Below are 144179 nucleotides of genomic sequence, written 5' to 3'. Positions count from 1 at the left end.
GCGGCGGTATGGCAGCCTGAAAGGTCTGGAGTCAGACAGGTGAATCCTGTGAACTATGTCCTTAGCTGATCCACAGTCAAGCTTGGTCTTTGAGAAGACATCTTCATACTTCTGAAGCAGCTGCAGGAGCTGACCTTTCCAGTAGTGGGACACCTCACAGGAATCAATGTCCAAGCTTCCGAGTCCAAGCTTGTTTAGGGCCTCTTGGTAATCTGTTGGGGCAGGGCTTTGGGCATGGTCTGCAGGTTTGCTGTGCATGGTCTGATTTTGCACCTTAACTGCATTTAAGTTGGGGGCCTCATCCAAATCTTCTACAGCGATGCAGGTTGACACCTTTGCCAACTTCGTATTGTGCCAGAGGGTGACTGCTTTGCTGGATGTGTTTAGCACCCTGACTGGGATCCATCTCTCACCATTCATGGTTGCTACAGACCTACAAACGATCACATCATTTTTTTGGTGGCTTGCAACTTGCTCCACACAAGATGTTCCTGCTTGGGTAGTAAAGTCACAGATTGGGTCAACTTATCTGTCCCAATAACATCAGGGATGGTTTCACTTCTCCACCTGTTAATGCCAGACAACATGTTAAGGAATTGCATTATCTCAGACACATCATATTCAAGACCTGCCAAAACTGTGGACTCTGTTTAAAGTATTTAAGAAGGTGTTTAATGACATTCGTCCCCAAGATCATCTGGTCTCGCTGTCCAGGGACGACTAGGGTTGGGAGCTGAAAGGTACAGCCGTACACTTCCATCTTTAAGTCGTAAATGCATTTGGGCTTGACTTTGACTCCACCACAGCCAACAAGCACAACATCAGGGCAGATGTCATGGGATGTGGGCATTGAGCCAGCATTGCTTAACAGTCGTTCAGCCTCTTCACTCATAGTACATGACATTGAGCCTGTGTCAAGCAAAGCTTCAAGGGAAACCACATCCTCCACCTGTGCATTTGTGTAGAATAAGCTGTCAGCTTTCCCGAGCCTGGCAATGTTTTGGAACTGTACAGTTGTGTTAGGTGGTGAGGTCTGAACACAGTCAAAATAAATAGATTGTGCATCATCATTGAGTTTGATGGCTTCATCATTAACACTCACACTGTCCCCTCCAAGGTGTGAGTACATTAGTTTCCCTGATACTGAGTATTGCTCAACTGGGCTGTGGGAGGCTTTGAACAGTCTATTCTTTGGTGCCCAACTTCTAAGCAGCCCAAGCACCTTTTCTCTCTCATACAGTGAGTACGTGTCGAATGTGAACTGTGTCCACAGACTCGGCAGGGGGCATCACGGGTAAATGGGGCAGTAAATGAGGTTGCGGCCTAGCTCCAGAAGGGGTGGGGTGACTTGTCCGTTCCAGCACTCTTTCCAACATGCTAAGAACTCTCTCCAGTGCACTCGACTCTGAAACAGCTTCATTTGACTTTGTGGGATTAGATAACTTGGCTGTGTCAACACTAGTGTACTCTGCGTTACATTCAAGGGTCTCGCTTGCTGTTACAGCAGTAGCTACGTGGAGGGCATGTGCTTTGGGCAAGGTTGTGACTGACCTCTTAGCTTGGTACTACCTCTGGTGTTCATCAATTGCCTCTTGCACTTCAGTAAGAGACCATTTACTTATGGGCTTACACTTGAACACACAAGCGAAGTTGGGATCTGGACAATTTCTGATAAACATCATGGCAATTTCTGAGTCCATGTTATCCATCTTACCACCTTGGCATTTTAGGTGTCTGTCGGCCACTTCAGCAGCTGTGTTTAGCCTGACCCAGTAGTCTACTGGTGTTTCTTTTACTGTTGGCCGAGTGGCATAAAAATCCGCCAATGGTAGACAAGAACCTGGAGTCTCACTGAAGTAGCGTCTCAAAATTATGTATATTCTCTCTGGTGACACTGGGGTGCTGCTAGCGGAGCTACTTTTCAACCCCACTTTAACAATACTCTTTGCTCTGCCAAGAAGACTTAAAACCTCCTCTGCTTGTTCACTCTGGGGGAGATTTCTTCTGTACATGTATGTTTCCACAATTTCAATCCACTCCTGAACGGAGTACTTGTCTGTTCCGTCACCACGATACATGGGAGGATCTTTGACATCAGGTTTAACAATCAGACTCACTTTTGAGAGGTTGCATTAAGCATCTCAGTTCTAGATGGCTTGGTGTGAGGGGACTGTGAGCTGAAAGATGGCTGATTGGGCAAAAGGCGGCCAGCAATAGACTCGCCTACTTGATTTCCTAATTCACCAATAAGTTCACGTAACTGATTTGTGGTACTCTCACTGGAATCAGTGGGTGTAGAATACAGTGGTTTGTGTTTCTCATGAACATCATCTAGTCCAAACAGGTTTTTAGTTTTAGCCCCTGGAGTGTCACTGACAGAGGTTTTCCCAAGACTAAATGAACCTCTTCCCCTCCCAACAGCAGGTGAAAACACAAACTTTTCTGGCTGTCATCTGCCATAACTTAAAGAGCAAAACAAATATAAAATGTATAATGCAATATGGTGAACAGAAACAAAATTCACAAATCACAAACCAAATATGTCTTGTCTCAATACTATTCACAAAAGGTTATATAGCTCAAACTTTATGTCTACTCAAAATGACTTGCTAAAATGGCGACCACGACTGAAGTCCACAGACCCACTTGTCAACCAACTTGAACTCCACTTGTGTAACAGGTTTAGTTTGGTCGCCGATGCACAATAAGGAGCGGGAGACTCAACTCTGGTCACTGCGTCTTTAATCTGCCTTTAAAACAGCGCAAAAGAAAATAGCATCAGTGGACATCACAACTGCAGCTCCCAGGTCAGACTGGTCACTCAGACTGGTTGTTTTCATTCATCCAAAAAGTTCAATAAATGTACAATTTTCAGAATAAAATATACTCAGACACAATGCCAAACAATAATAAAACAAAAAGAAAACACATATTTGGTAAATACAGCATTTAAAATAAAACAGTATTAAACAGAATAAGACAAAATGGCAGAGACCAACCTTTAAAACAGCGCAAGAGAAAATAGCATCAGTGGACATCACAACTGCAGCTCCCTGATCAAAGGAAAAAAGAGCGCGATCAAAACCGGCACCAAAAAACACATAAAAAGATAGTTAAAAGTAAATGTAAATTATTCTAGAGCAGTTTCTTGTCAACTGCATCCATTTTTAAACATATTTAAGAAACTAATACCCGTTTATTTTAAAAGCTAACTAAAAATATTGGGAGACTGCAGAAAACGCGACTCACCAGCTAAGACTGCTCACTCCAACTGGTAAGGGAGGGGCAGCGGCCGCATGGTGAAGGCAGGGTGTGTCTCGCTAATTGCCTTCCCTGCGCAACAGGTAACCGCGTGGAACAAATTTTCGTATAAAATAATTGGAAGATTAACAAAATATTTATTTACATACTGTGTTAACTCAAAATAAAATAATTTCAAAATTAAATAATCACTGAAGTTTTGAGAATGTTCATTTAAAAAAAAAAATCAATTTGCTACACTTGTTTCGTGGAATATTGTCATCCTCGATGATGACGATATCATCTGCCTTGAGATTGTGTTTGTGTTTGTGCCATTTTTGCCTTGTTGCTATAGACATTAGGTACTCCTTCTTCCATCGACTCCAAAACTGCTCAATCAGGAACTGGACTTTCCTCCACCTCTTCGATGCATACAAATCCTCTTTAACAAATAATCCAGGGGGTCCAAGAGCAACCTTTGATTTCATAATCATAAAATGATTTGGAGTTAATGGTTCCAGTGCATTTGGATCGTTGATCCCATCCACTGTTAAAGGACGGCTATTTACGACATCCATGGCTTCATAGAATAGTGTTCTGAGTGAAGCATCATCAAGTTGACCTGGGCATTGTGCCAGAAGAGCATTCAGCACATTTCTGATGGTGCGAATTTGACGTTCCCAAACACCGCCTGCATGGCTGGCAGTAGGTGCATTAAAGATGAACTCGCACTGTTTCTCTGACAAGAAAATTTCAAGCAACTTGCTGTCGCATTGCTTTAGTGACTCTTTGAACTCATTTCTGGCCCCAACAAAATTCGAACCCTGATCGCAATGCAACTGTCTAACAGCACCTCTGAGACTGAAACATCTCAAAGCATTAATGAATGCATCAGTTGACAGGTTTTCAAGCATTTCAAGATGAACTGCTCTTGAATACAGACATGTGAAAATCAGACCATATCTTTTGTATTCTTTGCGAGCTTTCCTGACCAGAAATGGCACAAAACAGTCCATGCCACTATAAGTGAAGGGAGCTGAAGCTTCAACCCTCTCTTTGGGAAGGTCTGCCATTCTCTGCAACTCTGTAGGTCGTCTGAATTTTCTGCATAGCACCCAGTCGTGTATGATTTTAGCAACAAGCTTGCTGGCACTGATAACTCAAAATCCATTTGCTCGAAGCTCCATTTGAGTTTGACTGTGGCCCTGATGGAAAATTTTGGTGTGATAATGTGAGACAATGAGATCGGTAACATGACTGTTTCTTGGAAGAATAACTGGATGTTTGATTTCATTACTGAGAGATGACTGTTTTAATCTTCCGCCAACACAGAGGCACCCTTCAAACATGACAGGATCAAGGGGAAACAGTGGGCTTGACCTTGGAAGATCCTTTTTCTCAGTAAGCAGTTTCACCTCCTGCTGAAAAGCTTCCTTTTGAACCAACTTGATTACTTTGGTTGCAGCTCTCTGACGTTCCTCGACACTAACATGCTCATTATATGATTTTTGTTTAGAGCTCAACCTCTTGATTCTTGCAACCACTTTAAGGAGTTTCATCCATGAAGAACATCGACCTAAATGTGCAAGAATGTCACTGGAGGTTTTTGTTTCTGTCACCAATGTCTGAACTGATTTAACTTCTGGATCGCCAATGAGTAGCTCTGTTGTTGAGATGGTTGTGGGGTAGAATTCTCTCCGCCAGAGAAATTTTGGTCCTGTGAGCCAGTTCGTTGTAGTGATCTGTGAAGCATCAAAACCTCTGGATGCGTGGTCAGCCGGGTTCTCTGATGATTCAATGTAATGCCACTGACTGGGATCTGATTTGTCTCTAATGAGTTGAACGGGGTTTGCAACAAATATATGAAACCTGCGGGCCTCGTTGTTGATGTACCCCAGTACAACTTGTGAATCTGTCCAAAAGTATTCTCCATCAATTTTCATGTCCAGTTCACTTTTCAACATTGCACTTAATTTTGTTGAAACTGCAGCAGCTGTAAGCTCCAGTCTTGGAATACTCACAACCTTTGTGGGAGCTACTCTTGCCTTAGCCATTACAAGACTGCAGTGGACTTCGTATTTCATTCACATGCCTGAGGTATGAGCATGCACCATACCCCATGGTACTGGCATCCGAAAAGTGATGCAACTCTACTTTGATCATGTGATGGAAGTCATGTGGGTGGTAACATCTTGGAATTTTAATCTCTTTCAAATTGTGAAGACCATCTGTCCACTCCTCCCACCTTGGCTTTACATCCTCAGGAAGAGGATCATCCCAACCAATGCCTCTATTACATAGTTCTTGGAGGATGCGCTTTCCACTTTGGATAAATGGGGCGATGAACCCGAGTGGGTCATAAACAGAGGCAATGACAGATAGCACACCACGACGACTTGCAGGTTGGGCCTTTAAACCTACAACAGGGAAAATAAGTATTGAACACGTCAAAATTTCTCTCAAAAAACACATTTCTAATCGAGCTATTGACACGAAATTTTCACCAGATGTCGGCATCAACCCAAGTAATGCACACATAGAAAGAAATCCAAACATTTATGTCCATAAATGAAGTTATGTGTAATAAAGTGAAATGGCACAGGGAATAAGTATTGAACACATGAAGAAAAGGAGGGGTAAAAAGGTCTGGCAAGCCAAGAAAGCAGCTGGAGTTTGTCAGTTTTCAGAAGGTTAACCTGCCCCCTATTAGTGCAAAGTAATATCAGCTGGTATAGTCCTGATTGATGCCTTTTAAAAAGGTTTCTCATCAGCAAGGTGTTAGACAAGAAGCATTGCATGATGGGTAAAAGCAAAGAGCTGTCCAAAGACCTACGCAACCTAAAGGCCTGTTCACACCGGGACGAATTTCGCCGGCGATTTTCGCCGACGTTTAACGCCTCGATGAAAAAACGCCACACGCCAAAGCGTCAAAAAAAAAACCGCCTCGGATTCGTTTTTTTTTTTTCGACGCGTCGCGTCGAAATCTATTCGACCATTGAGAATGGTGCTTTTGCACAAGTGTCTGGAGCTTCTGAAGTTACAGTAAAACAAAACTTGGGGGCGCTCAAACACAAAACTGCCTTGCTGAGCACACATACCAGCGAAGAAGTTAGACGCCAAGTAGCGTCTACACTGCCGCAAAGAAATAATGACGGACATTCTTAAATATCCCCTTACCAAGTACCAGTTGGAGCTACTGATGCTTGAAATATTCATGTTTTCTTTGTATGATTCTGACAAGCGCGTAAATACTTGCTCTCTTCTTCTGAGCGAAAAGCGACTTTAAGAATCGTAAAGTTGCGCAGCGCCACCTTGTGTACAGGAGTATTTCTGTTTACATTAAGCGCCATCTAATGTCAGGGAATGAAATTGCATGTTCGCTCGGCTCATCGTCAGCGAAAATCGCCTGGGTGTGAACACAAAAGACGTGGCGAAAAACGCTGGCGAATAACGCCTGGCGAATATTCGTCCCGGTGTGTACGGGCCTTTATTGTTGCAAAACACACTGAAGGCATTGGTTACAGGCGCATTTCTAAACTTTTGAAAGTTCCAGTAAGTACCATTGGGGCCATCATCCGGAAGTGGAAAGAACACGGCATTACCATAAACCTGCCACGGCAAGGTGCTCCTCGCAAGATTTCAGACAGAGGAGTCAGAACAATCATCAGAAGGGTTCTCCAACCGCCCAGGACCACTCATGGAGAGCTTCAGAAAGACCTGGAATCAGAAGGTACCGTTGTTTCAAAGAAAACAATAAGTAATGCACTCAACCGCCATGGCCTCCATGCACGCACACCACGCAAGACTCCATTTTTGAAGAAGAAGCATGTTGAAGCTCGTTTGGAGTTTGCGACACAACATTTGGATAAACCCATGACATTCTGGGAGAAGATACTCTGGTCAGATGAGACCAAAATTGAACTCTTCGGATGTCATAAGACACAACATGTTTGGAGGAAAAATGGCACCGCACATCACCCCCAAAACACCATACCAACAGTCAAGTTTGAAGGTGGGAGCATCATGGTGTGGGGCTGTTTTTCAGCATGTGGTACTGGTAGACTTCATATCATTGAAGGAATAATGACTGGAGAAAAGTATCGAGACATTCTTGATCAGAATCTGCTGTCATCTGCCAGGCTGCTGAAGATGAAAAGAGGGTGGATCTTTCAGCAAGACAACGATCCCAAGCACACGGCCAAGGTAACACTCAACTGGTTGAAGAAAAAGAAAATAAAGCTGCTAGAATGGCCCAGTCAATCACCAGACTTGAATCCAATTGAAAATCTTTGGAAAGAACTGAAGATTCAGGTTCACAGAAGAGACCCCCGGAACCTTGAAGATTTGAAGGCAGTTTGTGTGGATGAATGGGCCAAAATCACACCTGAGCAATGTATTCGACTGGTTTCTCCATACAGGAGGCGTTTTGAGGCTGTAACCACCAACAAAGGTTTTTGCACTAAGTATTTAATAAATTTCAGTAAGCGTGTTCAATATTTATTCCCTGTGCCATTTCACTTTATTACACATAACTTCATTTATGGACATAAATGTTTGGATTTTTTTCTATGTGTGCATTACTTGGGTTGATGCCGACATCGGATGAAAATTTCATGTCAAAAGCTTGATTATTAATATGTTTTTTGAGAGAAATGTTGACATGTTCAATACTTATTTTCCCCGCTGTACATCAAAGCTGAAAGTGTCATTTTTTCTGCACCACTGAATGCCTAGCACACACTCAGATGGAGTTGGGTCTAATTTTTGAGTCTCAGCGGTTGTAGCTCTTTCTGAAGGGTCAACACAATCAAGGACTTCCTCCTCGTTGGAGTTAAATTTTTGGAGACGTAAACCTCCTCTCCTACACAGCTCTTGTGCCTCAACAATCAGCCTTTTTGGCATCTTCCACTGTCGGAACTGTCAGGAAGAATCTTGAGGACCAACCAAAAACGACAGACCCAGGAATGCAGCTTAATATTTATTGGCTGAGGAGACTGGGGAGCTGGAGCTTGCAGTACTCGGAACAGACACCAGAGGGCGTTGCAAGAGATGGGAGCCGCCAGCAGGCTGAGAGGAAGGAGTCGAAAAACAGTCACTTAGGGAGAAGCGGGGGCGGGGTTGAATGAGTAAGTCCCCTAGAGGCCAGTGCCGGGGATGACAGATTCTTGGGGTGGATCCGACTTGGAGTAGCAGTCTTGTGGAGAAACACACGGAGTGAGAGCGTCGGCTGACGAGCAGGCTGAATGCTTGGTTTCCTGAAGCGTGACAGGTAAGTAGATGTTTGGCTTGAGGACCTGGAGCGTTAACAAAGACAGCGCATGAGGTTAATAACTTGATCTTCAGCTCAAAGATCATCAACAAGGCTGGTAGTCAGACAAAATGGCTAGACGTTCCGGCAATGACTGAGACAGGCTTAAATACTGAGGCGTACAGGTGAGGAGAATCAGACCTGATGAGCAGCTGCTATGAGGGAGGGGCAGCGGCAGTCATGACAGGAACACTGGCTAACCCATCATCAACATAAAAATTATTTTCAACAAAGTTTGATGCTGATGGCAGGTTTACTCTCTGTTGCTGTGCCAGGTGTTTCAGACCAAAGTTGGCGCATCCTGGAGATGAAGCAGCACCAAAAAGGTGAACTGCCATTCTGTATTCCTTGGGCTCCCTATCCAAATCTTCTCCCTCCCACCAAAGGAATTTAAGGTAGTTTCGGGACTGAGGGGCAACAAGGACTGGTGAAACATTCTTTCTATATCACAGATGACAGCAACATTATACTTTCTGAACCGACAAAGTACTCCCATCATAGGGTTGATTAGGTCTGGTCCGGTCAAAAGAGTGTCATTGAGTGAAATGCCATGGAATTTGGCTGAACAGTTAAATACAACTCTCAGCTTATCTGGCTTTCTGGGGTGGTAGACGCCATGATGAGGAAGGAACCATTCTGTTTCACCTGAAGGTGTTAGAGGTGCAGGTTCTGCATAACCCTTGCTTATGATCTCTTCCATGAAAGTTTTATATTGGTTATGATATTGTTTATCAGCCTTTGACTTCTTCTGAAGACACTGAAGACGTACTGTTGCTAGTCTCATGTTGTTTGGTAGAGAGGGTGGACTGTTACCTTTGAAAGGAAGAAGCATCTCAAAATTTCCACTCTCTTTCTGAACTATGTTCTCACCAAGGAACTGTATGAAGTGGATATCCTCTTGGGGAACATTTTTGTCATCATGAGTTCTTTCAATGAAGTCTGCTGCCAATGTTTTCAGAATGTCAGTGGCTGATGGAGGTGAAATTTCTTTCACTGTAATGCGATGAACAAAGTTTTGGCTTCCTTGCCTATCAAGGTGAGGATTGGATGAAGCTACAATGCTCCATCCCAGCTCAGATCGCCGAGCAAATGGTTCATTTGTTCCACCGGTAATCACTTCAAGAGGAACAAGTGGTGCTGGGCAGTCATACCCAATTAAGAGTCCCACGTCACATTCCTGTAACGGGGGAAACTTATCTGCCAGATGTTTAAGGTGAGGCCACAGCAATGCTGTTTTCTTGGTCTGGATGTAAGACTTGTCCACAGGGATAAAGTCATGAGTATAAGCCTGCTGTAGGTTAATGTAGTTGTCAGAGTTGAGTCCTCTAACTTTGCAGTCCACGAACATTTTTACTAGCTATTATTGTGTCAATAGCTGTCATGGTGCTAAGTTTCAGTTTTACTGACTGTCCATTTACATTCAACTAGATGTCAACTAGATCATCCAATATGAATGTTGAGTCACTCTGTGTGTCGAGTATTGCATATGTAAGTACTTCTTGCTGTGGATCTTGTACAGTAGAAACAAAGACTGGGACAATGTTTGAGGTTGCAGAAGCAGATTGTGTTGACGTGTGGGACACCACCTTGTGTGTTTCCAAGTTTGCATTTTGTTCTGTAGGCGTGGAGTCATTTTCGGTTGTTTCTACAGGAACATGTCTCCTGTCTTCATGCAAACAGGTGGGGTGGCGACGACTGCATGTAGAGCAGGTGTGTCTTCTTTTACAGTCTTTACTGGAATGTCCTCTTTTCAGGCACCTGTAACACAGGTGATTGTTACGGATAAATGCCCTTTTTTCATCCATGGTCATTGTAGAAAAGGTTGGACATTTTGCAATGCCATGTGACTCATCTTTACAGACACAACAGGGTAGTTTTGGTTTGCTGTTGAACATTTCCTTTTCTTGTGTTGTGGAGTTCCCTTTTTGCACCTTTATATTAAATGCTCTTGCTCTCTTTATTAGCCTTTCATCTGGGGGCTTTGAATTTATCAAGAGTGGTGAGACAACAGGGTCGCAAGCTATACGAGCCTCTTTGTTGAGAAACTCAGTAAAGCAGGAGAAGTCAGGATAATTTCCAGAAATGTCAAGTTCTTCCACAATGATACGGCTCCATTTAAGCACAATCCACTCTGGCAACCTTTTGAGTCACTTTTGGTTTTCTTCACAATCATTTAAGATGTCTAATCCTTTTACATATGGTATTGCCTCAGCACATCCTTGGAGAAAATCTGCAAATTCTCTCAGTGCAAGAGGGTCATTTGCATTTACTTTGGGCCATCTTGTGAGTTTATCTCTAAAGACTTTCTGAATGATAAATAGATTTCCAAACCGTTCTTGTAAAACTCTCCATGCCCCTTTGTAGGCATTTTCAGAGTCTCTGTAGAAGAAGCCTTGAACAGCTTTGAGTGCTTCTCCTGCAAGATAATTTTTTAGATAAAACATTTTTTCACTTCCTGGGAGAGGTTTTTTAGCAATGAGTGTCATGAAAGACATTTTCCAGTCTAAATGCTTTATGGGGTCCCCGCTGAAAACACTTTCGTTCTGGGACGGGCAAGTGTTACATGTTCAAAGAGCTGGCAATTGCTTGTGCAAGATTGTCAGGCTCTTGAGTTGTGAATTTCTTGGCAGGTTTTGAACAAGGTTGGAACGATGCAACATCTGGATTTAGTCTGAATCCAGATTTATTACTTGGCAATGAAGAACTGATATCAATTTCCTCTAATCTCTCATTACAGTCAAAGTTTTCATACGCTCTTACACGAGCTGCTGCCACATCGACTCCTTTTTTCTGCTTGTAACTGCAGAAGTTTTGTTTTCTCTCTCTCTAGCTGAAGGTTCAATTCAACCTCCCCTTGTTTCATTTCAGAAAGCATATTTGCACACTTGATTTTCCATTCATTTTCTAATTTATGAACATGTGCTTGCTGTTCTTGAATTTCTTTAATGGCTTTGGATTGAGCCTGTTTGGCTGCCAGCTCTGCCTCTGCATCTACACATTTACTGCTTATACTGGTTGAGTTAGAATGGTCACTAGATTTCTGGGATAGCTCTGACACAACAGTTTCTGTGTTTGTGGAACCAAAAACAGATCTATAATCTTTCTTGTTTAATGCGATTCTCACTCGTTGCTTTTCCAGCTGTATGTTTTTTGATGTTCATATTTTGCATTTCTTGGCCTTTTTGTGTCAAAGTTCTTTCCCGAGAGCTGGATCTTTGTGGCGTTTCTTCAGATCTGTCTGTTTCTTCTCCTGAATGTGACATTTTGTTTGCTTATCACTGTTTCGATTTGAGGACGGCCTACTATTGTCTTATGTCTGAATTCAACCTCTTTGTTCTGATTAACCCTTTACAGAATTGTTTACATAAGACCTTTCCACATTATGGACAACATAGGAGCAATTATATGAAACAGTGATAATGAAAATGCCAAAACATTAAGGTTACTGGAGTATCAATTATAAAATCACTCTATTATCCAGCGTTTTCGATAAACAGACATTTCACGCTCATTTATGGATCTATGAACAAGTATTAGACAGATTCATTTGGATGGGAAAATAACTTTAGACCTTTGAATACTAAGTATTCAAAGGTCTTCGTTAAGTATTTTCTTAACGAAGACAGTGTAGATTCACTTGTACATTTAGCTCTCTTTATGAGTTGCCAGTTTGTTCGTTAGATGAAATCCCTGCAGATGAAGCTCCACCTTCGATTTGTGGCCAGCTGCACTTGAAAATTATGAAGACCAAAGACGACAGGATGGGCTGATGTCTTGGTGATGGGCTGGTCAGCTTTGGCTTCTCCCAGTGGTGGCAGGTGTACTAGTGAGTTTTCACTGTAGCGGTCCCTCTTTGGTCATAAACGACGAGTCGCTTCGAGCTTCAACAGGTGCGTACTTTATTGGTCCTTGTCACTACCATCCAAAGCACCACGTGTATTCATGCACCGTGAAAACTAAAGAAAAATACAATGAAGAAATAAAAGTTTCACTTATAACAAATTACACAAAATTAGCTTCACAAAATTAGCATAACAAGCACCAACACGTTGTGCACCACCAATTAAGGACCTTCTTCACATATTTCCATAAATTAAAATAAACAATTTCACATTTACTTAAAGAAATACAAAAGTCCGAAACACAACATCAATATTTGTACCTCATTCCGCTTCCAAAGGGGGTGCTAACTAAAAATGCAGACTCCATGCCAACGTACCGTCCATGTGCGTGTGTAGCGAAGAAAAAAAAAAAGGAAAATTACGTGCTTCACTGAACAAGGAAGTGCGCATGTCACACAAAAGAAGCGACCACAGGGGGCGCTGTGGTGCCACAAAGGGAAGCAGATTAACTATAATGCACATATAGAAAAGAACATTTTTCTGTCATTTACACTATGTAACCATGAATAACACTTGTTTAGAACTACAAATGACAAAAGGTGCTTTTGAGAGGGTTTCGTGCTTAAAAATCATTTTGCCAGTCAACAGTTCCAATAGTTTGAAAAAGCATTCTTGCTCAAATTCTGATGATTTTTACTTTTAAATTGCAATGTGACAATAAATATAAATATAAACTACAAATGAGAACTTTGCTTTTAGAGTGGTTTTGTACGGTGGCCCTGAAGTGCAAAGCATTCAACAAATCACTCGATACAAAGACATTTTTAAGATCACTGTCACGGTGGAGGGGTGGCTTGAGAGCCGGTTGGACCCAGTAGCAGAGGCACGAGGATCAGGGACTAGGGGTTTTTAATAAACAAAAACCAAACACAAAGCGCTGCAGAGCAGGATTTCTGAACAAACAAAACTTACTTGACGTGGCGAGGAACATGAAACATGGAACGTGGCAAGAGACAGCATGACATGAAACACCATGACAAGACTAATGAACCAGCACAGGAGGAAGGCAAAGACATGACTTAAATACAGACAGGGCAGACAAGACACAGGTGAACACGATCAGGGCAGATGGGGACCAAAGGAAGTAAAACTCAAGAAAACAGACAAGACAGGAGAACTTTCAAAATAAAACAGGAAACAGAAACAAACAAGACAGAACAAGGACAAAAAACAAGACAACAAACCCAAACCATGACAGTACCCCCCCCTCAAGGAACCGCTCTGAGGTTCCAAAAGTCAACTGAGGGGGGGGGCCCGGAGGACAAACCTCGATGGGTATAAATGTCAAGAGTCCGGAGAACGGTGGGGTTCCGTGCCGTCCGGCGAGGCAGGTCCGGAATACGGCCGGGGTTCCGTGCCGTCCGGCGAGGCAGGTCCGGAATACGGCCGGGGTTCCGTGCCGTCCGGCGTGGAGGCGTCGTCGGGCGTGGAGGCGTAGTCGGGCGTGGAGGCGTAGTCGGGCGTGGAGGCGTAGTCGGGCCAGCAGTCGAGCTCCGGCGGGTCGGGCCAGCAGTCGAGCTCCGGCGGGTCGGGCCAGCAGTCGAGCTCCGGCGGGTCGGGCCAGCAGTCGAGCTCCGGCGGGTCGGGCCAGCAGTCGAGCTCCGGCGGGTCGGGCACGGAGCCTAGCTCTGGCGGGTCAGGCACGGAGCCTAGCTCCGGCGGGTCAGGCACGGAGCCTAGCTCCGGCGGGTCAGGCACGGAGCCTAGCTCTGGCGGGTCAGTCGGGGGGCAGGCGGGACCCCCCCTGGGAGCCGGGACGGGTCGGGGGGCAGGCGGCACCCCCCTGGGAGCCGGGACGGGTCGGGGGGCAGGCGGCACCCCCCTGGGAGCCGGGACGGGTCGGGGGGCAGGCGGCACCCCCCTGGGAGCCGGGACGGGTCGGGGGGCAGGCGGCACCCCCCTGGGAGCCGGGACGGGTCGGGGTGTGGTGTGGTGCGTCCGGGACCACCACTGAACGTGGCTGTGGGGGACGGCGGGGACGACGGCGACGTCGACCCCCCCTCATGGCGAGACGGCTCCCAGTGTAGTCCGGGCGGCTCCCACTCCAGGGAGATGAGGAACACTGGGCCTGATCAAAAATCCAAAAAGTTCTAGTCCTTTCTGCTTCCTGGCAGTAGGCCTCAAGAAGAAGCATGTCCCACTCCGCTGGGTCCAGAAAAATTGGCTGGTTCATTCTGTCACGGTGGAGGGGTGGCTTGAGAGCCAGTTGGACCCAGTAGCAGAGGCGGAGGCACGAGGATCAGGGACTAGGGGTTTTTAATAAACAAAAACCAATCACAAAGCGCTGCAGAGCAGGATTTCTGAACAAACAAAACTTACTTGATGGCGAGGAACGTGGCAAGAGACAGCATGACATGAAACACCACGACAAGACTAATGAACCAGCACAGGAGGAAGGCAAAGACATGACTTAAATACAGACAGGGCAGACAAGACACAGGTGAACACGATCAGGGCAGATGGGGACCAAAGGAAGTAAAACTCAAGAAAACAGACAAGACAGGAGAACTTTCAAAATAAAACAGGAAACAGAAACAAACAAGACAGAACAAGGACGAAAAACAAGACAACAAACCCAAACCATGACAATCACAATTAAAAAAAAAAAAAAATGTTAAAAAGCAGCATTACATTTTAGAAAACAAAACAAAATTTTAGAAACCAAAACTTAAAAAACAAAAAAGAAAAAAAAAACATTTCACAAAACAAAATTAATTTCCAGAAAACAAAATGAAATATTAAACAATGAAAACATTTCAGAAAACAAAAATAATTTCCAGAAATCAAAATGAAATGTTAAAAAATGAAAACATTTCAGAAAAAAAAATGAAATATTAAAAAATGAAAAACATTTCAGAACACAGAATCAATTTCCAGAAAACAAAACGAAATCTTCAACAATGAAAAACATTTCCAAACCGGAAGAGGCAGGTACTATGGGACAACGCTGATTGGATGATGATGTTTGTCAATCATTTCAACTGAAAAGTATTTTAAATGAAGCAATGCCAGATTTTATCATCCAAACAACAATGTAACATTATAATCCACGTATTTCCCATTTATATATCAAATAAAAAATGCAGAAAACTGTTAATGAACTTTTAAATTCTTTTTTTCACATTTCGCCTGACACACGAATCACCCGGAAGTAGTTTGTGAGCACTTTTACTATGAACGCTGTGCGCTAATGTCTACGGCTGCGAAGCTCATGCTGTCAATCATCGTCATTTTCCAGGTAAGAATCAATTCTGTGATCTTTTCTTTTGTCAGTCACATGTCTTTGAGGATGTTAATTTGAGGATGTTAAATAAAAGTGCTGCTTTGAAAAGATAATGTTTTTATCTTGCGCATGCGCAGAAAGGAACCCGATGGAGACGAACTATCTTCACATGATAGCCGTTCCCGTTTTCGGTGACAACATGAGAGACAAAGCTCCGAGCCAGCCTGATTCTGTGATTTATACAGTAATTACAGTAATTATATGTCATCAGTGTTGCTAAAAATCTACTTTAAGATTGAAATCAGTAAACAAGTTATTATGGGAAATAATATTAAAGTGCAGTGTATATTTTTGAACCATGCATATACATACACTGACACTTAAAAATGAACTTCAAAAGTTTATAAAATACTTAATTGAATTAACATGTGATATTTCTGCAGGTGAAGTTTCTCAAAGCGAAGTTCCAGAAAGGTTTGTGCTGCAGAAGAACAGATGGCAGCTCTACATGGGAATAAATAAAGACTAAAGTAATTCATATCATTGTGCAGTGTACAGGCAAGTCACCATGATTTATCTGCAATGTAATCAATAAATGGGCTGCATGGTGGCGCAGTGGTTAGCGCTCTTGCCTCACAGCAAGAAGGCCCCCAGTTCAAGTCCCAGCTGGGAGACATGAAAAACACAACATCAATGGGGGACCTTTCTGTGTGGAGTTTGCATGTTTTCCCCGTACATGCGTGGGTTTTCTCCGGGATTTCCGGCTTCCTCCCACCGTCCAAAAACATGCTTCATAGGTTGATTGGCAACTCTAAATTGTCCATAGGTGTGAGTGTGAGAGCGAATGGATGTGTGATTGAGGATATTCTACCCTGCGACAGACTGGCGACCAGTCCCCCCTGCCTACGCCCAAGTGGCCGGGATAGGCTCTGGCAACCCCGTGACCCCGAAAGGGAATAAACAGTAAAGAAGATGAATGAATGAATGTAATCAATAAATATTATTTAACCTTAATATCTATTTTTTTTTAAATTGCAGGTCCTTTAAAAAAAAGTATTTAACCTGCTGCATAAGCCAGATTAATTGAAAATGATGCAGTGGGGAGTGAAAGACGAAGCACAATTCCTGGTTTTAGCGTCCGGCTGATGATCTGGAAAACCCCATTTATGAGGAATCGCATAAAACACTTGTACAACTCCAAACAACTTAATGTTCCTTTTAAGCAAAACTCCAGTTTAAAATCTTCATATTAGACTTGCTTCATTTAGGAGTTTTTCCATGTTTACCATTTTAGGTTTTAAAACTTTATTAACAAAATTGATGTTTGATTTTCAAAGCTGTTGTTTAGAGATGTTTCTTTGTCAATGAAAAAACTGAATGCTGATGTGAGGATTGTAATAATGGATATGAAAATAAACAAATTTTTTTCATAGCAATGCAGTATATTTATTGAAAACTTAACATGAATATGTTATTTAATAACAGAAACAAAGAAACAGTTGTGGATTTTCCTTTATGGGCTTCTTCATGCAGTCAATCAAATGTTACGTTTAAATTCAGCATTTACTCAGCGTACCTGTCAGTCACATTTATTAGAGGAAAAAATGCATCTAGGAAAAGTCTGTTTGTGCTTAACAACTAAATCAAAAAGAGTCATGTCAGGGAAGGTTTGTCCACATTGCTGATCAGCATCACATCTGTTGTGTTCTGTTGAAACAGAACCACTCCAGAGGAAGATGCACAGGTAAGGGACCCCAGTTCCTGCTCGTACATGCTTGCAGCTTCCTCTGCAATGGACTCCAGCTCCACTGACATCCCTGACAGAAATAAATTAATAAATAAAAATCCCTGACAGGAAAAACATCAGCTGCCGTTCATCTTTCAATCAAGGAAAAAGTTGAGTTCATCAAAATGAGGAGAAAATGAGTTATACCAGAAATTCATTAGGGAGGGGACAAAACACCAAACTCAGATTAAAATACATTATTTCAGTCTTATAAAAATACATTCTAAAACAATTTGGTATTCCTCCTCTGCCTGAAAGACTAAAATGTTTTTGTTTTTTTAAAAGATTTGTTTTAGACTACAGACTTTGCCACCTTTAGTTATACACCTGGACGTGTCTGATGATGTGCACATCCAGTCATTTACTGTCATATTTCTATGCACTGACACACTCTAAAGTCACAGATCTTAATAGTGTGAGTAAGAAGCATTCATAAATGTTATTCTGAGACACAAACTGCTGAGGTTTACCTGACAGCTTTGCTGATTTATGCGGCTGGTACACCTGTCTGAGAATCCTGCCCACGTGACCCCCTCTCCAGCTGATGAGGTAACCTGTCATTAAAGTATGACTGAAGGATCTTGGATCTGTCTGTAAACACTCACCTAGAAATCACGTTTAACGCTGCATTAATTAGATCAAACAAATGTGCCTCCATACCTGTGGATGACGGGACTGCATTTCCTGATGTGCACCGTCTTTAACACCCGCTTCTTCAGACAGAATCCTCTCACAGACATTTCGAAACATTTGTAAACCTGGTTGGTGTTGATATTTCTGCGTGCGTTCTGTCATCATATCCGCTAAATATTCAAAGATTAATGTTTAAGTTAACGTTTTATCTTTTTGTCTTTCCCTTTCATTGTGTACCTGCAGAACGGACGTCATCCACACAAACTACTTCCGGGTGACCGTTCTGCTTCAGACGAAATATTAAAAAAAGAATTTAAACCTTCATTATCCGTTTGCTGCATTTTTGATTTAATGACTAAATGGGAAATACGTGGATTATTATGGTACATTGTTGTTTGGACGATAAGATCCGGCATCGCTTCATTTAAAATACTTTTCAGTTCAAATGATTGACAAACATCGTCATCCAATCAGTGTTGTCCCATAGTACCTGCCTCTTGCGGTTTGGAAATGTTTTTCATTTTTGAAGATTTCTTTTTTTCTGAAATGTTTTCATGTTTTAATATTTCATTTTGTTTTCTGGAAATTAATTTTGTTTTCTGAAATGTTTTCATTTTTTAATATTTCATTTTGTTTTCTGGAAATTAATTTTGTTTTCTGAAATGTTTTTTCTCTTTTCTTTTTCTTTTTTAAGTTTTGGTTTCTGAAATTTTGTTTTGTTTTCTAAAATGTAATACTGCTTTTTAAATTGTTGCTGTGATCTTAAAAAAGTTTTTGTATCTAGTGATTTGTTGAATGGTTTGCACTTCAGGGCCACCGTAGTTTTGTGCTCAAAAATCATTTTGTCAGTCAAAAGTGTGAAAAAGCATTCTTGCTCAAATTCTGACTGTTTTGACTTTTCAAATTGCAATGTGACTGAAAGTAACACTTTTTGAACTAAAAGTGATATCTTTAACTTTTGAGTGGGTTTTGTGCTCAAAAATAATTTTGTCGGTCAAAAGTGCCAAAAGTGTGAAAAGGGTACTTGTGCTTAAATTCTAACTGACTTTTCAACTTGCAGTGTTACAGTAAATAATCTTTTGAAATATAGATGAGAACATTTTCTTTCAAGTCCTTTTTGTCCTCAAAAATCATTTTGTCAGTCTAAAGAGTCAAAATTGTCCTCTTGCCAATTTGGTGAGTCCAAAGGTAAGGTTTCTTGGAGCCCCGAATGTCAGCCTGCTTTTGACAGTGTGAAGTCTTTATTATGTCATGCACCTGTTCTTGCTGCACCAGACCCCTCTTGGCCTATTGTGCTGGAGGTTGATGCCAGCCAAAAGGGTGTTGGCGCAGTCCTTCTGCAGGAGGATGCAGATGGCGTGGAACATCCGGTCTGTTACTTTTCGAAAAAGTTTAACAAACAGCAGCAGAACTATTCCACCATAGAGCAGGAAACGTTGGCGTTGTTGCACTCACTTCAACACTATGATGTGTATGTTGGATCTAGTTCTCTGCCAGTTGTTGTTCACACTGATCATAACTCACTTGTTTTTATTTCTCGGGTTTATAATCACAATCAGCAATCACCAAAAAAGTTACAGAGAACCTGTCAGCAGATGCACTGTCTTGGTCCGGGTGATTCCGGTTTTCCATCATTTGGTAATGTAACATACACACACTTGCATTTGTTTGGTGGTTCCTTTACAGAAGCCTCCACAACACCATCTGACTTCACCTCCTGCAGGAGATGATTGCAGCCTCCTTCCCTCCTCCAATCACCAGGCTGGGCAGGAAGCATAAAAACCTTAAGCAACCCCTGTTCCAATGGCAACTGAATTCCTGGGAGGAATTTGTTTTGTCCGCTTGCCCCTGCTTTCGATCTTGGCATTAGAAGCCTATGAAAACTGCCTGGTTATCGCTCTGCGTGTGATCTTTGTTTTTCGGTTATGTTTTGTGTCTTGGTGATGTCCCTCTAGTTTAAGTCCCACTTTGGTTTTGTTATTTATTGCAATAGGGCCTGAGCCTTTAGTTTTTTAACCTTCTTTCACCTTTGCAGCTGTCAATCAAATAAACGGCTGCACTGACAGTCTTTAACCCTTACCGGCTTAACTTGATTTCTTTACCTATTTAGAAAACCCTTTATGTTACCTATTTTCTCCCTCCCTTGGGGTGGGACTACGGATGGGTATCGTTTTAACGGTACCCATCTACTCTTATCGATACTGCTTATCGATCCGGTATTTTAACAATACTCTTATCGATACTTTATGAGGACGAGAAATAAATAAATAAATAAATAACAAATTAAGAAATTAGGAAAATGCCAAATATTTCTGGAGTAATCCCAGTGATGACTTCTGTAATTTAGTTTTTAATGTTTTATGAGACCTAAACATGATTTTCACAATAACAGGTTTTTAAATAATCATATCCTTCTGATATGTTTCACAAAGACACACACTGGACCAAAGACACACACAGGACCAAAGACACACACAGGACCAGAGACACACACATGAACAAAGACACACACACAGGACCAAAGACACACACAGGACCAAAAACACACACAGGACATCACACACAGGACCAAAGACACACACAAGACCAAAGACACACACAGGACATCACACACAGGACCAGAGACACACACAGGACCAGAGACACACACACACAGGACCACACAGACACACACACAGGGCCAGAGACACACGCAGGACCAGAGACACACACACAGGACCAGAGACACACACAGGACCAAAGAAACACACAGGACCAGAGGGACACACACAGGACATCACACACAGGACCAGAGACACACACACAGGACCACAGATACACACACACAGGACCAGAGGGACACACACAGGACATCACACACAGGACCAGAGACATACACAGGACCAAAGACACACACACAGGGCCAAAGACACACACAGGACATCACACAAAGGACCAAAGACACACACACAGGACCAAAGACACACACAGGACATCACACACAGGACCAGAGACACACACAGGACCATAGACTCTCACAGAACATCACACACCAAGCAGAAATGAACTTATTGCTAAAAATGATGTCAGGAGTTGAGCTCTAAGAAAATGACAACAGAGCAAAGACAACGCAATAATTGATTTATTATTTGTAATTATTATTATTTCCTGGCTTTTTTGTTCATATTTGCATAATTTTTACAGAATATATTTATTATTCTGGTTAACATTCCTGTCTGTTTTTACTCATATGTATGTTATAAAAGTTAAAGTTAAGTTAAAGTTTTAAAGGTTTAAAAGTTTAGCTTTAGTGTGTTCAAGAAATGTTTATCTTGTTCGGCCCGCAACCTAAAGTGTGTTTTGGATTTAGGCCCCCTCTGCAACTGAGTTAGACCCCCCTGTAATACGAGCCTAGAAAATGCATGCATTTTTTGTGTAAAATGAGCAAATTAAAATAGGGCACACTATAGGACGTCCTCAAATTGTGTTTGTGTGTGTGGGGGGTTAGTAAACAGGTCCTGTGGCGCCCTTCATACCACTTAGTGCCCGTGAAATAGCCCTCAGTCTCAAAAAGGTTGGTGACCCCTGATCTAGTGGAACTGCTATGTGTGACCCAGCACCATTGACCGTAGAGCCGCTCCCATTCGACTACAGCACCACGAAGGGAACACACTATCTAGTGGAACTGCAATGTGTGACCCAGCAGCATTGACCATGAGGCTGCTACCATTCGACTACAGCGCCACGAAGGGAACACACTATCTAGTGCAAGGGGTGTCAAACTCATTTTCACCGAGGGCCACATCAGCATATCACACATCAGCAAAGGGCCAGAACTTATACATGTAACTAAATGTAATGAAAAATAAATGTAACTACTCTTTAGTTTTAAATTACTCATTTATTTATTTATTTATTCTAACTTTTTTAAAGTGACAGCTACAGTTGCATAGAAAACACATGTTTGCTTGTTACTATAGCATAAATCTTTTTACATTTAGGTTGTAAATTTAGGTTATATGGACAGTGTTTAAGTGTTTAATGTATAGTAGCCCAATCCGATATTTCTAGTCCAATTCCCCCTAGATATAAATGAATACACACCAATTTTTATTTTTTTATTTTAAGAAATTAAAAACTTTTAAGATCTCGAGGGCCGCATAAAATGACATGGAGGGCCACATTTGGCCTTGATGAGCCACATGTGATCTAGTGGAACTGCTATGTGTGACCCAGCACCATTGACCGTAGGGCCGTTGCCATCTGAGTACTGCGCCTCGAAGGTAATATACCATCTAAACCAGGGGTGGTGAACACACGGCTCTCGAGCCGCATGCGGCTCTTGGCCAATGAGCGTGCGGCTCTTTGAGTCTCATCATATTTTCTATATACTGTGCCTCATTTCATAGTTTTTTCCCTCTTAAACCACACTCAAATCCATCAGAGGGTAACAAAAATAAATAATAATAAAAGTAATTTGGTAGTGTGTGTTTGAAGCTGCTCCCAACACATAGGTGACCGCCAATCATTTGCGAGGTAACGGCCAATGCCGGGGAAAATAAGTCAACATTGGATCTGCGAAGAACGGGAAGATACTTACTTTTTTACTGAACGGAATGGCAAGTCACTCTGTTTATTATTATGAGCTTTTGGAAGCATTAAAATTGTTCATGGCAGAAACAAAACGTATCCCGGGGAAAATTAAAAACTCTTCCTGAACTGACAAATTGTCTCCTTTATTAACAAGTTGAAGCTTTTCTAAGTGCACATTCAAAACGGCCATCATGCCACTTTCCTTCTTTGCGGAGCTCACAGCAGAAGGCTGCAATCAGAAGGAACAAAGCACAGAATGTGACACTGCTTGCGCAACTGGATAGAAAATTTACTTTACGGTTTGAGGAACTGCATCAGAAACGACCGCAGATCACTTTTCCCTTTTTTTTTCTGTTTCTGATATGTATAACAGATGAACCAATACGTACACACACACCCACACATTTCTCATTGTCCATTTCAGAACAAATGGAAAGAAATGTCTAGAGTCGAGCCATGTGTCACAATAGAGCATTGGTCTTCTGGTGGGGTCTACTCTGTACTGAGGAGGAGGAGGAGGAACAGATAAATGGTAAATGGCATATACTTGTATAGCACTTTTCTACCTTGCTCAAGGCTTAAAGCGATTTACTATGGGGTGCCGAAGGTAAACATTAAGCTCATGAAAATGATGTCTAAGTTTCACCACATTTAGACATCTCTTTCCATATGTGCTGCATTTATATCACATTTTGTCTATATTTATCACCAAAAAAAAGAATGATCATAGACTTGAGGATATGTACTTTTAGAGGCTACATTTAAATCTTAATATGAATGATGAATATGAATGTAAATATAAATGTAAAATGCAAATTGAGAATGTAAAGCTATATGTAAATAATAAATGTAAATGTTTTTTTTTTTAACTTGTCCTGTCCAACAGCTGGGCAAGACAGATGAGACCTGAAGGCCTCTTGCTTTGGACATATTTACTTTAACAACAGGGATTATTAATCTTCAGACAAACCAGAGGTATGTCTGAATAAACCCCTTTTGTAATTTAGACCAAACTTTGTTCATTTTAATCATATTTGAAAATCTTTTGTGTCGGACCGGACGGAAAAGGAAAGAAGGCAAGAAGAGAGAGGGATGTTGGGGGGGGGGGGGGGGGGGGGGGGGGGTAGGAGGGAGATCATAGGAGGGGGAGGGGGGATAAAACCATGAAGCAGCATAAAGCAACGAGCTACTGGGTGTTTAGTATTACGGTAAGGTTCAGATGTAATACAAATCTCAAAGGGCGGGGCCAGTCCACACACACACACTCAAATGTTATAAACACACCTGCTAGCTGCAAAAATGTCCATGTTAACATTTACACAATACAGATAGTGCTCACACATGCATACTTATGCCTTCAAACCAACTAGTGTGAAATATTTAATTCAATCAATCACACAAACTATTAGTGCAAAGGTGAGCTAACAGCTGTGCTCAAGTGAGTGTTTATGTCCTTCTAAAATGGATGGTGGAATGTGAAAAGAAGGAGGGATAGTGCCCAGCCATCCCCACACCAAGACCTCCGCCGCAGCAGCCGCGGCAGCCAGAACCCCCCGACGCCACACGGCAGCAGGCAGAGAACAATCGCCCCCCGGGCGATCACATCCGCCACCCAGGCCAGGGCCAGCAGGACCGCCGCGGGGCCCCCAGAGCCGGAGGCATGGGGGGAAAGAGAGTGCTGCTCCAGCCCAACCAGGAGAGCAGCCCCCCCCGGCGCGCCAGGAGGGCCCAACACCGGGCCCCACCTGAGAAGGGTGCCCACATCCCCAGACGAGCACCTCATCACCACCCAGGAGTTCTGGGCATTCCCCCGCCCCAACCCCACACTGAAACAAATTTGGAGTGACATTTACTTAAAAAAAGATAGGAAAGGTTTTCCACTCAGAAAATGCTTGTAAATTTTACTCAGGCAATTTTTAAGTAAAATGTACTTACTAGAACCACTTAGTGTTTATGAAAAATACACAAGTAAATTTCACTCAGATTGTTGCATTTAATTACAAAACCTAAGTAAATGTTGCTGATGTTTGTTTGTGGATCTTACTCATTTTTACTTTGTTATATTCTATTTAATTATTAAGTAATATTTATAAATGATATTTTAGTTAATAATAATTGAATTGCATATTTTTACTATTCTATTAAATATAATTCTATATTTTCCCAAAACACATACATGCAGCTCAAGGAATATTAAGGAATATTAAGGGATTATTTAAGGAGTATTTGAAAGACATGTAAATTTATTTATTTAACATTAGAAGTTGCACAGATAAAACATCTACATAACATGTCACACAGACACGGCCATAGAATGTCTTGTTAGCAAATTTCCAAACAGTCCAAATATACATAAGTCTAGAAGATGCAAGAAGGAAGTACAAAGATCAGTATCAACCGCAAAAGTAAAGCAGTGTAAAATTTAAAAATAATTTTTAATAATAAATTCAAATGCACATTTCAATTTCATCAGGTAGCTTAAATTGACAGCATACGTGTAGATGACAGCCATGAATGGAAGGCAAGCGTTTGTCACACTTCTGCGGTCCTCCAGAACTTCTGGGCCCTCAATGATGATGACTCAAACACAAGGTCTTGGTTGTCCTGGTGGGTTACATTGGGATGGACCACGACAATCTTGAAGCGATATCTTCAGTCCTCTTTCACTGCTTCTCGGCTGACATCCTGAGAAAAATAAAGAAGCTGTAATTAGAAATAATTAAGAACAGATTCCAATAAAAACAAACAGCTAAGAGAGGAAAAAATGTTAAGATAAAAAGAAGTATACTCAATTTAGTGTAATTTAAACAATATTCATATGACAATTTTTTATTTCAAGTTACACAACATTGTTCACAGGGGCTGACCCTGAGACAAAGACATGTTTGGGGGCCATGCACGCCAAGAGTGTTGTGACTTTATATGATGTTGCTCCGAGTTACCTTAGCGTGGGTGCTATCAGCGCGGGTCTCTTAATTAGGACAGACGACAGGGACACAGCTTTCGGTGCAAGAGCATTTACATGTACTTTACTCTGAAACTCCTCATGGCATATACAGGCCGACAGCACCATCTATTGGTGGCGGTGGTTATTACTGCTGTCTATCACAATATACCACAAAGAAAGGTCAACACCCACAATCCTGGCACGGGCACACAGTGGTGCAGAGCCCTCTAGTCACCAGGCAGGAGCTGTTAATGGGACAGCAACTGTGATGGTAGACCACAACTATTCCCAGTGTGAAAGGTCCAAAGGTAGAAAAACACTGGAGCCAAAAAATAAATAAAAATAAATAAAAACTGAGGGATCAAATAAGTAAAAAAAGGTATAACTGAAATACAATAATGCTCCTAAAATAACATAACATAATTCATCAACAGCTAAAGATAATTTAAAAAAGGGTAAGAGAATAAAATGCATATAAGAAATCAGTTAAAAGTCTAATATAAAAAATATGCACCTATTTTCTGTTTTAAAAATCACAAGTGTAAAGAATATTTTACCTTCAATAAAATATCACAAGTAAAAAGCCATATTACAAGGCTAGACAACCATTGATATATGGTCATGATGATCATAAGATACCTCATGGTCATTGATCATCTTCACTTCTCCACATCCATCTCATGTTGTGGCGCCTGAAACATACAAATTAAAACTTAAATGAAACCAAACGACCACCCAACAAAATTTTGTGACAAATTAAATTATCTATGTGTTTTTCAAGTCCTTATTAACTCAAGGATGTAGATTGATATTTCTTTATTTTATAAGTACATATATTACAAATGATGTGAACAGTTTTTGTAATATTACCCTGTATGGCCAGGTGTCCTGTAGTTGTCCAACGTAGTTGCTTATGGGCATTCAAAGTCTGATGCTCCTCTGGTTCTGACTTCCTGTTAAAGTCTAAAAGGAAAACAGAAATATGACAAGCAGCAAACACTTTTTTAACATACATATTATTACTATGGTGCCATGGTCAAAAAACCTGAAGTTACTTGAGCGAAGCTGACCTGCCCGCACAGTCCGCAGGCGTTTGGGGTTTCACCGCCACCACCACCACTTTAACTCACAACGGAAGTAAAGCAGCAATGGAAGTGCATTTATTCTGAAATTTCCACTGGGCTGAGCGGCTAACTACCTAACTGTAACCCGGATCAGTGCCCCACTTGCATTACCAGATTTGAAACACCTGAGCGCTCTTATTTTGGTGGGGCCAGTTCCCTATATTAACATGCGGGTCACATAGCCACTTCCTGTCATCCATGCTCTGGCTGTTGCTGGTCTGCTGTGGCTGGCTGCATCTCCTATAGCTGTCGGCTATCTAAACTTGAAACAAAACTCTGTAACATCTTACTGGACTAGTTCTTCGAACAACCACACCTTGAACTAACTACTCTTCGGTGAGTTTATGCGATCGGGTCACACACATAGCAGTACATCAGTATTTCAAAGGCTTTCTACCTCACAGAAATGCCATGCTAGTGTGGCTACAACATACAGATTTTTGATCAGTCTTTTTTTTTTCTCTTGAAATTGGAAATATTTCAGTTAATAATTTTCAGTTTTAGGACTTTTCAACTTGTTTCCGTTTTGGTCGGCCATTTTGGTTTTGAATTCATTCATTAATATCATTATTGTTTTTTCTCCTGATTTATACTGAATTGATGAATGCTAAAGCTAAATGATTAAAAATGCACTTTATTTTTGAAACCATTGGAACCCATTGAAGCCCATTAATTTATAGGCCTGGAATTTGAAAGGTTCCTACGAATTTTGTTAGGACCTTATTTGATTATTTTTCTTACAATGACATACAGTTGACTACTGTACTTGTTGTAAATAGTATGTGTTGTAAATAATAATGTCTTGTAAATAGTATGTGTTGTAAATAATGTGTCTAATCTATCATTTGCTTGACCTTGTTTAGGTCAGGTTTTTTTTCCACCCCTACTTCTATCCTTGATTGGAACAACATTTTGATCTGCACCATACAGAAATGGTGCATGGCGAGCTACCCATGAACTCTCAATGAAAAACTTGATTTACGAACCTAGGAAAAAGGAACTTCGCAAAAGACGCCATACCCAAAGGAAAAAGGAACTTTGAAAACCAAAGACTGGAAAAATATCCTTCTGGATCCCTGGACACTCCTTTCTCCACTGTCTCAAATTATTTTATTTGTTTTCTTTGTTTTAATACAGTCAATTGATTGCTTCATCCCTGTGTTGCGTCTTCTATCCACACTCTGGGCTCCATGAGTCGAACAAATCTTCTGTAGGTCAGAGCAAGCTAAGAAAGCGCTACATAACGGAAAGTAACGTCACAGTGAGCTGTGGAGGGAGCATGATTTTTCTACAAGAGAAGATGGCAGCAGTGTTGCCAGATTGGGCGGTTTTGGTTCTAAATTTGCGGGCAAAAATGGCTTTGGCCGGGTTTGCATAATTTGGGCGGTTTTAGGGTCGGTTCGGCGGGTTTATTTTCCCCTCATGAATATATAATAGCGGACTACGTGAGGCCGTGTGGCTGTTGAACTTCTATGTACTGAAGCTCAGTAAACGCACCAGGCAGACTCTTAAGGGGCTCTGTCATCTAACCTGTTGTTGGGGGTGTGCCTCTCAGAAATTGTGTTCTTTAAAGCCTGACACTGCGGCTGCGTGTAGGAGGAGATAGACCAGCTAAAGTTATGGTCCGATCGCTACATGGAGCGGTGTCTGTGTTTATCAATCCTTTTATTAGTCTGAACTATCTTTTATTTTGAAAAATCATTGGATCGGGTGCTAAATCAGTCGAGTAGGGGGGAAAAACTCAACAAAAGCTGTGTATTCTTTCTCCTGATCTAATAAAAGGAGGACCGTATTGAATATTTCTTCAGTGGACCGGCCTTCTATTCATTTTCTTTACCCGCTCTATCCCCGCAATATGCGGCTCTTTCTTCCGTGTGCTAGGCCGGAGCGCCCCGACTATCGTGTCAACCTATGATGACAGTATTTTGCGCTCTCTGTGTAGGATACACTGGAGAAGCGCGGGGGGAAACAACTCTCAGCTGCCTGCAGAGGATGTGAACAGGTAAACAGGCAGAGAGGAAAAGCAGGTAAAGAGGCAGAGGAGGGGCTTTGGCTTCAAACTCTGTCAGAGAGATGCAAACACGGTGTCAGATTTAGATGCAGCTTTCACTGCAGGAGTTGAAGCAGAGACTTTCTCTGGGATGATCTCAAAGATGGAAACATCATTACCAAGTACAACTCTCCAAGATACTAAACCCCATCTCTCCACATTCTTGGTGTCTAGTGTTGCGGAGTGTGTGTGTCTGTGTGTGTTGGGGACAGCACGTTCGTGTGTGAGAGGAGGGAGTGGAAGAAAGGAGATGAGAGGAGCGCGCGTGCAGGACAGAGAGGGGTGTGAGAGCGGAGGGAGGAGTGTGCGTTCATATTGTGTGTTTAGAGGAAGAAGAACCGTAATGAGTTTCTGGCAACACTTCTGCTAGCTTCTCTTGTAGAAAAATCATGCTCCCTCCACAGCTCACTGTGACGTTACTCTCTGTTAGGTAGTTAGCCGCTCAGCCCAGTGGAAATTTCAGAATAAAAGCACTTCCATTGCTGCTTTACTTCCGTTGTGAGTTAATGCGTTGTATTGTGACCCTTCTGGGCCATGAGTTAATGTGTTGTGTTGTGAGATATTGTGTTGTGTTGTGAGATATTGTGTTGTGTTGTGAGATATTGTGTTGTGTTGTGAGTTAATGTGTTGTGTTGTGAGTTATTGTGTTGTGAGTTATTGTGTTGTGTTGTGAGTTATTGTGTTGTGTTGTGAGTTATTGTGTTGTGTTGTGAGTTATTGTGTTGTGTTGTGAGTTAACGTGTTGTGTGTTAAGTTAATGTGTTGTGTGTTAAGTTGATGTGTTGTGTGTAAAGTAAATGTGTTGTGTTGTGACCCTTCTGGGCCACCGTAAGAGGCTCAATAAATATAGCAAAAAGAGAAGGGGGAGAGTGGGCAACCCTGTCTTGTTTCTCTTCCGAGAAAAATCCTGTTGGAAGTCTGTTTATTAGTTCTAATTGATGCATTGGGGTTGTGATATAATATTTTAATCCTATTGAGGAATGATTCTCCAAACCCAAACTTATGGAGGGCAGCAATCAGGAATTTCCAGGTTACTCTGTCAAAAGCTTTTTCAGCATCCATCGATAGTATGGTCATTTCCTGGTTTTTAATGGTGGAAAAGTTTATTATATTGACATGTCTGCGGAGATTGTCATCCGAGTGTCTGCCTTTAACAAATCCAGTTTGTTCGAAGTGAATTATGTGAGGAGTGATTTTTTTCTATTCTCTGTGCTAGTGTTTTGCAGATAATTTTTACATCTGCATTGATTAAAGAAATGGGGCGATAGCTTGAAGGGCTTGTAGGATATTTATCTGGTTTTAGAAGAAGGATTATGTTGGCTGAGTTCATGTTAGGTGGCATTGATTGGCTACCATTGATAAATATGACCGTTTTATAAAACGTTGGTGCCAGCTGTTCCCAGAATTCTTTATAAAACTCAGCAGCAAAGCCGTCAGGCCCTGGTGCTTTGCCATTAGGCATAAGTAACAGAGCTTCATGAAGTTCAGACAACGAGAGCGGAGAGTCTAAATTTGTGATTTGATCTTCATTTAACCTGGGTAGGTTTACATTATTAAGAAATGAGTCAATACTTCGCTCTGACGGATTGATCTGTGATGTGTACAAGTTTTTGTAAAAGTTTTCAAATGTGTTATTAATTTTGAGTTAGTTGAGTGAGTGACATTTCCTGTTTGGTCCATAATAGAAGTGATTGTTGATTTTTCTCTATTAATTTTAAGCTGATTAGCTAGAAATTTGCCAGATCTATTCGAGTTTCTAAATCTTTCAAGTCGTAGCCTTTGTATTTGAAATTGTGTTTGTTTATTGATAATGTCATTAACTGCAGCTTTAACTTTTTCTGATCTCCCAGTATGTGTTCCTGTGCAGAAGCAGCAAAAGCAGTCTCCAGGGTTTTGATTTTATTCTTAATTCTAATAAATTTGCTTTCTCTTTGCGTTTTTTATGAGTTGAGTAAGAAAGGATTTTCCCTCTCATGACTGCTTTTGCTGTTTCCCAAAGAAGACATGGTGAGATATCAGAAGTATTCTAGAATTTTAAGAAGGTTGCCCACTCTTTTTTTAAAAATTCAATAAATTCCTGGTCTTTTAACAGAGACGTATTAAACCTCCAGGTTGTACCTGAGGGTGCGGATATTTCCCTAGAAATATTTACAGAAACTGGTGCGTGATCACTGATAATGATTGGATGAATGTTGGAACTTGTAATTTCTTTTAAAAGAGATTTACTGATTAATTAATAGTCTAAATGGGAGTGTGAATGGTGAACTGGAGAAAAAAAGGTGAACCCTTTAGTGTTTGGGTGACATGAGCGCCAAGCGTCGCAGAGACCCAGATCATTCATGTACTGCTTTAGTATACTTGCAGACCGCCATGTGCGTTGGTTTGCTGCTGTGCTGAGTCTGTCAAGTTCAGGGTCCAGAATCAGATGGACATCTTGTATAATGATTGTGGAGTCAGAGTGAATTCGAGCCATAGACACTGGCTATGCAAAAGTCCTTATTCTGAATGGATATATTAGTAATTACAAATCTGCCTTCTGAGTCAGTAACTGTATCCTTATGAGTAAATGTAGCGTTTTTATTAATCAAAACTGCAACTCCTCTTTGTTTGGAGTTGTAACTAGAAGAATACATGACTGGAAATTGTGAGCAGCACAGGAGATGATCAGCTGATTTAGATAAGTGGGTCTCCTGCAGCAGAGCTATATCTGCTTTAAGATCATCCAGGTGATTTAACACTTTCAATCTTTTTGGGCCAGAGCCAAGTCCACGCACATTCCAGCTAACAATATTAGGACTGTTCATAACTGCTCTGACCAAGAGAGTGTAAGGCTAAATAGTGCGTGTGCCAATCCGTGTGCGCGTGCCCGCTGATTGATGAAGGAATGCTGTGCGTTTGTGTGCTTTTCCTGGCTGTGTGAGCTGCATGCGTGCATGCCCGTGTGCGCACTTGTATGCGCGCGCGTGCCCATTCCGTGCATAAATAAATACCAACTTACCGGGGGACGTGTTGCCTTTGGATGATTTACATACGAGGAGGGGGGGGGGGGGGGGGGAGAAGGGGACACTAAAAAGAAGAAAGAGGTAAAGAAAAACAGAAAGAAACAAACATAACAAGAAAAACTACAGAAACATGAGAGGGGAGAAAAATTAAACTGCTTCAATGAGATGGAGGTGTGGATGGTTGATGAGCCAGTTTCATTCATTACAACACGTTTAGCCGGTGCTTTTAGTGCAGCACGGATGTCAGGTCTTCAGCACAGCCAGGGGGTGATCTCCGGGTCTCGGAAGAGCCGGCCGTCCACGAACAATTTGTCCACAGCAACCACAGCTCTGGACCCGTCTGCGATGTGTTTTTTCCTCAGAGGAAAAAGGATCTTTCGGCGCCGCAGAATCTCAACCGGAAACTGGTCGTTCACGCTAAAGTGCGTTCCCTTTCCCTCCCGCGGCTCTTCACCAGCTCCTTTTGCTTGAAGTGGTCAAATTTGGTTACAATTGGTCTCGGACGCTGGTTGTCGGACCTTCTTCCTCCGAGCCGGTGCACCCTGTGGAATGCGATATTCTGCACATCCACCTTGGGGAGCTTCAGGTGGGCCTCCATGAAGGACTTCACCATGGCCTCCAGGTCTTGTCCTGCCTCCTCTGGAATCCCCGTGATCACCAGGTTGTCCCTCATGCTCCTCGCCTGAAGATCCAGGAGGGTTTCCTTGATCGAACGGTTCTCCTCAGAGATGCGAGCGGTGTCACTGCTCAAGGTCTTGACAGTTTCTCTGAGGGCCTGGTTTTCCGCTGCGAGCTCCCGCACCTGCTGCCGGCTGAACTCTAAAGACTCTCGCAGGCCTTGGAACTATCTATGGAGGATCTACAGCAGATTCAAACGGCAATCAAGCCTGGCAAGCTTTTTAATCTATGGAATCTAAAGTGTCACTGATTCCGCTGCCTGGAAAGGAGGCAGCTCCGGGAGAATCTTCTGGACGGCCGCGTTTGGAGGAAGGAGTGGTGGTGTTGGTCTTACCCATAACAAAGGTATTGTAGCAGCCGTCTATATAATTCTCCAGGTCCTCCAGGCTGTCAAAAAGCTTATTGAACTTTTACAAATGTTAGTTTTACAGCTAATTTGATATGGCAGTAAAATGATATAATACCGAAATGTTTGTTCAGCTACTTACGCACCGCCAAGTTGAGTTGGCACACTGGTCTCGTTGAGTCTCGTGATACTACAGCATCAGGTCTCCCTCCTACAGCATCAGGGCTCCAATAACTGTAAACGTTAAATGGAAAAACATATCTAAGTTAAGTGTTAAATGTTAAATATATATCTGAATGTTAAATGTAAATGTAAATGTAAATCTAAATGTTCCACCTAAATGTTGAATATAAAAGTTGAGTTTAAATGTTTGGGAAATATGCTAATATGGCCACGGCCTTAACCGCATGGAACATATGGAGTTAATTCAGTCTCAATAATCAGAAATGCACACAACCTGTTTTACAAATGCACACGCTCCGATTCACAAATGTCATTTTATGCAAACGTGAAAAATAAATTCGGAAATACACACCCTGTGTTTCACAAACACACAGATTGTGTTTCACACATGCACACTAAATGTTTTACAAATGCACAATAAGTGTTTCTCACAAATGTGCACACTGTTTTTCACAAAAACATTTTAGAAATTCACAATAAATGTATCAGAAATGCACAGTAAGTGCTTCACAAACATGATTTTTAGGTACACATGTGATGTGAACTCACAGATCATTCGAATTGCAGAATGTGCATTCAAAATCCCGTTCTCGTTTGTGAATCTCCCCGTGTGTGTGAGAGATTTTTCTACGGTGAATATTGAGACTCATCTGACGGAGCGGGTCAACTAATGTCACCATTGGCTAGTGAATCTGTCAATCAAACTCATCGGCAAAGCAGGCGGGTTCGCTTTTAGCCAATCGAATGGCCCCTTACACTCCTCACTTTCAAAGTGACGAGGGAGGGAGCTGTTCAACACAGCAGTTGAAAGGACGCGGGCGGCAAACATGGCGGAGAGTTCTTCCAAACGGGATCAGTCTCAGCCCGTAAGTAATGCATTTATTTGATCATTCCCTCGTTGTACGTCCTATAATGTTATTGAATATTAAGTTGAAGCGTTCTCCTTTGCCAAGTGACATGTGTGAATGCTTTATGAACACTGCAGCCAAGTCGTTTGCAGAGTACCCCCACCGCAAATTAGCTTAGCTTTGTTTTGCTTAGCCTGTGCAAGTTGTGTCTGCCTTTGAGTGTGAGTGAAGTTCAAGCCGGTGTCGGTTCAAGCTAGCGTCTATAGCCAATGATCTGTAGGTTCTTAACATGATTCAGATAGAACTAAGGGGAAAAGCATGCCGGATTTACAGCAGCAAAGAAAGTTTAATAAAAAGTATTGATTTGGAGACGGCGATTTGTTTAAACACTGATGCTATGCTAACTAGCTACTTGTTCCGTGTGCTGCCTTTATGTAAACGCGATCCGGGTTAAAGTTAGACACAGCATTTTCACAACCCAGACTTTAAGACGGGGTGGATATGTGCAACAAAGTTAATTCATATGACATTCATGAAAACGGCATTTTTTAAATATAACAGACATGAATCCACTGTTGAATTAAAGAAGCCTCATTAAGTTTCTAACGTTAGAACCCGTATTCATTGTGATGACCAGCCCTGTGAGATTGTGTCAGAGTGACAGCCACTAAAATCCCCGTATCTCTTTACTTCCAATGACGTAATGACAAGAATCCCAAACATTATGTTTTTAGGCTGTTTTTTAGTCGATAAGTAGTCACAGAAAGGGTGGATGGGAGAAATCAGCTGTCAACAGTGATTAGAGTAGAAGTTACTGTAAGTATTACACACAGGCTTCCTGTGATCAGTGTCTTGTCTCTGATTTTTTTTTAAAGGTGTTCTTTACTACAAGCTCAAGTTATCATAGCAAGAGTGTTTTAAAAAAATTCCCCTTTCATATATTTGAAAATTATGTAATTTAAGATCAGACAGCTAAATGATCTAATCCATGTTTGTTGTGTTTTTATTTATTCTCAAGGAATTACTGAAGCGTGACAGCGTGACAATCTTTTGTTCCTCGTGCCATCAGGCAATACAACTCTCTGGCAGGGCATCTTACAAGTAATTTCTTTTAATTTTACCCACTGATTTTCCAATTATTTACCTTTTTTATCAATCTTTTTATTTTGTGATATTTCTATTTGTAATGCATGTGTGTTTATGTGTTTTTTTTTTAAGATGGCCATTTTTAAAAAATTTCCTCAGGGATTATTTAATACCCTTCTATTCTATTCTATTTCATATTTTATCATCCTATTGTATTACTGTTTTACCTGTCAATTGGGAATTTAGCATTTTTGCCCCTGTAAATATCTGTCAGTTGAAAGTATTTGTACTTGTATTCCATGTATCCTGTACCTGAAGATAGCAGACAACAACTGTGCAGACACCCACTTGGCCTTCTTCAGTGACGCTGTGAACGTGTATGGCTTTCCTCTGAGGTATTCATGTTATTCATAAAGAAATATTTTATTCACATATCAGGCAGTATAAGTACTTGGTTATTTGTACAAAAATAAAATAACTTTTTTTAGACTCCTCTCTGAAAACAAAGGCAACTCTAAAACTCTTTCCCCTCATGAATAACATTTTACCCCCCCCTCAGTCTCTCGCCTCAATTTTTCCCCCAGTGATACATGTAACCCACTCCTGCAATTTTTTTAACCTAGAAATTCTACTTATTGGCATCATACATAAGAACATTACATTTTAAACTGATGTGTACCGTATTGGCGATGCATTTGTAATTATGTGTTTGAGACATGATTTTCATGTTATTGTCAGGGTGAGAGGAGATCACGGACGAGAAAATGTGGGCATAGCCGAGTTAATGCTCACAGTACGTACAACTGACACAAACGGCTTCATTGTGGGAAAAGTGTACACATAATCAACGGTGAGTTGAACCTAGTTTTAGAAGCTTTAGTATATACACAGGGCTCCAGACTGCGTCCATTTGGTCGCATTTTGCGACCAAAATTTGAGAGTGTGCAACTGAATTTTACACCCAGTCGCACATGTGCTACCAGTAAATTTGCCTCCTCCACCCTCCGTATTTTTTATACATTAAACATGAAAGGAGCACGTCAATGATCGATGAAATGAGAGATGAAATCATCAATGAGACGCGAGCGCACACGCACGCAGGCAGACACACACACTCGCGCGAATACTCATGAGACTGGAGCACACGCGAGCGCACACTCGCGTTTCATTGAGTGATGCCTGAGGCGGCCAATGCGTGTGAGAAGAATAGGGAAAGTCACTGCAAGTGGCTAAAATATGTGGAGGGGCGGGGCCTAGAGATAATCGAGCGCGCGTAAACATCCGTGGGAAGGAAACGGAGACAAATATCATCACAACCTGATATGTGCGTCTGAGCTATGAGCTAGCGAACTATTGATTCGTTCTTCCGACCTGCAGCTAGTGTACCAGTGACAAAGTGTACAGCAGGGGTCTCAAACTCGCATGAAATCGAAGCTGCAGCGAGACTGAAAGAGACCAGGAATTAGGAGTTGTCCTTAACATTCAATTTCGTTTTAATATGCCTCTCCCCCTAAGTATGAGCTGTGATATTACATCTTTTATGATTATTTTAATGTTTTGTAATGGATGTAGCCTTTTTTTAATCAGTTGGTATTTTAAATTATTTTAATTGATCAGTGAACTACAAAAAACCCATCAGGACGCATGTCCCATAATGCATTGTTTTGTAGTCTGTAGGGCAGCTTTTAGTCAGTTCAATACTAAATTTCCAGCTGCGTTCGCTCTGATTGGTGTCTTGCTCTCACCCCTTTCTCGTGATATTTTTGTTTTGATTGACAGGTGATGTTGGAGCAAAAACAAAAATATATGTCACACACCAGGTGATCTGTGCAGTGTTGCGTCCATCTGGGTGATCTCAAACACGCTTATTGTGCATCTTGGCTGAACCTATTTGGTGTCACCAACATGAATTTCCATCCTCTAATATTTACATACATTTAAGTATTGTTTGAAACTGTGAAATTACGAAAGGTTACTACGGTAATCACTTGTTACTAAAAACTTTTTTTTATTCTAAATGTATGGTATTTTTTTTACTATTTTTACTTAGTTGTACTGTCGTGACAGCGATGGTGATGTCAGTTTACCTTCATGTTGCATCTTCAAAAGTGCAGAATAAAATATGACACTGAATTAGAAACAGCACATTGTAATTTCTGCATCTATTATTAAAGTATTTACTTGTAATACAGTGGAAATTAGTAGATTTGGTTAGAATGTTGATTTACAGTATGCGCCCCTAAATTTTCTGGTTGTGCCCCTAAAATTTTCTGTTAGGGGCCACTATGCTCCTAGTGAAAAAAGTTAGTCTGGAGCCCTGATACATAAAAGTGAATGATGTATTAAAAATAAATCTGACAATATAATATTTCTTTTTGCTTTTTTCCAAATACAGGATTGAGCTCCTCTGGTGTGATGTCTTCATGACTGTTACTGGTTTATATTACAACATCCTGCACTCTCCTGAGGACCAAGGCTTGCTCAATATCAGTCACATCACATATTCTGCTGCCATTACATTTTTCTACCACGCATTCAGGCCAGTTTGGATGTCTTTAGTGACGCGTGGGACACCCATCCAATCAGGACGGAGCAAAGCATGACACCAAATCAGCTGTGGCAGTTGGGCTTGACCCAGAACCCTGTTTCTGATCCCCGGGTAAATGCTTTATTTAATCTCACTGTACTGGACAACTGATTTGTGTGCAGTTTGACTAAAGTGGAAAGTATCAAGAAGAGTATCATGAAATCATAATGACTACAGTGAATTTTCATCGAAAATGAATGAAAAGGATTATTGTTGTGTGATGCAAACAATTTCCCTAAATTGTTTGTTTGTAGGAAGAATAGCACATCTGCAAGTTCAAAATGCATCACAATGCATGGCCTTATGAGCCATCAGATGTACTAATGTCACTACTTTGTTAAGGTTCACTTATTTGCAAATTATAAACAGTTATGGAGATATGAGGTCTGCCTGCAAGCAACAATATAAGTTATTATTAGTCGGTCACTGTTCCTACATAATCTAAAACACAAAAAAAACAGTGCTGTTCATAAACAGTATCATTTTTTTTGTCAGGGTATGCTGGTTCCAGAGATTGAATGGGAGGAGAGTGGATCCATGGCTGAACCTCATCCTGGGATCAATGTCCTGGTATGGGACAGTCCTCTTTTGGGTCCACAAATGTTGGAACTGCAAGACGACATCAATCCATTGTGGAATTCAGACCGTTTGGGAGTTGACCTACATCTTTACTGTCCAGTGTGTTTAGAACTTAATTTAGGTGACATAATTACATACAGAAGAAGAGAGACTGAGCGGGGCAAGACAGAGTTCAAATCAATACTGCTGTATTGTTCAAGGGACTTCATTGTATGTAAGGATGTTATGAAAATTAGTTCCAGTTTAAATAAAATTCAAATCAGTAGAGATCCCACATTTGCTTAAATTTTGATGTTTTAATCTGTCCATGTTTTCACTGAATTTTACTCTGCAATAAAGGGTGAATGTTTCCACTTTGTTGTTCTATGACCATCTTTTGTTGTGTAGTATTTAACCAGCTATAAAACCCAGAGAGATGAGGACCTTTTTTGCAAGGGTGACCTGGCCAAGAGGTTAGAAGCAGAAATACTGTACAATATAAAATCAATGACATTTGAGTTATTAAAAAAGTAAAATTAAGGTCAAGCAAAGTGACTTCGGGCTGAGCAGGGGAGGTGTATTGGGTATCTGTGATTGACAGTGAGATGAACTTGAGGTAATGTAGTCCCACTGCGTGGTACGGAGCAAAGTGATGCCAGTTTCTCCACAAAACCTGTGGAAGTTGAAGATTTTTCTCCTCCACCTTCATATGATCAAAACCGTGTCTGAGTGTTGAAATGACGCTAGCATGAAAGCTAAGAGAAGGATAACGTACAAACAATCCCGAGGGAAACATTCATTTTAAATCTCATGACCAGTACAGAGTTCGATGGATTCAATGTCAACTGCATTCAACCACTGTTGCCTTGCTTCCAGGTCCACTGAAAAGTTGCACAAGCCAGTAATTTTTGACAACCGAAGGCAATAAACCGACAAGCCATGCTAAAGCTAACACGCTAACGACCGACTGGTACAGAATCAAATATGGGCGGGGCTTTGCTACCCGCAGAAAGCTTAGAGAAAGTGTAAGGGGCCATACGATTGGCTAAAAGCGAACCCGCCTGCTTTGCCAATGAGTTTGATTGACAGATTCACTAGCCAATGGTGACATTAGTTGACCTGCTCCGTCAGATGAGTCTCAATATTCACCGTAGAAAAATCTCTCACACACACGGGGAGATTCACAAACGAGAACGGGATTTTGAATGCACAGTCTGCAGTTCGAATGATCTGTGAGTTCACATCACATGTGTACCTAAAAATCATGTTTGTGAAGCACCTACTGTGTATTTCTGTTACATTTATTGTGAATTTCTAAAATGTTTTTTGTGAAACACAGTGTGCACATTTGTGAGAAACACTTATTGTGCATTTGTAAAACATTTAGTGTGCATTTGTGAAACACAATCTGTGTGTTTGTGAAACACAGGGTGTGTATTTCCGAATTTATTTTTTACGTTTGCATAAAATGACATTTGTGAATCGGAGCGTGTGCATTTGTAAAACAGGTTGTGTGCATTTCTGATTATTGAGACTGAATTAACTCCATAGGAACAGTCCTTGTTCAGATGAAAGTTCAACCCTAATCATGGCAAACTCTTTGAAAACTGAGGATATTGAAAGGGCCGTCATTTCAGGAGTGCAAGCTGCATTGCAAGGTGTCCTGGCACCTACACCTGCTGCTGCAAATCTGGTAAGTGGAAAAGTTTAAAAAAATATATATTAAAAAAAAGTTCTATAATACAATAATGTGGAAACGGATTTTTAGCTAGCTAAACAGCTACTCTTTCCAAGCTAGTCTTAATTGTTTTAGCTAACAAATGGTTAACGTTATTAAGGCATTTATTGACATTACTGTGTAATAACATAATGCTATTTTGTAACTTCCTTGACACATAATGTTGAAAAATATCTCTGAGTAGGCCTACTATGTACTCTGTGATATTTTTATGGCACTTTACATCACTGCAACTCTAAATGAAAAAAAAAATTGGTGGTGGTGGTGGGGGGGTCTTTTTATTATTGCTTGTCTTCTTTCTCATTACAGAACTGTCTTATCTGCTAGAATCGCTTAGTTTCAATGTAAACTTTCTCTGTTTCATGCTCCTACTCTACAGGTTAACACACCATCACCATTCACAAGACTACAAAAAGTCTGCTTTAAAAAACAAGAAAAAAAAGTACAAAAATAGGGTAAATATCACTTAAAATAAGAAAAATTATCTGCCAACAGAACAAGAAAATCTGGCTTATCTAGACTTCTCAAAACAAAAACAAAAATCTAACCTCATAAGACTCATATCTTAAAATTAGTATATTTTTACTAATATCAAGCAGATTTCTACTGATATAAATAGAATTTATAAGATTATTTTTCTCAAAATGCTAAAAAATATTCTTTAATTAAGATTTTGCTAGAAAGGTTTTCTTGACATTATGCAAACCAGGGATGCATTTCTTGAAACCAGCCAAATATACTACAAAAAACTATAATACTTTTCTGAATATTAAGGGAACAGTTAACACTATTCTTTTCTCATTATGCATAATAATTTACTTGAAATTCTTGAAATAAGGCAAAATACCTGCATTTATATTGACCATAAAAATGTCACAAACATGTTTAAATGACGATATGAATCCAGCTCCTTTTAACTGCTTTATTGTAGAGAAGCACATGAATGAAAAGAAACATGACTATTGATTGTCTAGGTTGAAAGACAGACATGTGATGACTACAAAGAGTGCTGTAAATTGCATAAAATGAGTATCACACAGGAACGTGTGAAATGCCAAACAGGCTACATTTCAACACAGTAACATTATAATATTGTACAAGTCTACTCAGTAATAAACTTTTTCCACTCTGCCATAGCTTTTTTGTAAGAGGAAGTCATGTCTTGAGCATGGATAGTGTCCATAAGAACTTATGTCTGCGGCACAGATAGGAGTGTTGCACTTGGAATACGTCGGATGAAAGGTGTAGTAACATGCCATGATATACATCACGCTATCAGATATGTCCTCCTTTGGGAAAATCAGCACAGGCATGGTTCCAATGGCTACTATGCAGTTCATTTCACAGACTATCACCACGGGACTAAGGAGAGGTCTTGATTGAAGAAAGGTGTTGGGGTGTTCTGCAGACTGAAACACAAAAAGAAATACGATGCAAAAAATAAAAAAAATATATAAATCAAGTAAGACTAAAACATGTTGTTTGCCCATAAACATCTTACCTCAAGGATGTGAAACATCACCTCACTCGAATGTTCTAACTTCTTGGGTGAAGCGACCGGTGATGGGAACATGTCTGGCAAAGCCTTCACTGTGAAGGCCCTGTGAAAAAAAACAGCATCATTTCATTTAGTGCAAAAAAAAAAATACAAATATAAAAACCAAAGACAAAATAAAATTAAGATTTAAGGATGTTACACTAAACACATTTATTAGCCACCAGTTAATAAAAACACTGGTTTTACCACACATTTTTAAACAATTATTATCTATAAAACAAAATGACTGCTGCACATATACAACAGCACATAACTGACACTGTCTATGAGTACAACTGTGGTTAAGCTTGCAATTACCTTTATGTCCCTTTGGAGGCCTCATCATTTTTTGAAAACTCCATAAAACTGAACATTTTCAAAAAAGATTCTCCAGCGATTCTTGAGTTTAGGAATGACGGGGGGCTTTCCTTGATTGAGGATCCGATGCAGTCCATCCATTATCTGACATAAAGAAAAAATATATATACATTTTATTTCAATCAAACTCCTGTTAATCATAAACTTATTAACAATTGCCAAAATCCTATGACTTTTATAAATAAAAGTCCAACATTTTACGATGAGTACGACTTATTTTACTAATGCAAACACAAACCATCTGAAAATGATTTGCTCACATGATCTAGATCTCTGAAGCAGGGATATGCCTGAAGAATTTTGGTGGTTCTGTCCTGTTCCTTTATAACATCAGAGTCAATGTGAGCCCGTCTCGATTGGTATTCAAGGTCCAGCAGCTGGGCGACATCCTTTTTGTTGTGTGTGGGCCTAGACTTGTAAAGCTCCTGCAGAACTTTGTGATGTCTTGCCTGGTTCTGTCGGCTGTCAGGCGTTTCACGCTCTTCTGATGAAATAAAATTACAAATCAGTCTTTCTGTTTGAAGAAACAAATGTCTACATTTACAAACTTTTAAAATACAACAACTATTATACCACTTTTAAAATCAAACGTGATTAAAACTGGGCTGAAGTTGTTACCATAGCAAATTTAATTTTAATGATCAAAAGTAATTGATAATACAAGTAAAGTAAAATCTTGGTATTTGTTTTGTAGTGAGTCAAACACACATTACCCAGTTAATGATCTATTATTAACAAAGCTATGAAGCTGGCCAGAAAAAAAGGTTTATATTAGCATACTTACCTATGATATATTTTTAAACTAGGTTTTAATAGATGAAATTGTAAAATGACATACATTTCCCTTGTCAACATTAGTTTTAGTTGTACAACAAAACAAAATATCAATATGTGATCTTACCAGCCATCTCCGTAGCCTCTGGACTTCCTCTTGATTCTGGGGGGGATCTTTCCAAGATCAAAGTAGAGCCACTTGACTCTGTGTCATCAGCAAATGTCTCCTGACTGCTGCTGCTACCAAGACGTATGTCCCGGCGCCTCTTTCTTAATGGAGTTGCTCCCTGCTTCTTTTTGGTAGGAGTCACATTCTGGACCCTTTTCAAAAGCTGCTTCTTGACAGATTCCTAACAAAAACACAACATATTGTTTAAAAATAGTTTTATTCTGAATGAAATTAACGAGCTCTGATCTAGAATGAATCAAATGATCCTACCCACTCAGCCCCATAAGCTGCAGATTTGTCCTGCAGCATTGGGAAATACTCAATGAGACGTTTAGCTATCACGGTTATCTCACGGCTGCATGGATATTGTACGTCATCTCCTGCAGCTCTTTTGATTGCGATCATGCTTGTTACTGTATTTCTTATTAAGCGACAGCAAAGTTCTTTAGAGAGTGTACAGTCTCCTTCTTGGCCATTCCTCTGCTTTTCAAAATAAGTTAATCTTGCATGTTCCAGCTCTGTGTAAGTGTACACAACATATCTCACAGATTTGACTCACAAACTGTACAGTTCTGCTGGTGCCATGTTGGTCTCTTGGGTTTGAAGATGGGTTAATGATTGAGGAAGAAGACAGGCTTGAAACAGGGTTTGTTGCAGAAGAAATAGTGCTGGCATCGCAAAGTCCAGAGGAGGTGCCTGGTTGAACCTGGTGTGACTCTTCACCCTTAAATCTCACAGAAATTACAAGTAAATAGCAGTGCTCTAAAAAATTTCAAAGGAAAAGCTTCACTGACATTGTATATGGCATGATTAAATATCACCACAACATTAAAATTAATTAAATATCACCTCATTTTCAATATGTGCAATTCTCCAAATGGCTCTCCTTCTGAAAAAGTGCTCTGGCCCCAGAAAGAGATCACGCAAGTCCTCTTCAGAAAGACTGGGAAGCATGTCCATGATAATATTGGCAGCTAGAAAAAACACATAGAACCATATTGAAAATAATGTCTAAACACCTCTGAAACAGGAACAGACTTAAAGATCAAATCTGCCTGCCATTTACATTAAATGTATAAATCAGATTTATTATCAACAATCCTAACGACTGATATTTAAATAATAGTTTCTGTTCAGTTGAACACATGCAGACACATAAAAGCCCCCCTCACACATCCATGTTTTGACCTCAGTGGCCGTACTTCAGTCTGTCTGTGTGGCTTCAGCTTCCAGGCAGTACAAAAAGAACTCAATTTGTTTTCTGGGTGCACTGCTTCCCATCAAAAAATGTTCCTCAATTTTTTTTCCAGGTTATCTATTTGTTTTATCAAAATTTCCTTATGTCACAAAAAAAGATATTTTGAAGTATAGTTTGATCTAGCTGGATTTCAGGTGATCTGCTCATAGGTGGAGGCGTGTCTGCCTCCTCCCAGGTGTTTGAACTGCACGTCTCCCCCCCCACGGCAGCGGGACGTTTTTCGCAATGAACGGTGGCGTTTCCCCAATATTAGACAGTGCTGGTGCTCGTTGTTCTAGAAAAATCATGTGGCTCGCCATCCTAAAATTAAATAAAGATCGTTTTTCTTGTTATATTGAATTTCTGATAGCTGACAGCTCCACTCCGCCACCCATCACGTGCTTCGTTGCACTTTATTGTGAAAAACGCGTTTCCCCTCGGCGGCACAGCACGATGCGACTCAGTGAGTCTATTGGCGGAGGGATGCAGAGCTGGAAGTCCCTTCTTTCTACCTTAAAAAGTTTTACAACAATTAAAAAGTATATATATAACTTTAGAAGCATGATTGGTAACGTACATTTATTAGCAAGGGATAACCATATCATGGGCTGACCAAGTAAAACACTTCAAACTAGCATGTGATGCCCGTAGCTTACTAGCAAGCTTACTAGCTACCTTACTAGCTTTCTCAATTCCCTAAGACAGAAAAAAAAAATCCACATTACCTTTAAGTATTGCATAGTTGTAGAATCCATATTTAAAAAAAAGTTCTTTCAGCTCCATCCATGGCGCTGGGAATGTGGTGGACTTGTAAAAGACCAAACTTCTGGGATGCAACACACGAGCTAGCAGTCTGCAAAAAATTAACCGCCTTCGCCCCCTTTCTCGCGCTTTTTGATTTGGAACTTACCATGTGATAAAACTGGGGTAACATACATGTCATGAACATTTTCAAACCCGAGAATATTAATAACGTATAGAGTGAAAATTCGAAATCCATACAGTATATTAAAATATAGATTATTGTAACAAATTAATCCCATATTTTTTTCAAATTGTAAAAAATTAAAAGTTAGTTTGTTAAACTACCCTATGATGTTAGATAATGTAGTGACTTTACATTAGAATTTCCTTGATGACCCCCGCCCCTTCCCATCTTCTACAGAAACAGGTGGAGAAGTATAGCCAAACCTAGTTTGTACAGGTAAAATACTATCTTGGAGATGCAATAGGATTGTATAGCAGTGAAGACTCGTTTTGTGTTTCAGACATCATGACTTGTTCTTAAAGTGGCTTGCAGTTTGAGCTTTGAGGATCATAGAAAACATAAATGTTTTTTTCTCTTTGAATTTTATTTTAAATTTCACACAAGTTAAATGTTAAAATGTTAAGTGTCAATTTACACTATTACTGTACTACTATACAAGTTCATATTTAGTATTGTTGACAGTAAAACAATAGACTAAATATGTTTATTTTCATTAAGTTTTGGAAGAGACAGTTTTGCCAATGTCACAATTTCCTACTATTTTGCTTGAAACAAGAAAATAATACTTTGAACATACAGTTTTGTACCATAATATTACTTTGTCGCTATTGAGATTCTAGTTTCAAGTGTGTTTGTACTCATAATAGGTGATGAAATCTTAGTAACAAGATTTAATATCTTATTGAGATAACCAAGTATCATAACTCTTAAAATAAGAAAAATTATCTAGTATGAAAACTACTGATTGAGAAGAATTATCTTATCATTAAAAAATAAGCATGTATATGCTTGATTCAAGATATTTTATCTCACTTAGATTTCAGTTTTTGCAGTGAAGCTCTGCCGCTTCACACAGATGGGTAAGCACATCATCATTTCTTTTCTTCTATTGAGTACAGTGATGACATTTTTTACAACTGTTTTTTTTATTTTTATAGTTTACTGATTTTTTTTACTGATTTACTGATTTTTTACTGATTTTCAAAATGTAACAAAACATCCATATGATTGTTTTTCTATCACCGCCCACCTCAGGTCAACACTCTGCCGCCACCCATAGCATCCACAAGTTCAGCCACATCTGCAGGGGCTGTCACATCCCAGAGATTGGTAAGAACTGAACTTATTTACTTTTAATGAGTAGAATAACAATCAATCTAGTTGTGAAAATGAACCTTTTAATGTGTTTTTTTATTTGTTCGCTAAACAGATTATTTTTAGTTATCGTAAATATAATCCTGTTTATATGAGTTCTGTAAGTTTATATATATATAGCAGAGATGGGCAAACTTTTCGGCTAGAGATGGTGTGGAACTTGTGGGCGAAGGCAGGGGAACCCCTGGACAGGTTGCCAGTCCACAATCACACACCCATTCACTCTCACACTCAAACCTATGGACAATTTAGAGTTGCCAATTAACCTATGAAGCATGTTTTTGGAAGGCGGGTGGAAGCTGGAGATTCTGGAGAGAACCCATGGCATGCACGGGGAGAACATGCAAACTCCACACAGAAAGGTCGCCCATTGATGTTCTGTTTTTCTTGTCCCCCAGCCAGGACTTGAACCGGGGGCCTTCTTGCTGTGAGGCAAGAGTGCAAACCACTTCGCCACCGTACAGCCCAACACAGCTTTATATGTTCAAAACAGAATATTATAGAGTTTTTATTTCAAAGCTTTGGCTTTTGTTCTAATGTTTGTGCAAATGTAAGAACTGAATGACTTATTTACTTTTAATGAGTAGAATTACAATCAATTTTGTTGTGAAAATGTACCTTTTAATGTGTTTTTTTATTTGTTCGCCAAACAGATTATTTTTAGTTATATGTAGATGTAATTCACTTCGTCTGTTTTTTGTCACCGATGGTGTTAGGTTGGAACAACCCTAATTTACGAGGGGCCATTGAAAGATTAATAATCTTGGGGACAACACTCTCAGAAACAGCATCAATCTTGGAAATATCAAGACCAACGTTGTACAAGCTTTTGAGAGGGTATGGCATAAGACGGCAAAAATTCAGTGACATGTCCGATCAGGAACTGGATGAAGTAAAATAAAATAAAATCACCCTCATGTTGGAGTGGTTATGCTCAATGAACATTTGTGTGCCAGGAACTTCATAGTCCAAAGGCATCGTCTCAGAGACTGCAAAGGGTTGATTTTGCTGGAGCACAGTCCAGGAGAACATCAGCAGTGCAAAGAAGAGCATACTCTGTCCCTTTTCCAAACTATATATGGCACATTGACGGCAACCATAAGCTCATAAGATGGAAAATAGTAATTCATACTGCAATTGATGGGTACAGCAGATTTTTTTACTGGATGTAGACAACCCGACTGATTTATTTTGCCTCCATTATATATACATTCCCAGAATCAACTGCACACTTGAGTAATTTCAGGCAGCATTCAACAGTCATTCCATCTCCTCTGAGGGAAACAGAACCCTGTTCAGCTTTTCACTCAAAACACTTGTTGCATGCAATGCCGAATTCTGCAACTTCTGCTTCGGTGACTGAGAGAAGCTCAGAATCACGACAAAGCTCAGATTACCTCTTCACACCACTCACTGATCAAGACTTGCAAGAACTGTCTGCAAGCTTGAACCCACTAGAAAATGATGAAAACCAAAGAAAAACAGCGTATCAAAAAGTGCAAGATTTTATATTAAATAAACTAGCTACTGGGTAGCACTGTTGAATGTTTTTGAGATCTATGCAATTTAACTGACATTGTGATTAACAAAAATACCACCAAATATTTGGTCTTTATTTCCCTGCAGAGTTTTAAAAACTTCCTTATACAGACGTATCATTTTTTAACAACATACAGTGGTGGACAAAATTGTTGGTACCCCTCAGTTAAAGAAGTCCACAATGCTCACTGAAATGACCCTCTTTGGCATAGGGTTGCCCTCAGGCAATAAACCACTATTCTGGCCCACACTCCACCCCTTTAATTTTTTTAAATCAAAACATTACACTGAAAGTCTGCTGATATGTCTGTGACCAATGAAATTTGAGCTGGGTGTGGCTTTGACCTTTCGACTTGGGGTGAAACAGTCCTTTTTGGGACCACAGCCGACTTGGACACACTGCTAGCAGAAGGTAAGATAAATTTCACTTTTTAACATGTTTACATTTAAATTACTTTGTATAAAAAATATCTATGATGTGCATGAATAAGTAGAGAAGCATATTTGATTGAGTAAAGATACTTTTTGTCTTCATTTATACACTAAAATGGCAGTTTTTCATTCGTTGACTCAGGGCAACATTGTGCTGTTAGATCACTTTTGTGTGAACTATAACATGCTAATGGATGGAGATGTGCAGGGATGCATAGTTATCAACATAATCATTTTTTTACTGCACTATCTACTATTATTCACAGGAAATGGATGCACAAACATTTTATGGGTCTAAGAAACATGATCAAGAGGTTAGGCTCATCCCTTCCGACAGTGAGGATAGTGAGCTCGAGGAGATTGACAGTGAGGAAGAGCGGACTCCAGAATCAGGTTTGAGGGAGAGTTAGGAGATCAGGGTTCAGTCAGCAGAGTACTATACTGTATGGAATGAACATATGTGTGCGTGTGTGTGCGCGTGTGTGCATGCGTGCGTGTGTTTGTTCGTTTAGAGAGGTATATATGACCTATTCTAATTTTATGCTTACTGGTTTCTTTTGAAAACATATAGCTGGCATGCCTGATGACAATGAGTCACTGGATGAAGAGGAAAATGAGGATGAGGCATCACAGGAAGATGTTCCACGCTTACCCTGTTGGAGAACACCCCACAATGCCAACATCACTAATTACCCAGAATGGCCAGCCTTCCAAAATCAGACGATATCAAGTCCCCCTACGAATACTTCAAGATGTTTTTTTCTGAAGACATTCTGGAAGTAGTTGTAGATCAGTCAAATTTATATGCCATTCAGTGTAACACCAAGAAGCCCCTTAACCTCACAACTAAAGAGGCCAATCTCTAATGTACTCATTGATAAAACATTTGTGGCTGTTTGTTGAAAGAAAACTTTGAAATTGTTGTTGAAAGAAACTTTTTCAAATTGTTGTTACTGAAAGAAAACTTCTGAAATTGTTGTTAAAAAAAAAAACTTCTTGTAATGTATTTAATGCTTGTTTGTTCCTCATTCCACTTATTAAATAATATAGAAAACCTTGGAATTTTGGTACCTTCAAAGCATCTTGTTGCTCTGAGGCAACAAACCAAAATCTGGTGGGGGGGGGCTGGGGGGGGGGCACATTTTCTGATTGATATATTACAAGGACCCTCCCAAGGTCCCAAAACTGGGGTGAAATATTTTTTCCTCATATAATAAAAATTCATGCCATAGAGGGTTAAAAACTTCCTTATACAGACGTATCATTTTTTGACAACATACAGTGGTGGACAAAATTGTTGGTACCCCTCAGTTAAAGAAGTCCACAATGCTCACTGAAATGACCTTTAAACCTTTAACCTTTAAAAGTAACAATAAATTCAAATGTATTGAAAATTAAATAATCAAAATCCGCCATTACTTTTTAGTTGTTGATTAACAGACTTATTTAAAAAAAAAAAACTAATGAAATAGGGCTGGACAAAAATGATGGTACCCATAACTTAATATTTTGTTGCACAACCTTTTGAGGCAATCACTGCAATAGAACGGTTTTTGTATTTGTCAATGAGCCTTCTGGACCTGTCGACAGGTATTTTGGCCCACTCCTCATTAGCAAACTGCTCCAGTTGTCTCAGGTTTGACAGGTGTCTTCTCCAAATGGCATGTTTCAGCTCCTTCTACCGATGTTCAATAGGATTCAGATCTGGGCTCATAGAAGGCCACTTCAGAATAGTCCAACGCTTTTCTCTTAGCCATTCTTGGGTGTTTTTGGCTGTGTGTTTTGATCGTTGTCCTGTTGGAAGACCCATGACCTACGACTGAGACCAAGCTTTTTTAACAATAGGCAGCACATTTTTTTATCCAGAATGCGTTGATAATGTTGAGATTTCATTTTACCTTGCACAACTTCAAGACATCCTTGTGCCAGATGTAGCAAAGCAGCCCCAAAACAGAACTGAGCCTCCTCCATGTTTCACAGTAGGGACAGTGTTCTTTTCGTTGTATGCTTCATTTTTGAGTCTACGAACATAGAGCTGATGTGCCTTACCAAAAAGCTCCAGTTTTGTCTCATCTGACCAAAGGACATTTTCCCAGAAGCTTTGTGGCTTGTCAAGATGCATTTTTGCAAATTCCAGTCTGGCTTTTTTATGATTTTCTTTTAACAGTGGTATCCGAATGACGAATGGTGCAATCTCACACCTATAAACCTTGATCGAGGAGTTCACCTTTAATGTCTTTGGAGGTTTTTCTGGGCTCTTTGGATACAGTCCGAACTATCCGTCTCCTCAATTTGTCATGAATTTTCCTCGTCCGGCCACGTCCAGGGAGGTTGGTTACCGTCCCGTGGGTCTTAAACTTCTGAATAATATGTGCCACTGTCATCACAGGAACGTCAAGCTGCTTAAAGATGGTTTTATAGCCTTTATCTTTATGATGTTTGTCTTTAATTTTGTTTCTAATGTCCTGGGACAATTCTATCCTTCGCTTTCTGTTGTCCGTGTTCAGTGTGGTACACACCTTTTCACCAAACAGCAACGTGACTATTTGTCTCCATTTAAATAGGCTGATTATGGGTTTGAAAACAGATGTGATGTCAATTAAAGGACATACCTGAGTTAATCATGACCCCCTGGGGAATTAGGTCTCAGTCTTTTATGGAGGTACCATAATTTTTGTTTAGCCCTATTTCATTCGTTTTTTTTCTTAGTAATTCTGTTTATCAACAACTCAAAAGTAATGGCTGATTTTGATTATTAATTTTCAATACATTTTAATTTATTGTTACTTTTGAAGGTTTCAAGTCATTTCAGTGACAATTGTGGACTTTTTTCTTTAACTGAGGGGTAACAACAATTGTGTCCACCACTGTAGTTCATTATAAGAGCAAGTCAGGGCACTAGAGGAAATACTGAAAAGAAAGACTTGGTGTACTCTAAAAGCAATGACACAACATTGAGGTTAATTGTTTGTTTAATGTTTCATCATTTGAGTTTGTAATTGAATCCTTTTCCATTAAGAATGAACATCCAATAGGCTTTACATGTGAGACAACTTGTGTAAACACTTTCTAAAAAACAACCATGTTGCTCTCCTAAACAAAGATCTATTGACATTTCACAAAAATAACCTATTATTTGAAATGGATCAACATGAAATAATGGGTGTACTCTCTCAGGTGTTCACAAAATGGATACTTTTCTACAGACAATACCAATTCCTTCCCATAAAAGATAAATACATTTAAGGTTCCAGAACAAAAACATCCAAATCTATATTTTACCATTCTTCCTCTTTTGTAACCTTTCATATTTAACTGTTGTCTTGACTGGCTTTACATGGAAACAGATCAAAGAAAACCGTACAATATTTCCTGTATTTGTTTAATTAAATACAAGTCCATCATCAAACAGCAGAAACAGATCCTAAACAAAGACAGAAGTAGCAAATTTTCCTGCTTTTATGAATTAATTAAAGTAATTAATAACATTTAAACATGGCAAAACTTCATACAAAGGCAAACATGTTACATTTATTAATACAACAGAGGTAAAAAAAAACATCCCTGAGGTGTTTTTGATTAATACAAATAAAGTATCCATTCTTCTACATTTCTTTTCTCCACTTGGCTTAGCAATTAACAGGAAGTTGATAACTTCAGCTTTTGGTTCCAGAAATGGAGGTATGTTTCAGGGTAGGTCAAGTTGCCATGGCAACTCATGCTCTGAACATAACCTGGTCTGGAGCAGGTTTAGTTGAAGGTTAGTTTTTTTACAGAGAGGTGAAGCAGCATGATGTGTCACTTTGATGGACACTTGGCCATTGGCTTCAAGGGTGGTTTTCCACAGCTTCATTGAGTTTACTATGAAGGCTCTTAGAGTCCTGTTGATGTTGTACAGCTCCAAGCATTCAGTGATTCACGTGTGTGGCATTGAGTCATAGGCTTTCTTGTAATCAATCCAGGCTGTGGACAGGTTGGTGTGTCGTTGGTGTGTCGTGACTTGCAGTCTTGTTCTGTCAACCAGGAGTTGGTGTTTGGCTCCTCTGGAGTCTCTACCAATACCCTTCTGTGTGTTGCTCATGTATTGATCCATCTGCCTATTTATCTTGGTTGTAATGATGCCTGACATGAGCTTCCATGTTGTGAAGAGACAGGTTATTGGCTGTTAGTTGGATGGGACTGCACCCTTTGAGGGATCCTTCTGGATCGGGGTCGTTCGCCCTACCGTTAGCCATTCGGGGTGAGTCCCATCTCTTAGCAGCTGGTTCATTTGTGCTGCCAGACGATCGTGGAGTGCGGTGAGCTTCTTTAGCCAGTAGGCATGTATCATGTCAGGGCCCGGTGCTGTCCTGTACTTCATACCTGAGACTCTTTCTTGGATGTCTGCCACTGTAAAGGTCACTGGATTCTGATCAGGGAGGTTGCTATGTTCTTTTCTCAGAGAGACCAGCCACTGGGCATTGCTGTTATGTGTAGGGTTGGGTACCGAGCCCCGGTATTGAACGAGCCCCAGGGCAACATTCTTCAAGACCGCAGTATTTTTAAGATCTGACCTCGACGATTCTGCTATCAGTACTGGAAAAGTCGCTGTTTTTTGTGTGTGTCCCACAAATATAAACGTTATCTGCCACATTTATTTATTTATTTTAACTTGTTCTGTCCAACAGCTGGGCAAAATGAAGGCCTCTTGTGTTGGACATATTTTACTTTAACAACAGGGGTTATAAATCTTCAGACAGACCAGAGGTATGTCTGAATAAACCCCTTTTGTAATTGAGGCCAAACTTTATTCATTTCTATCATATTTGAAAATCTTTTGTGTTGGACCGGACGGAAAAAGAAAGGAGGGACGAAGAGAGAGGGATGTTAGAGAGGGGGGGATAAGATGGTGATTATAGAAGGGGAGGGCGGGGGGTAAAACCATGAAGCAGCATAAAGCAAGAAGTTGCTGGATGTTTATCATTATGGTAAGGTACAGATGTAATACAAATCTCAAAGGGTGGGGCCTGTCCACACACACGCTCAAATGTTACAAACATACTGCAAAAATGTCCACATGTCAACATGCACACAAAACAGATAGTGTTCACACATGCATACTTATGCCTTCAAACCAACTAGTGTGAAATATTTCATTCAATCACGCAAATTATCAATGCAAAGGTGAGCTAACACCTGTGCTCAAGTGAATGTTTATGTTCTTCTAAAATGGATGGTGGAATGTGAAAAGAAGGAGGGAGAGTTCCCAGCCATCCCCACACCAAGACCACCGCCGCAGCAGCTACGGCCGCCACAACCCTCCAACGCCGCACAGCAGCAGGCAGAGAACAACCGCCCACCGGGCGGCCACATCCACCACCCAGGCCAGGGCCAGCAGGACCGTCGCGAGGGCCCCAGAGCCAGAGAGCAGGGAGGCATGGGGGGAAAGAGAGTGCCGCCCCAGCCCAACCAGGAGAGCGGCCCCCCCGCCTTGCCGGGAGGGCCCAACGCAGTTCCCCAATCAAAGGGGAGCCCACAGCCCCAGACGAGCACCCCATCACCACCCAGGAGTTCTGGGCATCCCCCCGCCCCAACCCCAGGTACGAGCCAGGACCCCTCAAGGGAGACCCGCTCCTCGCGCCAGGCAGCTACCCTTCCCGGCCCACGGTTGGTCCAGAAAGGAGCAAAGCAGGGGCCAGCCGTCCCCACCCAGTAGGGGGCACCCCGGGGAAAAGGGGAACCCAAGAGGGGTGTTGTAAACATGGCCCGACCAGCCTCGGCCACAGTTGGAAATTTAGCGAGGCCAAATGTGATATGATCCCCGTCTTCTGGCCCTGCCAGAAAGCTCAGGGATCCCTCTCCCTGCACGGAGAGAGCACCAGCACCCAAGGGACACAGCCGCCGTTGCCAAGGGTCCAGCGGAAAGAGCCAAACGGTCCAAAATGCTGCGGCTCTCTGTGTTTTTGTAAAATAACTATCGTTTTCTCAGATTGTCGTTGTGTTTTTAACAGCGTCAGAGCGGGCAGGAGGAAGAGAGCAGCATGAGCACGCCGACCAGAGTCTGTTATGGGATGGAAAGTTTTTCTGGAAAGACAGTCAGTGGCGATCACATAGGGGACAGATGAGTGCCCAAAAAAGATAAATAATCCTTTTATCCCCCTAGACTAAAACCACCCGTTTCTGCGTAAAATGAATTAAATTTTTGTTAGGGTGCCCCTACTAAATTCCTTATTCATTCCTTATTCACACTTAGTGATGATAAGCTACTGTTATAGCCACAGTCTGGACAAATTACGATACTGCCAAAGAAGAAGAAACTATGAAGTCTGTTGTAAACAAACAGATTTCCGCAGCAGCAGAACGGAGACACGGTTCACTCTGTGGAGCAGCAGGTTCATTCAAACATCCACAGATTTTTTTATAAAGTGGGTTGCGGCAAAATCTCTCCATAAACAATATAAAGAATAATGTCAGACACAACTTAAGAGGGAAAAGAACTTTATATTACAAAAGGAAACGGAAAATGAAAATATGTAGAGCCCGAGTAAACGCTATGTAGTTTGTCCAAGTGGGGCGACCGTAGTGTGACGTTATCCTTAGTCGAAAGGATCCCGAACGGTAGTTGTAGGCCGAACGGTTATTGTACCTATGCCGGCGTCAAGTTTGAGATTATATTTCCAGCCACCCTGCGCATCACATCATCACCAACAGGACAAGACAAGCGCTTCACTGATTCGTCTAGCAAACGATGCAATCGACTACATTAAAAAAGGTTAACTATGACCGACTGAATGAAGAGGGAAGTTTTTCTGCAGCAGAGTTGACTCTCACAGAAGAGGATGACCTTGCATTGATTCCTTGATGCTCAGGAGACGTCATGTGACTATACTTTCATTTGAAAAGAGAAATAAAAGAAAATAGAGGGAATAAAAGACTGAAAGATATCTTTATTTAATACTCCCTTTTGTTCTTCCCACATTTTTCATTTTGCTATTGGAATGTTTAGGGAATGATCCAAACCTCTCTTTTCTGTTGGTTCTATTGAAACTTCAAGGGTTACCATTGATCATTAATTTTAAAAGCACCATTTTGTTGGAAAACATTTTTTTCCCCTTTTTCTCTGAGTTTACTTTTTGTTTACTTATTTATTTTCATTTTTTTTGTTCTGGAGTCTAAATATATGTTGCACAATTTGCCCAGTCTAGGGGCTTTCTGACAGCGAGGAGAATGTTTAGCTATGACCTAGCACTAGCTTGGAGAGACACGATCTCAGGGGGGTTTGTAGATCAGCATGGGGAGTTGAGGCTCTTTTCATTTTGGGGTTTTAATGAGAACGCTTTTTGCTTTCATATAAACACATTACTGTTTAAATCACAGGCTCACCAAATCGGATGTGCCTCAGTTTTATAAGTTGGAACGTCTTTGGCTATATGCAAAGCGATCGTTTCGGTGATTGTTCTCCACCGTGCCCCTTTCCTAGGGATGGGTACCGAGCCCCGGTATTAAACAAGCCCGGGGCAACATTCTTCAAGACCACAGTATCGGTAAGATCTGACCTCAACGGTTCTGCTATCTGTACTGGAGAAGTCGCATAATTTTTTTGGTGTGTCCCACAAGATATAAACTAGAGCTGTGACGGTGTGGGATTTGTGATCACCACACTGATGAATCAGCAGGAGTTGCGGTCAACCACACACACACCCCCGCCGCCGAACACAAAATTCCCCGGCGCAAATGAATTCAATTCATAATTAAAACGCAGTATTCTTTATTAACAAATAACAGTAACAACTAACTATCTAACTAAGGGTGTAAGAAAAATTTGATTTGGCAAAATATTGCGATAGTTCATTTGGCAATACTTGTATCGATTCAAAATGCTGCCAGGATTATATTTATTTAATTATTTCTGAGCGTCCGTCAGTGTCTGACTCTTGTTGTCCACTTCACCCTCCGTCCGCTAGTTGGCAGAAGAGCACACGGAGCCTTTTAGAGCAGATCCACACCACACAAGACAACAGGAAGACTGCAGCCAGAGGCAGCTTGTTCTGTTGTTATGAGATAGGAACTACTTCATTTTTACTTGGGATGGATACCAAACAGAAACTCTGAGCCATGTTGCTGCCAGCCACATATAAAAACGAGGATTATGGTGCTTTTTAGCGGCTCAGATAAATACGAGTGAAGCATGGCAGCGGCTAATAGGCTAATGCGCTTAGCATCGGCTAAAATGCTATCGGCAAAGTGGGCTTAAGTTCTGCGGAACCTCCCAGCAATAGATTCTAGTTTAGCAACCTGATGGATCAAAGGGATGTGTACAACGCTCTGGAAAAATGCCGACATCGTGGCGAGGAGCATTACCAGTTGTGTGAGAAGTGTGCCTGCAAAGGTGTAGCAGTCAGAGGCAAAGCAGACTGATATTATGTAAACAAAGCACCTTTGTCACATTAAAGCAATTGCATTAAGCAATTAATTGTATTAAGCAATGTTGAAAATAAACGACTTACCAAAATAAAAGCACTATGAATTTGCTTTGGTAGACACAACTTGTATATGAGATACATGTGAAGTTATTAACATTATGATCAAATAAACTGAATTTGACCATTTTATTACATTGAAATTCAGGTACAGTTTTTCAAAGTCATATTTAAAAAAAACAAAGAAAATATGTTTTGGTAAAATACCGGGATACGTATCGTATCGCGGGGCGCCAATACACACACCTAATAATGACCTGTCAGTGTCTGCCCTCCTCCTTTCTCTCCAACCGATGAACCAAATCCACCACCACGTCCATCTTGTCTTGTCAATCCGGAGAAATCTTGAACAGGATGTTCTCATTGACCTTTTTCTTTCATCCTTGAATTATTAGGTTCCATAGCTGTTTGAATCTTTCCATTTCAGCTACTTTTTCTTTTACCTCTTTGTTTTCTTTAACAAGTTGTGGAACTTCTTTTTCCATTTCTTTAATCTTCCCCTTGCATTTTTCAATCACAGCTGCTTTCATTTCCATGAGTTGGTTGATGTTTGCCACCATGACACACTTTTCTTTTAGCTGATTTCCAAAGTCTTGAATTTTGCAGGTTAACTTTTCAAAGGCAGTGATTAGAGTTTCGTTCAAAGATACTGCAGGCTCTTGAACAGTTTTCATTTTGGAAGGGGGAGCTGAGATGCTGAGAGTGAGGATCTCTCTTTTTACTTCCCCAGTGACGCAAGAGCAGGAATGCTGAAATCGCCAAATACGCCAGGCTTTGGAAGTTTAAGCAGATTGAAAACACTTGGGTTAAAGGCTGCAGGATTTACGTCAAACCACTCGGCCCAAAGTTCTGGTTGTTAAGAACATGAAGGATTTTGAGAAGTGTTTGATCACAGACGTCTGAGTCAACAAATGTAGTAATTAATCAAAGAGTCAAATATTGGGATCAGCGCTTTCTCCTAAAGTCTGAAGTGACACTTGATTTTTAGCAGAGTTCTGACCTACAGACAACTTGACCTTAACTTTCAGCGCCGCTGAGAACAGCTGCAGAAGTATACAGAACTTTATCTAATATCTGTGGACATGACAGAACTATAAACTCTGTTTAAACCCAGAAGAACGGCTGTTAATTAGCAGAAGAAGAAATACCAACCTTGGGCATTCGACGGAACATAGTCGCTTTTTGATTTCAAAGCATTACCTTGTTATAAAAAAAAAAGGTCCAAACAGCCTCACTGCAAAGTTGAAACATTCACATACTGATGTGTGTGAATGGTGCCAACCTATAACCACCAGAAGAATTGTGGGGTTCAGTGGCCTGCTTAAGGACACTTCAACACAGCGGGCAAGGCGGGAATTACAGCTACAATCTTCTTAATCAGGTTGTAATTGTGTTAATCATTTTATTATTTCCCTTCTTCTCTTGAGACTATAGGGTTAAAACAGAACTAACTAAATTAGAGGTGCTAAGGCTACGGTCACATATCCCAAAATATCACCGCGCGGTAACCTAAATGCTTGTTTTTTTAGCAAATTGAGGAGGTGGCCTTGCGGTGGCGTTTGTAATTGGGAGGTGGCAGTTGCATTTTTACACACTGCAGGGCAGCCACCGAGGTATTAAGAAAAAGTTACAATTTTACGCTGACCGGACGATTTTTTGACATCGGTCAGCTGCATGGGAACATTTGGAGTTTGCGCTGTGACAGTCCAGTGACAGGCAGGTGGGTCCCCTTGGTCCCTTAAATCATCTGAGGATCAGCCAATTTCAGACTGCCAGCCACCCCTGCCCCCTTGCTGCCATCCCACTGCCACTGTCCTATTATTAGAAATTGTACGGAAACAGCCCAGGATCTCAACTACGGCTGTTGACATGGGTCAGGGGCCCAGCAATGATCAGATGTCAATCTGGTGATCCCGGCCACAGTAGGTCCAAATGGGGAGATGGAATTGATGCTGCACAAAACTCATCATGGCGTTGATGGCACCACAGCGACTCAGAGACCTGTGTATTGATGAATTGCGGTTATTGCTGAGAAGAATATGAAGAAGATAGAACATTGTGTTTACTTGGGAGGCATGTTGTCTAAAAGCGTGTACATTTTTTTTATTTACAAGATTCTAATGTGGACTAAAAATCTGAGCTGTGGATGACCAGTGTGGCAGAGTGGACCACTTTTTATGCACCTCTAGGCTACCGGGCGGCTGGTGGCACTCGAGATGGACTGCCTTCACTTGCCTGTCACCATGTGCATGACCACGCCAACAATCTTTCAAAAAATCGGGCGACGGCAGCTAATCTTGAAGATTCGGCCGATGCCTCCTCATGGCGCGGTTGCAGTTGTATTTGTGACCATAGCATCATTCTTTGACTTTTTCTGTCCCGTCAAACTGAGCCTGTCCTGAAATAAACTTTCGAATATTTGTCAGACAGTCTTTGTATGGAGGATTTTTACTGACAGAAATCAGACATTTGACAAATAAAACCGCAAAAAATGTGGAATTTATTTTTTATTTTGCAATTGATATATTTTCGTCTTTTGGATAACAATATTGTTTTAATGTGTCACATTCAGAGCCTAGGCTTTGTCCTTGATACTTTTCACCATAAACAGGCTTCTTTTAGTGCTTTGTGAAGCAGAAAACTTGCCAGTTAAAGAAAGGCAAAGGCGTGTGTTTATCAAACAGCTCAAGTACAGATTGATCTGCTAATTAAACACGAACATAAATACACATTTATACAAATTCCACTAAATTTAAAAGAGTAAGTATGAGGTTTTTCTCATAATTTTCACAAAACAATTTTAGAAATTTTTAAAACTGTTAAAGTACAATTTGTCACTGAAAACATGTAAGTTGTTTTGGCATCAGTAGATTCCAAGCTGGTCCCAGAAGTCGCATATGTGGTTTCTGGTTTCCACCTGTGCATGTAACAGCACCGTCAGGTTCATGACGAGCCACTCACTGGTGTCAGAGTATTGTGGCCACACAGGCAGACGTTGCTCCCGGCAGAAAGCCGTTTGTTGAACCCTGGAAGATGGGTCCCCTGTGTGGGTGAAGGCTCCCCAGTAGCACAGCATCCGATTGGAGAATAACTTCTCTGCTAAGGACAGAGTGTAGTTGGCCACTAGGGCGGAGTCAAAAAGGAAGGGCAGCTCAGCACCGTGGCAGACATGCTGGTAACAGAAGGTGAGACCTGACCACACACTGTGGTCTGACGCCACATGGTCAAACGTGTAAATCCACAGGTGGCTGCCAGCTACTGTGCCTGCCCGCGCCGACCTCCGTGATGGACACAGGAACACATAATCTGTGACAATCTGGGGGAGAGAAACAAAGAGTTTTAAACAGTGTTACTTTCAGCCAATGGGAATCAGGCACCACTGATGAAATCTATGGTCCAGGGCCAATACATAACAGCTGATAGTCTAACAGATGCTGGGACAGTTGGTCTGCCCAATTTGACTACAAATAAACTGCAGGTCTTTAATTCTGTTAAAACCTCATCCCTCAAGTACAGGATGGGATTGAGGTCTGAAGGCCAGGTCAGCCCCTCAAAGTCTCTGTGCCTCTCTTTACATGCACACCACATCATTGTTTAATATCTAGAGTTATCAGATTTCTTTACGTGATCGAGGCATTTTCTATGGGTGTCGTCACACCTTGATTCGTCCCTTGTTTTTAAAGATATGTCTATGATGAAATTTTGACCGTCAGAAAGTTTGACAGTTACATCATTGGAGTTAAAATTATTCTTTCTATTCTTTATTCAAAAGAAAATGGCTTTAATTAAATCAGATGATAACCACATTTTATGAGGATGGCATTTCTGAGATCAATTCGCAAGTATCTGATTACTGGCAGCCATTTTGTGGGATCATTGTTGCATTCCTGAAACCAGTCCTTAGTTATGTGTAAGGAATTTACATAATTTTCCTAAAATTGATCTAAAAAATCTGAGGGGGACCTGGTTGCAAACAAGATGGCCCCAAGACATCATTAAGGGAAGAGGAAATTCTGCAAGATTTCAGAATTGTAGCATGTTTTATTAGAAATTTTTAATGCAAAGAAACATTAACTGTTATGATCTCCAGTACAAAATAAAACTTTAGTGTGCAACATGAGCTTAAAATCTTTAAGAACTACTGCTAAGTCACATTTTAGACACTTTTTAAGCGTTATTTTTTTAATCAAATATCAAATCAAATCCTGCTCTTGTGTCTCCATCTGTGATTGAAATAAAACATTTAAATAAAACAGAATTTAGTTTAAAACCTTAAAATGCTTTTTAAAAGCTTTTTGAATCAATAACAAAGCTACAGCATCAAACTGCTAGTAACAAAACTTTTCACAGGGGCATTGTTTGTTTGAAGGCAAAGTTGTGTGTTTGGAGAATCAGGTTATCTCAAGTCTACAGGGTCTGTTTCAAGACATAAGTGGCTGAAAACACAAAACAAAGACAAATGCATGCATAGAAAAATCTAAACTCAAAATGCAAACAATGAATTGATCATCATTAAACTCTTAAGACCAGAGCTTATATACGAGCTAACCCTCTACACTTGTACGGCCTCAGATAAGCAGAAATATATAACCCAAAATATGATGTCACGCATGTGGACGCCAGGTCTGAAGAGTTTCCCAGATGATGGGAAACTGTTTGATATTAAAAAGCCAATATGAGTATGCCTGATACCACAGCAAAATTGGTTCAGCCTTAAAAAATAAAGCTGTTATGCTCTTTTAGCTAAGGAGAAGCTAAAGAAAAGATAACGAGATACTTCTTCTGTCTGTTACCTGGAAACCAGAGTGTCTTTTTCAGCCGCAGCGCACCAACTCAAGAAACAGTTTTCTTCAGTTTCTTTGAGTAACTTTCATTCAATCCAGTTTTCCCTTCAGAAAAAGAAACTAACTTTTAAGTTACATAAATTCTTATTCATAATCTCTCTAAAACCTATTTAAAAAAATTAAACACTCTTTTGCGTAACCCTTGTGCTATCCTAGGCACTTTAACGTTGGGAGTTGGGTCATCTATACCCACTAGACCGGGAGTCGGCAACCCGCGGCTCAGGAGCTGCATACGGCTCTTTAGCGCTGCCCTAGTGGCTCCCTGGAGCATTTTCAAAAATCTTTGAAAATGTAAAAAGATGGAGGAGAGAAATATATTTTTTGTTTTAATATGGTTTCTGTAGGAGGAAAAACAAGACACAAACATTATTAACGGTTTCCAATGCTGTAAGAAATGCGTAGAAAAAACTTTGTAACACCAAGCAGGTACGTCACTTGCAGAGGGAAAAACGGGAGCCAAGCTGTCTAGAAGTTGAGCTGTCAATCAATTGGCTGCGCTGGAGAAATGTCCGTGTCCCATACAAGGCATGTCTCCAAGCAGTTTCAGAGAGCAGCAGGCAGAAAGCTTAGCTGAGAGCATAGTCTCCTTTCAGGCATTACAAGTCCCTTTACTTAAAACACACACCACATTGAACATTGCACAGGTGTCATCAACCACTCCCCCACCCACACTTATGGTGCAACATAAAGAAAAAACACAAGAAGAAGAATGAACTAAGGTGAAACAACAAAACTGCCATATGAAAAGAAATGTGGGCAAACAGAAACGCTCATGCTGAGCCCTAATTAGATCAAGAGACCGCGTCCCACAATCCCCTGCTGCTAACAGACCTAAAATGCACGACCGCCACTACAATATTACAATTTTCTTTAACTTTATTGTACAAAACGAAAGTACAATACAAAACACAAATTTACAAATCAAACTTGAGATATGCCAAGGGAGCATTCTTTTGTTCAAATCCTCAAAATAAAAATGACATCAAAAATCCGATTTTTTTATTACATTTCTTTAATTCGATCAAAGCAATGAAACATAATTCATTGATATTGTAGCGACCTGGGGGTTAGCCCCGCCTTCAGCCCCTAAGGCTCATGGGAAGTGGGGAGTTTTGGGGTAAAACCTTGAGTGAGAGTGTTGTGAATTGAAGAGAGGTCCATGCTCTATTGGCTGTTTATGTGTGCTAGAATAAATGGGCATGATACTGAAAAGGATATTCAATGTGCTTCCTGTTTATTTCTGCCCGAGACTATCCGTGGTCGTGCATTGTATGGGGCACGGACAGCTCTCCAATGAAGCCACAACGCTAGCAGTTTGGTTTTATCTTCCCTGCTAAAGTGACGTCCCGGCTGGGTCGTTAAAATATTGAAATGGAGTTAAACTTGCACAACAGAGCAGTCACGTGATGCGTCGTTCTCCACAGAATGCACTGCATGCATGCAGACATATTTGTTTTTTGTTTTTTTTCGTCCAATTTGGCTCTTTCAACATTTTGGGTTGCCGACCCCTGCACAAGACAGTGCTCTGAACCTTTTTTTCTTCAATGATTTGTGATCTTCACTGGTGTCCATGGATTACATGAAATCTTTCCACCTTTCCACATGTAATTCATAAAGAAATCTTTTATTCACATTTCAGGCAGTATAAGTACTTGGTTATTTGTACAAAAATAAAAACTTTTTTAGACTCCTCTCTGAAAACAAAGGCAACTCTAAAACTCTCTCCCCTCATGAATAACATTTTACACCCCCTTAACAGTCTCTCTCGCCTCAATTCTTTTTCCCAATGATACATGTAACCCACTCCTGTCATTTATTTAACCTAAAAATTCTACTTATTGGAAACGTAGATAAGAGAATTAACATAACATTTTTTAAATTATTGTGGACCGTATTGGTAATGCATTTGTAATTATGTGTTTGAGACATGATTTTCATTTTATTGTCAGGGTGAGAGGAGATCACGGAGAAGAAAATGTGGGCATAGCCGAGTTAATTCTCACAGTACGTAGAACTGACACAAACAGCTTCATTGCAGGAAAAGTGTACACACAATCAGCGGTGAGTTGAACCTAGTTTTAGAAGCTTTAATATAAACATAAAAGTAAATGATGTATTTAAAAGAAATCTGACAATATAATATTTCTTTTTGCTTTTTTCCAAATACAGGATTGAGCCCCTCTGGCGTGATGTCTTTATGAGTGTTACTGGTTTATAGTACAACATCCTGCACTCTCCTGAGGACCAAGACTTGCTCAGTATCAGTAAGATCACTTATTCTGCTGCCACTATATTTTCCTACCACGCATCCGCATCCGGGCCAGTTTGGATAACTTTAGTGACGTAGGGACAGCCATCCAATCAGGACGCAGCAAAGCATGACACCAAATCAGCTGTGGCAGTTGGGCTTGACCCAGAACCCTGTTTTTGATCCCCGGGTACAGTAAATGCTTTATTTAATCTCACTGTACTGGAAAACTGATTTGTGTGCAGTTCGACGAAAGTGGAAAGTATCAAGAACTGTATCATGAAATCACAATGACTACAATGAATTTTCATCAAAAATGAATTGCACATTATTTGAAAAGTATTATTGTTGTGTGGTGAAAACAATTTCCCTAAATTGTTTGGGTTTTTAAATCAAGTAGGAAGAATAGCACATCTGCAAGTTCAGAATGTATGGCATTATGAGCTATCAGATGTACTAATCTCACTACATTGTTAAGGATCACTTATGTACAAATTGACAACAGTTATGGAGATATGAGGACTGCCTGCCAGTAACAATATAAGTTATTAGTAGGTCACTGTGCCTACATAATCTAAAACATTAAAAATAACAGCGCTGTTCATAAACAGTATCTTTTTTTTTGTCAAGGTATGCTGGTTCCAGAGATTGAATGGGAGGAGAGTGGATTCATGACTGAACCTCATCCTGAGATCAATGTCCCGGTATTGGACAGTCCTCTTTTTGGTCCACAAATGTTGGAACTGCAAGACAACATCAATCCATTGCAAAATTCAGACCGTTTTGGAATGGACCTATATCTTCACTGTCCAGTATGTTTATAACTTAATTTAGGCTTCATAATTACATACAGAAGGAGAGAGACTGAGGGGAGGAAGACAAAGTTCAAATAAATACTGCTGTTTTGTTCAAGGGACTAAATTGTATGTAAGGATGTTATGAAAATTAGTTCCAGTTTTAAAAAAAAGTCAAATCAGTAGAGATCCCACATCTGCTTAAATGTTGATGTTTTAATCTGTCCATGTTTTCACTGACTTTTATTCGGCAATAAAGGGCGAATGTTTGCACTTTGTTGTTCTATGACCATCTTTTGTTGTGTAGTATTTAGCCAGTTATAAAACCCATAGAGATGAGGATCTTTTTTGCAAGGGTGACCTGGCCAAGAGGTTAGCAGCAGAAATATGGTTACAATATAAAATCAATGACAGTAGAGTTATTACAAAATTAAAATTAAGGTCCAGCAAAGTTACTTCGGGCTGAGCAGGGGAGGTGTACTGGGTATCTGTGATTGACAGTGAGATGAGCTTGAGGTAATGTAGTCCTACTGCGTATCACAGAGCAAAGTGATGCCAGTTTCTCCACAGAACCTTCTGTGGAAGTTGAAGATTTTTCTCCTCCACCTTCATATGATCAAGACCGAAGGGAACTGTGTCTGAGTGTTGAAATGACGCTAGCATCAAAGCTAAGAGAAGGATAACGTACAAACATCCCGAGTGAAACGTTCATTGTAATTCTCATGACCGGGACACAGTTCGCTGGATTCAATGTCAAGTTCATTCAACCAACTTTGCCTGGCTTCCAGGTTCCCTGAAAAGTTGCGCAAGCCTGTAATTTTTGACGACCGAAGGCAATAAACCGACAAGCCATGCTAAAGCTAAAGCTAAACGACCAACTGGTACAGAATCAAAGATGGGCGGGGCTTTTGCCACATGCACGAAAGCGTAGAAAAGTCTAAGGGGCCATTTGATTGGCTAAAAGCAAACCCGCCTACTTTGCTGATGAGTTTGATTGACAGATTCACTAGCCAATGGTGACATTAGTTGACCTGCTCCGTCAAAGGAGTCTCAATATTCACCGCAGAAAAATCTCTCACAAATGTGGGGAGATTCACAAATGAAAGCGGGTTTTTGAATGCACTTTCTGCAATTCGAATGATCTGTAAGTTCACATCACACGTGTACCTAAAAATCATGTTTGTGAAGCACCTACTGTGCATTTCTGATACATTTATTGTGAATTTCTACAATGTTTTTGTGAAACACAGTGTGCACATTTGTGAGAAACACTTATTGTGCATTTGTAAAACATGTAGTGTGCATGTGTGAAACACAATGTGTTTGTGAAACACAGGGTGTGCATTTTCGAATTTATTTTTCATGTTTGCATAAAATGACATTTGTGAATCAGAGCGTGTGTATTTGTGAAACAGGTTGTGTACATTTCTGATTATTGAGACTGAATTATATTAAGATGGTGTTTGAAGATTTCTCCACAAGAGAAGGGTTCCTGACACGACTTTCCTTACAGACAACTACAAGAGGAGTTGAAATTTATAACGCGTAGTGTATAAGTGCTGCTCAAGCAGCTGGATAATCAAAATGTCATCACAGCAATAAAAAAAGAATGATAGACTGGTGGCGTCATCTTGTGAAATTAACACCGTCTTTAAACAGTTTTATCAACAATTGTATACATCGGAAACTACTGTTAGCACAGAACAGTTAGATGCTTTTTACAATAAGGTGATGATACCAAGGATTTCACAAGAGGTAAATGATGCAACTGACTCTGCTTTAACGGAAGCTGAGGTTAGGAGAGGGATTAGTAAGATGAAAACTGGAAGATCACCTGGGATAGATGGCTTTCCAGTTGAATACTACAATACATTACACTGGAATGAGCATCCCAAAACAAGTGTTGCTAAGATATAATAAAATGATTAAAGAATTTCTTTTGGAATAGTGGGAAACACAGAATTAGTATGGACTGGCTCTGCTAACCAAAAAAGATGTTGGATTGGCATTACCTAATGCTGAACACTAATGCATCTCCTTTGAGATGTCAAGACTCACAAAGCACTGGTTTGATAAAGAGCTGGAAGCTGACTGGATCTTAGTGGAACAGGGCATTTCGTTCCCATTTACACTGATGGAGATATTAGCGCAAAAGCTAGGTGAGCAGCAAGGCAGGACCCATAATCCAATCTTGGAATTCTTAAAGATGGTATGGTTAGAGATGCATAAAAAGTGTAGGTTTTCTTCACACCTCCAAAAATATGCAACTTTATGGCACAACCCTAAAAATTAAGATTGCTAAACAATATATTTTCTGGGTACAGTGGTTGCGAGAAGGTATTCCAACATTTGATTTAATCCAAGGGTATATTTTCATGTCATTTGATGACATTAAGATGAAATATAATTTGGAAGGACATGGTAACTTTTGGAGGTATTTACAACTCAGAGATTGCTTAAAAGGAAAGGTTGGGTTATCGCAAGATGGGAATCCAATAGAAAACATTCTACAATTACCCTCATCGCTAAGCAAGGCATCCAAATAGTATAAAACCTGCCCATGGGCTAAAAATAACACAAGCAAAAGCCTCAAAACTATATAGGAAAGAGACCTGTGTTGCACAATCGATGATGATGCATGGCAAACAATCCTTTCTGACAATGGAATTTACGTCAGAGAAGCGAGAGGCAAATTTATTCAATATAAAATACTTAACAGGTATTACCACACTCCATCTAGACTTCATGTGATGGGAATTAGTGAAAAATATCTGTGTTGGAAGTGTCATAAAGGGAGAGGTACCTTTGTTCATGCAATATGGGAGTGCTCACGGATCTCTCCATTTTGGAGAAAAGTGTTAAGTGTTGGAGTGTATACAGGGGTGGATAGCATGTGAACTTCCCAAATCACCAAGATTATGCCTCTTAGGGGACAGAAAAGTCTGTAGTGAAGTCAGCGTATTGAATACTGGACTGGTGACATGCGCTCGTTTTATTTTTAAATTATGGAAAGAACCCCAAATCCCAACGCTAAAAAGGTGGAAAGAAAAAATGATTGAAAATAGTGCTTGTGAAAAGATGTTGGGAAAATTAGATTGCAAAAATGCATTGGTGACTGAAAAATGGGACAGCTTTTGCCTTTATCTATAAATGACGGCTTAATGATGACACGTTAATATAAACCATGTATAGGAAATTGTTATTGGTAACTGTTAGGAATAATTAGAAACAGAATAGTTAGAAACTCCCTTTTACTTTTTCTTACACTAACTTATACTTTTTATTACACTAATGTCTTAAACTTGATTCACTATGTATTATCATGGATCTGCTAGATAGGACTATATTGATAAAATTATTTGGTTCGTACCCTGTCAGTTTCTTACGACGGAGTTTTAGGGCCACCAAAAAAAAAAAAAAGTACGGTGATGCTGTAGTAGGCACGTGATGCTGTAGTATCGCGAGAGCCGACGAGAGGAGTGTGGTGAGTTTACTTGGCGGCGCGTAAGTTGTGAACAAACATTTTTGATTTATTTAATTACACCGCCATATTTAAATAATCCAGAAAGTTTAAAAAATAAAAATCTAAAAAAGTTTGTCAAGCATTTGCCAGCCTGGATGACCTGGAGGACCTGGAGGATCTGGAGAATTACATCGACGAGTGTTTCAATACCTGCCTCATGAAGAAATCCAACACCGCCACTCCGTCCACCAAACGCAACCGTCCCGAAGACTCCCCGGGGGCTGCCTCCTCCCCAGGCAGCAACATGAGTGATATCCTGGATTCAATTGACAAAAGGCTCTCCAGCCTTGATTGCCGTTTAAATCTGCTGGAGATCCTCCATAAGGAATTCCAAGGTCTGCGAGAGTCTCTGGAGTTCAGCCAACAGCAGGTGCAGGAGCTTGCAGCGGAGAACCAGGCCCTCAGAGAGACCGTCAAGACCTTGGGCCACGACACCGCCCGTCTCTCTGAGGAAAACCGATCCATCAAGGAAACCCTCCTGGATCTTCAGGCGAGGAGCATGAGGGACAATCTAGTGTTCGCAGGGATTCCAGAAGAGGCAGGGGAAGTCCCGGAGAACATTGTTAAGTCCTTTATAGAGGTCCACCTGAAACTCCCCAAGGAAGAAGTCCAGAAGATCTCCTTCCACAGGGTTCACCGGCTCGGAGGAAAAAGGCCGGACAATCAGCGTCCCCGTCCTATTGTTGCTAAATTTGAACATTATAAACAAAAGATGCAGGTAAAAAGCAGAGGGCGAGAGCTGAAAGACACACATTACAGCGTGAATGATCAGTTTCCAGGCGAGATCCTCCGCCGGCGGAAAATCCTCTTCCCGCTGAGGAGGAAGCACCTGTCTGCTGGAGCCCGCGCGGTGGTTGCCGTTGATAAACTTTTTGTGAATGGCAAGCTGTTCCGGGACCCAGAGGTAACACCCTGGCTGTGCTGAAGGCTTTCAGAGGCGCACTGACATCTGCGCTGCCCAGAAGAAACCCGCAAACTTATTTAACTAGGAAATAATCGGATCATCAATAATCCACACCTCTCAGGAAAAGTGTTTTTTCTTTCTCTCACATTCATGTTTCTGTTGTTGTTTCGTTGTTTTTGTTTTTTGTTCTTTCTCTTTCCCTCTCTCTTTTCTCTTGTCCCCCCCCCTTCCCATGTCCTCATATGTGAATCAGGTAAAGTCAACGCAACCACGGTGAGTATTTATTTATGCACGGAACGGGCGCGCGCGCATACTAGCGCGCATAAGAGCATGCACACGCGATCCCGCACACACACGTTGATAAACTGCAAAAACCTCACTTAGGCTCACACAGGACGCAAATAACATGCAGCTCATAGCCAAGACACGTTCACCCATAGCGCTTGTCAGTGTAGCAGGTACGCACAGCGGGCACGCGCACACGGACGGGCACACGCACTATTTAGCCTTGCACTCTCCCGGTTAGAACAGCTATGAACAGTCTTAACATCGTTAGCTGGAATGTGCACGGACTTGGTTCTGGGCCAAAGAGATTGAAAGTGTTAAATCACCTGAATGATCTTAAAGCAGATATAGCTCTGCTGCAGGAGACCCATTTATCATTATCAGCTGGTCATCTCCTGTGCTGTTCCCAGTATCCAGCTATGTATTCTGCCAGTTTCAACTCCAAACAAAGAGGGGTTGCAGTTTTGATTAATAAAAATGTTACATTTACTCATAAGGATACAGTTACTGACCCAGAAGGCAGATTTGTAATCATTAATATATCCATTCAGAATAAAGACTTTTGCATAGCCAGCATCTATGGTCCTAATGTTGACGACTCTTCCTTCTTTCACAGATTCTTCACCTCACTCTCAGTTCACTCTGACTCCACAATCATTATAGGAGGAGACGTCAACCTTGTTTTGGACCCTGAACTTGACAGACTCAGCACAGCAGCAAACCAGCGTACATGGCAGTCTGCAAGTATTCTAAAGCAGTACATGAATGATCTGGGTCTCTGCGACGCTTGGCGCTCATGGCATCCAAGCACTAAGGGGTTCACCTTTTTTTCTCCAGTTCACCATTCACAATCTCGTTTAGATTATTTATTAGTCAGTAACTCCCTTTTGAAAGAAATTAAAAGTTCCAACATTCATCCAATTATTATCAGTGCAAATGCACCAGTTTCTGTTACTATTTCAAGGGAAGTACCCAGACCCTCGGGTTCAACCTGGAGGTTTAATACGTCTCTGTTAAAAGACCAGGAATTTATTGAATTCTTTAAAAAAGAGTGGGCAACCTTCTTAGAATTCAACGATACTTCTGAAATATCACCAAGTATTCTTTGGGAAGCAGCAAAAGCAGTCATGAGAGGGAAAATCATCTCTTATTCAACGCATAAAAAACGCAAGGAGAAAGCAGATTTATTAGAATTAGAAAATAAAATCAAAACCCTGGAGACTGCTTATGCTACTTCTGCACAGGAACACATACTGGGGGACCTGAAAAATTTAAAGCTGCAGTTAAATGACATCATCAATAAACAAACACAATTCCAGATACAAAGGCTTCGACTGGAAAGATATGAAAACTCAAATAAATCTGGCAAATTTCTAGCTAATCAGCTTAAAATTAATAAAGAAAAATCAACAATCACTTCGATTATGGACCAAACAGGGAATGTCACCCATGACCCGGTAAAAATTAATAATGCGTTTAAAGACTTTTATCAAAACTTATACACTCCACAGATCAATCCATCAGAACAAAGCATCAACTCATTTCTCAACAATATAAACCTGCCCAAGTTAAACGAAGATCAAATCACAAATTTAGACTCTCCGCTCTCGTTGTCTGAGCTTCATGAAGCTCTGTTACTTATGCCTAATGGTAAAGCACCAGGGCCTGACGGCTTTCCTGCAGAGTTTTATAAGGAATTCTGGGAACAACTGGCACCAACGTTTTATAAAACGGTAAAATTTATCAATGAAAGCCAATCTCTACCACCTAACATGAACTCTGCCAACATTATCCTTCTTCTAAAACCAGACAAAGACCCCACGAGTCCTTCAAGCTATCGCCCCATTTCTTTAATTAATGCAGATGTAAAAATTATCTGCAAAGCACTAGCACAGAGAATAGAAAAAGTCATTCCTCACATAATTGACTTTGATCAAACTGGATTCATCAAAGGCAGACACTCGGATGACAAAGTCCGCAGACTCGTTAACATAATAGACTTTGCCACCATCAAAAACCAGGAAATGACTATACTATCACTGGATGTTGAAAAAGCCTTTGATAGAGTAAATTGGAAGTTCCTCATTGCTGCCCTCCATAAGTTTGGGTTTGGAGAATCATTCATCAATTGGATCAAAATATTATATCACAACCCCAATGCATCAGTTAGAACTAATAAACAGACTTCCAACAGGTTTTTTCTTGGAAGAGGAACTAGACAGGGTTGCCCACTCTCCCCCTCTCTTTTTGCAATATTTATCGAGCCTCTAGCTGCAGCAATAAGACAGAATGAGAGTATTAAAGGAATTAAAACCAAACACAGCCATCATAAAATTAGTCTCTATGCAGATGACATATTACTGTTTTTAAGTAATATACATTCTGTAAATGAAACGGCAACAATCATTAATGAATTCTCTTCTATATCAGACTATTCCATTAATTGGAATAAATCTGTTTTATTACCACTGAACAGTAATGCGGAGCAAGGACTCACAATACCAGTTAAATCAGGCAATATAAAATATCTAGGTATTTATTTTTCCCCCAAAATATCAGAACTGGTGCTGCTAAACTACACCCCATTACTGAAAAACATACAGGACGATCTAACACGCTGGACCAACCTGCCTTTGTCCCTTATGGGCAAGGTAGCCACGGTTAAAATGAAAATCTTACCCAAAGTTAATTATCTCTTCTCAATGATTCCCACACAACCGCCATTAAAATGGTTCAAAACATTAGACTCATCCATATCAAGCTTTCTATGGAACAATAAACCTGCAAGAATTAGTCTAAAAACTTTAAGCTGTGGAGGATTAGAATTACCTAACTTCCACAATTACTTTCTTGCAAATAGATTACAATACATCTTAAAATGGTTAAAAAATAATCCAGAAACCAACTCATGGTTAGACTTGGAACAGGCGTTATGTGGAAAGATCAACCTGTCAGATCTTCCATTTATTAGTCAAATAGTTAAAAAACAGGATTGTTTCAAAAGTATTAATATAAATGCCACTTTAACAGCCTGGTGGGAATTTCTCAAAATATCAAAATCATCAATTCAACCGTGCAAAATGACACCCATCTGGAACAACCCAGACATCCTCATAAACAAAAAAATTATCCACTTCCCAGCTTGGCAAGCAGGGGGCATAAAACAACTAGAGCACATAATTATTGATAGAAGATTCATAACTCCCCAGGAACTTCAAGACAAACATGGAATATATAACTTCTTGGAATATCAGCAACTTAAATCAATTATTACTAAAAAGTTTAAATACAGAGACAACGATTTAAAGCTACCAGATGTAGTTACCACTCTGATCAATTTCTCAATGAATAAAACTCTCTCCAAAATATACAAACTTTTATGTAATTTAGATAACAATATTTCACTTCCGACAACAAAATGGGATGCGGATTTGAGCATCAGCACAGATGAAAGTTTTTGGTCAGAACTTTGTCTAAACACCTTTAAAATGACAAAAAATCCAAATCTGCAGCTAATCCATTTCAAAACTCTTCACAGAATTTACTACACTGGACAGAGGATGTTCAAGATGGGTCTCAGTAACTCAGACATTTGTCAGCACTGTGACAGTAATCTACCCGACAATTACATGCATGCACTATGGTTCTGCACGCCTGTCCAGGCTCTCTGGCAGCAGGTATGTGCCGATCTATCAGTCTGGCTTAAGGTTTCAATCACAGCTTCACCGTCACTTTGTGTGCTTGGTGACATGAGTGCCATCGATGTAGAAGGAGGATTAGGCTCTATCATTTTCATAACTCTTTGCATTGCTAAAAAAACTATTTTAATAAATTGGAAAAGCAAAAAAAATATAAATATAAGTCAACACAGAAATCTGCTGCTTGATCATATCAGCTTGGAAAAAATGTCAGCCCAAAGTTCAAGTAACTTTGAAAGAATTCGGTCTCTCTGGTCTCCCATAGCTAACTCCGTGACTTAGGGGGTGGGGGGGGCATGGTCGTCGCTGCTCCTTGCCCTTCTGCCGTGGGCCGGGGTGGGGGTCGGGGCCTCCGGTGCCTGGCCGGGGGTGGTGGGGGCTCCGTTGGTCGGGGGGGCGGGTCCGGCGCCTGGGTGGGGCGGCCTGGGGCGCTGCGTGGTCCTCTGGGCTTGGGTGTGGGGGTGCGTGGTGGGGGGGTGGGGTGGTGGTCTGGCTTGGCTTGGGGGGGTGGTCCCTTTGCCTGTGCTGGGGGGGGTTGGCGGGGGGCGCTGCTCGGGGGGGGGGCCCAGCGGCGCTGGATGGGCTTCCCGTCTACACCTGGGGCTGGGATCGGCCCTTCCCTGGCTCTGGGGCGGGACGGGACAACCCTCTTGGGGCCCCCGGTCGCTCTGGGTGTCATCCGCTTCGGCTGCGGGGTCTGGGGGTGGGGTGGGGGTCTTGTCGGCCCTGTCCTGTGGGGGGGCATTCTGGGGGAGGGGGGGGGGGGCACTATTGGTACGGGGCAGGGGGGGTTGACGGGTCGGGGTCTCCGCTGAGGCCATCGGCGGTTTCCCCGGCCGGTTGGCTGCCTCGGTCCCGTCGAGGCCTGACCAGAGCTCTTCTAGGGCCGGCGTTTGGGGGTGGGGGCCTGGGCTTGCTCCGGGGGGGGCCGGCGCTTTCTGGCTCCCCTCTCTCTGTGTGGGGGTGGTGGTGCTGGGCCTGGGGTGTCTGCGCCTCCGGGGGTGGGGCCCCGGGGCTGGGTGGGCCTGGCCCCCTTGCTGGGGGGGGGGGGGGGGGGGGGGGGCTGTTTGACCACCGGGGGACAGTCTATCATCTGTCCCCAACTTACCCCCTTCCTCATATAACCTCATAATAGGGTGAGGGGGTGGGGGGCTTAGCCTGCGATGAGCCTTGGGGGGGGGGGGTTTAGTAGGCAGTGACCCCCCTCCTGTGGTTGCCGTATGGAGTGGGCCCCCCCTCTTTCGGTTTTATTTGCACCTTAGACATGTAGGGCCCTTGGTAGGGGGGGTGCTTGGACATCACTGCCAGCAAGCAGCGGATGTCCTCCTAGCACCCTACCCGCCAATTTTAACCGCACCTTAGACATTTAGGGCCCCTTGGTGGGGAGGGTGAGGGGAAGTCACTGTGAGTAATCAGGAGACGTCCCCTTAGTGCCCTACCCTCCAATTTTAACCGCACCCCCCTTAGTACACACACCCCTCCCCCCTCAATATATACATCCCAACATAAACACACACACATGCACACACACACTCTCTCAAACACACATACACGCACACACATTTTGCAAGGAAGGTGGGACCTAGGACCATCTGTCCCCTGCCTCTTCCCTGGTGGGGGGTACGGGCCCCTTTGCAACGGCGGCTGTGTCCCCGGGGGGCTGGCTTCCTGGGCCCGGCGGTGCTCTCTCCGCGCGGTGGGGGGGTTCACATTACATCTGAGCCGGGGGTGTTCGTGTCCCTGGGGGGTGGGTTCTGGTCCTTGCTCCTGAGTGCTGGGCCCCGCCAAATTTCCAACTGTGGCCAAGCCTGGTCGGGCCATATTTACAACACCCCTTGTGGGCCCTCTTTTTTCCCCGGGGTTCCCCCCTTCTGGGCGGGGGCGGCGGGCCCCTGCCTCGCTCCTCCCTGGACCAACCGTGGGCCGGGCGGGTGGCTGCCTGGAGTGCGGAGTGGGTCTCCCTTGGGGGGTCCTGGCCCGTACCTGGGGTTGGGGCGGGGGGATGCCCGGAACTCCTGGGTGGTGGTGGGGTGCTCGTCTGGGGCTGTGGGCGTCCTTCTCCGGTGGGGCCCTGCGTTGGGTTCTCCCGGCGCGGCGGGGGGGCTGCTCTCCTGGTTGGGCTGGGGCGGCGCCCTCTTTCCCTCCGTGCCTCCCTGCTCTCTGGCTCTGGGGGCCTTGCGGCGGCCCTGCTGGCCCTGGCCTGGGTGGCGGGCTTGGTCGCCCGGGCGGCGGTTGTTCCCTGCCGGTTCCCGTGTGGCGTTGGGGGGAATCCGGCTGCCGCTGCTGGTGCGGTGGGGGTCTTGGGGTGGGGATGGCTGGGCACTCTCCCTCCTTCTTTTCACGTTCCACCATCCATTTTAGAAGAACATAAACACTCACCTGAGCACAGGTGTTAGCTCAACAGACTGAATGACTGAAATATTTCACACTAGTTGGTTTTAAGGCATAAGTATGCGTGTGAACACTATCTGTTTTGTGTACATGTCGACAGGTGGACATTTTTGCAACTAACAGGTGTGTTTATAACATTTGAGTGTGTGTGTGGACAGGCTCCGCCCTTTTTTTTTGTTTTGTTTTTTTTACATTTGAACCTTACCATAATGATTAACAACCAGTAAACTTGTTGCTTTATGCTGCTTCATGGTCTTATCCCCCTTCCCCTCCTATTATCACCCCCTACCCCCCCTCTCTCTAACGTCCCTCTCTCTTCTTCCCCTCTTTCCTTTTCCGTCCGGTCCAACACCAAAGATTTTCAGACATGTTTGAAATTAATAAAGTTTGGCCTCAATTACAAAAAGGGTTTATTCAGACATACCTTTGGTTTGTCTGAAGATTAATAACCCCTCTTGTTAAAGTAAAATATGTCCAACCCAAGAGGCCCTCAGCTCTCATCTGTCTGCCTAGCTGTTGGACAGGACAAGTTAAAAAAAAAAAAAAAAAAAAGTACAATTACGAGATAAATTTAGGAGATAAAAACTCATAAATTTATGAGATAAAAACTCGTAAATTTATGAGATAAAAACTTGTTAATTTATGAGAAAAAAACTCGTAAATTTACGAGATTACAGTGAAAGTGAGCATGCAGAGTAGCAGGTGAACGCCGTGCAGCAGCAGAGCAGACCCACTAAACTTAGTTGAACAGGTGAGTTGAATGTTTATTGATAACGTTCCAAATGTCTGGAAGCACATTTGTTTGATTTATGATTCATTAAAGTTTTATTTATTGATGGGTGGTTTGCAGGATCTCTGCAGCCCGATGAAGCCATCGTCGGTCTCCCTGCAGCTGTCCGCTTGAATCCTTTCTTCCTCTGTATTGTTTTATGCTGAGACGGGACATTACATCTGGAGGAGGGGGCGTGTGTAACACTGTTTACTTCCGCATTGGTGTTGGGATGACAGGTTCATGACATAATGAGACAAATGAACTTCAGGATATGTAAATGTAAAGGAGAATAAAAGCTTCAGTGATCCTTTGCATCCAAACGTGTCTCTGAGCTCCTTATTTTACATATGAAACTCCGCTTTACCGACCCCGGAAACACTGCTACACGATAAATAATCTTATTTTGAGTCATCAAAATGTTCAAAGTCTCTTTGTTTGAAAACTTATAATCCGGAAATAAAGCTTCACAAAAGGCTCCACATACTTCTTCAAGCTAGGTTCCGATAAACGGACAACCTCGGTGTTTTCTCCTTAATCTACGACTTTTTTTTCTCGTAAATTTACGAGATTTTAAGTCGTAAAGATAAAATCTCGTAATTATAGTTTTCTTTTTTTCTTTTTTGTGGCCCTAAACTCCGTCGTAGTTTCTTGCACAGTAACCCTCACTGTTTTATGTTCTTAATTTACTTTTGTTTGGGGTTGAAGTTATGATACAAATAGTTGTTTGAGTTAAAGATTTCAATAAAGCTTTCAGCAAAATGATGGATAAAGTTTTCTTGTAGACCCTATAGTGCTGCATATCAAAGGTGGAGATTTGTAAGAGGCATCTTATTCTGAGATATTAGCTTCCTGAGACAAATGAATGAGACAACATTTTTTATGAATTTTTACAGCACAATCATCCACTTCCTGTTTGGCGGTGGTGTACGCAGCCACTGTAAGGTGTACACCCATGAAACTGCAGATTATGAGAGAACACCCCTCTGAGTATCTCCAGTTGTAATTTCATGCACGACAGACAGTGCACAGAGGAAAAAATAGGTCAGAATGCGACAAAAATTGTGTCTAAATATAAATATCTATGTGGGGGTATGGAGCTCGTCCAAAATTGTCATATCCACGGGTTCAGAATAAAACTTCATCAAATCTATTTAATTTCAGTGAGATCGGACAAGGAATGTGCACGTGAGAGCAAATTTTGTGTGCATGGCGAGACGCCCAACTTTTCCGCTCTGTAATGACCACACCCCCGCGTTGGAAGTCATGGTTTTTTATCTGAGTAAATTTCAATGGCTTTTCAACAGGTGGACGTAATTTTGAGGTTGTCGGTTAATCTCACTTGGAGCAGTGATGCTCCAAGTAAAACATGTCATTTCCTGTAACCAGCCGGTCGGCGCTACACCTGTTCCAGATTCTTCCACTGCAGATTTGTTCAGAGTCAGACTGCAATCATGCACATCAATTTTGCATCAGATTAGATTATGCATGACTTAGTAATGGCCATTTTTCTTATCATGGCCTGTTTTTCAAAACGACCTCCAAGTTCGACTCAACGCCACGGTCATAAATATGCTGAAAAACTTAAAAGCTTCGCAATATAATATCGCACATGGGTGTAGTTTGCAAAACCAGAGTTTGGAGTATGTTAAAGGCCTCAAAAAGCCGACTCTTTTGTCAGAATAATAATAATAAGTGGGTCCTTGCATTATGTGCTCGGGCCCTAATAATTAAAGCTACAAGTAGCATTTAGCGGGCCCAAACACGTGTGACCGCCTGGCACGGGCGACCGCCCCGCAAACAAGTCCCGCTCAAGCTGTTTCGCGTTGCCGCAACTACACGCTTCGTACATAGGAAGTGTCAAGACATCGCATTCGGTAATTCGACATCTAAGTCACAGCCTCACGACCGCAACTTAATCTTCCGAAACCGCACAAACATCTGCCAAAGGCTTCGGTGTTCACAGGAGTTCGTCATTATTCTACACAATTTCTAAGTATTTGGCTGAATTCCTGTTTACACCAAAAGGGAGCGCTGTAGGTATGATCAATGAATCAACTTCCTCTTTCTCTTCATCCACCATTTCCATCACATAGGATCTACCTGTGGTCCCATCCTCCCCCACACTCCTCCCCTACCTGCCCCAAAGATCTGTGAACGAGACTGAAAGTCTGTGCTGATCAGCTACTTGTTTGTTCTTGTTTATATCATTTAATAAAATATAGTCAAAACGATTTTCATGTGGTCGTGTTTTGAGATGAAGGTGCCTATCTATGCTCTATTTCATGTTATTTTGATTATTGAAACTGTATGTTTACATGTTTAGGTACAAAATGTGATGAACAGCTGCATGTTGTCTAGTGATGTAAGTTTTTTACCTAATTTTTGAAGTATAAACATGCCACCCTGTTACCTTGAGCGGCTGGGTAGTTCGGTTGGTAAGGTAAGAGACTACCATGCAGGGTTTGATTCCCGGAGGGGAATGAACAATGGTACTGGGGCAATTACCAAATCAATTGCGAGAAATTAACATCACCCAGTGATGGCAAGGCCCTTAACGCTACTGCCTCTGGAGCGCGGTTCAACTGCAGCTCACCGCTCCCCCAGAGGATGGGTCAAATGCGGAGAATAATTTCCCCATTGTGGGATAAATAAAGTATCAATTATTATTATTATTACTAATCCAGATGACATGGTTCTCCATCTGTGTCTAAGTGTTATTAAAGCATTCTTTTAATATTTAGCTCTAAGCAACCAAGCAGTTGTCTATATAAAAGACCTTTTCCAATTGTGCACTTTTAGCAGGTCTCTGAGTACATAAGACCAATGTATGGTGGATGTTCAGAGAACTTGTTTAAAACTTACGGTAACAGAGACTTTGTAGAAGTGGCTTCATTGTTCTGGAGTTCTTTGTTTCACCCTCAGAAGTGTTGACTTGGTGATTTATTTTTAAAAAGCTGCTAAAAACATATCTTTTTAAAATAGCATTTTCTAATTTGGTTTTGACATTTTGTGTTTAATTTTTTGTCCTTTTATTGGGAAACATTTGTTATTTGTTTGGTGTTTAAAGGTGCTACATATAAACACACATTTTTAGAGACATTTGTTATCAGTTGTTTTTGTTGGTGTTGTAGTTTAATTTCATTGGATGTATAGAAAGGAAAAGAAGTTGCAGCATTGAAAAAAAGGAAGAGCAGATAGGGATTAGGATTTAAGAGATATTTATTATCTTATGTTGCATCTGTAGGAGTGTAGTGAGGTTGGGTAATAAAAATAATACATTTGAGCTGATTGTTTTAACAGGGTAGTCTTTCGTTATTTATTTTTAGATTAGTGTGTTTCTTGAGGAGGTTTTCAATTTTTTTAATTTTCTTTCATTTCTAATCTTGTCTGCTGTTTGGGGAGCCGGTTAAGCTCGTGCTGGTTTGCGGCGCCTTCCGTCCGTGAAACCAGGGTTCGGATCCGGGCTGCTCCCTGTTCCCTTCTCTACTTCTGTGCCGGTCCCAAACCCGGTTGCTTTGAGAAGGTTGCGTCAGGAAGGGCATCCGGCGTAAAACATTGCCAAGTTTGCCATGCAACTTGTTCGCTGTGGCGACCCCTGATGGGAAAAGCCGAAAGAGAAAGAAGATTTGATTTCTAATATTAGAGCAAGGTGGGTAGTTAAGAGAAAGTACTAAATTATGTAATAAATATTTTGGTAGATTGTTGATATATTAAAATTCCCTATTAATTCAAAATTATATTAGATTAGATGACTTTATTTATCCCACGATGGGGAAATTCATTTATCTGTGGCAACAACAACATTCAGAAATAACAGCAACAAAGGACATCAAAAATGACATTCTTATAAAAATAAAAAAATTAAATAAATACAGCTGCGAAAGTGTAAATAACATATGATCCACTGCAAACATGTGATCAACTGTAAAAACATAAAAAAAATTATTTTCTTTTTTTTTTTTTAAGTTATAGTTGAGTTTGTGATTGTGACTGGATTGTAAAGAAGATGGTTGTTAAGAAGATTAGTCTGAAAAAATATTTAGGAAAAGGTGGAGAAATAAGTTTCAGGCTTCAAACAGTCTTCACAGTTACTGAACAGTGTTCAGTAATTTTAGTTTTTTTTTTTGTGAGACCAAAAGTGTTTTTACATTCTGTAGAGCAGGGATGTCAAACTCATTTTCACCGAGGGCCACATCAGCATAGTGGCTGTCCTCAAAGAGCAAGAAATAACTTAAACATGTAACTAAATGTTATGAAAAATAGATGTTACTACTCTTTAATGTTAAATAACTCATTATTTATTTATTATAACATTTTATAGTGACAATTACAGTTGCATAGAAAACATGTTTGCTTGTTACTCTGCGACTCTTGTCAGAAAATAAAGAAGAAGAAGAAAAATAATAAACCTTATAAATACAATAGGGTCCTTGCACTACGTGCTTGGGCCCTAATAATAATCCATACAAAAACAATAGGGTCCTTGCACTACATGCTGGGGCCCTAATAATAAACATTACAAATACAATAGGGTCCTTGCACTACGTGCTCGGGTCCTAAAAATATTAAACCTTATAAATACAATAGGGTCCTTGCACTATGTGTTTGGGTCCTAAAAATATTAAACCTTATAAATACAATAGGGTCCTTGCACTAAGTGCTCGGGCCCTAATAAACCTTACAAAAACAATAGGGTCCTTGGACTACATGCCCGGGCCCTAATAATATGGCACAGAGAATACGTATGTATTAAAAACTCCAGAAGCAGTTTTTCTTCTGGGGGTGGTTAAGTGCGTCCACTTGGAACTCCATAACAGAACTCAATAACAAGCAACACTCTGAGATTAAATCATGCTACCATGATGCAAAACATACTGCAGTGAACTATAACTTCTTCTGAACTGGTGGCAAATCAACATCTGGTTTTTGCACAAAGACATGTACAATAAAGACATGATGGGTACAATTCCAATCCCAGTTTTACCTAATTTTATGACCTCATCTTGTGGGGCAATGCTACTGAATGAAGCCGCTTTACAGAACTGGGATAAGTATATTATTTTAAAGACATTAGTCTTGATTTGCTCATTTAAAATGGGCAAAACACATGCAACAACTTGTCATAAGATGTAAAAGCCCAAACAGACAGTAATATCAGATTTTACAGCTTTGGTAGCATTTAGTATGTTAATGTCACCCAGTCATTAGCAGAAGCTCCTATCCTTGGCAACAAACAGATAGCTTTTATAATAAGGCCTAACAAGGAATGAGGTGTTTGATCAAGAATGGATCTACAAAAGCTTCCAAGTTTATCTAACAACTTGGTTGGTGCATCTTTGATGCTCCCATTATTTCTTTGCTTAAAGTATTGTGACAGCAAAGAATTGTTGGAATGGATTATAATTGACCACTACGGTCTAGTGGGCCCTCTGCTGAAAAACATTAAAAAAATATCAGACCATACAGTACAGACCAAAGGTTTGGACACACCTTGTCATTCAAAGAGTTTTCTTTATTTTCATGACTAGGAAAATTGTAGATTCACAATGAATGCATCAAAACCGTGAATTAACACATGTGAAATTATGTACATAACAAAAAAGTGTGAAACAACGGAAAATATGTCATGTTCTAGGTTCTTCATAGTAGCCACCTTTTGATTTGGTTACTGCTTTGCACATTCTTGGCATTCTCTTGATGAGCTTCAAGTGGCAGTCACCTGAAATGTTTTTCACTTCACAGGTGTGCCCTGTCAGGTTTAATAAGTGTGATTTCTTGCCTTAAAATGGGGTTGGGACCATCAGTTGTGTTGTGCAGAAGTCATGTGGACACACAGCTGATAGTCTTACTGAATAGGCAGTTAGATTTTGTATTATGGCAAGAAAAAAGCAGCTAAGTACAGAAAAATGAGTTGCCATCATTACTTTAAGAAATGAAGGTCAGTCAGTCCAAAAAATTGGGAAAACTTTGAAAGTGTCCCCAAGTGCAGTCACAAAAACCATCAAGAAACTGTCTCACATGCGGAACGCCCCAGGAAAGGAAGACCAAGGGTCACCTCTGCTGCGGAGGATACGTTTATCCGAGTCAGCAGCCTCAGAAATCGCAGGTTAACAGCAGCTCAGATTAGAGACCATGTCAATGACACAGAATTCTAGCAGCAGACACATCTCTACAATAACTGTTAAAAGCAGACTGTGTGAATCAGGCCGTCATGGTAGAATATCTGCTAGGAAACCACTGCTAAAGAAAGGCAACAAGCAGAAGCCCCTATTTTGGGCTAAAGAACACAAGGAATGTACATTAGACCAGTGGAAATCTGTGCTTTGGTCGGATGAGTCCAAATTGGAGATTTTTGGTTCCAACCATTGTGTCTTTGTGAGACACATAAAAGGTGAACGGATGGACTCTACATGCCTGGTTCCCACCGTGAAGCATGGAGGAGGAGGGGTGATGGTGTGGGGGTACTTTGCTGGTCACACTGTTGGGGATTTATTAAAAATTAAAGGTATACTGAACCAGCATGGCTACCCACATGCTATTCAATCCAGTTTGCGTTTAGTTGGACAATCATTTATCTTTCAACAGGACAATGACCCCAAACACACCTCCAGGCTGTGTAAAGGCTTTTTGACCAAAAAGAAGAGAGATTGGGGTGCTGCGCCAGATGACCTGGCCTCCACAGTCACTGGACCTGATCCCAATCGAGATGGTTTGGGGTGAGCTGGACCACAGAGTGAAGGCAAAAGAACTAAACAGTGCTAATCATCTCTGAGAACTGGTTCAAGACTGTTGGAAGACCATTTCAGGTGGCTACCTCTTCAAGCTCATCAAGAGAATGCCAAGATTGTGCAAAGCAGTAATCAAAGCAAAAGGTGGCTACTTTGAAGAACCTAGAATATGACATATTTTCAGTTGTTTCACACTTTTTTGTCATGTCTATAATTCCACATGTGTTAATTCACAGTTTGGATGCCTTCAGTGTGAATCTACAATTTTCATAGTCATGAAAATAAAGAAAACTCATTGAATGAGAAAGTGTGTCCAAACTTTTGGTCTGTACTGTATATCCTTTTAATTTTTGCTTAATTTTAATGTCATTTTCAAAAGTTGAAACTTTTGAGGCTGCACGGTGGCGCAGAGGTTAGCCTTGGCTTCACAGCAAGAAGGCCCTCGGTTCAAGTCCCGGCTGGGCGACCTTTCTGTGTGGAGTTTGCATGTTCTCCCCGTGCATGCGTGGGTTTTCTCCGGGGTCTCCGGCTCCCTCCCACCGTCCAAAAACATGCGCCATAGGTCAAGTGGCAACTCTATATTGTCCATAGGTGTCAGTGTGAGAGTGAATGGGTGTGTAATTGTGGCCCTGCGACAGATTTGTTGACCTGACCAGGGTGTCCCCTGCCTTCGCCCGTAAGTGGCCTGGAGAGGCTCCGGCAGCCCGTGACCCCGTAAGGGACAAAACGAACGGACGAACGAACGGACGGACGAATGAATGAAAATTGGGTACATTGGATGGATGGATGGATGGATGGATGGATGGATGGATGGATGGATGGACAGATGTATGGACAAACAGAAGGACAGAAGGAAGGATGGACAGATGGATGGCTAAATAGATGGATTAATGGATTGGGCATAATGGATGGCTGAATAGATGGATGGAGGGACGGATGGATGGACAAATGGGTGGACAGATGGATGGACCAAAGGGTGGATGGATGGTCAGATGGATGGACCAAAGGGTGGATGGATGGACAGATGGATGGACCAAAGGGTGGACGGATGGATGGATGGACGGACGGATGTATGGACAGATGAACGGATGGATGGATGAGCGGATGGATAAACAGATAATGGATGAATGGACAGATGGATGGATGGACAGATGGATGGATGGATGAACGAATGAATAGACAGATAATGGATGAATGGACAGATGGATGGATGGATGGATGGATGGAGAGACGGACAGATGGATGGACGGATGAATGGACGGATTTTACCTGAGCAAGCATAGTCCTGCGGTCGGCATCTTTGTACAGGGGCAGGTATTTGTGCAGGACCCTCAGAGCGTGCTGTTTGAAGATAGCGGTGACGTACACCACGCTCTCCAAGGCAGAAACTGGCTTGTTGAAAAAGGCAAACACAAAGAGCACACCTTCCTCTGAGGTTGTACCTGCAGGACAAAAAATCAGTCCAAACAAAAGCACTTCTCTGCTGCCTGGATTTTTTCAGCCTTGATGAGCTTCAAGGCCACTAAGAGTGATGCAGGATGGACCTGAGATGGTCACAAGAACGTCATAGTGTTTGGGTTTGTTTTTGTGTCAGTGTTTGTCTTACCCATCAGCACTGGCTTCTCGTTTTGCCAGTGGCCCTTCTGAAAGGCAGTGATTGGCTGCTCTTTGATCAGCTCATCGTCTATAAACGGACCCCACGTTTCAAAAGCCTCCAGAAACCGAAACGGATTTATAATCTTAGCGCCTGAGGTTAAAAAAAGACATCCAAGTTTATTTCAGCTAAAGGGTCAAAGAACAGAAGAAATGTAAATCCATGAATGTATTTTAAAAATGTGTCAAATATTTCATGATTAAAACAGTTGAGACAGCAGAGTTTCTGTTTCGTCATATCAAGTGTTGGTTGTGAAATAGAAACTTGGCCGTGCTGCAGCATTTTTATTTTAGGCAAAAATGTGAAACTGTCAATAGGGGGCAGAGACTTTATGCTTGTTCCCACCCTTTTTCATTAATGTTTAAATTAAATGTTCAAATCGTTTTCAATGAATGAAATTAACAATAAAAAAAGAGATAAAATGAAGGAGCGTTTGATGTTGGATTTTAACTTAAGCTCAAGCTAAGTTTAGTGGATTTTAAAGTGAGTGGTTTTGTATGCATAAATTATCCACCAATACAGCTTTATATGACCAGAAAAATGCATTATGCCACATTATCAAATCTGAGGCATATATCAAGACTCATTTGTATACTAATCATTTTAAAAAACAAGTCAGGAAAATCTGCTAAAATGTAACTAAATGTCTTTGATTGTTTTGTTTTCTTGAATCTGCAGATAAAGATTTATTTTCCAGATAAACATGCAGTACTGCTCCGATAATGAGGTGTGTGGTGCCCTACTGGTTTTCATCTGTGCAGTGAGGATGGCCTGTGGGCTGAGAGACAGCAGGCAGACGAAGTCGCTCACAGAGCAGTTGGTCTTTTGAGCAAAGTGTTTTCCCAGCTTCAGGGCATCGTGTCTTAATAAAAGGAGCAACAAAACAATATTAACAGTCAGTTTGAAGTTGCCCAAAAGTTTGCCAGGAGCAGTCACATAGCGTTCAGACACAGCAGGGGCTCAGAGAAACTAAAGAATTCATGCCAATCTTGGTTTCTGCTCCTCACCTGGTCTTCAGAGGGATGGAGAAGGGCAGGCTCTGCAGGACGGCCTGTGTGAACAGAGGCTGGCTGCTCTGAATCATCAGGTGGAGGCTTACCGACTGAGCTCCTGCACTTTCCCCAACAATTGTCACCTTACAGAAAAGAAAATCAACCAACTCGAGTCATTATCTGGAACTTTTTGTGCCAAAAAGTTTGATGAAAACTTCAGTTTGATTTCAGTTTCATGCTTCTGTTCTTCATGACTCCTTTTTACTGTGATGCCGCCGTGTTATTTTTTTTTTCAATCCTGACGTGACAATTCAGACATATTTAAATACTGCTTACAAATGTGATTACTAACACAAATCTAAAAAGAAATGTTGCTAAAGACAATCTTCACCCGATCAGCTATGCACATGGGTCACCAGTTAAATGTCCATAGACAGTCAGGGTGTTGGACAGGGTTCCCCCCTGCTACCTCAACATCCATAACAGATGACTTGCCCTGAAGCAAAACACCTAAATATTATCATTTCTCCTGGTGGTTCGCAGAACATGAGTATGTCATGGGTTCCCATCATAGCTCATATGAAAAAATTATATTATCTTTAAGATCTCAAGATCACAAGATTTATTGTGTTTCTTAAGAGTATGTAAGCTTTAAACCAACAGAACCCTTAGAATATTGTAAATTTTTCCACCTGCAGTTCCCAAAATGTTCTTGCCTGTAACTTCTGCACTAGCCACTCGGCGCCTTTGGCCATAGATGGTCTGTATTGGCAAAGCGAGACCATCTGTTCTGAATAAGCTTTTCCAAAACAGACCCGGCATTATGAGGCTACATTTCTTCAGGATTATTATAAGGAAATGATGACTGAATGGTTGTGCATCTGTATGCTGTCTTGCCTTACTAGGGTTGCCTCCAAACATAGCAATGTTCTGCTGGACCCAAAGAAGAGCCATCTGCTGGTCCAAAATCCCATAATTCCCTGTGGCTGACGTATGAGGATCTTTGCCCGAAACCAGGAACCCAAACGCACCTTTGATCATACATCAGTCCACATGATGATCAGCAACAAACAATTCAGAAAATCGTTGTCTTGACAGATGCCACATCTCTGTTCTTAATACAAATAAATGGGTTTATCTTTTCAAAATATGAAAAAAAACTTCATATTAAAACAGAACAGGTGTGTGTTTGAATAAAACACTTTCTTACCTAGTCGGTATTCCAGGTTGACAACAACTGTGTTGGTGAAGTTACTAATGAAGCGTCCATCATAGATGGGTTTGGAGGCAGAGCCAGCAATAAAATCCCCACCATGGATCCACACCATGACAGGCAGGGGGCGCCGCACAGGCTCACTGAAGTCCACACTCCGAGGTACAAAGATGTTGAGGAAGAGACAGTCTTCACTGACCTTTGTGAGACATAAATATTGTCCATCATCAGAGACGGTCCTGGCTAGTTTGACGACCGAAACGCTGGACAGCACCCTCACCCCACCCTCACCCCCCCTTTCCAGCCCTGCCCCAGCTTGCAGACATACAAACATGAGAACAAAATGTAATATTTTTTTAAACTTTATTAATCACATAAGTAAAATATACTTGTAGAGTTGAATTCACAATTAAGATCACGTATTAGTGATTAGTGACTTTTTCCAACCGAAGCCGATACCCGATATTTTCTTGCCCCTTGTAGCTGAAACCGATACTCAACCGATATTTTTTTTTAAATACTACAAAAAAAATATTAGTAAGTATAAAGAAACAGCGAACGGCTCTTCTTTATTCAACAAATTTGCAGAACTAGTTTTACCTGCAAAGAAATTGAACAACAGATTGTACAAACACTTTTTAACCTTTTCAGTCTGCCATACATCTGTGAACAGAGAAAGTGCATTTCTATGGTCAAAACAAATACTAAGACTTTAACTTAAAAAGCAATGTAACAAGTACATTTTTCAGTACATGTAATGCCCGATATAATAACGTGCAAAATAAATAGTTTAATCTTCAAGTGCAAAAATGATTGCTTTGTTTGAAACTGAAGTGCAAAATAATTGGTTGCTCATAGAAATAAACTTTTTTTTTTAAACATAGGCATTCAAGCATTTTACAAGCCAGAATGACAAAAAGAAATAAACCACCACAATTACATTTCGTTTTTTGTTTTTAACTGTGGTTGGATCAATGGGAGATTTGTCCTGACAAAAATTAGCATCTCTGCTTTCTGACAGGTTAGCTGTTGATTTTTTCATTCAGCACATTTGAAGCAGAAGAAAAAACGCTCACTATCAATACTAGTGCAGGGCGCTGACAGTTATTTCCATGCAAGCCTAGCAGTTTTTTTTCTTTTTCCAGAATGAGCGCTAGCGCTAGCAATGACGCCACCACACATCGTGGTGGGGAATTTTTAAATAGCTTTTGAGATTTGTGGTGTTAAAAGGTTGACCTTTTTTCCCTCTTTGTGACACTTCTGTCAAACACATTTTGCAAACAGCGAGTGAGTCGTTTGTCTCAGACACCGTAAAACAAGCCCACATAGGTGAGTGTTGCGCCGTGTTTCAGACAGAGCGCTCTAGCACAGGCAATGAGAGGCGACGTCACTTACATGCAACAGAAACACCTTGATGGCACAAGTAAATACAGAGTGGTAACGCTTTTTTCGGGGTCCTTGCAGACAAGAAAAAAGCACTGACTACACAGATTTCAAACATTATGAGCGAGCAAGCCCTTAATAATCATAACAGTAATAAGCACATTTAGAAGCGTGGCGTTGATTTTGCTTTTCGAGGACAGCTGGAGCCCCATAACCAGCTATAGCAGATTTCCCATGCTAAACGCTTGCTGGTTGGACCAACACACATCTTTTGGAGCATCATAGCCACGGAGCTGTCCTTTTATTTGTCCTTTTATTACTGTCTTACTATCTTGGATGTAAATATGAGGGAATTACATCAGCCTTTATTTTGTCTGGACACCACTGGAAACACAAATTCATATGATGGTTTAGTTTCTCAGGTCTGCATAGCAGCACTTCCGCTTTCGGCGATCCGGCTGCCGGTCCGGGGGAAAGTTTTGCCGAACCGCGGTGCGTCCGAAGGAGGACCACAGAAGGCAGAAATGCTGCTATCATAGTCCTGAGAAGCTGTGTACAATCATCAGGGGCCTCATTTATAAAACTTTGCGTAGGATTTGCGTCAGAAGTGGCGTACGGATGAAACATAGGATGTGCGTACGCACAGAAATATTCGGAGTTATAAAACCGTGCGCACGCACATCCTACGCATCTTTCTCTTAATAAATCACAACCAATTCTAAATGCTGCGCAGCTTTTGCGGCCTCATGACATGCCTATAGTTGCCCATAAATAGTCCGTGAAACGCCCACAAATGAATATTCATTGATTGCGAAACCATGCCAAACACGGAGAGAAAATCAAAAAAACGTAACTTCACTCAATGTGAAGTAGAAGTTATCGTTGGCGAGGTGGAAAAGAGGAGAATAATGTTGTTTGGAGGGCACAGTGTGGCCTTACTAATGCCAAAAAGGCACGTGAGTGGCAGACGGCGGCAGACGCTGTAAATGCTGCAGCCTCACAACCTCGGACCGTGGCCGAAATAAAAAAGAAAAGGTCGGACATCAAAGTCAAGGCAAAAAAACGTCTAGCGCTGACCCCCCCCACACACACACACACCCGTGTCTGCCTCTTGTGTGTGTGTGGGGGGGGGGGCACCGGAGCTGACCCCTCCTGATGAGAGACTGGCGGCAATAATTGGGGAATCCCTTTTAAGTGGAGTGGTGACTGAGGCGCAGGGGGACACCGAAGCGCCAGATGCACCGGGTGACACACCCCCAAAAGCCCGCAGAGGAAGTCGGAACCGGCTCATAAGCCACTCGTCCTCGTTTGCCAACAAGTCTCCTTGCTGTCTAAAGATGCGTTCACTCCGAATTCTTCCATTTGCCACATCTTCTAAGAGCGCAAGATCAGCCATTGTGCGTCATTACACATTGTGATGGGGCATTTTATTTCCCTCCATTTAATTACATCTGACAAGCTGCAGATGTCGGTAATAATCGACGTGGAAATGGGAAATTGATCAGCGCAAATGTAATTTCTTGTTGCTTTCTGAATGGTCGAGACATACGCCATACATTGTTTCATCAAAAATAAAACAAACTAAAGGCATATGCATGAATACCATAATTCTGTAGCTTATGAAGAAATGTTTTACTATGAAAACAACTTTCCCTAGTGGACAATTAATGCATCTCTCTCTATCTATCCATCTGTCTGTCTAATTGCACCTATATCTGCTCCGCCAGACGGACACATTGACGGGAATGTCAGTTTTGTACATTATTTCGTTCTGTTAAATATATTATTTATGAGGATGAATTGCACAACATGCCAATATTGCAGAAAATATTTCACTTTTCTTTTTGCAATTATGTGTTCATTTGAATTTCTGTTGTAATTTTCGTTTGATTTTTTTTTGTTTGTTTCACTGCTGATCGGTCCAACGGGTGTTCGTGTAGGCTGTTAAATGTAAGACTTGCTTTGAGAAGTCGTCATGTTATTTCTGAGAGGCAGTATTGTCATTTTCACTTTCACGTGTTTCTTCCATCTGCCGACGGCGTCGCCGTTTCTCATTTCACCCGTTTTTGTGCGTACGCCTGGGTCAGAGCTTGCGTGAAGGACCGCACATTTTCCCGTCAAGTTTGCTTTTTATAAATCTCAACTATTGCGTAGAGAGTGGCGTATGCCTTCTTTTGTGCGTACGCAACGTTTATAAATGAGGCCCCAGGAGAGTACAAACGTCACAAAAACCCTCTTCTCTGCCGGTAACACAAAGCTACACTACTCCTAGCATGTGTCTCTTAGCAGCCGGACACCCACAGATAGCAGTGACGTCACCTCCCCTCTGGAAATGCTAAGTCGAATTGAAATATGCGACACTATTCGCAGGGTGGATGTGACAACGCAAATGCAATCTTCTCTTTGCATTTTCGTTTTAATTATGACACAGAGTAAGCGGTTTTAATGTAGAAAAGGAAAAAGCATTTTGAAGTATTGATTTTTCATTTTAATTTTGAGTCATTTGATGCAGTTACATTTTGAAAATAAAAAAGCATTTCTGTTAATCCATTTTAATTGTCAAATAGACATTTCTAAATGACTTTTGCTACACATTTACCAGACAACTTTTTGAAAATGAAAAGTCAAATACCATTTTCATTATCATTTTAATTAAGTGACATAATAAGCAGTGTTGAAGAAAAAAATGAAAAAGAATTTTGAAGGATTGCACTTTCATTTTAATTTTGAGGCAAAATTGCAGCTTCATTTTGTAAGTGAAAAAGCATTTCTGGTTTTGACTTTTATTTTTGATTATGCTACACAATCGCTTCCATAGAAATCCGACACTGTTTCCTTTAATTTGTTTAATTGAATTTGCTTGAGTAAAAGCAACTTCTGTATGAGATACAGAGCTTAACATTGTGATCATTAAATTAAATTAATTTTACCATTTTCTTACAATGAAAGGATACAATGAAAACTGTACCTGAATATTAATATTCAGGTACAGTTTTTTTCTAAGCCATACTCATTAAAAAAAAAGTGTGCAGGTACAATATATATCTTATTGCGGGACGCGTATTGGGAGAGATATAGAATCGCCAGACTCTTGCCGATATACACCCAACCGCGATAGTAGGGGCACCCTAGCAGTAATTTTGTTAACTTTACGCGGATATGGACGATTTTAGTCCAGGAAAACTGCAGGGGGGGAGGGGGGCTGGTTCGTTTTTCCTTTTTGGGGGGCGCTCGTGCACCCCCTATAAGATTGCACCTACATTGCCCAAAAGAAAAACCGCCACTCGCCATCAATCAGTTTTGAGCTCCACGGAGAAAGTGCATGGGGTGTGTGTTAGAGGCTCTTCCTGGAAGAGGCGGTTCCTTGTGATGTAACAATGTGAGGACCCACTTGCTTTCATGGATTGGGAGGGGCTGGTGCTCAGAGAGCAGGTTTTTAAAAGCAACAGTCAGAAATGCATAAATGGATCAAAATACCGCTTTGGGGTTGTTTTTAACTTAAAAAGTTGATTTTGCATGATATAGACTCTTTAACACTTAAAACATATGTTCTATTCAAACTCGTACTACCTGCATTGCTTTTTAAACTTTTACTTAAGTGAATATTTGGACTATATTTCTTCTTTATTTGTGATACATTTCTTTGAATGTAACCTTTGGTTATCCTGCCCACTTCCTCTCCAATAACATATTTACCACAGTGAAGTAATTTCGTTTGATAGCCACGTCTGCTGGACTCATCATAGACCGTGACCATATCTGGACTTGAGCTAGGGAATTCTTGATCCGACGTTTAGCGCCGTTCCCACTGGGAGAGTGTCCTTGTCGGGTTTGTTCTTAATAAAAACCATGTTATCCAGGACAACCTCCATTTTTATAGCCATTTCCAATCCATCCATCAACTATTCCAACAACAATGTGCAACTTTAGTGTGCTTAATTTAATGCCTTTATTTCTTAGTCATCTCACATTAAAGAATAAGTAAGAAAAATTCCTCACCATTTTTGGGCACTCATCTGTGATGGGTCCACTGCAGACCTGCATGCATGCCGCCCGTGGGAAAGTGGCTTCGTAAACCTCCTGCCAAGAGCTCAGGGGTCTGGGGGGTTTCCATCGGTAAGCCCCAACAGGGGGGTCTGCATATGGTACCCCATAGAAAATATGTGCCTTTTCCACAGTTACTCCCCTGACCTGGCCACACTTGGTGAAGACCACTGGAGCCTCCTGTGCTCCCTCACTGACAGGTTGGTCCTCAGCTTGCTGGATAGTGGTAAAGTCCCTTGGGTGGCTCGGCTCTTGAACAGAGTTTACCTCCACGTCTCTGTTGATGATGTACGGCTGGAATCTTTCAAACACTTCATAGTAGACGTTCCTCAAAATCTCGAGAAAGTCGATGACATTCTTGTTTTTCCTCTCCACTCCAGAGGAAACCATAACAATGGTAGCGCTTAGCAGCAGCACACAAAGCCTCTTCATGTTGTCCCACGGCGGCCTTATACCTGATGAGAAGTTGGGACTGTGATATGACTTGAATTAGGAAGCAGCAGATTTAGGGACCTTGCGGCCTCAAACTCTTCTGTGTGTCTGTGTGACTTCAATTAGCTTGTCCCAAATTATCAGACAAGAGCTCTTTGTCAGATGTGGTGTCCTCTGAGCAGCTGGACACACACACTGTAATGCTGGACCACTAATATGGGAGATGCTGTCTTCTCTTTGCTTAATAGGAACTAATCAGAGTCACACAAAGACAGGCAGTTTCTCTGTTAGGAAAAACCAGATGGTACTTTTTACCACAACATAAAAAAATTCCACATTTCTGTGTAAGCTGATTAATCAGTGATGTTTCATGGCAAAACATACCTTTACTGATGACATTTCAGGTTTAAAGAAATAGGTAAGAAGTTGCACATTGCCACCTACAGGACATCCACGCCACAACATGCAACCACAAGGAAACAGCATTTCACTACATGAAAAAGACCTCAATGGACAATAAGATTTGGATGTGATTTAAATCAATTTGAACATTAAAAGGTGGCAACTCTTTAAATACAATATTGTAAAGAAACAATCCTATTCTAAATGTCACTATCAGGTCAGAATGTGTATGCATGCAGCACAGATGAACACATTCAGAAAGACATTACTGCTGGGGGGTATTCCAGGAAGCATGTTTAAACTACCCTGACTTTAAGCCTGAACTCTGGCTGAAATCCGCCTGAACTTGTTTACTCTGGGTATGTCGGTTCCAAAAGACCGGATATGAGTTAGTGTAATTACGCTCGACTTGGTAACCCTGGGTTAATACACGTGCATGTCAAGTACATAAAGACATTCTCAATGGATCCCCGATTTCCAGAGTCACCATGGAAAAGCGTGGTAAAAAAAAAAAGCGCTACACTTCAGTGAGACGGAGTCTGAGATTTTAATGATGGCGTATGAAGATTATACGTCCATCAAAAAAGTAACACGGCTGTATCAGCAAAAGAAAGAGTTTCTGCTTGTAGTAGAAGAACAGACAAAGTAAAAGCACAAGTTTCTGATCTTATTTCCATTTTCCTTGTGACGCATGTATATAACTTATCCAATTTTGCCAATTTAAATGAATTACTTCTATTGGTTACAAGTAATTGAGTTAAATTTATTCAACCTAATTTCTTACGTCTCTAAAACTCAATAATTGTTTATACAACTCAAATTTACATATTTATCTAACTAAATGTCATATTACTCCAATTCAATTAATATTTTTCCATCTTAATTAAGTATAATTCTCGAACTCTCATATGTCTAAGTTTGAGCCGGCAGATATACTCATTTGTATAACAATAAAAAGAATGAAACAATATGCACAGAGTGCATGAATTCATTAAGGAGTTTTCCATCATTGTCATTACAGCACTTCACGGTAGGGGTGCTATATAAATTCATCATCCTCTCCCTCCCTCTCACTCATGGTGCAGAGACTTAAGCATAGTAGGACAAAATAACTCGGCAAAACACTGTAAAACAGCTAAACAACTAAACACATTTGGTCAAAAACCCACACTTAAACCCAAATCCATCCAGACAGGCAAGGGAATGGTATTCCACAATTGCTTGCGCTGCCGAGTCTAACAGCAGCACCAAAGTTATACCAAAGTCACATTCAATTAAGTATAATTGAATTAATTTGAATGAAAGTAAAATAATTATTTTTAAGCTGACTTAACAAAAAAAAGATTTATCTTCACTGAAGCAAATATTCCAGTTAGATCAAAGTAAAAAAGTTTATTTTTCCAACATCCATATGTGGTCTTATCACCCTCTAACGGTGGAAAAAGTGTTATCTGAGCTTCATCCACTAAATCAGGGGTCGGGAACCTATGGCTCGCAAGCCATATTTGGCTCTTTTGATGGTCACATCTGGCTCGCAGACAAATCTTTAATTATAAAGTCTTTTTTTCATTAGACCAGTCCTTCTCAGGTGCGATGCAATGCCAGAGGGGCGCGCAGTAGAATCGGTGCTTGGTGAAATAAAATCTGCGCCAGCACTATCAGGTTACTATTATCTATTAGTACCAGCCGGAAACCTGTGAATTGCCGTGCCTGCAACTGCGCGCTCCTGTCTCTGAGAAAGAGCCCGCAGTTGCAGGGACGGGATGTGTGAGGAAGAAGGGGGGGGTGGGGTAGTGGGCACATTGTCATAACTTAAAACACACAACCCATCACTCGCTGCAGCGTGAGAGTGTGTTTGGCTCCACGTATGCATGTGAGCAGTCTTTCTCACATCTAAAGAACATTCAGACCAACCTACGATCACGTTTAACGGATGGAAGTCTCAACGCCTGATGAAGCTGAAACTCACCACGTATCGACCGGACAAGACCATCAGCACCAGAAGTCACATTCATGCTAAAAAATACTCAATAATCATTTATTAGCAACAGCATAAAAATGTTATTAAAAAGAATCCACAGACTTATTGTACTTTAAAAGTGTTTAAATTACATCAAATGCAGACACTGACTTATATTTTTAGTTGTAAACATATTGTAGTGGACTGAGTTTAACTGGGTGGCTGTTGGGTCGCATTATAAATTCCGGAGTTCATTGAACGCATCATGCAGAGATCTGATTGGCCCTCAGTTCTGTCGCTCAGCCTGTCGTTGGGGAGTTAGGACCAATGGGTTTCAGCTATGGGCCGAAAAAGGGGAATGGGATGGCTGTGAGGGAATATAAATTTTGGAGAAGCGCTCTCGTCTCGGCGGGAGAGATTGAGGAGTTGCTGAATTTATTGTACGGCGTTTGCTGCGGTCTACAGTAACCAGAATAAAGAACCTTAAAAGAGGTTAAATCTCTGTGCCTCAGTGTGGGAAAAGGACACTACATTATTGTATGGCTCTTTCGAAATTACATTTAAAAATATGTGGCGTTTATGGCTCTCTCGGCTAAAAAGGTTCCCGACCCCTGCACTAAATCATCTTCAAATGGACACGGCATGCTGCTTCACCTCTCTGAAAACAAACTAACCTTCAACTAAACCTGCTCCAGACCAGGTTATGTTCAGAGCATGAGTTGCCATGGCAACTTGACATACCCTGAAACATACCTCCATTTCTGGAATCGAAATCTGAGGTTATCAACTTCCTTAGCCTCAAACTTACCGTGGGAGCTAGCATAACCTGCTTTCTGGAATACCCCCGTTTTTTTTTTTAAATTGTTCAAAACATTTTTTTTGAAGGAGCTACATATAAAAGCATCAAAGCTCCATCAATTTAGGTAAAGTATGTGAAAGAATACTTTAAAAATATTAAAAATTACAAAAATTAAGATCATTTTATGATATGCATTAAATGAAGAGATAGGGAGCCGGTTTAGCTCGTGCTGGTTTGCGGCACCTTCCGTCCGTGAAACCAGGGTTTGAATCCGGGCTGCTCCCTATTCCCTTCTCTACCTCTGTGCCGGTCCCAAGCCCGGTTGCTTTGAGAGGGTTGCGTCAGGAAGGGCATCCGGTGTAAAACATTGCCAAGTTTACCATGCGACTTGTTCGCTGTGGTGACCCCTGATGGGAAAAGCCGAAAGAGAAAGAAGATTAAATGAAGAGATAAAATCTAAAGTCTTTGATAAAAAAAAAAACACAGCTTTGTTCTTGTAATTGCCCTAATTAACAAAAAATTAAGGGAAATAATTTCTTTTTAAATAAATGTAAAAATGTCTTTCTTAATTAAAGAACACAAGTCCTCTTTAAGTTGTGAAGCTGTAGCTCAACAATGTTTTGACAAAATCAACATTACATTTTATATCAAACCTATTTTACTATTAATGAAAACCAAATGTATATTATTTGACACTCTTGTCGTGATATTGAGTTTTGAAATGAGCAAACCTTTTGGACTGTGGTGAGCTGACTGTTAGGTTTTGTAAAATCATTAAACAAATACTTTAAGGTGTGTTACATGTATAAATTATAACTAGACTTCTTTTAAGCTGAAAATTATAAAATAAAAGACGCGACTTTCGAGAACACCTGCTCAGGTGACGCAGTCAGAAGCACACCTGCCGCTTATTAGCGGCCTGTCCGTCCCGACCTGGCCTTCACGTAGGGAAACAGAAAAGTTTGAATCACGTGAATTTTCGAAATGTAAGATAAAAGAATATTTACCAGATTCTCAAACGTTTATCTCCCATTTATGCCTCATTTTTGTTTGTTCCAGGAACTCCTTGGAGTATTCGTTGGTCTTTTTCATTCTGGTGCCTCATTCTTTCGGTGGGTGAAAACCACGTTTGTGAATTTAAAAGTGAACCTGCTTCTTTTGTAGAAAAATGACCCTTTTTTTATCCACAGGCCGCTGCTTTGACATGTCCTTTTCTTTGTGTTGGATGGGGGAAAATGACGCTCTGCAAAGGTAAAACGTGTGCAGCTTTTTGCCCCTCGGGTTCTGTTCTGGCCGTGTCGGTTTGTCGTTATGGTTGCTTTCTGATCACAGATTTGTGAATCCAGGCTGATGTCATGTTTTTTTTAAAGAAACTTTATTAACTAAACTTAATATCTCAAAAAATAAAAATGTAAAAGAGGAGAAAGTACGATTACAGAGCACATTTGAGAAAATCATTATAAAAATAGGGGACATTTTAGTGTATCACCAGAAATGTGGATTATGATTTTAAACAAATTCCAAGTTTAGCTTTCAAATTCATTGAATTTTTCTTAGGATTGCTGTATTTTTTTTATCAACTTGATCATTGAAAAGAAGTAAAGGGGGTTTCATTTGGGTATATTGATGTTTGGACCCTGAAGGCTTGAGTCTGATCAGTGATGATGGTGACTTTCCACAGAAACTATACAGGATAAAACACTATTATCCTAAGTAAAAGTTGTCTGGGGTTTTCCAAAATAAAATTGATATTTTTGATTTTTGCATTTGTTTTTTGCTTTTCGTTTTGATTTTTCTTCTTCTTCACAGTTTAAAAGTTAAGTTAAAAACGACCAAGTGCATCACAGTGGAAAGCACACATGATGCAGCAAAAACTGATCAGTCCATCATTCCGGTCCAGTATGTGGAATTGTTTTGAATTTGGCAAAGACGTGACCATACTGTGTGCTAAAATGTTCTAATTATGTTCCCTTTGGGTTCTTTGGACATTTTTATTTACTAGTTTGTTTGTACACATTTGATTTACACTAGATTATCTTGAAAAAATCCAAGGAATTTGAATTGGAATCTTTGAGTTAGAGGTAAAATCTTAAGCCCGAGCCCGAGTCAGAACCCGACACGGTCGGCACTAAATGACAATCATTACGTTGAACGTAAGAAGCCCGACCCGAACTCTCGCTGACTTTTTTAATAAATATTTTGTAATGGCTGCAAAGAAGCTTCTTAGTCGGGCGGTTGTCAAACGGCTCTTTATTAATCCCCTATGACAGAACGGTTACCGCACGAACCGAAAGGCACAGCCAGCTTCTTCTTAATCAGAGGGAGAACGTTCATCGAACACGCGAGAGCGCGCACACACACACACACACACAGGTAGACCCCGCCCCCTCTATGCCACCAGTCACCAGCCCACCGTTGATTGACATACAATGTGGTCCAGCAACTGGCACAAAGAGGGGGAGGCCGGCCACCCGCAGCTCTGTCCAAACTCTGGGTCTTTACATGTTTATAAAAATATAATTTAAATATAATTTAAAAAATATAATATAATTATAAAAATGTATACTAAAACGATATGTGGATACTAAACAAAGGAATACTTGTTATTTACCATCATTTAACCAAAATGGACTATGATTTGGATTGTCAACCTCAAATTATGATATGAATCATTAAACATCAAAATTCAAGAAAATCTTTTGCAGCAGGATGATCTTAATTGACACAGAGTTGCTTTATTTTGAAAGGAACTTGGATGTGCTGTTGGCAAAAGTAAAAAGTAATTTGTAGAAGAATCTAACCCTGTTATAGATAGATGGATGGATAGATAGATGACTTTATTAATCCCACAATGGGGAAATTTCATTTCTCTGTGGTAGCAACGCGACATTCAGAAATAATCTATATAATATAAGATCAATAAAGGACATCACAAATGACATTTATATTAAATAATTAAAAATATTACTAAAATTATTATGAAAAATTATCAAAAATGAGATTCTTATTAAATTAAAGAAATAAATATTAAATAAATACAGCTGCAAAAGTGTAAAAAACATGCGGTCTGCAAAACATGTAAACTGTAAAACAAAAAAACAAATTTTTTTTCAAAATACAGAAATAACTAATGACGTTCACACCAAAAACAAACTGTTCAGGAATAAAAAACAATTTAAAATTGAAAAACAACAACTACAACAAAAGAAAATAAATAAATGATTGAATGAACACCCTGGGACCGTGGAGTGTCACTGTAACAGTGTTGTACAGTCTGATGGCTGTGGGGAGGAATGACCTGCGGTAGCGCTCCTTCTTACACTGAGGGTGCAACAGTCTTGTGCTGAAGGAGCTGGTCAGCGCCTCTACAGTTTGGTGCAGGGGGTGGGAGGGGTTATCCATGAAGGATGTCTGCTTAGCTAACATCCTGCTGTCTGCCACCTCCTCGATGGACTCAAGTGTGCAGCCCAGGACAGAGCCGGCCTTCCTAACCAGCTTGTTAAGCCTCTTCAAGTCTCTGCCTGCACTGCCCCGCGCCCAGCACACAACTAAACGACCACTGAGGACATCACGGTGTCGTAAAAGGTCCTCAGCAGCTGTCTGCACACGCCAAACGACCTCAGTCTCCTCAGCAGGTGAAGGCGACTCTGACCCCCCCTGTACAGAGCATCCGTGTTGTTGGACCAGTCCAGTCTGTTGTTCAGGTGAACACCCAGATATTTAAATGTGCCCACGACCTCAATTTCTGAACCCTGGATGTTCACCGGTGACTGTAATGGTGAGGACCTCCTGACCATTACAAAGGATCAGCTCCTTTGTCTTGCTGGTGTTAAGCAGCAGGTGGTTAACTTCACACCAGCCAACAAAGTCAGAGATGACCCCCCTGTACTCCTGCTCATCCCCCCCTGATACACAGCCCACAATGGCACTGTCATCTGAGAACTTCTGTAGATGACAGTGGTGGGAGTCGTAGATGAAGTCTGATGTGTACAGGGTAAACAGGAATGGGGAGAGCACAGTCCCTTGAGGTGCCCCCGTGCTGCAGACCACCACATCAGACACAGTCACGCAGCCTCACAAACTGTAGCCTGTCTGTGAGGTAGCTGATGGTCCAAGCAGTGAGATGTTGGTCCACACCTGCAACCTCCAGCTTCCTCCTCAGCAGTGATGGCTGAATTGTGTTGAAAGCACTGGAGAAATCAAAAAACATGACTCTCACAGTGCTCCCAGGGGACTCCAGGTGCGACAGGGCCCGATGCTGCAGGTAGATGATGGCGTCATCCACCCCGATGCCTGGTCGATATGCAAACTGCAGCGGGTCCAGTGCTGAGCTCACCTGAGTGCGGAGATGGCTGAGGATGATCCTCTCCATAGCCTTCATCAGGTGGGAAGTCAAGGCGACAGGTCTGAAGTGGTTCGGTTCCGTAGGACGAGGTTTTTGGAACCGGAACCAGGCAGGAAGTCCTCCAGAGGACTGGTACCTTCTCCAGTCTGAGGCTCATATTAAATATGAACAGCATCACCACACAGAGCTGGTCTGCACACTCCCTGAGGAGCCTGGAGGTGATGTTGTCAGGGCCTGTTGCCTTCCTGGCCTTTGTTCTCCTTAACTCCATCCTAACCTGATTCAGGGTGAGGCAGAGGGGGGTTGGAGGGTGGGTGGGCGGTGGCTGGTCTGGTGCTATGAGTCGGGGGGGGGGGGGGGGGGGGGTCCCTTTGCTTCTGTTGGAAGAAGGGGAGAGTGGACTGCTTGGTGCTGAGATGGTAACAGCTGGAGCTGGGAGGAGACGCCTGAGCTGGAAAGGTGTGAAGAGGGGGCCGTGTGGGTGGAGACTGGGGGCTGGGCAGAATCAAATATGTTAAAAAACAGGTTCAGTTCATTTGCCCAGGCTTGGTCACCTGTGACCTGGCGATCATTTCCAGCCTCAGCATGTCCTAAGATGTGTTTCAGACCTCTCCATACATCACGGATGTTGTTCTGTTCCAGGCGCTGCTCCAGTTTCTTCCTGTAGCAGTCCTTGCATTTCCTGATGCTGTATTTCAGGTCCCTCTGTACCAGGGGTCGGGAACCTTTTTGGCCAAGAGAGCCATAAATGCCACATATTTTGAAATGTAATTTCGAAAGAGCCATACAATAATGTAGTGTCCCTTTCCCACACTGAGGCACGGAGACTTAACCTCTTTTAGGGTTCTTTATTCTTGTTATTGCAGACCGCAACAAACGCCGCACAATTAATTCAGCAACTCCTCAATCTCTCCCACAGAGACGAGAGAGAGCGCTTCTCCCAACTTTATATTCCCCTGCTACCGCTGCAGCCCCTCCCATTTCCCTTATTCGGCCCATAGCTGAACCCCATTGGTCCAAACTACCTAACAACAGGCTGAGCGACAGAACTGAGAGCCAATCAGATCTCTGCTTGACGCGTTCAATGAACTCCAGAACTTTTAACGCTGCCCAACAGCCATCCAACTCAGTCCGCGACAATTTGTTTAAAACTAAATATACAAATGAATATGTGCATTTGATTTAATTTCAACATTTTTAAAGTAGAATAAGTCTGTGGATTCTTTTTAATAACATTGTTATTCTGTTGCTAATAAATGATGAGTATTTCTCGTGGTAGTTTTGCTGATGGTCTAGTCTGGTTGATACGTGGTGAGTTTCTGCTTCATGCAGGCGTTGAGACTTTAAACGTCATCGTAGGTCTGAATGTTCTGTAGATGTGAGAAAGACTGCTCACATGCAGACGGGGAGCCAAACACACACTCACACGCTGCAGTGAGTGACGGGCAGCGGGTTTTACGTTTTTATAATCCCTGCGCGATTCACCTGCTGTCCCCCCACCCCCACCCTCTGCTTTCTCCCTCACACATCCCGTCCCCGCATCTGCGCGCTCTTTCTCAGAGACGGGAGCGCGCAGTTTTAGGCACGTCAATTCACAGGTTTCCAGCTGGTACAAACTCTGTGAAATAATAGATAATAGTAAACTGATAGCGCTGGCGCAGATTTCTCTCTCTAAGCACTGCTACTACTGCGCGCCTCTGGCATCGCCCAGCGCCCGAGAAGGACTGGTCTAATGAAAAAAAAAAAACTATAATTAAAGATTTGTCTGCGAGCCACATGTGACCATCAAAAGAGCCATATATGGCTCGCGAGCCATAGGTTCCCGACCCCTGCTCTGTACTCTGCGTAGCTCCTCCTTGTCCCCAGAGAGAAAAGCCCTCTTCTTCTCATTTAGGAGGGTCTTCAGCTTAGGAGTGACCCAGGGCTTATTGTTGGAAAAACACTGCACTGATTTTGTTTGCACTGTGTTTTCCACACAGAAATTGACATGGTCCGTGATAGTCAGTAAGACTGTCAATGTCCTCCCCGTGTGGACTGCAGAGAACGTCCCAGTCTGTGGTGCTAAAACAGTCCCTTACTCGCCCTGTTACCTCCTCAGTCCAGATCTTCACCGTTTTAATCTGTGGTTTCTGCTGTTTCACCACTGGAGTGTAAGCAGAGGAGAGATGGACCAGGTTGTGATCAGAGCGTCCTAAACGGGGGAGGGGGGCAGAAGTATATGCATTCTTGACGTTAGCATATAAAAGGTCCAGAGTTTTCTTGTCCCTTGAATGACAGTTCACATACTGGGTGAAGTTGGACAGGGTGGCGGGGAGGGGGGTGCAGGCATGGTTAAAGTCCCCAGAAATGAGGATCAGGGCCTGTGGGTGTTGTGTCTGCAGCTGGGACACGGTGCTGTGCACGCGCTCACAAGCGACAGCAGCGTCAGCCGACGGAGGGATGTATACAGTCACCACCAGCACATGGGAGAACTCCCGTGGGAGGTAGTACGGCCGAACGCTGACTGCCACCAGTTCAATGTCCTTGCTGCAGTGCTGCTCTTTCACAGTGATGTGGTTCGGGTTACACCATCTGTCATTCACGAACACCGCCAGACCACCGCCTTTCTTCTTTCCGCTCTGCGCCGCGCTCCGGTCCGCCCGCACCAGCGTGAATCCGTTAACTGAGACCACGGAGTTTGTCATTTCCTGGTGGAGCCACGTCTCGGTGAAACACAGCAGGCTGCTCTCCCGGTACACCCGCTGCAGACGCATGAGCGCTGTTGTGTTAGGCCGTCCAGCTTGTTAGAGAGAGCGCGGACGTTTCCCATAGTAATGGATGGTAAATATGGCTTGTACCACGACGCTGAAGTTGGCTTCCGATTCACAGCTTCCGATTCGCAAGGGCACTAAAGGAACATTCCGCTGTATTTTTTGCACTAAGATCACCTAAAACCGGGTCCTGTTAAAAAACCGCTGGACCTGGACTGCTCAAACCTGGATTAAATTATAATTTAGATAGTAAAGAACACATAAAACACAGTTTCGGATTTGTGAAACCTTCCTCTGATTTGTGAAAATGTGAAATAGGTTCATTTTATCGCATTTTACGCACTGAGTCCACCTTAGACCAGGTCCTGTTCAAAAACCGCTGTACCTGGACTGCTCAAACCTGGATTAAATTATAATTTAGATAGTAAAGAACACAATAAACACAGTTTCTGGTTTGTGAAAACTTCTGATTTGTGAAAATGTGAAATAGGTTGATTTTTATCGCATTTTACGCACTGAGTCCACCTTAGACCAGGTCCTGTTCAAAAACTGCTGTGTGAAATAATATATTTTTATCGCATTTTATGCACTTTAAGGACAATAGGGACAAGGGAAGGACAACTTACAGCAAAACACCAAAACAGGAACTTTAACGTAAATAAGAAAACAAACCAAGAAATATTGAACAAAAAAACTAAACTTATGTCAGAGATACATGCTAACCGTGACCATAACTATGTATCCAATCTGACATCTGTTTCTCAGTTTATTTTGTATTTTGAGATTTTGATGTCGCCTCATCTAGCCTTCTTGGATTCCTAAAGTCCATCGTAAAAGTGCCAGCTTTTGTCTGGGCCAAGTATGTGGAATGCAACAAAGTGATTTTGCGCACCCAGGTTAGGGCCACCGGCTCGTACCTGTGTGAACACATACAATAGTAAAATCCAGTATAAAAAATAAAAATGTTAAGGAATAAAAAAATACAATTCCACCCAAATTTCATGAACAGGACCTGGTCAGAGGTGGACTCAGTGCGTAAAATGCGATAAAATGAACCTATTTCACGAATCAGAGGAAGGTTTTACAAATCCGAAACTGTGTTTAATGTGTTCTTTACTATCTAATGCATAATTGCATCCAGGTTTGAGCAGTTCAGGTCCAGCGGTTTTTGCACAAGACCTGGTCTAAGGTGGACTCAGTGCGTAAAATGCGATAAAAATCAACCTATTTCACATTTTCACAAATCAGAGGAAGTTTTCACAAACCAGAAACTGTGTTTATTGTGTTCTTTGCTATCTAAATTATAATTTAATCCAGGTTTGAGCAGTCCAGGTACAGCGGTTTTTGCACAGGACCTGGTCTAAGGTGGACTCGGTGCGTAAAATGCAATAAAAATCAACCTATTTCACATTTTCACAAATCAGAGGAAAGTTTCACAAATCCGAAACTGTGTTTATTGTGTTCTTTACTATCTAAATTATAATTTAATCCAGGTTTGAGCAGTCCAGGTACAGCGGTTTTTGCACAGGACCTGGTCTAAGGTGCACTCAGTGCGTAAAATGCAATAAAAATCAACCTATTTCACATTTTCACAAATCAGAGGAAGTTTTCACAAACCAGAAACTGTGTTTATTGTGTTCTTTACTATCTAAATTATAATTTAATCCAGGTTTGAGCAGTCCAGGTACAGCGGTTTTTGCACAGGACCTGGTCTAAGGTGGACTCAGTGCGTAAAATGCAATAAAAATCAACCTATTTCACATTTTCACAAATCAGAGGAAGGTTTCACAAATCCGAAACTGTGTTTAATGTGTTCTTTACTATCTAAATTATAATTTAATCCAGGTTTGAGCAATCCAGGTCCAGCTGTTTTTGCACAGGACCTGTCTGAAGTGGACTCAGGTTTTTTTTATCGCCTTTTTCTCACTATTTCACATTTTCACAAATCAGAGGAAGGTTTCACAAATCAGAAACTGTGTTTAATGTGTTTTGTAGTATCTAATGCATAATTTAATCCAGGTTTGAGCAGTCCAGGTCCAGCGGTTTTTGAACAGGACCCGGTTTTAGGTGATCTTAGTGCAAAAAATACAGCGGAATGTTCTTTTAGTGCCCTTGCGAATCGGAAGCTGTGAATCGGAAGCCAACTTCAGCGTCGTGCTTGTACCTCCGTCTTCTCTCCCGGCGTTTAACTCCAGCTCTGCAGCCTCGTCGTTTCCTCCGTATTTCAGCTGGAACATCTGGCTTTCCCGCGAGGAGAATCTCAGCTCGGTTAAGAGCTAACAACTGATCTCGAGTGTAAACAATGGAGCTGCATCCTAACGGATCCCCCGAGCTTGAGTTGAGAAAAAATAAAAAAAACAAAAAGCAAAAGTAATAATGTTCCCGTCCTTTGTCGCAGAACTTCGTAATAGTTGTTGAAAAATACAAAAAACACAAATAAGGTGGAAGAAAATATTAAAAAACGCAAAGTAAGGAACACAAAAAGGTAGAGCTGCCCAGATAAGCTGCCACACACGCGGCGCCATGGTAACCAATCAATTAATTAATTAATTAATTAATAAGCCAAATGTAAATATTTAACAGTTGCATTACAAAGAAATGTCTTGATGGTCACAAACACAAAGTGTATTTTTCCAACCATTAAGTGGGATTTTTTCAGGATCTGGTTTACACTTTATTTTTATTTTTTTTATTTTTTATTTTTTTTTGGATCTGGTCTACACGGCCAATGAGTTATATCGCTAAAGAGACACGCCCGCTTGGGAAGCCTGACCAACAGTGGTGGAGCGCAACGCCTTCTTGGTGAGGTCGTCTGTGCCCACATGACAATGATGTCTATAGCTTTTGGTGGCATCTAAGTAGCTTTTATATCATTTATATATATTTATATATCTTCATATTTATACATATATAGAAATATATGTATATAATTTGTGTATATATACATCATTTGTTGCTGTTAAATAAGAGAAACAGTCAGCCTTAAAAGCTCAAACTTTAATGAAAAATGCATATCTGCAGGACTTCTTACAAATTAAAAAAATGATTACAAAGAATTTTTAAAAATAATTTAACATTTAGAAGTTTTAGACCTCTTTGACATGTAATTTGAATTATTTAAAAAAGCCCAATTGTAAGTCAATAATAATATATAAATAAGTCAATAATAATAGTAAATAATAGCAATATATAAATGAGTCAATAATAATAATGTATAACAATATATAAATAAGTCAATAATGATAATAAATATTAGCAATATATAAGTTAATAATAACAATAATAATAATGAATCAATAATAATAAAAAATCAATAGTAAAATCAATAAGTAAAATTAAAGTCCAAAAGTCACCAACAGATTTACTCTTAAAAAAACAAAAACAATAGATTTACCCTACTAATTCATGTGAGTGATCAATTTGGTGTAACACAGACAGTGTAACACAACAGTCTGGCCAGTCTTATCAAAATGTGTTTCCACAAAATTTTTTGAACATAAACAGACTGCATTGGTTGTTGGTAACCACAATGATCCATCTGGGTTAGCTCTTTTTGGCCCACTTTTTTCTTAAGTCTGAATCCATTGGAAACCTGCAAGAAAAGTTCAGTCACTGAGTCAGAAATGTATAAATAAATAAATTATATTACTATAATAGCCTAGTCCTAGTATACTGTATATAGGTTTAACACAATAAAGTTTGCATTTTTGTCGACAGAAAATTATACATGCATCACGCAGCATGTTGAGAATTGCCTGCAGCATCATGCATGTCCACATGTGTACTATTAATAAAGCCCCTGCAGGATTAAAAGAAAAAAAATTATAGTACTTGCCTGTGAAATTTTATGCCTTCCTCCTTCATGAACTCATTTCTCCGATTTTGGCAGTTGAAACCCGCAAAATGAGCTGGCATTTTGCAAAAAATGTGTTTACATGCATGCACTGCAGCAATAACTTGACCTCACCAAGATGGCGGTGCTCTCCTCCCATTAGGAATCACGTGATGTTTCCTCTTGCTAACTCATTGTACATGGCTCTGTTAGCATAAAAGGTTGTATTCTGCTCTAAACGCACAGATTCCATAACATGCCTAGAAAATTAAGAGGGTTTTTCAGCTTCGATTACTGTGACACATTCCACAAAAACATACGATTTTTGTTCTGTGTTTTCAAAGACCACTGTAGATCTTCATAAAATATCATGATCTTAAATCCCTGGCTATAGATTAATTTCATTGATTTCTGAAGAATTAAAAGAAAAACACGACCATAAATGTAACTTTAAAAAAAAATCACCTTGTTGTAATGTCTAACACTGTGCTTTAAATAAGTACAGTGCAAGACATTTCAGAATAAAGTACATTTAAATATTTTTATGTACATTTACACTATTTAAAACTGTTATGTGTTTTAGATTTTTTAAATATGGTTTAATTTACTTTGCATGCGGTTGGTCTAACTCCTATTTTGGTCATATGCACAAATCCCTTTAGCAAAAAATGTAAAGTTCTGATTTTCCTTGCTAAAGAAGAGATATTTAATGTCACGTTACAGTTCTAGCCATCAATTTAATTTTTCAAATGCTTATATCTTCCAATTCTAATCTGAATGTGTATAAACTGAATGAGATTTCAAGCACTTTACTTCAAGTTATGATGAATATTTTTAGAGATACAGAATTGTTTTTTTCTTTTTCAGACAAAACAGAGACTTATTTTTCAATGGTACCTCGTTAAAATCCATCACAAAGGCAGGTAAAGTGAGCTCCTTGAAGCTGTTCCCGCTTGTGGAAAACAAGCTTACCTTCCAGTATGGGGGCTCCAACCTGAGGTGGACTATAACAGTCAGCCCACGTGAGGAGTCTTGGTCTCTTGAGTCTTCCCCTCTCACAGTCAATCCCTTAATAACACGGTAAATGTCCACCCTAAGGCACAAAGACCGTCAAAATCACAGGCCGACAAAAACCTTCAGAACATCCAACAAATGCCACAAAGGTAATAGAAAGTCTATGATGGTGTTTGTTCTGAAAGTTTTGACTCCGTTGTGCTCTGAATCTTTGTCAAGGATTTCCTGGCACTGCTGAATCCCGCAGAAGTGTTTGTGTGTGAAAATGGAACCACATTCTTTCACCAGGATGAAAACTTCTTTCTTGCAATTGGTAAGAATCACCCAACAGTCAAAAAAGGCAACAAAATGTTAAGTAATAAACTGTCATAAAAATGTCCAGAAACCCACTATGACACAAAAATGGCAAATGAGAGATGTTGGACTCTAAAACATGTATTTACACCAGACTTCTTTAATCTGCAGTGAACACAGACTTTAACTTTTACAGTGGCATGTGTGAGATGATGGCTGCACACAAATGGAGAAAGGGGATTTGCAGCTTGATGGAAAAACAATCATGGAGAAATAATTGTTCTCGTTGTTTATTTTAGGAGCAGCTGTTTATACATGGTCTTGTGGCTGTTTGAAACATAGCCATATAGTGGTGACACTAAATGTCAAGGAGACATTTAAGCTCAACTTCCGATAGTTCAAGGTGGCTACTTGAGTCCAGAAAGGCTGATGCTCAGTGCTAGGTGGATCGGTGCCGTTTCACATTCACTTCTGTTAACGATTATCTTTAGACCGTAACAAATAAGAGGGGAGACGAAACTGGTTTTAGCACTCAAGGTACTTTTCGTATGTTTTTAAAGAATAGTTAACAACCAAAATGACAGAAAGCCTGAAGGTGTGCTGTTGCATTGACATGTATGTTTGTAAATGGAGCAAAACTAACAGAAGCCAAACAGATGAACTTATGCAGAGGAGCAGAGAAGACGCAGAGCTTCAGTGATGGATCTGGACGTGGTAGAAAGACCCAGAAGAGGAGTCTCAATGAAGCACCTCTACGACAGATCTTTTATCCCTGTCCTCCGATTGTCTTAGGCCTGCACCTGTGCAGGAGGGGGGAATGCAAAGGGCAAGGGCCGTAACAACATCCAAGCGATCTGAAACGATCACAACCAGAATCCTTTTGAAAGCAGACCACACAAACATTTCAGATGGGTCTAGATCACATTGACTGTATTCACATCTGCACGATAAATTCTGTTTGGAAATCGAGAAACAGAATTAGTGACGGTGGGGAACCAGGATGCAGTCCAACTCTAACTGGAAACATGTCTGAAGTTTCAGTCCAAGCTTTCTTCTACATTTAAAAGGGTGAAACGGTCCAGCAATGGTCCATTGATCTTCTCCTATGGTTAGATCCCAGGGGACATGGCTGAATGCCTTTTCCATATGTTGGGAAGATACAAAAACCCCTCTAGAATTTGATTTTGGTGAGACATGGAGCTGGTTCAAACATCCCAGCCTGGGCAGAACCCACACTGTTCTCCAGAAGCTAAGCTTTGACTGGAGGTCATTCTCTTTCACTTGTCCAACTTAGAATTTATCAAAATGTATAGATATTTATCCTCTCTGAGGTGTAAATTAAAGTGTATGCAAGTGTATGAGCTGATACTCAACTTCTATCTAATTTCTATTCTGAAATGTCTGCTCCCTATAGGACACACATTGCGCTTCCCTCTGAAGTTGGAGGGGAGAAGTCCAACCATGTTTTTGGTGTCCTGGATGGAGATGGACCCAAGCGTCCTCAACATTTACAGCTTGACTGTGTACCACAGGGAACTGGGTTCTTATAACGTCTTTACAGAAGAAACCACCGAGCGGAACCACCACCGCTTCTCTGCTTTGGATCCCTGCAGCCACTACCTAGTCTGTGTGGAGACGGCAGACAGCCATTCCTTCACCTGCCTCTCTGCCATCACTGGTAAAGCAAACATAAGTCGCAAGCATTCAAGTGGTTTACAGTTGACAGTAAAATGCCTCCATTCAGAGAAATTGAGAAGTTATCTTGGGTTTATCCTAAGAACAAAGGGAGTCTTCAGATATGTAGACATTCAGAGTAAATCTGATGAGTGGATTGAAGCAGCTTTATGGTTTTCTACCAACAGAGGGCTAATGTACTGAAAGTTGCTGTGAGAATCCTGATGATGTAAAGGTCAGAAGGACCATCACTGAGAAGAGCTGGAATGACAGTCTGTTGGAGGATTTCGGTTTATGTGAGAGAGCTATTGGCCAGGAACCAGGTGTGTTTTTCAGCTGGAGTTCATCATGGATGGTCTCTGAGCCCCTCCTTGTTTGGTGCTCATGAACACTGACGTATAAAGCATAAATCTTTCTTTTCTGATGCAGTGAGAGTGAATAGAAGATGTTGTATCCATGTATCCATGTTCCATCCCTTGAAAAGGGATGGAACCTTTGTAAACGACAGGAACCACAATGGGAAGAATTTTAGTTTTTGGCATTCTATCACTGCTATTAAAGAAAGATTCACCATCCCAATTGTTTTTTAATTATTCTTATTCATTGCTGATTCTGTCAGGTTCTGACCATTGGCTGTCTAAAAGAACTGGGTGTTACCCCTCCCCCTGACGTTCCAAACAGGAAGTACTCGCTGGTTCCAAGAAGCCAAAATCCCATAGACTCCAGAAATAAACAGCTATTTTGAATTCTATTGGTCAGAAAAACCATTCTGACAATGATACCTTTTTTAACATGTTCTGGATAATCCTCATTATTTATTATATTTTTCTTTATTGCAAATTAGTTATAAACTGACCAAACCGATGCCTCAATAAAAGCAGGTCTCACGTCAGACGTTTGAAACATTTCATTGACAGATTTTATGTAGTCGTTTTTTTTTTTTTTTTTTTTTTTAAAGTGGTAGGGGTGTGGGCTTCCAACAAGCTCATTCCTGATTGGTCAGAGTGGTTACCATTGAAATAATGACTCGGACCAATCACTGTTTACTGACGTCTGACTTTAACATGATGGTGTCTGCATCGTGAAAAAAAAGCATTTGAATTGACTATCTGGTTGGAGCCGGGCGTAATGCATGGATGACGTCACACTCTCTTGGCCCACTTCTCAGGTACAGTCGATGGTTCTGATTGACCAAATGCACCTGATTCAGATCCTTCATGTTAGTTGAGAGGGAGCAACAGAAGCTACAGCAACAAACAGTAACTTGTCCCAATTCAGTCCAGATTATTACATCATTTATTTTTGGACTATATAAATGACCCACAGATTAGAGGTTTTCACCTCTTGGTGAGCATTAATTGTGGATGACTGCAGAAATGACAGGAACTATAACCAACATTTAAACATAAAAGTAGTTTTTTTTGTAACTGCTTAGAACTAGGAGAGACTTTTCAGAATTTGGGTAAGTCTCAGCATTTCCTTGAAGTCTTCTGTTTCTAAGCTCTGAACTCTGATGGAAACTGACTGTTAAAGTTCTGGTCAAAAGCAAATGTGCGTTTTTATAATACTAATAATACATTTTATTTCAAGTGCCTTTCTTGAGACTAAATGACACTGAACTTGGCAGTAAAAAATAAATATATATAGATAGCTGAACTTGAAAATTTTGAACCAGTCTGGAGGACATTTGGATCAAAGTCTGAGGGATTGCTTTGATCACATTGTTGTACTGTTTTCTAGGCTGGGGGGCAAAATAAAGCTTTTATAACATACAAGATCAAACAAACTTGATTCCCAATGGGACTAAAAAAAAACTTGGCAACCAAACCCAACAAGTGGCCATTGAATTTTTTTTTAACAAATAATGCATATTTATCTTTTCGTAGTTTAGTCTTAAATCTTTTTTTTTTCTAATTTTGACTGGGCTACACTCTCCCCTTCTAAAAGGTTTAGATGTCCTCATCTAACGTCAATGTCTTTCATTAGAATTAAAGTATTTCTTAGGTTTGGGAAGATTGTCATGAGAATTAGCGTTCAACTGAATAATCATGCCATGATGTACTATGGTTACAGGTTCCTCAGTTTGTTTTCCAGGTTTGTCATAACTCAATCGAATGACTGGCTTCACTTCTCGAGTTGATTTCCTGTGTTTTGAACTTTTAACATTTGTTTCCTTGTCTGTTTCTTCTTCATTTGTTTCTTTTTCAATGTTTGAATGTTCACTTTCATTTTGATAATTTTCATTTGTTTCTTGTTCTGGTTTACTCTCAGAGGAGGACTTGTCACAGTTAGCTTTGTCGGGCACTGATCCTAGGGATCTTTGGACTAATCTATGAACTTGGTCCTACTCACACGCATACTCTGAGTCTGGAGAAGAGTTGCTGATCCCAGAGCTGGAGTAACTTTCACTTTGATAATATTTTTGTCGCTGTCTTGTGATTGGAAGGTTGACGCGTTTAGTTGCTTGTGTAATTTCAGGTATCCTGACAAGGTAACCAATAGGAAGGAGATGATCTCTATGCAATTTTTTGGAGGGCTTTTAAGATGAGGAGTTTGAATTGAATTGAATTCTGAATTGAATTGGGACCCAGTGCGATTGCTGGAAGATGATGCGGGCAGAGGGGGAGAGTGGCTAGCTGAATTTTGGACCGGTTGTTCTTTGAGGGTTTTGTTTGGGAGACTGGAAAGGAGTAAATTACAGTAGGCGAGAAGTGGAACCGGACAGTCTGAGAGGGGGTCGGAGGCCACTAATAATGTGCAGATGGAAGGAGACAGATTGAGTAGCGTTATTAATGTGAAAATTAAAAAAAAGATGGTAAGCTGTCGAGGATGACGGATGATTCTTTAAGGACCACTTCATGAAACTACCCAGCGATTTGTGTGCATTTACTTTAGACTTGTTTAAATAAAGTTTCAATCTTAGAATTCAAGGGGGGGGGGGGCGTGTCTTTATGTCGATGATGGTCTAATACTTGAAACAGAAACCAACAGTCTGCTCAAATGAAGGATGTCTGTGAGGAAAATCTGATTTACCTTTTTAAGTGTGAATATAATTGATCACCATTGTCCTTTTTTTCTTGCAGACCCTGATGTCCCAAAAGATTTTGAAGTGACGACGTGGAACAGTAGCTGTATATCTTTGTCCTGGGACTGTCCTGTCAACATGAAGTACTCACTCTTCCTCCTCACAGTCTTCTACCTGAACGGCACAGACCACATCTGGGACGAGGTCAGCCTGTGGCTCAGGGACGACACGTTTGAGTTCACCCTGTCGGACCTGCAGCCCTGCAGCCGCGTCAAGTTCGGCCTGCAAACTGTCTGCCAGGCAGGACTGGAAACCGGCTACAGCAAGATAGTTCTGAACGAAGGAAATTCTGGTTAGTCCCAAACCCTGCAATATAGTTCTGGGGTTATGCATTCCAAAAATTTTACATTTATGCTGCAGCTGAGCAGCATTGACTGAAGGTAAAAATGCTAAAAGTCATAATGAAATGTTCTACAACTGAATACACTTGTATTTGATGAGAAGCTGTTTTGGTTTCAATTAATATTAATATTTGCCAACAAAGCATTTATCCAAATTATTGAGGAAATTGTTTTTTTTCTGTCAGCAGATTAAATAATAGCGGAGTAGTGATTAATCAGTTTAATCGATCAATATTCCTACAATCCAACCAGTTCGATCGGATTCAAGTTGTTAATGAAATTGACCTAAACCTTTATAAAATTGTTTAAAAATAGGATAAATTGATCATTGATTGGAAAATACCATATGGATTGAGACACGACAGGTTTATGTATGGGAGCAGACACGTCCGCCGTGATCAGTGTTGCCAGATTGCGCGGTTTTGGTTCTAAATTTGCGGGTAAAAATGGCTTTGGGCGGGTAGGCATAATTTGGACGGTTTAAGGATTCCTAGGCTGTTTTTTTTTTTTTTTCTCATGAAAACATAGCAGCAGACTAAGTTAGGCTTTGTGGCTGTTGGAGTTCTATGTACTGGAGCTCCGTGAACGCACCAGGCAGAGACGCTTAACCGGGCTCTGTCATATAACCTGTTGTTGGGGTTTTGCTGCCCCGCCTCTTAGAAATTGTGTTCTTTTCTTCTTTGCTAAAGAATGGTCCTCATATCTTCAAAATAATAACCACCCAGGTATTTCCTCGTGCCTTTTATGGGAAGCCGGAAAAGCAGTCATGAGAGGAAAAATAATCGCCTTCTCATCCCACAACAAAAGAAAAGAAAACTCTAAACTAGTGGATTTAGAGCAAAAAATCAGACTGTTAGAGGAAACCTACAGCAACTCTCCGGATGAACAAACTCTACAACAAATAAGGAAAGTAAGAATCGAATTAAATGAAATAACTAATCAAAGAACACAGTTTTTATTACAGAGATTACGCTTGGAGTGGTTTGATCACAGTAATAAATCTGGGAAATATTTGGCAAATCAACTCAAAATAAAGAGAAGACAACTATTTCATCAGTCATAGACTTAACAGGAAATGCAACACATGATCCAGCTGCAATAAATTCAGTTTTTAAAAACTTTTACCAATCTCTCTACTCATCCCAAATTAATCCTTCTGACAATGACATCAACAGTTTTCTCAATAGCATAGATTTGCCTAGACCAACAGAGGAACAAATCACAGCCCTGGAGTCCCCTTTTACTAAAGAAGAGCTACATAAAGCATTAACCAACATGCCTAGTAAAAAAGCCCCAGGACCAGACGGCTTCCCAGCAGAATTTTATAAAGAGTTTTGGCAAATCTTAGCTCCCATTTTTCTCAGAATGACAATAGAAATTAAGGACAACAATTATCTACCTCCAAATATGAATTCTGCTAATATAATCTTACTTCTGAAACCTGGGAAAGATCCCACATCACCATCCAGCTATCAACCCATATCGCTGATTAATGCAGATCTTAAAATAATCTGCAAAGCTTTGGCGGGAAGGCTGGAGAAGGTAGTTCCCTCTCTAATACATCCTGACCAAACAGGTTTTATAAAGGGTAGACATTCATCTACCAACAGATGAACCGCAGATTAATCAACCTCATAGATTATACAACCATCAACAACCGAGAAGCAACCATTTTGTCACTGGACGCAGAAAAGGCATTTGATCGGGTCAACTGGAAATTTTTAATAGCCACCCTGAACAAATTTGGCTTTGGAAAATCATTTATTAACTGGATTAAAATACTATATGCCTCTCCTAATGCTCGTATCAGAACAAATGATCAAACATCTCCAAGCTTTAATTTACAAAGAGGAACCAGACAAGGCTGTCCACTATCTCCGTCTTTATTTGCACTATTTATTGAACCTCTAGCTGCTGCTATTAGCAAAGTCGAGACATTGAAGGCATTCAAACCAAAAATTTAGAACACAAAATAAGTCTTTATGCAGATGATGTTTTACTATTTACTCCAAATTCACAATCTTCCATCTGCCAAATCATCTCCCTAATTAATAGATTTTCCTCAGTTTCAGAACACTCCATAAACTGGTCTAAAAGCACAATTCTACCAATTAATTGCAATTATCTAAATCCGTCATCTATTAAAATACAAACAGGCAACATAAAGTACTTAGGTATAAATATCTCCTCTAGGCTTTCTGATCTACTCAAGCTAAACCACACCCAACTACTTAAAACAACCGAGGCTGATCTCACTAGATGGAAAACTCTACCCATTTCTCTAATCGGGAGAGTTGCAACCATAAAAATGATGATTCTCCCAAAAATTAACTACCTATTTTCAATGATTCCTTCCAAACCTCCAACTACTTGGTTCAAATCATTAGACTCATTCATTTCCCAATACCTCTGGGAAGGTAAACCCCCACGGATTAGTTTAAAAACTATTAAAAAACCTAAAGATAGAGGAGGACTAGGCCTTCCAGACTTCCAGGACTACTACTCCGCGAACAGATTGTGTTATGTACAAAAATGGCTGAATCCTGGTGTGCTAGATGAATCCTGGCTAGACATTGAACAAAATCTCTGTGATAACCTAGATATTTCTAATTTACCTTTCTTCAGTTCTAAAATTAAACAACACAAATGCTTCAGAAGTTTAAACATCAGCTCATCCTTAACTGCCTGGTGGGATTTTCTTAAAAAAAACAACCTCACATTATTTCCATGTAAACTTACCCCCATTTGGAATTACCCTGACATTTTGATTAACAAAAACATGATTCATTTTGCTTCATGGAAGAACAAAGGAATCCAGCAGTTCCAGCATATAATTCAGAATAGAAAATTTATGTCCCTCTCAACGTTATCCTCAACCTATGGAATTAATATAAACAAATTTCTAGAATATCAGCAGCTTAAATCCGCTATAAGCACTAAATACTGCCTGACCCAAATAGACCTAGACCCTCCCCTTACAGTAACACATTTCATGGACCTTAAAAATCCCAAACTCACCTCCAAAATTTATAAGATGCTATCAGACATAGATGAAACCATTTACTTACCCATGACAAAATGAGAGTCTGAGCTATCATTGAATTTTAGTGATCAATTTTGGCTACAGATCTGTTTGAATGCCTTTAATATGACCAAAAGCCCTAATCTGCAACTTATTCAATACAAGATTCTTCACAGAACTCACTACACCGGACAGAGGTTATTTAAAATGGGTCTCAATCAGTCTGCTATATGCACACAGTGCATAGGTAACAACATAGACGACTATTTGCATGCCCTGTGGGTCTGTCCACCTGTCCAATCATTTTGGCGTAAGGTTTGTGAGGATTTATCAATCTGGTTTAAATCATAAGATTCCTGCTTGCCCCAAATTCTGCTTATTAGGTGACCTGAATAACATCAACATGGAATCTAACAAGGCTTATATGGTTCTGACCGCTGTATGTATCGCAAAAAAACTATCCTCCTAAACTGGAAATCTAAAAATAATCTTAGCATCAACCACTACAGAAACCTCATGTCAGAGCATATTAGTTTAGAGATAATGTCCTCCACAAAAACCTGTCGGCTTCAGACTCTCCCTGGCTCCAGCTGGTTATTCACATCACCTAGTAGGGGTGGGATGGTGATAGGTTGAGCCGGGTCCTGGCTGGTTGGGTGGGCCGGGGTGGGTTTGGGGGGATGGGCTCTGCCGGGCCTGTCGTTCTCCCGGCTCGGGGCTCTGGTTGCCTGGGTGGGGTGGTGGTGGGGGCGCACACTCTGCCGGCAACTTGGCAGGGGTTCCTGGGCGGGTGCCTTCTGGGCGCAGGGTAGGCAGTGCGGCTGACCGGGAACGGCGGCCGGGTGCCGTGCTGGGTGGCTGGTCGCCGTGGCGGGGGCTGGGGAGGGGGGGGGGGGGGGGCTTGGGGCTCTGGGGCCTGGGGTCGTCTGCCCATGGCCGGTGTTTCGCCCGTGGCCAGTAGTTGGCGCGTGGCCTGGCCCCCCGGGGGTCGACGCCGCAGTAACAGCAGGGGTTAATGGGTTTCAGTTGGGTGGGTTTATTTCATTATTATTATTATTATTATTTTATTTATTATTTTATTATTATTATTATTTTTTTGGGGGGGGGCTGGGGGGGCAGTGTGCTAGTCCTTAGGGGGGCCAGGGTATGAATGGTGGGGCTGGACCCCCTGCCCCTCCGTTCTGGCACCGGGACCCTTCTTTGCTGGCTGTCTCTCGGCGCCACGAGGCTTTGGCCTCCAACTGCGGCTGGCTTGCCGTTTCTGGATGCCCGGCCGCTCTGGGAGGGGGGGCGCCGACCGCGGCCGGCTGGGGGGCCGGTCGCTCGGGGGAGCCTTCTCCCCCGGTTGTGCCCATCCGCCGGCTCCGACCCGCTCTCACCCAAACAAATATTGCACACAGGCACATAGGGCCCCGGGATCTGGATGGGAGGGGTATGCTGGCGGGGCTCACTGGGGATGCCCCTCTCTGGGTTCTCGTTGGCACCCGCTCTCCTCCCCGCTTTTTACTTGCATATTAGACACTCTGATTCATCTAAGGCCTTGTGGAGAGGGTCTGGTGGAGGGGGGCACGGTGAAACATCCGTGCTCACCTTTCGCTGGCCCCCCCCACAATTTTAACTTCCTCTGTAGACACACACACTGCATGCTGGCAGCACACACACAGCAAATACACACCACTCACAGAGGGACTCCGGAGTGGGGGGCTTTGCGGCTTGGCAGCGGTGGAGCCCCCCACACTGGTGACCTCCTATTTTACCTGCAGCACACACACAGCACTCCCACACCTCCATACATGGGTGGGGTCGGGGGGGGGGGCAGCCGGTCTTCACCCGCCTGGTCCTCTCAGCGCGGCCGGGCTTATGGGTATCCTGTCGGCTGCGGGAAGGGTCGGGCATACGGCGCTGGGGGTCGGCCGGCTGGGGGGTTACTGCGTGGCGGCGGGGGTAGGGAGGGTAACCAGATGATTGTGAGTATGTGTGTGTGAGTGCATGGGTAGGACGGACCTGGGGGCTGGCTCGCTGGGACCCTCTGGGGCTTTCCCTCCCAATCACAGAGGGGAGGGCACTGAGAGGGTTGGGGAGGGGGGCTCAGATATTATGGCGGGGGGGGGGGGGTTGTAATGCGTAGGGTTTTAGGGTTATGGGGGGTGGCTGTGGGTGCGTGGCGATCCCTGGGTTGCTAAGGTCGCGTGCCTGGGCTGGCTTGCGGAGACGGGGCGCCGGTCGGGTGGTGGCCGGCTCATGGGTTCCGGGGGCCCTGGCTTCGTCCCTGGCCTTTGTCTCGGTGTCCGGCGCCCGGTGGCCCCCATGGCTGCCGCCTGGTACGGCTAAGCGCTCCTGTCTTGTGGCCTGGGGGCCGGACACTGGGTTCGCTTGTGCCTCTGGGCATTGGGGGGGGCCCTGTAGGGGGGCCCTCTCTGTGCCTGGCTGGTGGGGCGGGCGGTCCCCTCCTCCTCCCCTCCCGGGCTGCCTGGGTCCGGATGCTGGGGGGGCTTCTGGCCTGGGGGGCTCTCCTCCCCTCTCCTGGTCTGGCTGGTCTGGCTGGGTAGGATCTGGCTCCCTTTATGAACACACGGTTCACGTCGGCAGCATGCATGTATCTCCACCCCCACGTGCACACTGCCACACTGCTCCCTGTCTGCTTCATCCCTCCTCCTTACCTACAGTGTATTGATGGACAGATTTTTTTCGCTCATCTTAGTGTCAGATTTTCACCTTTTTATGTAACATTCGTCTTTCCAGCAGATCTGGTATAATTGTTACAGCTTAAAATAACTTATTCAAATCAGTGCTTGTATCCCCCACCTTTTCACCTTTTTTCCTTTTTTCCTTTTACTCTCTTCCACCCTCCCCTCACATTCTTCCCCTTTCCCTCCCCACACACACTAAATGTAACAAATAAATAAAAAAATATGACAAAAAGGGGTTTATACAAGTCTACACTCTAGTTTCTTGAAGCTATATAACCTCTTTTTGTGATAGTAAAACCTGTCCAACACAAAAAGCCTTCAGCTCTAATCTGTTTGCTCAGCTGTTGGACAGAACAAGTTAAAAGAAAAAAAAAAAAAAAAAGAAAAAAAAAAAGAAATTGTGTTCTTTAAAGCTTGACACTGCGACCGCGTGTGGGAGGAGCTACCAGCTAAAGTTTTTAGCCTGATAGCTACATGGAGCGGTGTCTGTCTGTGTCCGTCTTACAACGCATGGAAGACACGGAGAATGTTGAGAGATCAGGTTTATTTATTTTAGAGAGTTCTTCTACATGATAATCCTGTTTGCATATTTGAGTTCATAAGTTCATCCCAGAAGAGTCTCTGCTTCAATTCCCGCAGTGAAAGCTGCGTCCAGAGATTGAAGCCAAAGCCCCTCCCACCCCTCTCTACCTGCTTTTCTCTGTTCATCTGTTCACATCCTATGTAGCAACGAGTTTTTTCCCGCGCCCCTCCAGTGTATTCTACACAGCGCAAAATACGGTCATCATCGCAGCAGGTTGACACAATAGTCGAGGCGCCCTACCGCAAATTTCATTAATTTTATGCGGAAACTGCAAGGGAAAAATGAAAACACGCGGAGGGGGCAGACATGCCCCTCCCTGAGTTCATCCTGCCAGCTTGGACATTTTGAAGTAAAGGTACCACAACATTCTCAGAACATAGTAGTTATTTGACAAAACCACAGACAGACGCAGCATATGGATGAAAAAGGCTTATGCGCCGCACGCACCCCTGGTCTAGGATGTACCCGACCTCGCCCCACAGAAGCCGGGACTGCCCCCAGAAACCATAAAAGGGATATAGCGGGTTCAGAAAATGAATAGAAGGCCGGTACGCTGAAGAAATATTCAATACAGTACTCATTTTATTATCAGTCTGAACTATCCTTTATTTTGAAAAATCTTTTACTTTGGAAAAATCCCGGGTTCGGGTGCTAAATCAGTCCAATGGGGGGAAAAAAAGAACCAAAAGCTGTGTATTCTTGTTTCTCCTGATCGTATGTGTGTGTATAAATGTGTGTGTCCTTCCACCCGACCCACCCGTTGGGCGGTTTTTTGCTGGGTCTGGCAGTTTTCAGATGGCTTTTGGGCTGGAAAACTGACACTATCTGGCAACACTGGCCGTGATACAGACTTGTGTACTGTCTGCATCATAGCAGACAACACACACGTGATGCAGCAAAACACAAATCAGTCCATCATTCCAGTCCAATGTGTGGAAACACTTTGAATTTAGCAGAGACATGTGACCATACGGTGTGCTAGAATGTTCTAATAATATTTGGATTTGGATTATTTGTGTGTGGAATTCATGCTCCTCACATGACGAGCGCAAGGCCTTCACTCTCAATAATTTGACCTGCTGCCAGACGAGGTAAAAGGTTTAACGGGACGTGTCAATGTGATCCTTTTATTAGACCAAATGTTTGGTCTAACAAGTGTTGCTTCTTGAAATCAAATGTGTGGCGACTTTTACAGCCACTCTCTTCTATAAGACTGCAGAGAGGTAGACATGTTTGTCTCCTTAGGTCATTCCAACATCGATGCCCTGCTTCAGACATCGTTTGGTCCTGACAACTACACTCTAAGCTGGGAGGTGGGAAACATCTCCTTCATCTCAATGTTCAGAGTTTACCACCAGGGGGAGCTGCAAGGCACCACACTCCTCACCAGCTACACCGTGGGGGGACTTCTGCCATGCTACAAGTACCAAGCCAAGGTGGAGGCGTTGTGTGGAGAGAACGTACTCATGAACGCCAAAACAGTTGAAGCGCACACAGGTGAGGCGCAGCTGCGCACGGGCGGCGCGCTAGGTCTGATCATGATTCAGACTGAAACACATTCATGTCTGAACTGGATTATCCGATCTAGTTGATCTTTTTTTACTTGTTTGATACAAAAATAAATGTATTTAGCAAAATCACTAAATTCTTTTTATTTAGTCAATAAAAAACTATTTTATAAAGTAATTTAAATTTTTCAATACATTTTGAATAAAATGTTAAATAAGTAACTAGGCTTATTGTCTTCCTGGTGAAAAAATAAATGACTGTTGAAAAATAGCTTCCCCGGTTTACATTTTGCATTGCAAGAGATCAGATTTCTTTTTTTTTTAAACATTTCCCTTCGCAGGTGTCACATCTGCCGTTAAAGTCCCAGACTTTTTTTTGATCTGTAAATGCTTACCTACCACAGAGTTTTAGGGCCAGTTTACAATTTTTTTTGGTTTTTTTTACGACTTTTAAGTTGTAAATTTACAAGAAAAAAAGTCATAACTGTTAAATTATGAGATTTTGGGTAGTAAATTTACGAGAAAAAAGTAATTAACAAGTAAAAAACACCAAAGTGTTCCGTTTATTGTAGCCTAGCTTGAAGATGTAATATGTGGAGCCTTTTGTGAAGTTTTGTTTCCGGATAGGTTTCAAAAACAAAGAGATTCAGAAACTTTTGGCGACTCAAAATCAGATTGTCAGCGGAGCTGGCTTTCCGGGGTTCGGTGTCAGTAAAGCGGAGTTTCATATGTAAAATAAGGAGCTCAGAGACATGTTTAGGTGTAGAGGACTGCTGCAGCCTTTATTTTCCTTTTCATTCACACACCCTGAAGCTCATTTGCATCATTACGTCATGAACCTGTCATCCGAACACCAATGCGGAAGTAAACAGTGTTACATACACCCCCTCCTCCAGATGAAACGTCCCGTTTCAACATTAATCAACAAATAGGAATGAAAATGGTCTCTTCTATCATTAGAACTTTGAAAATACCAAAACGTGCTCCTCCTCAGACAGAAACATCACACAAACGTAGAGATCTTGTCTTTAGTGGAGGAATGAAAGGATTGAAGTCAACATCGGGCTTCATCCGGCTGCAGAGATCCTGCAAACCACCGATCAATAAATAAAACATTAATAAATCGTAAATCAAACAAATGAGCTTCCAAACATTTGAAGTGTTGTCAATAAAAATCCAGTTTACCTGTTCAACTAAATTTAGTCGGTCTGCTTTGCTGCTGCGTGGCGGTCACTAGCTGCTCTGTATGCTCAACTTTAACAGTAAAATGACGATTTTTTTATTTTTATTTATTTATTTATTTTCTTTCCCTTGTAAATTTCCGGCGTAGAATTTTGTAATTTTACTTTTTTTCTTTTGTGCCCCTAAAACTCTGTCGTACTTACCTATATAACAGTGGTGTTTTTTGTTGTTGTTTTTTTTTGTGTGTGTATGCCTGTCTGCCTGCCTCAGGATCCCGTGGCGTGTCTGGTCTCAGGTATCGCTCTAATGACTCCACGGTTGTGTGGACACCCAGCACCTTGCAGCAGACTGCTGTGGCCTACATTTACAAACTGTCACTGGAGAATGGGCCAGTCATCCAGAGCAGCCGCCTGTTCGATACCAAGTTGCCGCTCCCACAGCTGGAGGAGGGCAAGTCCTACGTCCTGGACGTGTGGGAGGAGTGCGGCGGACGGTGGGAGTCTGAACATTCTCACTTATGTTTTAAAGGATCAAATTCCTCATTTGAAATCCATGTCAGAGCTGCAGAGTTTACTGAAGATCCAGGTCAGTCAGTCAGAGGTATCGGCACTTTCCAGGTCTGAACGTTTTGGACCACTGTTGCTTTGTTGACCTTGCAGAACTAGCACTGGATTATGACAGAATGGGTCTGGTTATGGTCGTGCCATGGACACTGCCCAAAGACCTGGAGGAGGAACTCAGAATTAAGCTGGCTCAGATCTTTACCAAGAAGGTGGGAGAAGGTTCGGATTTGGTTTGCTTTAGTCAAACTGCATTTAGATGTATTAAAGCAGGGGTGGCGTACACGCGGCTCTCGAGCCACATGCGGCTCTCGGCCCATGAGCAGTTTCATCCTATTGTGGCGAGGTTAGCCCCGCCTTCAGCCCCTAAGACTCATGACAAATGGGGATTTGTGGGTATGAAGATCCTTCCCATGAGTCAGGGGGCTGTTAGCAGAATTCACAGCCATGCTGTTTGGCTGTTTCTGGGCGTATTAACGTATACAAGCATCGATGTTGGAAAGGGGCAATTCTAACTACCCATGACTTGCTTGTTCCTCATTGAGATTGTGAGGAGTTGGTTGTTGGATTTGTCACTGGTGTGTCGCGACAAAAACTTTGACATATTGAGCCTCATTTCATAGGTAATTCACTTTTATACAACACTCAAATCCATCAGAGAGTATTAAAAATAAGTAATAAAAAGACTGCTGGGCAGTGTGAGTGTTTTGATGCTGCTCCCCGACACATAAGTAACCGCCAATCATTTGCACGGTTTACGCCCAATGCTGGAAAAAATTACTAGACATTTGATGTGCGTGCAGACTTTTACCCTCATATTCAAAATGGCGAAATTCAGAGTACAAAGAGAAACGCATAACGTTTCTGGAGGAATGGGAAGATGCTTACTTTTTTACTGGACAGAATGGCAAGTCACTATGTTTATTATTATGAGCTTTTGGAAGCAGTAAAATTGTTCATGGCAGAAAAGAACGAAACGTATCCCGGGGAAAATTAAAAACTCTTCCAGATCTGACAAAAATTGTCTCTTTATTTAACAAGTTGAAGCTTTTCAAAGTGCACAGACACCTGACTGAGCATGCCACTGTGAATAGTGTGGCGACCGGGGGGTAGCCCCGTCTTCACCCCCAGTGGGGAATCTTAGGTGTGAAACCATTATTGAGGTGGCTATGAGCAGAAGTGAGGTCCATGATATTTGGGTACTGGCGGTTGAGTTAAAGTAAATGCACTGTTAATCTGGTAGGATGCAGTACAATACTTATTTCCTTAGTACTGTGGTGAACAAGCTGAGTCTTAACAATTTACATATACATCATCAATTAATTGGTTTTCATGACAAAGATCCATCATAAAACTATAAATTACAAAATTATTCTTATAATATATAAATTATATAATATATAAGTCTTTTTTTTAAAGAAGCTTAAAATTAAATTATTGCTTCACTTAACTGAAATAAAACTTGAAATAAACACACGTACAATACTTGCTGTTGTGTTGTAGGGAGAGGAGTGTTTTATGGAAAATAATACATCTTTAATTACGTGTTTGTGTGTGTACGTCTTGGCAGGTCAGTGTGTGGTGTGGTTCTTTGACTCTCACAGCGAAAATATTCAGCTCTTGGTGTCAAACTTGTTCGTCACCCCTGTATTGAAGCATTAGACTGAGTCATTTACAATGTTTACAAATTCATTTTTACCTAGCGCTACATGTGTGTGTAAATTGTGGTGAGTTTGTGATGAGGTACTCAAAGGTACAGGAATCATAATGGTATTGTAAAAGCAATACCCCAGATAATTATTTGCATGCACTGTGGTTCTGCACATCGGTCTCATGGTTATGGGTGACGATGTGAATAGATCTGTCAATCTGGTCTGACAGCCCTTTAACAGCTTCTCCATCTTTCTTTGTATTTGGTAATCGGTGGGAGTTCTACACTATCTTACCCTTGGGGGTGTAACTCCCCCTGCACACACACAATTTGACTTTGTGTTCCCTATTTTCATTTGCCCATTTTACACAAAAAATGCATTAATTTTCCATACTCTTATTACAGCGGTGTCAAACTCAGTTGCACAGGGGGCCTAAATCCAAAACATGTTTTAGGTCGCAGGCAGAACAAGATAAACATTTATTGAACACACTGAAGCTAAACTTTTAAACCTATTTAAAACTTAACATTTTGAAAATAAATATTAATAAAAACAGGAATATTAATCCAGAATAAATCAAGTTAAAGCCTAAATAATGTAGATTTTGCTTACCATAAGAATATTTGGTCATTATTATACAAATATGAACATGATGCAGAATGAAACAGTCTGGAAATATTGCTAATAAGAAATAACGAATCAAATCATTCCATTTTCTTTGCTCTTGTCATTTGTTTTGGAGCTGGACTCCTGGCATCATTTTTAGAAATAAGTTCATTTCTGCTTGGTGTGTGATGTCCTGTGTGTCTTTGTGAAACATATCAGAGGGATTGGATTTTTTTTAAAACACCTGTTATTGTAAATATCATTTTAAGGATCTTATAAAATATTAAAAACTAAATCATATAACTTATCACTCATCACATATTTGGCATTTTCCTAATTTTGTGCAACACCAACAGTAAAAATCCTCCAAAAAACCTCAATACATTTATAAACAAATGATCTATTGTTTATTTATCTTAAAAAGCTGTTTCACTGCCTGCATTATCTGCTGTTTTTATGTCAAATAGGTTACTAATACCAATTGAACGAAAAAAAATCATTTTAGATAGAAAAATGTCTACAATAGTTGATAAAGAATGACAATATTGGCCTGCGCTCCACCCCTCCCTTTTTTTTTTTTTTTTACAAAGATTTGCAGCACCTTCTCAAAGCGTGCAGCTGCGGGGGCGCCAGTTCGCAGGTTTCAGGCCGTTACAAACCAATAGTGGCGCTGCCCCCCCAGTACTGAGCCACCGCCCCCTTTAAATTTGAGCCCCAACCAATTGCAAGTATGAATTGTGGCTAAAACCGCTACTGTTAGTGATATGAGCGGAGTAAGTATAGAGGAAAGATCGAAATCCGGCATCTTTACAGCCTTTTGCTTAGCTAAAAAAAATAATCTTAGATAATTGGAAAAGTAAATACGGCATCGGTTGTAATTAATACCAGAATCTACTTTTGGATAATGTTAGCTTGGAGTTGACATCAACAGCAAATCAAAACATTATAAAGGAACTTAAGTCCCTCTGGTCCCCCATAATTAACACAGTCACTCAGTAGCGGTGGGTGGCCTGTGCGCTTCTCTCCGGGGATTTTCCAGGGAAGAGGGCTAGGGGCTCCATCACTTGGGTCAGGATCACTGCCTGAAGCGAATTGGGCTTTATTCGCTTTAGACACGTAGGATCATTGGTGGAAGCAACCGCCAATTTTAATTGCACCCTTCTTAGTAAATACACTACTGACTCAACATCAGCATACACAAATACAGTCACGTAGGTTACCGTGGTGGACACTTTTGGGCAATCAGATCCCGCTGTTGAAAAAAGGACTCTGTCTGCCCTAAGCAGCAGTTTTTGCACTAAATCTCCCATGATGCATTGGGTTAAATTAACAGCATCTCAGCATACTACGAGTCTTTCCTGTTAAACGTCTTGAAACCACAACGAACACACATCAGTTTTTAAATCTTCTTGATTAATTCAGAGGTAAACAGTTTAGTTCTCCATCAAGGTTTGTGTTTTTTTTAAAACAGCCAAACATCCCAGTGTTTGGTCCAAGTCATCTTTCTAACTGAAACACTTTTCTAATGAGGTCTGGATTATTTTATACATTAAATTTGAGAAATAATAACATTTAAGAAACAGGATTAGGCTGAAGTGGCCAACAGACACAATTAAACCAAATCTAAAAAGAAATAAAACATTTGAATTTTTTATTCAAATACTTCATCTTTGATTAAAGCAAGAGAAAAACTGATAAAACTTCATGTTCGCTTTTTGTGTAGTCACAGTAAACTTCCGGAAAAATTTCCGGTTCCGGGTTACAGCACAGGACGCGTGTGTGTGGCTCTCTGCGGCTATACAACTATCTTCTATCTTCAAACGACTTAAAAAGTTGATTTTCTCCAAAAAAGAGAGCTGACCATGGCCCATAAGAAAAGCCAGGAATAGGAAGACCTTAAAAAGACTCTTGATGATATTCAAGCCACGCTTTATCCCTTTCTGGAACAAGTGAATGCTAAGCTAACGCCGCTTACAGTATTGATTGAATTTTAATTATCTTACTTCACTTCTTTAAAAAGAATTTTTTTGATAAGCTGATTCATGAATTTTTCCTAATGAAACATAATTTTGTACATATTAACTTCTGATACTTGATCAAATTTTTCTATGAAAATTCCTGAAAGTGTTTTATCTATTTTACTGATGTAGTATTATTTTTTTTAATCACATCAATGACTTTTATAAGTAACATAATCTGCATATAATACATTTTGTTCGTATAGCGCTTTAAATGGCACATATATTTTGGATACTTCATTGCCATGTTGATTTCTAAAAGTTATTTTTTACAAAATAATTTAAGTAATTCATCTTTGTCATGTGCTTCAAATTGATTAAAAAATCTTTCCTAATGTAACATAATTTTGCACGTTTTAAACTTTTGATACTTTTTGCTATGAAAATCTCTGAAACAGTGTTGTGTATTTTACTGATATAGTACTATATTTTAATCATATGAATGACTTTTATAAGTAACATAATCTGCATATATTCTAGATAACTGATCAGCATTTGCAATGTTGATTTCTGAAATAGTTATTTTTACATAATAATTTAAGTAATTCATCTTTGTCATGTGCTTTATAGATACTTTACGATTCTTAATTCTGTATGAAAAGTTATGAACCGGATATTGATAAATCATATTATAAAATGGTCATAGTATAACGGGGTGGGATTATATAAATTCGCATCCTTCCACTCCCTTTCAAGCAATATTTATTAATATGCCTAATTATCCTAAGTTTGATTAGTTACTGTATGAATGTATAACTGATGATTGTATTGCTTTTGTGCATCATTTCTGTTTGATTGCTTGAAATAAACCATTTAAAAAAAAAAAACATAAATGTAATGTTAGTTTTTTTGTGTGAAATTTATCAAACATATTGTGATCATATAACTGTTCAAAATTTTAGGTTGCCTTTGATCCAACATTAAAAAATTATTTAAATAACAATTATTAAGAAAGAATATATATGTTTTTTTGTGAGGTTACATAAAATTGCATTTTAATAAATTGGAGGGAAAAAACAACTACCAGGGTAATATTTCAAATAATTTAGTTGAAAATTAATACGGAAAACTAACTTAAATTTTATTACATCTTTTAGAAAAAACAGCAACAACTTCCAGCTTTTCTGCCACAATTATCCCAACAATGCATGTGAGATTGCGGAGGGACTGTACATACAGACTATAGAGTTTCTCCTTTTTTTCAATTTTTGGATGCTGGTGTGCCGCAGGATTTTTGTCAAGGATAAAGTGTGCCTTGGCTCAAAAAAAAGTTGAAAAATACTGTTATTGAGGGTGGTTGCTCCCGCGTCTTTGTCTGACTCTTGGGGCTCTTCGATGCCTGGATTGGCCAGGCTGCTGCGCTGTCTACCCATAGTTCTGGGGTGTGGGGTGCTGGGCCTCCTGCCTTTGCTGCAGTCTTCAATATAATCAAGGTACACTCTAAGAACCATAAATTTGTTCAACCCACCTGCTTATTCACTTTTGCTCAAATATGGCCTGGGTTCTGTTTTTACACCCCTCTTCAAGAATATTAGTTATGCAAATCTTGTGTATGCCTGTCTGTGTGAAAAAGTCTTGTGAGATGAACCTTCCATCATTAATGTGTGAATATACTTCCTTCTTCTTCTTCTTCCACTTTCGGCTTCTCCCATCAGGGGTCGCCACAGCGAACAAGTCGCATGGTAAATTTGGCAATGTTTTACGCCGGATGCCCTTCCTGACGCAACCTTCTCAAACCGGGCTTGGAACCGGCAGAGGTAGAGAAGGGAACAGGGAGCAGCCCGGAGTCGAACCCGGGTTTCACGGACGGAAGGCGCCGCAAACCAGCACGAGCTAAACTGGCTCGTGCTGGTTTCACATTAATGTGTGAATATACTTCAAACCTGTAAATAGCTGTGTGCAGACAATTTGTTGATGCGTGTATGTCAGACAACTCGTGTAGTAAGAAATATTTATTTCACAACTTAATTTTTCACATTCTTTAATTTGGCATTCACAACTTTTCGTTTTGGCATAAGGCTCCGTTCAATTCCATGAGAATTTTATATTCTACTAAAATGAATGACATTCTGTTGTTTTGACTTTGATGTTTTGAAGTTATGAAATTGTTTAGAGAGTAAGCTGTGCTTTAAACAACGACTTTGGTTTTTGTCATGATTCTGTTGTTTCCTCTGTCCTTTATTTTAAATTATCAATTACATACAAAATGTTTATAAAAATGTTACTTGAAAAAGACAAGATTTTAAAAAGCTAAACGTATTGTTAGATGTGATCGCTGAAGGCGCTGAAGTATTCTCAAGCACTTACAGAAACAGACACAACAAAAAAATTTAGATAACACTTTCCACTTCCTAAAACTAAATTAGATGAAGTGACACAGAATGAAAGGAGCTGAAGAAAACTAAGGAATGCAGAAAATGATTCCAGTTAAGTTCAATAATAGAGGCTAAATAAGCTAAAAGCTGAAATTGTTGGAATAACGGTAAGAAAAGAAGAGCTGCAGTTTCAAGAGTGCATGATAAAATGGGTGCTCAAATGGTGAATTAACTTTTTTTTTCAAATTGGTAATTATGACTAAAGAAGCTAAAAAGGCAGATTTTGAAAATATTTTGACTCTCACAGTTAAGTGTGAGCTTTGTGTTAACCCCAGAATTATGAGAACTGTTAAATCTCAAACCAGACATTTTAATCTGAAACTCCCTCTTTCATAACCACTAGTTTTAAATAACCTGATGAGGACTCAGATGTGGATGGAATTTCCTTTAGTCACTTTTCTTTCTGTGTCAACTTCAGATGCAGGAGCTGTTGACGGACTTCGCTCAGCCAGTCCAGGTTGAGCTTGAATCCTTTGAAGCTGCAGATGATCCTCATACAGAGATTTGGTTTCAGTCCTTCGATGCATCTAGACCAGAGAAGGTCTTCCTCCCTGTCAGTGATCAACTGCATCACATCGAGTCCCTCAATGATCCCAACATTACGGTGAAGAACGGTGTTATTTACTGGGATGGTATGTAATAGAAGTCATTCAAGCACACTGTAATCCCATGGCTCTGCTTAGTCTGGCCTCTATTGTGGTTTTTAAAAAGCTGCTGTTTTTTTACAGCACCAGACCTGTGTGCCTCCTCAGAGCATCACTTTTGTCCTCCTCATTCTCTATGCATCAACACGTTGGGCTCCTTCTCCTGTGTGTGTCGGCAAGGTTATCATGATGTAAGCTCTGTGACCCTTCCTGCTGCAGCTTTACGTCCGGTCTGCAAAGGTATGAGGCTACAGGCTTTTCTCAGAACTATTCCAATGCAACAAATGCTTTATCATTTAGGAAACTTATTTTCCTAACTCCTTTTTTTTTTTTTACCCTGAAGAACTCAAGAACAATTTTCCTTTATTTATTAAGTTAAATTAAGTTAATTTATTTTATTTTTTCATTTTTGGTAGCAGTAATTGACAGCAGCCAAACAGAACCTTAGAAAAATTAAAAGTAAAGAAGAGAAAAATTGATGAATTTCGTGTGGCCAACATAAATTTCCATTGGTTTTTTGTGCTCGGTCACACATAAATACATGCAAATAACATTTGATCCCATGGCCTCTCCAGGATTAAGAAAATAGCCCTTTTTTATTCGATATGGTAAATGGCGTATACTTATATAGCGCTTTCTACCTTCTTTCGAAGGCCCAAAGCGCTTTACAGTCCCATTCACCCATGCACACACAAATTCACACACACATTCACACACTGATGGCGGCTCCGCTGCCAAACACTGGCGCCAAACTCCCACCAGAGGCAAGGTGGGGTTCAGTGTCTTGCCCAAGGACACTTCGACACATGGGCGTGCAAGACGGGAATCGAACCTGCAATCCTACGATCATGGGTCGACTGCCCTACCGCTGCACCACGGCCGCCCATCATTTATTAATGATGAATTTATTAATGATCATATAATATTTGCCAGATTTTAGAGGTTTCAACTCTGATGGAACTGTCAAAGATTCCCATAATTAGGGCTATGGCAACTATGCAGCTTTAATCTCGGCCTCATTAGCAAGAGATTTTTATTTTATTTTTTTTAGCATGTGAGCCACAAAAATGTCTTGCAGTGCCTGCAAGATGTTCTATTAATAAATGTAATAAGAAATGTCTCTGAGCCAACATTAGTCTCTTAAAACCTTTAGCTATTCTAGAAAAGTCTAGAGACTTATTTAGATTTTAAAGAAGATTTGATTTGTGGGCAAAATCTCTCGCTTTTCCTTTTCATGGTTTGGTGTTTGACCTTTTCTTTCTACACAGAGTAGTGTGTTCTGCATCCTGATTGGCTGTAGACCTTGTCAATCAATCCCCTCCATTTTTGCAGTTTTTCTACTCTTAATGGTTTTTTTTACACTTTAATTTTAAAGCAGATGAAGATCTTTTCAGGCTATTAGTTACAACCCTTCATGGAGGGAACAATCCAGAATCATCAGATTGTTTATTTTTTCTTTTATTTGCAGAGTATATGTCCTAATTTTAGGATAAATTATGGTTAGAGCTGTAGTTTGCTGCTCAAACTTTAAACTGGGGACTATGATTTTAAAAACTGGCAGCTTTACAATCAGTTTACAATCAGCTGTTTTTAACCATAAAACCATTCAGCTGACGCAACAAAACAAGGAAAAGGATTCAAATCGACCTGTAATTGTCTCTCACAATGTGACTTTATTACTGTTTATGCAGTTTTCTCATTTGTTCTGATCAGCTGTAGTTGAATAACGACTTTTTGTGCAGAGGGGGGTTTCTTCAGTCAGTGTCTGGAAAAGTCCATGATAGGTGGCATAGCCAAAGCTTACCTGACCTCTCACGCCAGCGGAAAGGTGCAGGTGAAGTTGAATGATGGCCGTTGTTCAGTGAACGAGACAGAGAAGCTGTTTTTCTTCCACATCCCACGGAAATCCTCCCAGTGTGGATCAGAGAAGCAGGTCTGTGATGAGCATAAGTCCGGTGACTGTACATGGGCGGTTTATGCAAGCAAGTGTTTATGTCCATCAGGTAAACAGAACTCACATCACGCTGCAGAACACGCTGTCCATCACTCTGGTCAAGGGGCAAACCATCAGCCGGCGGGACCTGAAAGTCATCTGGAAGTGCGTCTATCCAAGACATTATGTCAGCAATGCCCGCGTGGCGTCTGACACACTGTGGTGAGATGCATCATATTCAGCTCCATGCACAGCTATCAGCTGGACTAAAACTGAGCATTTCCTATTTGTAGGCTGTCCTCAATTTATTTGGTGGAGTTCAACTCGTCTCTTTCTCTGGGTCTGAGCCTGGTGCTGTTCAGGGACAGCTCGTTCACTCGCTCTTACGAAGAAACTGTCAGCTTGAGCTTTGAGGACACCCTGTTCTTCCAGGTTTCACTGCAGACAAACAGCACATTTGCCTCAGATGTGCTCCTGCAGGTAGAGTCCTGCTGGGCCACCGAGAGCCCCAACCCGCAGGATGAGGTCCAGGCTCTGCTTCTGTTGGACAGGTGTTTTCCTTTCACCACTGACTGTTTAACTGCAAGCATGTATGAAGACTGAAATGACCAACCTTCCTGTCCTGCAGCTGTCCTGCTGATGACACCTTTCTGTGGATGTCAGTGAACGGAGACTCGCAGATCAGCAGATTTTCCATCCAGATGTTCTCGATGCCAAAGAGGTTACACATTTACTTTCACTGCCTTGCCAACATATGTGGACCTGATGAAGACTGTACTAAGGTGAGGGCAGAAGCTGATATGTATGTCATCCTGACAATAATTTCTGGTACACAAGCTCCTCCAGTCAGATCCTGAAAAACACTGATTTGGAAACAGAATTCCTCTATCCCCACCAAGTCTGAACAGCTCTTATCATAACCTACCACTGCCTTCTGATAATCAGGCGTTGGTGGTCAGTATTTCTCAACTCTGCTGGAAGATCTGGCATGAAAGCTGAGCAAATTTCTCCTCTCCAATGACATTTTCATATTTCGGGCCAGAAAAACACATTGAAAAGGAGTGTTTCTGTAAAACGTCAACACATTGAGTATTTCATGTTGAATTGAGATTTTAATAAGACTATGATAAGCATTTAAACATAGACTGTGAATTTTAACATTTATGATAGTCCTTCTCCAGCTGAACCCTAACATTTTTCTGTTTTTGCTCTGTTGTTATAAAAATTTTACTGCGATTTGACCTCCAGCTTTTGAAAAACACTTGGTCCTTACTGCCTCTTTAAAAAGGATGATGCATTTATGTTCACACAGAAACAGGATATTTTGTCTACAGTACTTTAGCTTATTTAGTTTAAGTTTTCAAAAGCCATTAAGCAGGTTAGACAAGCTAGTTTATTATTGTTGCAGGAAAGATTTTTAATTAGAGACATTAAATTAATGCAGATTTGTAAAGAAAGCTGTAAAAATACGTTTTTCCACTTTAATGGCTTGAATCCTTATGATGTACATTTTGGATTTAAAGTTTTTAATGGTCACTATGTTAACACATTTCTAAAACTTTAGCTTTTTTTTAATATACAATAAATATACTTTCACTAGAACATAGTTTCAGAGATAAACACATGCAGTTAGTTTTTACCATCTAATGGACATTTTCAAACATTAAAAATGATGAGTGCATTCCAAACTGTTGGAATCAGTGAAGAATCCAAACTTGAATTTTCAACCATTTATTCTGCGAGTCTGCTTCTATGCATCTTTAGATAAGAAATCATTTAAAATGGTCTCCAGGACCTTCAGAGGTTTCAAATATTGCAATTTTTTTTTCTTGTGAGATGTTGGTCATGTGCAGATATTTGTTTTGAAACAGAGCTGCACCAGCGAGGTGCGCTCCAAAAGATCGGTGAGGACTGAGGGGAGGAACAAGAAACTGGCCGCTGTCGTCTCTGCAGGACCGCTGGTTGTTGACATGAGGGTGAAGTCTGTACAGCCGTCTGTCTGTGAGTGCATGTTCACCCTCAGCCACACACACTTCCTGAGACTAAAGTTCTTTAACATATAAGGTGAAGCTAAAGCCCATCATGCAGGGTATGTTTAAGAACTGTCAGCTAAAATCACTCACAAGACTGTGAAGGTTCATTTCAGTTTAGTGTGGATGTAATTAAGTGAAAAGACGGTGAACGTTCAATCATATCTCTGCAGGGTCAGAACACATGACCGCAGTGTTCATCGTGGCTTCATCCATCAGTCTTTTGGGACTGACCGTTCTGTCGCTCAGTGCAGCTAAAGCCATCATGACGTACTTTGAACAGCAACAGCAGTGAGCAGTTTGAGTTTCATGTGATGGTAATAAATGCATTTTAACCTTACCGTGGGATGTCTGTTTTTCATCTTTCAATATCAGTCAACATTCTTTTCTAATTTTTATTTTTACCTTGTAAGTTCATGTAATAAAATAATAAAAAGAGAGTTAAAAGGTAAACACTTCTGATCATGCATCATTTGAAAGGTCTGTTTCAAGAAGTTTTTTCATTAAGGCGATAATAAAAAAAGATCCCCTGATTTTATTCCTGTTTTTATTTTTACCCTATCTGGTTAATGTGGGACAACAAGCCTTTAAACTCAGTCAGGAAGAGAACACAATTGCAGAGAACACATTTGGGACTTTAACTTTAAGTTTAATTATAAATCCAACAGCAAAATCCAGCCTTAAAATGCGGGTAGAGGACTTCCGGTAAGGAGTGATAGCTGCAACACGTGTGCTCAATCTGCTCCTCATAGGCATTTCTAACTTGGACCTAATTACCTTGTAAACACCTTCCTGATTCCACATCTGGTGACTGTGAACTAGTTTTCGAAACTACTCCTCACAAAGCAGTATTAAAAATGTCGAAGCCGAAGACTAGATAAACTGACAGAGAAGGGCCCAACAGTGGCTAGCGCTAACATGAGTCGAAGTGTCCTTGGGCAAGACACTGAACCCCACCTTGCCTCTGGTGGTAGGCGGGTGCCTGTGTTTGGCAGCGGAGCCGCCCGCCACCAGTGTGTGAATGTGTGTGTGACTGGGTGAATGGGTCTGTGACTGTAAAAGCTCTTTGTCCTTGTAGGTAGAAAAGCGCTATACAAGTATTTACCAACTTGGGCCTGGAAGACGTCACATCTCTGCCGGAGCGACATAAAGAGGCCCTCTCCACTGAGTTTAAGTCATCTTGAAATTTTCGCCACGAAACTTGCCAACATAGAGGCTTCTATCGTTGTCCACGGTGATCGTATTATGTCATTGGAGGGCAAAGCTGGAGCAGTTGAACAACATCTTAAAGACGTGGAGAAGCAGTTTGGTTGTGTTCTTGTTATTTTTGCTGTTATTTCTTCTGTGCTACTTCTCTTGTAAAGTATTTTTTTTAAATCAACTTTATTGCACATTATGCCATTTTACAAGGACGTACTTTTAGGTATGCAATAAAAAAAAAAAACTGCAACTATCAAATGCACATCTGTAATAAACAGAAGAACAAGAATAGAAATAGAAATAAGCCAGGGGGTTAAACTCTATGAGAAAACACTGAATCTAACACATATGTGTGTGTGCATGGGTGAATGGTACTGTGACTGTAAAGCGCTTTGGGCCTTTGAAAAAAAGGTATACAAGTATACGCCATTTACCATTTACAATGTTCTGATTGCTTTTTGCTTCTCTGAATTTCGAATACTGTTGATATATTGATTTAATTCAGAAAGGAATGCAGTGAAACAGGGTTTTCTACTAGAAAATTTACATTTATAAACATGGAATTTGGCCAAAATGAGTAAAAGATTTAAAATTAAACCAGAGTCCGTTTGCATATTTTTTATATTAGACCCAACAAGACATCTTTCCAGAATAAGACAAAACAAGAATCAATTTTATCATTAATAAAATCTCACATCTTCTGCCAAAACGCCTTAACTTTGGGACAATACCAGAAAATTGGATTACTGTTTCAGAATTACAACCAAAACTACAGAGTGTCAATGTTTAATTTAAATCTGTTTTGAATGAACATTTTAGCTGGGTTAATTCTATGGATAATCTCAAAAGAAACTTTCTTAACCTTATTAGTGATTAAAAATGTATTGGGTGTTTGCCAAACCTCCTTCCATGCAATATCTACAACAAACATGTTCCAATAAGACATGCTACGAGGTAGTGAAACAATGTTCGTTTGAAATAATTTTCTTATTGCTTTATTGTTTTTCCTGGGATAACCGGTCAGACATATTTTCTCCACAGGAGTATATATGGGAGAGAGTACAAAAGGCTCCTCAACATTAACTCTGTGTTGGAATTTAAACAGCATGCATACACCAGAGGGAATTGCTCCAAACACTTTAGCGTATTCTAAAGGTGGAACAGGGAAGTTAAATTAAGATAGAAATTCCTCATAAGTTGAAAGGAAGACCTGGTTGTTAAATAATTGATACACAAAAATAAACTTATTTCGAAACCAATGTTCTATGAAGAGTGATTTGTGTTTACATAAAATGTCCCTGTTATTCCAGATAGAATATTTGTGAGGTGAAAAGTTGTTTGTATACAAGGGACCATGAAAGGAAGGCTTGGCGACAAGATGCAGATAACTTAAGTGGGATTTTACATACATCATAATTACACATGAGAAAGAAATCAGCGCCACCAATTTTAGATAAAATATGAAGAGGTATAGTGTTCCAAATGGAGCTGGGATTTCTAAAAAAGTTGTTTCAGCCAATTAATTTTAAATATGTTATTCAAGGTATAAAAATCGAGAAAATTGAGGCCACCTTTGTCATAGGAGTTCACGAGAACATTTTTTTTTAAGTAATTGGTTCTGTTTCTCCAGATGAAATTAAAAAGCATTTTGTCAATTTCTTTAATTTTATCATCAATCAGCCAAAGCTGCGTATCTTAAGCGGGAACTACCTTCTGCTTTGCTGCCCCCTATCCGTGAGTGGAACTTGCCGCTTTGTTGCAGTTTTTTATGCGGCTTACAGGGATGGGTTTTTTTTTTCTGTTTTGTTGTTGTTGTTTCTCTTTTTTATTTTTGTGCTGTTTACCTGCCAGTGTGGATTTATTTATTTATTTTGCACTCTTGCCCCATATACCTTCCTTCTTTTTTCTCTTTCATTGAATGCAAGTTAATCCAACTGTATCTGGTTTAAATCTGGTCACATTTACATCATGGAATTGTAGGGGTCTGGGAAAAGCTCTCAAGAGGGGTAAAGTCTTTATGCATCTAAAATCTTTGTCGTCTGATATAATTTTCCTTCAGGAAACCCATATTCATCCTACTGAACAAACGTGCCTGAAAGCTCAATGGGTATCACAAGTTTACCAATCCCCCTTTTCCTCAAGGGCAAGAGGAGTCGCCATCCTGATCCGTAGGACCATTCCTTTTGTTTACAAATTTATGGTTGCTGATCCAGGTGGGAGGTATGTTTTGGTTACAGGCACCATTAACTCTGTTCCGCTGGCACTTTTAAACATATATGCTCCAAATTTCGATTGTCCTGATTTTTTTTGCAAGGTTTTTCGTCTTGCCGCGGATCAGCCTAATCATCACATTATAATTGGAGGTGACTTTAACTGTTTTCTTGACAGTTGATCGGATAGATCCTCTTCAGCCACCGCCCCTACTCTCAAATCCATCCCAATTTTGAATAATCTAATTAAATCCTTTAACTTTGTTGACATCTGGAGGCACCAACATCCACTAGATAAGCAGTACTCATTTTTCTCCCAGGTACATGGCAGTTTCTCTCGGATTGACTACTTTTTGGTCGACGCTAGGTTAATTTCTAACATTGTCCTTTCAGTGTACAATCCTATATTAATTTCTTATCATTCCCCTCTTAGTATCTTAGTATAAAAATTGATTTCAAGTTACACAAACAAACGTATAACTGGAAATTTAATCCTGCGTGGAACTTGGACAAATCCTTCTTGGAATACATTTCCACCAAGATCTCAGAGTTCTTAAAATTTAATGACAATGGCATGGTGTCAGATTCTACGTTGTGGGAATCATTGAAAGTTGTAATTAGAGGTGACATTATTTCATATCAATCTTTTAATAAAAAAGCTAGACAAAAGCAATTGTGTGAAATTGAGTCGCAACTTCCCTTGCTGGAAGAATCATACTGTATCTCTAAATCTGCGACAGTCTTAAACAATATGTTGAAAGCTAAATTTGAATATGGCCGTATTTTCGGTGAACGGGTTTGTGATTATATACGCAAACTTAAACAAAAGCAGTTTGAGCTCGGTGATAAAGCTGATTGTGTTCTTGCCAGACAACTCAAGGGTGTTCAGGCTGAAAGGGCAATTCTTAAACTGACATCCTCCAATGGCGAAATTATTACAGATCCACTTAGAATTAATAAAATATTTTATGACTTCTACAAAAACTTGTACACTTCAAGAGCTGGATCCTCTGAGGAGGAAATATTCGGTTTTCTTAACAGCTTGGACATTCCTACTTTGAGTGATCAGCAAGACAACAGTTGGAAGTCAACTTCACGCTAGAAGAAGTTAAGTCTGCCATCCGCTCGTTTCCAAACTGCAAGGCATGCGGACCTGACTGATTCGGGATCGAGTTTTACAAGGCACATATCAATATTCTTGCACCTCTGTTGCTTCGCATGATTAATGATTCCATAACTCAAGGCTGCTTCCCAGACACATTATATGATGCTAATATCTGTCTCTTGCTGAAAAAAGGGAGAGATGCTGGTAATGCTGCATCATATCGTCCATTAAGTCTGTTAAATATTGATCAGAAAATTATTGCCAAGGTTTTAACAAATAGATTGAATGACCACATTGGCATGCTTATTCATAGCGATTAAACAGGGTTTATTCCAGAACGGTATGCATTTTCAAACACTCGACGGCTTCTAAATGTTCTGTATACCACAAAACTCCCTCGTGCTGGCGTTCTCTCTTTGGATGCCCAGCAGGCCTTTGATCAAATAGAGTGGAATTATATGTTTTGTGCACTCCAGAAGTTCGGTTTCGGGGACAGATTTATGACCGTGATAAAAATGCTTTATTCTCGCCCCAAATCCTGTGTGATTACTAAAAACAATAGGTCTACCCCTTTCCAATTACACTGCGGCACCAGGCAGGGTTGCTGTCTCTCTCCAATCCTCTTTGCTCTTGCACTTGAACCGCTCGCTATCGCTATTAGAGCAAACCAGGACATTGTTGGGATAAAGCATGGCACCTCCAAGAGCATAATTGGCCTGTACGCAGATGATGTTTTCCTTACACTGTCCGATATGGAAGAATCTATTCCTCCTCTTCTTGACCTGATAAAAACTTTTGCTTTGCTGTATAGCAAAGTGGATATCCCAATTAAAAAAATAAAAAAATGACTTTGTATTGTACAATTCGTATAGAATTATAAGGCAAATTAGGAAGGTACTTAGTCTGCCGGTCTTATCTATAGACGTTCCCATCTGCCTGAACCCAGCTTTTCAACCAGGTCTGTCGGATCACGCGTTTACTCTCTGGGATAAAAATGGCCTCTCATCCATTAAGGATCTCTACATCAACAATCATTTTGCATCTTTTACCCAACTGCAAAAAAAGTTTTCTCTCCCACCGGGTCATTTTTTTTAGGTATTTGCAAATCAGACACTTTATAAAACGGTCTATAACCCAGTTTCAACAACTGCCAACACAACCTGAATTTTTCAAAGTCTTGATTAAAGCGTCGACATCTAAGAATTTGATTTCAGATTTTGTCAGATGTTTTCATAGGTCACCAACAACTACTTCTATTAAGGTTGCATGGGCTGATGACATTGGAACGGATATCCCTATTAATTTGTGGCTAAGCGCTTTGAAAGGAATCAAGTCTTGTTCCATAAGTGCATTTCTCATTTATTTTACTCATGCCCTAAGCTAACACATTTTTGGTTTAATATATTTAGGTTGTTTAGTTCAGTTTATAATGCACAAATAATTCCCAATGTTCTGATTGCAATATTTGGTTGTTCAGATCACACTCAGAAGTTGTCACACTCAATTCAACATGCAGTCAGGTTTGGAATGGTTATTGCCAAAAGGATTATTCTGAAGGAGTGGAAGGCTTCTACTTCCCCTAGTTTCTGTAAGTGGCTAAATGACATGGCGAGCTGTTTGTACCTTGAGGAAATCCGATACAAATTGACTGGTCGGCTGGATAAAGTCACAAAGACTTTCATGGATCATATTAACCAGGCGAAAACCCAGCCTCTCATCTGATGATGGTTGTTTACCTTTCTCTGCATTCTTAGGATGAAACCTTCTGCTTTGTAACTATATGTGGGTATTTATGCTGTGTTTCTCATTTGTACACTGGTAGTGTTTGTGTTGTCTGTGTTTAAAACTTTGTTGAAAAAGCAATAAAAAAATATGAAAGAAAAAAAAAAAGAAGTAATGTGAATATTGTTCACCGTTTTCAAACCATCTTGATCGAGATCTCACAAAAGCTCCCTTGGCTTTTTGAAGATATAAATGATCCAATTCAGTTTGAAAGTCAGAGAGTTGGAGTTTATCTATGGAGTCCTATACTGTTCATAATTAAATAAATAAATATTTAATTAAATAAATAAATATGGCCTCATACAAAAACACAATCAACCAATAAATCTCTCTTAAAAATATAAAAAGATCATGAAATTGTGAAAACCCTGCACACTGATTTTAAAAAAGGCATTTTATTATTCAATATATTTCATTTTGCTTTAAAAACCTGTTCATTATTTTAAAACAGCATTTTAAAATATTATTTTTTAATCATGTGGAATATTATAATTCTGTCTTTTTTTCAGAGGCTCGTATTTCAAAATCAATATTTTCCAAAGTAGCTTTGTTTTTATTTCATGTTGCTGTTTTTCACAATGACTTATTTATTTCATGAAGAGCTTTTTCAGGAGTCTGTGTCTGACCAACCAAAAGTCAATTCTGGACTGATTTGTACCAGTTTTGTTACTCCATGCATAGCATTTGACATCAAGATTTTTCCTTCTCCACATATCATGGAGGTCAAATTTTTCCATAAAATTCTTTAGCTTGGTGTTGCTTCCATCCGGCCCACGAGGAGGACACCTATCTAAATTAATATCTGGGACATTATTGAAGTCACCCCGAACAATATGATAGCATTTGGAAATTTTTCTAACCATTTTAACAATAAGTTTTCTATAGAGAAAAGAAGTTGATAATTTCCTTTGACAGTGTTGTATCCATAAATATTGGCTGAAATAACAATATTATCATCAGATTGTAGTTTTTCATTCATCTTCTTGACCATTTATTCCCTTTCGGGGTCACGTGGTTGCCCCGCCAGCCACTTGGGCGTAGGCAAGGGATACCCTGGACTGGTCGCCAGTCTGTCGCAGGGTGGAATATCCTCAATCACACATCCATTCACTCTCACACTCACACCTATGGACAATTTAGAGTTGCCAATCAACCTATGTAGCATGTTTTTGGACGGTGGGAGGAAGCCAGAGATCCCGGAGAAAACCCACGCATGCACGGGGAGAACATGCAAACTCCACACAGAAAGGTTCCCCCATTGATGTTGTGTTTTTCATGTCCCCCAGCCGGGACTTGAACCGGGGGCCTTCTTGCTGTGAGGCAAGAGCGCTAACCACTGCGCCACCGTGCAGCCCCATCAGATTGTAGTATTTGGCAAATATAATGACCTGATGGATCACTTTCAGTAAGTAAAATGTCCCCACGAAACCTATTTTTTAGAGTTGTTACCCCGGCTGATCGCTCTGTACTGTGTGAAAACCATAAAGAATTACCCCATTGACACTTCCAGAATTTGGCATCATCAGATATTTAATGAGACTCTTGTAAAAACCGAGATCTGAATGAAACTGCCTAGCAAAAAGAAATAAAGCTTTGTGTTTTACCCTGTTTGATTAATTATTTAGGCCAAATTTTTTACCCCTATTGAATGCTCACAGAGACACGGAAGTAGCGGCAGGAAGTGGCTTTTGCAGCAAGATGACGGAGGGCGTACCAGATGATGATGTGAATGAACGTGAATACGATGGATGCTTTTGTGCTTTTTAAAATAAATAAATCTGTTTTCTAAACATCCTCCGTGTCTTCAATGCAATTTAATGAGACACACACAGACAGAAATGTGAAGTTATCCGCTGTAAATCTATGACGTGAATTAATAACAGGATAAATGATCGGCTAGTTAGTTAGTATGTAGCCTAATAGCCTTCGAATGTAAAGCGACTGACTGCTAAAGTTAATAAAATACAAGTCCTGAATATTGTTATTCCTATTCGACCCTAAACTATAATATCAGCTGTCTGTCTGTCAACCGACCAGCCAGTTGCCCAAATGCCGGCATACATCAAAGAGCTCTGCGGCGGAGCTAGTAGTAGCCTAGCAGGAGCTATCGTATGACAAAGCAGCCTAGTTATCGTAAATCTTTTGATATTTTTCTTATATTCATTGAGACAGTAATAAAGTCATCATTTTGTTTTTCATGTTCCTTTTTTAAACGAATGTGGGTCACAGAGACACGGAAGTTACCGCTGAAAGCGGCTTTTGCTGGCGTACAGAGAGCATATCCGCGTGAATGACAACAATAATTATTGCGTTCGAACGGATTAATTATTGCGTTTATCCCTTTCTTTTTTCATGGGTGAACTTCTGACCCATTGATAAATCCACAGCCTACCACGAAGTAAGCCGCCTTTCCCCACTCGCGTGCTCTCTTGATTTTCGGCCACAGCTTCTGCCGATTCTCCCTGTCCTCTTTTGTTAAGTCCTTTTTGAAGCGCAGGCCTTTGGCTTGGAGAAACCCGTTCTTCTTGGCCGCTCTCCGAACCTCTTCCTACAGGCGCCGGGAGATGAATCTGATTAGAACCCCTCGAGGCCTCGGGTCCTCCTGGCGTTTTCTTCCCATCCGATGAGCGACGTCAACAGCATCGTGAAACTTTTCTCTTTCTGAGGGCAAAACATGCTGGCAAATGTTGATCAACTCCTCGCGCACGTTTTCCTTTTCAGCCTCAGGAAGACCGTAGAGCCTCAAATTCCATCGACGACCACAAACTTCCAGATCTGCAACCCGGGCCAAGCATCTCAATGTAAATTCCTCATTTTTTTCCACACGTTTTTCCATAACATCAACTTTGTCATTTGACAGTGAGGAATTTTTAAGACACTGTTTCTTTCTATTCCTAGTTTAGATAACAGTCAGCTTGTAATGGGAGGTGATTTTAACTGCTGCCTTAACCCAACACTGGATCGCTCCTCATTTAAGCCTTATTCTGTGTCCAAGTCCTCCAAAGCCCACAACTTCTTTCTCTAGAATAGATTTTTTTTCCTCAATGATAATAATTTGGTCTCTGCGCTCAACTCTTATGAATACACCCCCATAGTAATATCAGATCATTCACCTGTTACCCTTGATATGTTCCTCCCAGGCAACTCTCTGTCACGGTCTCCATTGTGGTTTAACCCATTGCTACTTAAAGACACAGACTTTGTTCAGTTCATTAGTGAGCGCATAGACCTCTACATTTCCGCTAATAATACACCAGATGCATCTGCAATTGCAATTTGGGAAACATGAAAAGCATCTCTGAGAGGGGAAATATCATACAGTGCTAATAAAAATAAGCTTGCCTTACAAAAGAGTCGCAATCTTTACTCTGCTATATCGGAACTGCAAAATAAGTGTGCAGAATCCCCTAGTGCTGTTCTAAGAAACTGCTTATAAAAAGCCAGAATTCAACTCGATGGCCACCGACAAAGCAGTGTAATTAGTACTCAGAACCCGTTATAGCTATTATGAGTTTGGTGATAAGCCTAATAAAATACTCTTACACCAGATCAGTATCACTGATAAATTTATGGATTTTTATTCTTCTCTGTACACCTCTGAATGTTTTTCTGATGAGAAATGCTACAAAGCTTTTTTTCCCCATCTTAATATGAGACAGTCAAATATATGACAGTCGAACCAGATGTAGCTGCTCAATTGGATAAGCCTTTCACTGCTAAAGAACACTGTCATGTCTGTGCAGAGTGGGTAAAGCCCTGGACCAGCGGTTTCCGATCTGAATTTTTTAAGGTTTTTATGGATAAACCATCCCCTCTCATGCTTAACATGTTACAGGTTTGAGCTGATCTTTGTGCCTTGCCAGCTACTTTGCGACAGGCCACAATCTCTCTCATACTAAAAAAAGGTACAATCCTCGATGCTGCAGCAGTTATCGGCCTATATCTTTGATGAGTGTAGATGTCAAAATTTTAGCAAAACTGCTAGCAAAACGCTTGGAGTCGATAATGCCCACATTGATCAAACTGGCTTTATTAAAACCAGACATTCATATCATAATGTTAGGCGGCTAATGAATATTTTATACGGCACCTCTCCAACTGACACTCCCGAAATGGTCATCTCCATGTATGCTGAAAAGGCCTTTGATCGGGTGGAGTAGCCTTGCTTGTTTTACACTTTGAGACGCTTTGGCTCTAAA

At 40.9% G+C, this 144179-nt stretch overlaps 2 protein-coding genes and 4 long non-coding RNA genes across 11 annotated transcripts; 3 read left to right on the top strand and 3 right to left on the bottom strand.

Moving 5' to 3' along the window:
• Positions 1–24892: 24892 nt before the first annotated feature.
• LOC144989400 (uncharacterized) lies at positions 24893–26867 on the bottom strand. The gene is made up of 4 exons (XR_013653542.1): positions 26657–26867; positions 26482–26574; positions 26251–26303; positions 24893–25349 (listed from the first exon to the last, which is right to left on the bottom strand). It is a non-coding gene; the product is annotated as an uncharacterized LOC144989400 (long non-coding RNA).
• Positions 26868–26918: 51 nt separating this feature from the next.
• Positions 26919–27888, top strand: LOC144989401 (uncharacterized). Its single transcript, XR_013653543.1, has 2 exons — positions 26919–27071; positions 27599–27888. It is a non-coding gene; the product is annotated as an uncharacterized LOC144989401 (long non-coding RNA).
• A 3971-nt stretch (positions 27889–31859) lies between these two features.
• Positions 31860–38447, top strand: LOC144989288 (uncharacterized). Of its 2 annotated transcripts, XR_013653426.1 has the most exons (6): positions 31867–33860; positions 34861–34943; positions 35247–35323; positions 35667–35778; positions 37324–37587; positions 38011–38447. It is a non-coding gene; the product is annotated as an uncharacterized LOC144989288 (long non-coding RNA). The 2 variants fall into 2 exon arrangements; XR_013653425.1 differs by having other exon boundaries at positions 31860–33860; positions 35247–35778.
• A 3270-nt stretch (positions 38448–41717) lies between these two features.
• On the bottom strand, positions 41718–42854 carry LOC144989289 (uncharacterized). The gene is made up of 3 exons (XR_013653427.1): positions 42628–42854; positions 41987–42210; positions 41718–41810 (listed from the first exon to the last, which is right to left on the bottom strand). It is a non-coding gene; the product is annotated as an uncharacterized LOC144989289 (long non-coding RNA).
• A 16107-nt stretch (positions 42855–58961) lies between these two features.
• On the bottom strand, positions 58962–92828 carry LOC101169010 (cAMP-regulated D2 protein). Of its 2 annotated transcripts, XM_078941904.1 has the most exons (9): positions 92769–92828; positions 91908–92424; positions 86523–86724; positions 86210–86343; positions 85328–85455; positions 85064–85182; positions 84273–84413; positions 83936–84108; positions 58962–59795 (listed from the first exon to the last, which is right to left on the bottom strand). In XM_078941904.1, the coding sequence occupies exons 2-9, from the start codon at positions 92382–92384 to the stop codon at positions 59343–59345; spliced, it is 1827 nt and encodes a 608-aa protein (XP_078798030.1). In that variant the 5' UTR covers positions 92385–92424; positions 92769–92828; the 3' UTR covers positions 58962–59342. The 2 variants fall into 2 exon arrangements, with proteins under 2 accessions (XP_078798030.1, XP_078798031.1); XM_078941905.1 differs by lacking the exons at positions 58962–59795; positions 92769–92828 and adding an exon at positions 79324–79533 and having other exon boundaries at positions 91908–92518.
• Positions 92829–96256: 3428 nt separating this feature from the next.
• LOC101168761 (uncharacterized) lies at positions 96257–134023 on the top strand. 4 transcript variants are annotated; one of them, XM_078941903.1, is made up of 20 exons: positions 96401–96531; positions 96605–96657; positions 96736–96796; positions 102272–102373; positions 107340–107494; positions 107571–107635; positions 107706–107799; positions 109195–109458; positions 112538–112831; positions 120421–120672; positions 122136–122450; positions 122525–122637; positions 129495–129708; positions 129805–129960; positions 131463–131653; positions 131724–131872; positions 131947–132204; positions 132282–132435; positions 133525–133654; positions 133857–134023. In XM_078941903.1, coding segments are annotated over exons 1-20 (3144 nt in total). In that variant the 5' UTR covers positions 96401–96529; the 3' UTR covers positions 133979–134023. The 4 variants fall into 4 exon arrangements, with proteins under 4 accessions (XP_011490883.1, XP_011490882.1, XP_078798029.1 ...); XM_078941902.1 differs by having other exon boundaries at positions 131724–131875; XM_011492581.4 differs by lacking the exon at positions 102272–102373 and having other exon boundaries at positions 96257–96531.
• The last annotated feature ends 10156 nt before the right edge of the window (positions 134024–144179 follow it).

This window comes from Oryzias latipes, chromosome 23, assembly GCF_053564925.1.
Source record: "Oryzias latipes strain Hd-rR chromosome 23, Olatipes_Hd-rR_3.1".
NCBI lineage: Eukaryota > Metazoa > Chordata > Actinopteri > Beloniformes > Adrianichthyidae > Oryzias > Oryzias latipes.
Note: the sequence above shows the minus strand (reverse complement) of the source record. Positions and strands in the feature narration are given on the sequence as shown.

Excerpts from the sequence above, each read along its gene's own strand:
- LOC101169010 (XM_078941904.1), bottom strand. The coding sequence starts at position 92,384 with ATGAAGAGGCTTTGTGTGCTGCTGCTAAGCGCTACCATTGTTATGGTT. Across the intron at positions 84,109-84,272 it reads CGAGAAGCCAGTGCTGATGG|GTACAACCTCAGAGGAAGGT; the intron begins GTAAGACAAACA and ends TTTGTCCTGCAG. Across the intron at positions 59,796-83,935 it reads GCAGGACTATGCTTGCTCAG|ATTGTCACAGATTATGTGTT; the intron begins GTAAAATCCGTC and ends TCTCTCCCCCAG.
- LOC101168761 (XM_078941902.1), top strand. Across the intron at positions 107,495-107,570 it reads GACTATAACAGTCAGCCCAC|GCACAAAGACCGTCAAAATC; the intron begins GTGAGGAGTCTT and ends GTCCACCCTAAG. Across the intron at positions 133,655-133,856 it reads GTCTGTACAGCCGTCTGTCT|GGTCAGAACACATGACCGCA; the intron begins GTGAGTGCATGT and ends ATATCTCTGCAG.